This window comes from Malaya genurostris, chromosome 2, assembly GCF_030247185.1.
Source record: "Malaya genurostris strain Urasoe2022 chromosome 2, Malgen_1.1, whole genome shotgun sequence".
NCBI lineage: Eukaryota > Metazoa > Arthropoda > Insecta > Diptera > Culicidae > Malaya > Malaya genurostris.
In genome coordinates, this window is record NC_080571.1 from 166,868,725 (window position 1) to 167,012,903 (window position 144,179).

General features: G+C 37.7%; 1 protein-coding gene, 2 long non-coding RNA genes and 2 pseudogenes across 4 annotated transcripts; 3 read left to right on the forward strand and 2 right to left on the reverse strand.

Annotated features, from left to right (window-relative positions):
* Positions 1 to 22,301: 22,301 nt before the first annotated feature.
* LOC131432126 (cAMP-dependent protein kinase catalytic subunit 1) lies at positions 22,302 to 66,455 on the forward strand. Of its 2 annotated transcripts, none has more exons than XM_058598225.1 (3): positions 22,302 to 23,861; positions 65,142 to 65,222; positions 66,242 to 66,455. In XM_058598225.1, exon 1 carries the CDS (start codon positions 22,624 to 22,626, stop codon positions 23,683 to 23,685), a length of 1,062 nt encoding a protein of 353 aa, XP_058454208.1. In that variant the 5' UTR covers positions 22,302 to 22,623; the 3' UTR covers positions 23,686 to 23,861; positions 65,142 to 65,222; positions 66,242 to 66,455. The 2 variants fall into 2 exon arrangements, with proteins under 2 accessions (XP_058454208.1, XP_058454209.1); XM_058598226.1 differs by having other exon boundaries at positions 65,146 to 65,222.
* A 1,858-nt stretch (positions 66,456 to 68,313) lies between these two features.
* LOC131432498 (uncharacterized) lies at positions 68,314 to 68,780 on the forward strand. Its single transcript, XR_009229878.1, has 2 exons — positions 68,314 to 68,532; positions 68,586 to 68,780. It is a non-coding gene; the product is annotated as an uncharacterized LOC131432498 (long non-coding RNA).
* Positions 68,781 to 71,888: 3,108 nt separating this feature from the next.
* On the reverse strand, positions 71,889 to 73,539 carry LOC131432127 (uncharacterized). Its single transcript, XR_009229791.1, has 3 exons — positions 73,183 to 73,539; positions 72,449 to 73,120; positions 71,889 to 72,390 (listed from the first exon to the last, which is right to left on the reverse strand). It is a non-coding gene; the product is annotated as an uncharacterized LOC131432127 (long non-coding RNA).
* Positions 73,540 to 80,971: 7,432 nt separating this feature from the next.
* LOC131428972 (uncharacterized) lies at positions 80,972 to 108,973 on the reverse strand (annotated as a pseudogene).
* LOC131432291 (proteasome subunit beta type-7-like) lies at positions 82,468 to 83,606 on the forward strand (annotated as a pseudogene).
* Positions 108,974 to 144,179: the final 35,206 nt, after the last annotated feature.

A 144,179-nucleotide genomic window follows, 5' to 3' on the forward strand; every position in this document is an offset into this window, starting at 1 on the left:
TCAGAAACGGTGACGAATATCAGAAAACCCAACAAACAATCTCTTAGAAATTTAGTTTAGATTATTCTGTGAAAATTTTAGAATTATTGTTTGATTTTAGCGGTCGGGAAAGTCTTTTTTCTGAAGGAAGAGTTGCATAGCTGAAAACGGCTACTTTCAACTTGTTCATTGAAAATCTCGCCTTCAAAAGCATGGATCAAAAATCTATCCGGACCATGTCTAGATAATTTAGTTTAGATCTGATTAGTGCATAAAACATATATGTTGTCGCGATGAAAATTAAGTGAAAGTTATTTTTGTGGAGGTAAGTCGATTTCTATGTCGGCGCCATTTTAGTAACGTAACGAAACATGAGAGAGAAATAAAATCGGCTCATCAAGGCTGCCAAACAAGCGGTAGCTTTATTGGATTTTATGTGATGTAGTCAAACTTGTAACCGAAAATATCAAAACTTTCTTGGCCACCTGGCCACATCGAGAGTCATTTTACACATTTACGAGAGAGCATGAAGAGAAATGTAATACGCACAGCGAGCGACACGGTTTTACGCTAACAACTGGCATCAGCCCTTAAAGCTTCAAATCGTTTTATGGCACGTTTTTGTCTTGCTGTCTAGCAACAACCTATCTCTAGCATGCTAGGAATAGTACTGAAACGTTAGCTTTAATTTCGCTTCTATTTATAGATTATGTTTGCTTAAGTTTCTTTTATGAATAATTGGTTCACTTAAAATTGGAAAATCTATTACTGAATTGGGAAAAGTAGAGACATTTCAGAGTTAACAGATTATGTCAGTAAAATAAGAGCGAATATTTCGTAGTATTTTTACAAGATTTACTGAAGTTCGGTAGTTTATTGACAGATGACTATGAATTCGATCGATTTTACAGATCGCCCAGTGAAAATAATATTTTACACCCGTATGTTGATGCGTCTAGGAAAGGACGATCAGTTTTAGGCATTAATGGACAATTCTTGTTCAAAAATAAAATCGTCGTAGTGACACTTGCGATGGTGGAAAGGCTGGACAGAAATACTGGTGAAAATATATATTCAGAAATAATAAAAGTGCTGGAAAAGTTTGGAGTTGATATACGTAGTGTGTATTCCATAACGACAGATAATGGTAGTAACTTCCTAAAAGCTTCTACCATTTTGAGAGAAGCACAAGTAGTAGCATTGAACCAAGCTGAAATGGAAGATATACCCGAAGAAGAAAAACTCGTTTTGAAAACTGAAGACAATGACTCAAATGACTTTGACTACGAAAATAATGGCTTAGAAAATATTGAGTAAGTAACTAATTTCTGTACATGCTTTACTATGAGTTCAATATTTCTTAGTTCAGTAAGTTTTATTCGCTGAACTATTGGTACAGTTGCTCTACACATCCGCATGTCATAATTATCCTGTTTTATTTTAACAATGCCGAGGGTATTTCTTAACAGTATAATCTCTTCAATTATAACGTTATGTTTGGTTCCCGTTGTTCCCAAATTTGTCTCTAATTGAGGGCCAGCAGTAGCTAGTGGGTTGAATCTTACATGGGTATTGTCCAAATGATTTATCGATGGTGGCCGTATCTTTTTGTTTTTGTGGGTCCGCGGGAAACACTCGCAGGCTACGAAAAACCAAATGATGATGGTGATGTTACGAAAGAGAATCTAAGAAACGTGAAGATGTAAATGTTTTGGACAAACATATTATACTGAATTTTTTATCATTCACAGAGTTGCGAAAATATCAAATTATTAAATAAAACCGCTGAACAAAATCCGATTTTAGGCATCCATTATCACTTGTATGGACCAAATATAATCCCGTTCAGCATCACTATAGTGATGTGCCATAAACTCACACGTGATAATGAAACGATAATCGTTCAAAATCATTCTTACGATTATTAGCCATGCCGCGATTTTCACTGAAAATTGTGATATTCGCAATATAGTGGGTGTATTGTAAATCAATTTCAAACTAATTGAAATACACCATGCTGTTGTTAAAAACAATTGTAATGACATCACAAAGCATGTTTCATGCAGCAGTTTCAAAAATATTAACACTATTTACTTGAATTTCATACAGAGAAGTAGCAGGAGCGAACACAAAAAAGCCCGGTGAAAGGACGCTCTACCTAGCTTCACAGCAGAAGGCTGGTTCAAACGCTGCGCAAATCCTTCCCTCCTGTTACTTCTATAAATAAAATTAATGCTAAATAGCATTTAATTGGGTTGAATCTATTTGATCATGAGAGTAAACCAATTCGGGAATTGAAAATAAGTCCTTTTGTCTCTATAACCAATATACAGAATGTATTTTTTCACTGTATTTGCATTCCATATTGCTTTTGCATATTGAACTATCGACATCTGAATAGATGTCTGCTAGAGAAAACTGCTGCATGGCTGGTAATCGTGAGAATAATCATTAATAATAATATGTTAACTTAAAGCATACGACCGACGACACGACCTGCCACTCGTCTATCAAAACTGTATCGTAAATTTAACTACCCCTCAGTAACTGGAAATGTCAAATCGAAAACGCTAGTGAATTTTTTTAAACTGGCAGCACAAGTTGATATATTTATTGATTTTGAATAACAGTTACCATAACCTTGGTTACTGCATATCGAAGGCAAGATGAATGTAAACAAAATAAATTTCAGATCGGTTATTATATTACGGAACATTTTAATGGATTTACCTAACTCGAGCGGAATGTAAAAATTGAGGAGTATGAGTTATGTCTTTTATAAAGCCACGTTCAAAATTCAGGTCTTGACTTGAAACCGTTGTGTGAGAAGGAAGACATGGAAATGACCGACAACTAGCTGAGCGAGGCTAGTGCTCTGCGGTACCTGCATAACGTACGGTAAAATGATTTTGTGGAATTCCACTAGTAATTCTCGAATAGTGGCCAACAAGGTGAAATACTGTTTCCACTGCTGCGCAATCAACCAACAATTTTGACACCGGCATATTACACCGAATCCTATTGCCCAGAAAAGCTAGCAGTTGAAGTGTACGGATGAATCGCTGGAAGCAGATCATTGTCCTCGTTCGTTGGTTTAATCCATAGTTTCGATTAAATTCCGAAAATCGAGTTCATTTAAATGCATTTCTGCTTAATTTGGACAAAGTTTAACCGACGACTTTAACACTAATAGAACTATCCCACCGCTTTCAAAACATGTTTATTTGTTTTGGGGTTCCTTGGTAACTAGTCCATAGCAACTTAAACAGTGTTGCTCGAGAAGATTATTTTTATCATTTACAAGGGGTCGCTAGATTTGTGGTAACTGACGGTGAATCGTTAGCGAACAGTTTTATTGCTGATTTTTCTTCGGAGTGTCTGGTCGTGTCGTCGATACGACTGTAGTGATATTGATAAAATGAGATTATACTCAACGGCGATATTTTATTAGGTGATAATTGCGCAGCACTGATCACAAATGATAATGAGGCCCCAATACCAATCTCAGAGAACAACGATGATGATAAACAATAATCACGAATAATCGGGAATGATAGCTGATTTTTGATTTTTTGAAAATGATAATACCAATACTGATCCGTGAATAAATAAATGTCGTGAGCTATTACTGATCTTCGGAAAATTTATTCGAATCCCGTGTAATTAACAGAACACATTTTTATTCCGAAAATAAATCAATTTGACAGATATGATTCTCGTCAAAGAAGTCAGTTATGTTTGCTTAAGTTTCTTTTATGAATAATTGGTTCACTTAAAATTGGAAAATCTATTACTGAATTGGGAAAAGTAGAGACATTTCAGAGTTAACAGATTATGTCAGTAAAATAAGAGCGAATATTTCGTAGTATTTTTATAAGATTTACTGAAGTTCGGTAGTTTATTGACAGATGACTATGAATTCGATCGATTTTACAGATCGCCCAGTGAAAATAATATTTTACACCCGGCGAAAATTGTAATGTAATTCATTTTAAACATGCTTTCGCAAATGCCTTTCTCGGATGATGATGTAAAAATCATATAAATAATTATTTTAGAAGGAAAGAAGTTCGAATGGATATATTTCTTTTACACTTCTATTATAACTATTATTTCAGGATGAATGAGATATACCTGTAATTGCTTCAAATAATTTAAATATCTAATGTAAATTTAATTTATAGGTGGTTAGAATCCAATTTCGTTTGCGATGATGAAGAGCAAGAAATATTACATTTTGCAAATAAATCTGATCCTGATCCTGAAAATGACCTACCAATAATAAATCAGCCGAGTTTAACAGGTGTTCGCTGTGCTGCTCATGATGTTCAATTATCAGTACATGACATATTTAAACAAAAACACTTATCGAATTTCCTCTTAAAAGTTAGGAAATTAGTTAAAAAACTACGTGCTCAACCATATATAAACGCTTTCAGAAGAGATAAAACAAAAAGTTTACCAATGTTGGACGGTGAAACACGATGGGGATCATCGTACTTGATGGTGAATCGCATTAACGAACATAAAAGTTTTATACAAGAGCTCTTGACAGCAGATCTTCAGAAAGAATATAATGAATCTTTTTGGACTACAGTTGAACGGTTCATTAGATCGTCGTTTCCTTTGTACATTCTAACTAAAAGGATTCAAGAAGAATCTCTTACCTGCGGTACAATGTATCTCTATTGGAAGGAGTGTTGCCTAGAGTTGGTAGAAATCAACGACTCGATTGCTAAGCAATTACTGGATGCATTACAAAATCGGCAGGGAATGTGGTTTGATAATCCGGCATTTTTAACTGCTCTGTATGTTGATCCTCGTATGCACGAGTTCGAACCTCCAGTGTTATCTGAAGCTCAGAAAGACGTGGCAGTCGTAAGTATTTTTATAATTTCATTACTATACAGTCACATTCAGATATTAAACGCTTTAAAAGACGTGGTAAATATACCGAATATGAAAAACATGCAACATTCTGTTTATACGAAATGATAAACAACAGCATATTTCACACATAAAAAACAGTCCTAATTTCTAAAAGTCACGTTGTGTAGTGAGACAAATCAATTCTTACTAATTGTAATGGTTGATAAGACTGTAGATGCAAGAAAATTTTTTGCGTGTTAATTCCAGATCGAAATGAAGTAATTAGCAATCAGTATTACACGTATGGGTGAATATTTCGTACATTTCGTAGTTCTTTGCAGATTTGTAGGTAGGTAGGTATTGCAGGGTGGATTCATACAACCTGATCTTGAATCATCATTGAAAAAATAATTGTATATGAAATATGACATGTACACCCATATGTGGTATACTGATTGCGAGTTTTTTTTCTTTATATATAATTTTTTTTTTTAAATAACTATTTATTGGAATATGAGTTAAAATTAAATTATTAAGATTTAAATTGGGTGTTCAGCCACAAGTGGTGACTTTTCAGCCCTGTTATATATATATATATATATATATATATATATATATATATATATATATATATATATATATATATATATATATATATATATATATATATATATATATATATATATATATATATGATTTGGTTATTACCATGAAGACATCATTTGCTTCCGCAATTCTGAGATTTTTGTGTAGGGAAAATTCTAAACCTACTTGTATTGTGTAATGGGGAAAAGGAACTTATATACTAACTTACTAACTAATACAGAGAGCGAATCGATTCAATTGAAGATTGCATCGATTTTTGTCGGAATTTGCTTATAATATTATGTGACATTACATCTAATGGTTCTATATTTGTGAGTCTGTGTAACTCATTTGTACTAAACCAGGGAGGACGCTTCAGAATCATTTTCAGAATTTTATTCTGAATCCTTTGAAGCGTTTTCTTCCTGGTGGAACAACAGCTTGACCAAATTGGTACCGCATGGCTGGTTTGAAAATTTGTTTATAAATTAACAATTTGTTTTTTAGACAGAGCTTAGAATTTCTGTTTATAAGAGGATATAAACATTTAATATATTTATTACACTTTGCCTGGATTCCTTCAATGTGATCCTTGAAAGTGAGTTTTTTGTCATACGTTAAACCTAAGTATTTAGCTTGATCAGACCATGTCAATTCCAAACCATTCAATTTGAGAATGTGATTATTGTTTGGTTTTAGATAAGAAGCTCTTGGCTTGTGAGGAAAGATAATTAATTGCGTTTTTGCTGCATTTGGTTTAATTTTCCATTTTGACAGATAATCACTGAAAATATTTAAACTTCTTTGTAGGCGACTGCAGATCACTCTTAGATTTCTACCTGTGGCTAACAGACTTGTGTCGTCACAGAATAGCGATTTCTGACAACCACCGGGTAGATTTGGAAGATCAGAAGTGAAAATATTATACAAGATTGGAGCTACACTCGAACCCTGCGGAACACCGGCTCGTACGGGTAGCAATTCAGATTTACAATTCTGATAGCTAACCTGAAGAGTACGATCAGTTAAATAATTTTGAATCGTTTTGATCAAATAAATAGGAAACTGGAAATCAGACATTTTTGCTATTAAACCTTTGTGCCAAACACTGTCGAATGCTTTTTCTATGTCTAGAAGAGCAACTCCAGTGGATAACCCAGAAGATTTATTTGATTTTATCATGTTCGTTACTCTGACAAGTTGATGAGTAGTTGAATGTTCATGACGAAATCCAAACTGCTCTGGTAAAAAAATTGAATTCTCATTTATATGAGTCATCATTCTTAACAAGATAATTTTTTCAAAAAGTTTACTGATAGAAGAAAGTAAGCTAATTGGGCGATAACTTGATGTTTCTGCTGGGTTTTTATCAGGTTTTAGGATAGGAATTACTTTAGCGTTTTTCCATCTTTTTGGGAAGTAAGCTAATGAAAAACACTTGTTGAAAATTTTAACCAGGAGTCTCAAGGCAACATCGGGAAGATTTTTAATAAGAATATTAAAAATTCCATCATTACCAGGAGCCTTCATGTTTTTGAGTTTCCTAATAATTGATTTAATTTCATCAAAATTCGTCTCAATAATGTCATCGTGTGATAACACTTGGGTTGAAATATGATCATACTTCAGTGAGACTTCATTTTCAATAGGACTCACAACGTTTAAATTAAAATTGTGGACACTCTCGAACTGCTGAGCTAGCTTTTGAGCTTTTTCACCATTCGTAAGAAGTATTTGATTTCCTTCCTTGAGAGCAGGAATTGGTTTCTGAGGTTTCTTAAGAACCTTAGAAAGTTTTAAGAAAGGTTTAATTTGTTCAACTTCTTTAGTGAAATTTTCATTTCGCAAAAGAGTAAATCTATGTTTAATTTCTTTTTGTAAATCCTTAACTATGTTTTTCATAGCAGGATCACGAGAACGTTGATATTGTCGTCGACGAACATTCTTCAACCGAATGAGCAGTTGAAGATTGTCATCGATGATAGGAGAATTTATTTTGGTTTGAGCTTTGGGAACTGAAAGATTTCTAGCTTCGATAATATAATGATTCAAATTATCAATTGCTGTGTCGATGTCCGCAGAATTTTCTAAAATAGTTTCATGATCCACATGATTTTCAATGTGAGATCTGTAATCCAACCATGATAGTTGAAAATAGAACTAATTGGATTAATTATAGCTTCGTTGGAAAGTCTGAATGTTACAGGAAGATAATCTGAGTCAAAATCAGCATGAGTAATCGGTTCACTACAAATGTGACTTTGATCTGTTAGAACCAGATCAATTGTAGACGGGTTTTTCACGGAAGAGAAACAAGTAGGATTACTGGGATGAAGAACTGTAAAGTAACCAGCTGAGAGTTGATTATGAAGTATTTTACCATTACTGTTATTTTGCCTACAATTCCACTGGACATGCTTAGCATTTAAGTCCCCTATTACGAAAAATTTCGATCGATATCTTGTAAGTTTTTGCAAATCGCCTTTAAAGAAATTTAATTGTTCGCCGGTGCATTGGAATGGAAAATATGCTCCAGCGATGAAATAAATTCCATGAATGGTTTCAACTTCGATTCCCAAGCTTTCAATAACTTTAGTATTGAAAGAAGGTAAAATTCGATGTTTAATTTGCCGTTGGACAAAAATGGCAACTCCACCACCCATTCCAGTAAACCTGTCAAATCGATGAACCACATAATGTGGATTACTTTTCAATTTTACATTTGGTTTAAGAAAAGTTTCTGTCACAATGGCAATATGAATTTTGTGAACTTTGAGAAAATTATAAAATTCATCTTCACTCGATTTCAAAGATCGAGCATTCCAATTTAAAATATTCAAATAATTATTTAACATCACTGTTAAATTTTAAATTCATTATAATATTATTTGCAAATTTCCATCCGATTTGAAATGCTTCAAAAAGTGATGAAGTCGAATTCATTTGGATGACCATTTGAAAAAGTTGATCTTGTAGGTAGATCATTTTATTTTCAGTTATATCGCCTAAATCGACTTCATTTAAAGAAGCGAATGGCATTGAAGGAATATTTGTAGGTAGACTGCCATTAGAAGAAGATGATTTGGCCGGTCTACCTATTAATAAATTGTTTTCGTTAGAAGAAGAACTGCAAGGCGGTCCTGTGTTTTGATTATTTACATTAGAAGAAATAGGAGATAGATTTCTACCTAATATACCAGCATAACTGACATTAGAAGAAGATGATGACGAGGTCGATCTACCTGTCAATAAATTGTTTTCGTTAGAAGACGAATTGGCCTTAGAAGAATTTTCAGGTATATTCTGTAAATTTAAGGTCGTTGATTTGACTTGTTGTCTAAGCGAACGAGCGTTTAAATTTTTTTCCCTGACAGGACATTTCAAATAATTGGATTTATGATTTCCATTGCAATTTGAACATGAAAATTTATCAGTGGTTTCATTCATTGGACAAACGTCTTTCGAATGCGATTTACCACAATTCAAACACCGTATATCCATATGACAATTTTTGGTTCCATGACCGAAGCCTTGGCAACGACGACATTGCGTTAAGTTAGCAATACGATTATGCCGTTTATAATGTTCCCAATGAATTTTAATGTGGGAAATGAAACGTACTTTTTCTAAAGTTTTCAAATTGTTTACATCACTTCGATTGAAGTGTATTAGGTAAAGTTCATGGGAAATTCCAGAGCGTGGTTTAGAAGTACCATTCGCTCTTTTTTTCATAAGTATTACTTGGGAAGGGGCAAAACCAAGCAATTCTTTTAGTTCATTTTTAATTTCATCAATACTTTGATCATTTGATAATCCTTTCAAGACAGCCTTGAAGGGTCTGTCTGATTTTATATCATATGAATAAAATTTATGAAGTTTTTCGGACAAATATCGAATAAGACGTTCGTAATCTTCCAATCCATCCACCAAGACTCGACATTCTCCTCTTCGTCCGATTTGAAATGAGACTTTTACTTCCGGGAGAAAAGTAGAAAGCTCAGTACGGAATGCTTTGAAGTCGGAAATCATCACCGTCACTGGTGGCATAGATTGATGTTTCTTCCCAGAACGACAAGCGTCCATTTTGGGAATTATTGAAGAATTTTCTTCTATGTCGCTACAATCGGATTCAGGAAGAATCTCGTAAATATTGTTAGACGGCATAGGATCAACGGAAGGGAAATCCGTCCGTTGTCTTTTATTTTTACATTCAGATTCTATAAGATCGTGAATGTTATTAGAAAAATGTTGAATAACGGATTGTGATTTATTCCGTATTGAATTATTTTTAGCCTTAGGCTTGTTGCCTTTCCGGTTGGACGCAGGCATTTTTGAAATTAATGAAATTTTAAATTAAATTAACTAGGCTAAATTAGTCTTCGATTAGACTCCTAGCTAGCCTTAAAAAAGGCTGATTAATTTCTTAGTCACTCTAATATCACTCTTTGTATCACTTAGTCACTCTAATATCACTCTTTGTATCACTTAGTCACTTAGTTAGTGATTCAGGTAGCCTTGAAAAAGACTGAAGCCTTGAATCAATGAAACTCTAGGTAGCCAGAAAAAAATTCCAGGAGCCAAGAGCTATACGCGTGCGGTGCGAACGACTGTTCAACACCGACTGATTTTATATATAAATGATTATATGCTTTTCAGCTCCATTTGATGACGACATGGAAATCTTTTCGAGTACTCAATGGAATTTCTTCGAAATCAGAAAATGTTTCACAAACACCATCTACCAGTGCAAGTAGTTTTTCGAGGCTAGAAAAACTACTTAAAAATAATCGACATTATGAGTCAACTGATGCGGGAGACATGGAGAAACGCATACGAAAACTTCCATTAGAAATGTCCGCGTCCCTTGATACTGATGTCATCCAATATTGGGAGTTAAGAAAACGGAGCGAAAAGGAGTTAGCGGAAATTGCACTTACAGTTTCTCAATTGCCGTGTACCCAAGTTTCTGTAGAACGAGCATTCAATGGACTTGGTCAGATACTAACGAAGTCTCGTATGAAACTTGGACATCTTTCTCTTTCTACTATTTTATTTGTTAAAGCAAATAGTAACCTCTTCGATGAACTCTATTTTCAGTACGATTTATAACTAATTTTTAAAATAACACTGTGATATCCATTAATCATTGACTAAGAAGTATGTTTTTTATGTTTGTTCTCCGCGCACTTTCACCGCAAAATTAGATAAAAATGACTAATAAATTACTGTATTTACAGTATTGGAGTCCTACATACTTTTCTGTATTTTTTTTTTAATTTGAGTATGTTTTATCATTAATGGGCTGTCGAAAGTCATCATCGTAGCAGAATCTATCTCCGTTTGTATTTCATATGCGGTTTATGAATCTGCAATATATCTTATACTTTTTTAGGCATTATAAATGCCTTACTCTTTACTATACGGGGTTGAGTGTCATGTTTGCACGAACTAATCACACGGCCGACGGTATCGATCGTTGCTTCACACCTCGCATTTCATTCAGCAGCATTTCTGCTTCGATCGAACGGACTTACGTCATACATGATGCTATTTCCCATCTGCTGAACACAGTGTCTGTTTGAGTATATTAAGGTTATACAAACAATCTCAGGAAAACAGCAATTGTTGAAAAACGTAAAAGCAGTTTTCTCCACTATTGGTTGATGAATCGCCAAGAAAAAAGCATCACTTTATTAAGAAAAATGTACAGAACAAACTGATATTTCTCTTTTGAATTTCCACTCAAAGACAGCGAAAAGAACTGCTTTTGCGTTTTGCAACAATGACTGTTTTCCTGAGAAGGTTAATTGCCCCTTAAATACCAATTAGCTGTTGATTATGATTCTCCGGTGATTAACTGGCTAATTTAAAACTATCTGTGTTAGATTTTCCGGACCTTTTTTAGCGTTTAAATATCGGTGATCTGTTGATGGAATTGCTACATTTAACTGGATTCAAAAACACTACTTTAATAGTGCACACGGTTATTCCACGAACGAAACGAAACGATTGTGTAATAAAGATAGATACTTCTTCTTCATCAAATTTGGGAAAAACACAATTAACCATCTTGGAGTAGATGCCCATAGTTACTATTATTAAACTAAACCATAATCATGTAATCTAATTGACATGTTTTGATCAAGCAAAATATTCTGGTTTAATGTTTGATAAAAATCTTGCTTTCAAGGATCATATAAAAGAATTTCAAACTACTTGGAATAAACCGCCCAAAAGATTTAGAATAAAACTGTCGAAGTAATCCCAGAGCGGCCTCCCAGTATTATACGTAAAATTCAACTATAATATATGCAATCTTCTATTGCATCGATTCACTGTTTATGAAATTAATAATTTTTTTCGTTACCGTATTTTCGACCAAAAGAAATGTAAGTTTACAATTTCGCGAAAACAAGTGATTTCTTAAATCATGTAAATATTAGAATCGAAAAGTCGTCAGTTGCGAACGAATTCTATGACGATTCCTTCGTATGTTTAAGAATGTTATTTTAAAATATTTAGTAGCCCTTGGCGAAAGACTTAATGATAAAAACCGAGGTAAAGATAAACCTCAAATACAATTCAATACAAATCGTTTAGTAATGTGCGGAGTAACAAGTACTGGTTCGTAGTTTTTAAAAACAAACTGTATTATCCAATGTTTAATAGTCATCGTAAATAAACTTGAATATATCTAATACTTCTTCATTCGCCAACCTTTGTTGAGAAATAAGCATTTACAAGAACCAATGCGAAATGAAACGACATAATACATGTCCGTAACACCCATGGGTGAGTCGCTTAACACAAATGGTTTAGTGGAACCCAAAACCTAATGTCTTTTCAGAACGAAAACCAATGAGCCCCAGAGCGCTACGTATTGCGCTCCAGAACAGAAACGAAAATGCTCTATGATAAGCGGTCTTAGCCGACTGTCAACGACAACAAAAAAAAACGTTTTATCAGTGCCTCTGCAGTACTGACATGTCCACCACTCTGCCCTAAGCGACACAGCCCCGTATGTCTACGAATGAAGTGCACCACCGATCTCTGCCTCTTTCTACGCTTCAGTGAATCCGAAAGCTCTTTTCTTCCCACTCTAAATCGATCTAGTGCTGGAAAGAAACAGTAATTTGCTACACAATAGCTCATACGAACCGCAGACCAGTGAGCTCACCGGCGTGTACACTTTGGTGAAAATCTCGGCGTTCACCATAGAGAATTTTAGAGTTCTTATTCAGCATTCTCGTGCGCTCAAGTGCCAGAGGAAAAAGAAAGTAAACAGACGCTCCCATTATGCGATCTCACAGCAAAGAACAGCAGTGTATACGTGTAAAAGAGAAGCGCTCTCGTCGTGTTGGCCAGTGTGAGGGGAGTAAAAAATACTGCTCTTTGTCACACAGAGGAGATGGGCATCACTGCCCTCAGAGAGAGTGATAAGTTTTTGATCGTGAATATCTCCTGTTGTATCATTCAGTAATAGCCGTTCAACCAAGAAGGTTGTGTATAGAAGCGTACAGTTTAATAACGCTGGTTGGTTTACACGCGTTAAATACGACAACGGTTGAACTACAGGTAGAGACCTGTTGGCAGCAGCCGTTAAAACGTATAGTCGTGCTGCATAAGAGAGCCCTAGTGCTGGGCCAAGCTGGTGAAGGAAACAACAAAGGGCGTTTCCCAAACTCTACCCAGGCCGCAATATACAGCCACAAGTGCTAAGCAGGAGAGTGCAAAGTCACATCGAAGAAGAAGAGTGCAAAGGCACATAGAAGCAGGAGAGTGCAAAGGCACACCGGTGCGAAGGCACTTCGGTGCAGAAGCATATCGGTGCGGAGCACGAGGAAGAAGGAGACAAGACAACTCGGTCTTTCCGCTGCCATACAAGACGCAGGTATACACCGGCGACCTGCGCTGGTTACAGCTGGCGAAGACGAAAGTAAATCGTAATTCGAGTGGTGCTGGATGTCAGGTAGCAGTAGCATCACATCGTATTCTATTGCAACAGTGAGCTTCAGCATTGTATCAACGTCCAGATACATCCAACAAGAACATCTAGAGCAACGAGGATCTACACGGCAGTGCAACGGAGATAGACAACAATTTCAAGGTAGAAGTTTTTTCTTTTCCTTTTGATTGAGTACTGTGTAGTGTTGGTTTCAAATTTTATTTTAAAGTTTGGTTAAAAATTTTAATGTAATGGATGAATCCATGGACGTAAATCCTAGCATGAATCCTATACCCCCACGAACGAAAAAATATCAGGAGAGCTCTTCTAGGCCTTGGATAGTCTTTTTTAGACGTAAATCAAAGCCATTAAACATTTTACAAATTTCTAAAGGTTTGACATCACGATTCTCCTCAATCAAAGAGATCATAAAAGTAAATAATGATAAAATTCGTGTTGTAGTAAATAATTTGAAGCAAGCGAATGATATTGTCTCTTCGGAACATTTCAATAAAGAGTATAAAGTTTACATACCCTCCAAAGATGTCGAAATTGACGGTGTTGTTACCGAAGCGAGTCTTTCGGTAGATGATTTACTCAAGCATGGTGTTGGTCGTTTCAAGAACTCTATGCTTGAGGGTGTGAAAATACTGGAGTGCAAACAACTGTACTCAGTAGTTCATGAAGAGGAAAAAAAGGTTTATCGCCCATCAGACTCGTTTCGAGTGACATTTGCCGGGTTTGCGTTGCCGTCCCATGTCTATGTCGATAAAATTCGCCTCCCTGTTCGGCTTTTTGTTCCAAATGTGATGAATTGTACGAACTGCAAAAAATTCGGCCACACAGCTACTTACTGTAGTAATAAACCAAAATGTATTAAGTGTGAAGGGCCTCATAAAGATAATGATTGCAACAAGGAAATTGAAAAATGTATTTATTGTGGGAACAGTCCTCATGATGATATTTTAGTATGCACTGCATTTAAAGTGCACAAAGACAAAATTAAGCTTTCTTTAAAAGCACGGTCTAAGCGCACATATGCAGAAATGCTTAAAACGGTCATTGATGTCCCCCCTTTGGAAACCGAAAACGGATTTTCAAATCTAGAGGAACCAGAGGACTCTGACTCTGACGAAAATAGTGAAGGTAATTCGTTTATCACTACCCAGTTTATCACTAGTCAGTTATGAAAAAGAAGTCTTCCTCCAAATTACCAAAAAAGACACCTAAAATTTCTTCCTCAAAAAAAGATTCCCGTGTTAAACAAAAAAAGTCAAAACCAAAGACTGTGCCTCCTGGTTTGTCAAATTCACAAACCAATCCAGGATCTAGCACAGAAAAAGATAATAATCCAGTGGGCTCCATTTCACAGCCACCAACAGGATTACTGAAGTTTTCGGAAATTGTTGAATGGATTTTCTCAGCATTCAATACCTCTGAACCCTTAAAGACCCTCATAATGGCATTCCTTCCAATAGCTAGAACCTTTTTGAAGCAGTTATCAGCTCAATGGCCAATTGTCTCAGGTTTTGTATCTTTTGATGGATAATTTATCACCCGTCGCAAATGATACAATCACTGTCCTGCAGTGGAATTGTCGAAGCATCATGCCAAAACTTGATTCATTTAAAATCTTATTGCATAGTCAAAAATGTGATGTATTTGCTTTATGCGAAACATGGCTTACTTCAAACATAGCTTTAAATTTTAATGATTTTAACATTATACGTCTCGATAGAGACTCTCCGTATGGTGGAGTGCTTTTGGGAATTAAGAAATGCTATTCCTTTTATAGATTAAACATCCCTTCAACTTCTAGTATAGAAGTTGTTGCTTGCCAAATAAACATTAAAGGCAAAGATATTTGCATAGCTTCGGTTTATATTCCTCCAAACGCACAAGTTGGACAGCAACAGCTTAATGAAATGGTTGAAGCCCTTCCTGCTCCACGATTGATTCTGGGGGATTTTAATTCGCACGATATTATGAGGGGTTCCGTTTACAATGATAGCAGATCATCTTTAATACAAAACATTTGTGACAATTTTAGCATGACGGTATTAAATATGGGTAGCATGACACGGATCCCAAGACCTCCGGCACGCCCAAGTGCATTAGATCTATCTCTTTGCTCAACATCAATTCGATTGCACCTGGAAAATATTGCCTGATTTACACGGTAGCGATCATTTACCAATCATCATCTCAATTAGCAGTAGCAATTGCATTGCTACTTCAGCTAGTATTCCATATGATTTGACAAAAAATATCGACTGGATTAAATACCAAAGTAGTATCACTAGTATTTTGAATTCAATAGAAGAGCTCCCTCCACTTGAAGAATATGACTTCCTCATTTGTTCGATTCTGGAGGCAGCAGAACAATCCCAAACTAAACGCTTTCCTGGGCCAACGACTAACAGAAGGCCTCCCAACCCCTGGTGGGACAAAGAGTGCTCAGAGGCTAAACTCGCAAAACAAAATGCTTGCAAGACGTTTCTAAAACGGGGAGGAGGAACTCCTCAGAATTTTGAAAAACTTATGGTTTTCGAAACCAAGTACAAGAGCATACTTCGAGCCAAAAAATGTAGCTATTGGAGACATTTTGTCGAAGGTTTGTCAAGAGAAACCTCAATGAGCACTCTTTGGAACACGGCCAGACGAATGAGGAATCGTAACTTGGGCAATGAGAGTGATGAATACTCGAACCGATGGATATTTGACTTTGCTAGGAAAGTTTGCCCAGATTCTGTTCCTACGCAGAGCATTATACGGGAATCTCCTCCAAATAATGGTTTTATTAATAACCCATTTTCAATGATGGAATTTTCTATAGCACTCTTGTCTTGTAACAATAACGCTCCTGGGTTGGACAGAATTAAATTTAACTTGGTGAAGAATCTGCCCGACCTCGCAAAAAGAAGTTTGTTGGAATTGTTCAACAAGTTTCTTGAGCAAAATATTGTTCCACCTGAATGGAGACATGTGAAAGTTATCACCATTCAAAAGCCGGGGAAACCAGCTTCCAATCACAACTCATATAGACCCATTGCGATGTTGTCCTGCATCAGAAAATTGTTCGAAAAAATTATTCTACGACGTCTCGACACTTGGGTCAGAGAAAACAGAGTTAGTCGTCTTTTCAAGAAAGCAAGATCCCGCGCAGCTTCAGCTCCATATGATGGGAAGAATGATCCAACAGGTTTTAACTTTTAAATACCTCGGGGTGTGGTTCGATTCCAAATGCACGTGGGGAGGACACATCAGGTATCTGATAACGAAATGCCAACAAAGAGTAAATTTTCTTCGAACAATAACAGGATCTTGGTGGGGTGCTCATCCGCAAGATCTAATAAAATTGTATCAAACAACGATACTTTCAGTGATGGAATATGGATGCGTTTGTTTTCGTTCCGCTGCAAACTCTCATATTATCAAACTTGAGCGAATTCAGTACCGTTGTTTGCGAATTGCCTTAGGCTGCATGCATTCGACACATACAAAGAGTCTTGAAGCTCTGGCGGGAGTTCTTCCATTAAAAGATCGATTTTGTGAGCTTTCATCACGCCTGCTAATAAGATGTGAGGTGCTGAATCCCATGGTAATTAATAATTTCGAACGACTAGTCGAGCTTCGATCTCAAACAAAATTCATGACAGTATATTTTAACCATATGTCACAGGAAATCAACCCTTCAAGATATATTCCTATCCGTGTCAGCATCCTAAGTGCCCCTGACTCAACTTTATTTTTCGATACATCCATGCAGCGTGAAGTGCGTGGAATCCTGGATCATCTACTTTCGACGGAAATCCCAAAAATATTTTCAAGTAAGTTCAGGCATATTGACTCTGAGAAAACGTTTTACACGGACGGATCGCGAATTGAAGAAGCGGCAGGGTTTGGTATGTTCAACAATAATGTTTCGGCCTCATTTAGGCTTCAAGAACCTGCATCTGTTTATATAGCAGAGCTAGCAGCAGTTCATTACAGTTTGAGTGTAATCGTCACATTAATTCCAAATCATTATTTCCTCTTCACAGATAGTCTGAGTGCAATTGAAGCCATTCGCTCAAACATGACTGGCAAGACTGAACCGTTTTTCCTGGGCAAAATAAAACAGTGCCTGAACGACCTATTGAACAATAATTATCTAATCACTATAGTCTGGGTCCCGGCTCATTGCTCCATTCCTGGCAATGAAAGAGCCGATATTTTAGCCAAACGTGGTGCTATTGAGGGTGAAATTTATGAGAGACCAATTGCTTTCAACGAATTCTATAGCTCGTCTCGCCAAAGAACACTTGCCAGCTGGCAAGCTTCTTGGGATAAAGATGATCTGGGTCGGTGGATGCACTCAATTATTCCGAAAATATCGACAAAGGCATGGTTCAGGGGACTGGATGTGAGTAGGGATTTCATTCGTGTGATGTCCAGACTCATGTCCAATCACTACACGTTAGATGCACATCTTCTTCGAATTGGGCTCTCCGAGACTAATCATTGTGCTTGCGGAGAAGGGTATCGGGATATTGATCATGTCGTTTGGACATGCGTGGAGTATCGTGATGTCAGATCTCAACTAATAAATTCTTTGCGTACCCAAGGTAGACTATCCAATATCCCAGTACGAGACATTCTTGCTTGTCGTGACCTTTCATACATGAAACTTATTTATCATTTCATAAAGAAAATTGGAGTTTCAATTTAATAAAGGCCCCTTTCAAGACTTAGTTCTGATCCCAGCTGCGTCCATGAGTTCAACCAATAGCTAAATTAGAATAAAAATAATGTAATGATACAAACAAACTCGAAACAGTTTATGAAATAATCAACAAAATGTCTGAAAATAACAGCTTATTTTATAATTTATAGAAGTTAATCGTTTGGTTCAAATAATATTTCCGAGTAGATTCCATAATTAATGACGAGTTACCTAAGATGATAGTTAAGTAATAAGAGAATATGTTTTAATAAATTCAAAACGTTGTGACTATGTTAGAATTAAATTAGGATAAGAAACTAAAGCAATCCTAAACATTTCTTTATCACAATGATGTGGTCGTCCTGAAAAGGACGGGGTTTTCAACTCCTCGTCGTTACGGATGGCCAGCTGCAGATGGCGAGGGATGATTTACGTGTTCTTTTTGTCACGGGCAGCATTACCGGTCAATTCCAACACTTCGGCAGCCAAGTACTCCATCACTGCCGCCAAATAGACCGGTGCACCGGCACCGACACGCTCTGCGTAGTTTCCCTTCCGGAGCAGACGATAAATTTTGCCAACTGGGAACTGCAAACCAGCACGGTTCGAGCTTGCCCTTAACTGTTCCTCCTGTTTGCGTGTTTCTGCGTAAAAATTCCACAAGATGCTGTTAACAGCTAGACAGCCAATTCAGTATTACTGGCTGCCGCTCTACTAACTCCTCTTTTATATCGTCTCACTGTTTCCCGTTCTGCGATATTTTAACAAAGGGGGCGTCCGTACACCGCTGCTAGTAGCATGTATAAAATGAAATGTGATGTGAGAAATAGCGTCATTTAAGTTAAAGCAGCTACTCTGAACGTACGAGACACCGTCAGTGATGTTGAACACATCTTTATACTAGTATGGGGTCGTGTGAAAATATGCCATGCGAAACAGGGTTGCCATACATACAGGTTAATCTGTATTATTATTATTATTACTATCATTATTATTATTAGAATGACTCTTGCATACCGAAGATCGTCGATACATTTCAGACCAGGCCATTGCAATTGTCTCGTACTGAAATTTCGAGAAGAATCAGATATCTTCGAACTTCCTAGCTTCAATAAAAATAAACTACAAATTTGTCGTGCCTAGCCTCCTATATTAGCAAATTAAAAAAAAATGTTTCAAGTTTGGAATATATAGTTGTGGAATAGTAGCTGTTTACTGTAACTAATCTGTACTTTAATGTAGGTGCATCGCATCAAACTCTATTAGTGAAAAAGAGGAAAGCTTGCACAATTCATACAATAAATCAACTAACTGATATTCGCAAAAGTGATGGGAGCGTGTCAGTTTTTTCGTATTCACGACATCCAGTTATGTCTCTGACATTACCCACCCGCCCTTTTTTTATTGAAATATTACAAATAAAATCTGGTTAAATAGCAAATATCGCTGCTTTAAACTACAAAACATGATGGTTGGTTTTTTCCAGTGGATTGGTTTGTTTCTATATATATTTTAAGAAAAATAACTAATATTTTACTTGTTCCTGTCAATTCTTGACAAACAATTTCACAGTAAATTCGATTAGCAAATTTTGTTTTAAATGAACGAGTTAAAGGTAATAGATTTAGTTGAAATGAATGAACATAAATTTAGTTTTTACAACTAACACTTTTTGTTTGTTGTAATCGTACATTTTCAATTATCATTAGTAATTCAGCAGGACCAATGGAAAGTAAACAAAATAAGAGTAAGAAGCCAGCTGTTTCTTCTTGTCTTAGGTATGATGTAGCGTGATTTTATCAATCAATCGATGAATAAGTAATAACAGGGCTGACATTATGCATCTCGAATCGAGTTGCTCGAAACGATTATTTTTGAAGTCGATTCGACTGAACTGAGGTATTACGTATCGCTTTCGACCTCGTGATCGAGATCCTAACAATGTGGTACTAGATTTCGACTGACGCTGCTCGAACTGTCATAACCAGAGATGCCATTTATACAGATTTATCTGTATTATACGGATTTTTACATGAGCATACAGATTTAATACAGAGTACAAATTTCTTACAGATTTCTTAAATTTAATATAGATTTATACAGATTTCACCAAAAGTATTAAGGAAAAAAATAAACTATCTATTAGTATTTGAGCTATCTATTAGTATTTGATTGCAATGACGAGATAAACGTTTAGGAATCAACGTACAAATCACTTTTTAAAATATATATTTTTTGTGCAGATATTTAATGAAGAACACTGAAATCCATTTATATTAAAATTTGTAACTAAATTGAACTTAAAAGTTAGACAAGTCTTGGCATCATGAAACATTATTTCCAGACTGACAGTTGTATTACTTGACTCGACGTTGCATATTGGGTTTTGGAAATCCATCTCAACTTATGAAGTGAACATTTTCAAATTAGACAAGTATATGACACCATAATTCAATTGTTATTGATAGGAAAAAACTATAAAATTTCGTCGATGAATATAATATAAGATATGAAATTTAATCTACCACTCTATAACCATAATCTATTGGAATAACACCTTTTAACATAATTGTATTGTAGAAATTTCATTTTATTAGCGAATACAGATAAATACAGATATTTTATACGAATCAATACAGATTTTCTATGAAAATATCTGGCATCTCTGGTCATAACATACATAGGTAAACAAACCCATATACATTGCAATCATGAAAAAAATTAAACTGAATTATTGTTCGAGTATTTTCGATTACATTTATTCAGTTCAAGTACTGAAAAGAAGCAAACTGTTTTTAATACTGCGGTTTTAAGTTGCCGCACGAAATTAACATGAACACATTTCTGAAATTTAAATCAAGAAGCAGATTCGTTTCCACTCCATTTGAAAACGTAAAGAATTTTTTCAAGCGTGTTCTTGTACACAATTTATCGATGAACTTTTGAAATCACAATAAAAAAAAATCTGTATTTTTCATGTATTGTTTCAAGTCTAATACAATTTACGTCATCCATATGTGTAGTTTTAATCAAAGGCTTTTAGGTTTTGCAGCTTTCTTTGTAGTATTTTATCATATTTATTAGGAGATATTGCTTTAGCTAATATACCAGGAGCAACCCATTCTTTGTAGTCTTCATAATCTATTTAGGTACTATTGAAGAGTCAAATACACACTAATAGCACGAGATTGTGATGCTTTTGGCATATTCTAAATACTTTCAAGGTGTTTGGACAAATTTTTCAATTTACTTGAGTTAGGTATATGGGTAAAAACATTATTTGCTCATTGTTATCGAGCGAATGAGCTTTTTCCTACAATCCGTTTGAGCGACGTTTTCATTCCGCAGGATTCAGATATTTTATTACAAACTACAGTTACTGGGCATAGGTTATTTTCGACTTATTTTTGTTATTTTAAGTAAACACCAGGCAGATTTCAATTAATATGCTTTCTAAACAGTTCGACTTGTACATAATATGCCAAACACACAAAATATATATAACGATATACAAAACAATGCATTAAAATAAAGATTATCTATACTAATATGTTTATGAAAATCTAAGATGTTATCGATAACTACCTAAATAAAAAAGAAACGTATTCGAAAACTCATAGTCGATAGTAATAAGGCTTTCGACCATTTCTTATCGAGTTCAGTCGTTTACGAGCTCGATTGTTTTGGTTCCATAATGCCAAAACTTCTCGATAATCTAATACTTCTTCGAGTGAAGTCGAACGAAGCTCGATGATCGACTTCGAATCGAGAACCATAATACGAAACGTGGTCGATTCGATAAAATTTCAGTCGAATCGAGATACATAATGCCACCCCAGTTCAGCTGACGTCATTCGAAAGCTTCACTGAGCTGTACTGTCCAGTGAATTGCAAGTTAGTGCTGCAGCGACGACATTATAATTATGTACTATAGTATTTAAAATTTAGACATTTTAATTGCGCATTAAGAATTTGTATTGTGTTTGAGAATTGAATGACATGATTTAAGGTTACACGTTAGGTGCTGAAACTCCACGTCAACTTACAAAATCATTTAATTATAAAAATTTCCATTTAATTTCGAGTACAGATAAAGTTTTTTATTTAGGGTAATAAAAATAGTTTATGAAAATATCTGGCATCTCTGGTATCTACACTCTGTTACAATCGTGTTTAAGTTATACGATGGTTTGAGTGCCAATATTCAATTGGACTTAGACTATTTAAATCATTAAAACCCAATAAGTTGAAGCAGATAATTGTGTTTGTGTGTTGAAATAAGATGCATAATCGATGAAACTTAATTTTGCAAAAAGAATAGTTGTTTAACTGAAACTGCAATAATGAACTAGATCGATATGAGTAGGGAAGAAACATTAATCTGAATGGTTAGCCAAAATAGTGAAGCAGAGATTGAATTTTATATGTTTCGGTGTAGTTTTAAAAAAGTTGTGTCTGGTAGTGCATGAAACACTGAATGGAATTGAGTATCAGTTGAAATATCGGGAATCGTGTCTTTCAAAAATATTTACAAACCAACATGGGAAATAATGCGAGTTCAACCAACAAAAAAGTTGACTCAGCTGAGAGTGTGAAGGAATTTTTGGATCAGGCTAAAGAAGAATTCGAAGAAAAATGGAAACGAAATCCGACAAATACGGCTGCTTTGGATGACTTCGAGAGAATAAAAACTCTAGGAACTGGATCTTTCGGAAGAGTAATGATAGTACAGCACAAATCAACCAAAGATTATTATGCCATGAAGATTTTAGATAAACAGAAAGTGGTCAAGCTCAAGCAAGTCGAACATACACTGAATGAGAAAAGGATATTGCAAGCAATTTCATTTCCGTTTTTGGTTAGTTTGAAGTTCCACTTCAAAGATAATTCAAATCTCTACATGGTATTAGAATATGTACCCGGCGGAGAAATGTTTTCCCACTTGCGTAAGGTTGGAAGATTTTCGGAACCACATTCTAGGTTCTATGCAGCCCAAATCGTTCTTGCATTTGAATATTTACATTACCTAGATTTGATATATCGCGACTTAAAGCCGGAAAACCTGTTAATTGATTCCCAAGGCTATTTGAAAGTGACGGACTTTGGATTTGCAAAGCGTGTGAAAGGAAGAACATGGACCCTTTGTGGAACACCCGAGTATTTGGCGCCAGAAATTATCCTTAGTAAAGGCTACAATAAAGCTGTCGATTGGTGGGCACTAGGCGTACTTGTATACGAAATGGCAGCAGGATATCCGCCTTTTTTTGCAGATCAACCAATTCAAATTTATGAAAAAATCGTTTCTGGAAAAGTTCGCTTTCCGTCTCATTTCGGGTCTGAATTGAAAGATCTTTTGAGAAATCTTCTCCAAGTAGATCTTACTAAACGTTACGGAAATCTTAAAGCAGGAGTAAATGATATCAAAGGACACCGATGGTTTGCGTCTACCGATTGGATAGCAGTTTTTCAAAAAAAAATCGAAGCTCCTTTTATACCACGTTGTAAGGGACCTGGTGATACAAGTAACTTCGACGACTACGAGGAAGAAGCTTTGAGAATTTCCAGTACAGAAAAATGCGCGAAAGAGTTTGCGGAATTTTGAGTGAATCGGAAATCATAAAAACGATAATTAAAATCATTTATTATAAAATCTGATTCGGATGGGCAATCGATTCAAATATCAATACGATTGCATTTGGATGGTGTTGTTCCAGTATAACATTTAAAGTTCTCTTTAGAAACGGCGAGGATGAATTAAACTGCTGTTGCCATGTTAATGTGAGTTGATTTGAATTTAAATAATACCTAAATTAGTTTTGCATGGAACTTTTCAATGCGCGCCTTGCATCACACGGCGCGTATGAAAAAAACATGCCGCGAGTCACACGTTTCGTCATAGGTTTTGAAATAATTCAAATTTTTTTCAACGGATTTAAATTCTACAATATTTTAGTGTATTAAAATATTCTTTCCCGATTTTTTCGCTGCTTTCATATGTAAGTTTATTGTATTTTGTTCAATCAGTGAAAATTTCATTCGAATATATTTATATATTATTTGTTAAAAAATGACATGATCTAGTTGCAAAAGTGACGAAAAATTTCGTTACTTCAAAACTTTTATAAAGAAAATTCTTTAATTGTTTCTTTTGAAAAGTTATTTTAAAGGTCAAATAGAATCGAATTATACTCACTTGCAATCTTGGCATTATTATTCTCAAAAAATCAGCATATTTAGAAATTATCGTATATTCTCAGATCAATTAGTCGATGAACTGTTTGTTTACCTTTCAAAGGCATGCAAATTTTATCACTTTCAATCTATATCTACTTAATAAATAAACATAAAAAGAGTTGCGACCTTTTTTGATTTTTCTACTTTTATGCTTCTTATGTAAATTCTCGGTTAATTTTTCAAAAGGGAGTATAAGCAAGTGAAAGTTTATCTTTGTTTACTTTCTCTTCTATTAATTACCAAGCGGTTCCCACGTTTATCACTCAACTCTTTGCATGAAATAATACCCAAAACTTTCGACTTTCAAACAGAATAGTGATATCAAAGAAAATCTTTTCAATCACGTCATAATCATCGAAAGAGAGAGTGATTAAAGAGAAAGTGTCACTTGCTTTTACGCACTAATGAAAAATCAACCGAGATTTATGAAGTTACCCACTAAGAAAAAAACGTTCAACGGTGGTCCTTCATTGGTCCAATACGTTGGATCATTGGTCCAATGAAAATCCAATCAATCGTTCAACGGGAGGCCAACACGGGACCTTCGTTTACCGATTTTGAAACAGACCGTTGAACTGAATGCCATTTTTGTTCGTTCAACAAACCCGGCAGACATAAGTCCATTGTTGAGCCATTTTTAACATGAGGAGTTTTGAGCCTCGTTGGACTAGTTTTACTGCAGAATTTCTGAAGTTTTTTCCACTTATTTGTTTAAACTAACAATACATACCTGCACAATACTTCTACTTCACGTAGAATAACAAAAAATTTTCTTTCTATGTAAAGGTAACACTTAATTTTCACACTATTTTTGCAAGAGAAAAAACAACAACAAAACGTTCCAGCAAATTAAACGAATATTTCGTGCAGTATGTCGTTCAACAAGCGCTCAAAAACCAACAAAATTGAACGGCCTGCTGAGAGGGTACGCCCTTGCGCATTTTTCGTGAAACTGGTTGGTTTTCGCGACTAATAGTATGTTCACATTAGCGCTGATATCAAGTGATATGATATACGGATATACTTGATATCCGATGATATCATGTGCGATATCACTTGATATCCCATACAATTTGATGTCAACGCGTATTATCATTTTGGCATGATATCCGGGATATCATGTCGAGTTGTCAAAAATCGCAACTAGCAACACGGATAATGGCATTGAACGCACTCATTTATGAACGTCACTTTGAAAGTGACAATAAACACTCATTATAATTTCGAATTTTTCAACGAATACTGGCGTTCGGAGACCATAAAATGCAAGACTTCAATTATTGATTCAATTTTAATAGAGAAAGGTGATCTTATTTCAAATGAGAACATTCAATATAATACATTGATTGTCAAACGATATCATTTCGATCATATGTGAACACTTCGACATGATATGCATATCATCTCGATATATCAAGTGATATCCAGAGATGCCAGGTCATTTTTTCAAAAATCTGTGATCGAACCCAAAACCTGTCTGTGAAAATCTGTGATCGTTTTCCTTACTCCAATAGCAGTTCAAAATCAAATTTAGTGAGCAAAAAAAAAAAAGGTCTCATTACCAACACGCTCTGTAATATCTGTAATATCTGTGAAAATCTGTGATTTATTCAAGAATCTGTGAAAATCTGTGATCATTTTCAGAAATCTGTGAAAATCTGTGTCAGTTTTAAAATCTGTGCACAAAACTCAAAATCTGTGATACACAGATTAATCTGTGAACCTGACAACCTGGTGATATCAGCCCTAATGTGAACATGGTATAAGATCAGAGATGCCAGGTAAAAATTTCAAATATCTGCAGATAGGCTCTGTAAATCTGAAAAAAAAATCTGCAGTCAGCAAGATGTCTTGCTGGCAGCAATTTCTCTATAAAGTATGACACGCAAAACTGACTTGACGAGCAAAAAAAAAAATTTCGCGGAAATTTCAAAAGTCTGTTAATATAGACGAAAGTCTGCGAGAATTTCAAAAGTCTGCAAAAGTCTGCGAGAATTTCAAAAGTCTGCAAAAGTCTGCACAACAAAAAATGTCTGCAGCACTATACCCAAATCTGCAGATTTACAGACAAATCTGCAGATTTACAGACAAATCTGCAGACCTGGCATCTCTGTATAAGATAAATCTGTGGGTAATTGTATCGTCTCATTCAGAGTTGCCAGGTTATTTTTCAAAAATCTGTCGAAACTCGAAAATTTATCTGCATTTGCCTGAGTCTACACGCTCGTTCAATGTTACTCTAAAGTGAGTACAATTTCACTCACTTTCGTTTAAAGTGGAACTACTCTATAGTGAGTAAAGCTTGTTTGCTCACTTTTGAGTAAATATGGCATTTGTCAAATTCTGAGTAACATTTACTCAGTGCTACAAATGGTAAAATTAGCTCGAGTGAGTAAATATTACTTAATATCATGCGAATTGAATAAGGGATTCGTATTAGGAATTCTTTGCTTTAAACGAATACTGACTTACTTCTATCCAACGAATGAAGGAAGCCGCTACCTGTTCATCGGTCATTGGAAAGGATCCGTCTGCCTTCCTCCGTTCCACCTCCGACAAAGGGAGAAGTTCCGCCCCGACAAAGGGAAAAGTTTAGTGCACGTAATTTTTCACACAACGTTTTCAAAGCTCTGTGAGTAAAACTTGTTGTCAATTTAGAAACTGAGTCGAAGTTACTCATTCTTCTAAATCAATATTACTCACTTTTTGACATTTGAACTAAATAAGCAAAAGTGAGTACAAACTACTCACTTGAGAGTAACATTGAATGAGCGTGTACCATAAACAAGGAAATTTTTGCAGGGAATCATCTAGGACAGGACCAGACAACTGGCTTCTTTTTCCAGTAAAATATTTCTCTTCTTATTCCGGTTGCTCCCTGCTGTAAATAAAAAAAAGCCTCGGGATCACTGTTGCCAGTAGAGATAATTATTCATTCTGAAAACTTTCTCCCCTTATACCATGCAATTATTTATCATTTGAAAACTCTTAGACAAATGTTATATCGGTCAAAAATATAGCTCTGAATTCATTTTGATCAGATGTTTGTTTTGAAGACAACGTTTAGTTGAAACAGCTTAATAGAATTTTTCTAAAACACTCAATTTTGGGTAATTAATTTTTACAGCTTTATTAACTAAATTATTCAACATATTCTATTTGAGAAAAATAATAACACACAGAAGTATCCAAAGATTCGGTGCTTTTCTCAACCAACATAATCAATATTCTCGTCCATATCACACTTCGTGATTTCAGGCTTTCTCTTTGTATCATCCAGTGATTGTTAAATGTATACTTTACGCATTGACAGGACTTCAAATTGAACTTAAATCCTATTGAAATTAATAATTTTGAAAAGATGACCCGAAAAATAAATTATCCAATATCAAGCTACATTGTTACCGACGATACTGACAACACTTTTTCTACCACCCTGCAGTAATATTGATTTCAACAACTTGTACTTGCTTATGCCAATTTCAACCAATCACGAGCTGGTCCGAAATTGGTCCTAAAAGTGGATTAACAATTGTCAGGTCCTGTCCTAGGGAATCATCATCAGTGAGCAAAAAAAAGGTCTCCCCACCTATCGTATAGAGGCCATAACCGTAAAGATCTAGCGAGATATGAGAAAATCTAGGAAAAGTTGGTAAATCTGGCAAAATTTGGAAAATCTGGCAAAAGATCTGGCTAGTTTGAGTGTCTGGCGAAGCGACTAAAATCTGACATTTGCCAGACAAATCTGGCAACCTGGCAACGCTGGTCTCATTGTCTATTTCCAGTAGTGAAAGGTTCGAAAACCATCTATCATAAAGAAAAATAGTTTCGCCTTTCCTTACTAGTAATTGAAGTATCGTTCTGTTTGTTGGCATGGAACACGGAGGGCGAAATTTACGTAAACAAATGGAATGACAATTTCTCCATTTATAGTTCTTTGTATTACTAAGATCGAGATTTTTATACACTCCGAATTTTTAGGCAAAATTGTAGCATTTATTGGTAGGTTCATTATTGTCACTGCAGCACTAACCTTCAATTAGTGATGTATTATTTTACTCGATTAATCAGAATAATCGATTAAAAGGCTAAAGTAATCGAGTATTTGTAATCGATTAACGACAGTGCCACTAATCGAGCTAATCGATTAATAGCAATCAATCGAGATTTATAAAGTTAGCCGCGAGAAGCGAATCCGAGTTGGTGATTAACATGGGCAAATCAAAAGCGGGAATGATACTAGTAGCAAATCAAAAGGGCACTTTTAGAGTACAAATGAAAAATCGGCTCAGCTTTCACTCTGACAGGGTCCCTCTGTTTTGATGTAAGTACGTTTCCAACTTTGGTCAGAAAAAAGCTCAGATCAGCTTCTCGCGCTCACTCTGTCTGCAGCCTAAAGCTAAATGTTGTTAGGATGAGAGTTCCAGTTTCATCTGTCAAAATTCAAGGAAACACGATCTTCAATTTAAATAATGTTTTTTGTTTAATTCTGCCCACCGTTACAAATGTTCAAAAATATTTCCATACGTTTGATCATAGATTTTATTGAATTTTCTAAACATTTCAACCCAAGTTTCAACCTCATTTTCTCATATTTTTGCTTGCTGTATGATACACTAATGGTAAAGATTTGATCACACAGAGAAAAATATTGTAAAAATAGAAAAATTCAGTTTTTTATACAACGATTTTTTTTATTGAAATAGTGACAAAAGAAAATCTTGGTTGATCTTTCATATATTGCTACTTGAAACAACAAAACAAGAAGATCTTTTTTCTCAGTTGATTAGTTATTTTCAATTAATATTTTGAAAGAAATAACAAATATTTTACTTATACGTTCCTGTCAATTCCTTGTTAAACAATTTCACAGTCAATTCGATTTGAAAAATTAGTTTGTAATGAACGAACTCTAGTTTAAGTTAATTATTTTTAGCGGTTAAAATTTACAAACTTTTTAGTTGAAATAAATGAGTGTAGATTTAGCTATTTGTAATAACGCCTTTGTTTGTTATAATCACATGTTTTGGTTTGGGTTTAAGAATGAAATGATTTCTTTTGATGCTATTTCATTTCAATTTATGCTCGTATTCTAATTCTTAAAAAAATTTCACATTGAAGCCTGATTTGATTAGTTTCCAATGTTTTGGTTCTTCATCAGTCCGGTCAAAACATCTGCATCAAATAATTATTTTGTAGAAAAATTTGTTATTTAATGTCATGCAATTTTCAAGAATATTTTATATTCTCAATACTTACACTTGGATTGTTTAAAACCCATTATGGAATGAAAGAAGTATATCAAATTTATTTTCAAAACGTGCACAATCTGTTTTCGCGAGAGAAACAATGCAATTTATTCACACGAAAAAAATTGCTCTAAAGAAACAATTTTAATATTGTCTATTTAAATAGTAAACTTTGTTGTATCATAACACAAATAAGATCACAGATAAATTGAACCAATTTTTGTCATGATGTAAAGGTATAACAGGATTGAATTAATAAAGACATTGACGATAACACCAACTAAACCAACATGTAATAAATAGTTAGTTTATTTCAACAATAGAATCCGCCAAAAAACTTTTTTTTTCATTTGACTAGACACAAATTTTGATTCAAATCAAACAGAGAACATTGTTGATGAGAAAGAAAAATCGCTCAAAACAACCTTATTCTAGTTAGAAATCATCATAAATCAAATTTAAAAATCTGCAAACAGTTTCGTTAGTTTAAACATGCTACATTTCTCTGCGTGATATTCAACACAGATTTTCATTTGGCAGCTCTGATCAGAGTTGCCAGATATTTTCATAGGAAATCTGTGTTACTCTCTATAAAAAATCTGTATTTATCTGTATTCACTAACAAAATTAAATTTCAACAATAAAATGATGTTGAAAGATGTTATTCCAACACATTATGGCTGTAGAATGGTAGATTCAATGAGACCAAGACTTTGCTTCTCGTTACTGCAATCAAATACTAATAGATTGCTTATACGAAAAAGTTTTTATTTTGCTTCTTGGGAGATTCGTATTAAATTTAGGAAATCTGTATCAAATCTGTATTCTGTATGTGTATGTAAAAATCTGTATAATACAGATAAATCTGTATAAATGGCATGTCTGGCTCTGATTCTGTTTAGAATAAATTGATCGATTAATTGCATTAATCGATTAATGCTTAATTGTAGTCGATTACACTAATCGACTCCACTTCTAGTAATCGAATACCTAATAATCGATTAATACGAAAAATCAGACATCACTACCTGCCAGAGATGCCAGATATTTTCATAGGAAATCTGTATTCATCAGTATAAATATCTGTACTTATCTGTATTCACTAATCATATGAAATTTCTACAATAAAATGATAGTGATTCCAATAGGTTATGGTTATATAATGATAGATTCAATGAGCATTTATTCTTTATATCTTCGTAAGTCATTGTCGCGCTCACAGGAATATTCAACGACGAAATGTAATAGTTTTTCTATTAACAATTGAATTGTAATTCCATACAATTATCTAGTTTGAAAATGTTGACTTCATACGTTGACATGGAATTCCAACGTCCAATAAGCAACGTCAAGTCACATCATTCAACTTTCAGTCTAACAATAATGTTTCATGATATCTTGACTTCCTTGAATATCAGATCAGATTATAATATAAATGTATTTCAGTGTTCATTACTTGGTTCATCATCAAATGTTTTCACAAAATATGTCCATTTTAATTTGTGTCTCCTGTCACGACGCCATCTTATTGAGATATAAATCGGAACTTCAAAATCAGCTGATTGCAATGTAAATAAACAATCAGTGATACAATCGTTTTATGATTTACTTCGTTTATTGCATGAAAATTAGAGATTTTTGGATCGATTCTCTCACAATACCTTGTCGGTTTACCTAAAATGCATCAGATAGTGTTTTGGGACATCAAGTGGAGGTAATTTTCACAATTTGAGAGTCCTGATGAATATCAAAACATCGCAGTGTTTGGGGCCCGAAACGCGAGGGGCTCAACGTAATCGGTGTACTTTCAAATGGCTGGTGGTAATACGGCTGATTTTTCATTAATAAACTTTTACTTCATCACTATTGCAGTGGATACTAATAGATAGCTTAGGCGGAAAAATTTGATTTTTCTCTTTCTTAATTTTTGTGAAATCTGTATAAATCTATATTAAGTTTAGGAAATCTGTATAAAATCTGTACTCTGTATTAAGTCTGTATGCGCCTGTGAAAATCTGTATAATACAGATAAATCTGTATAAATGGCATCTCTGCTACCTGCAATTCGCTGAACAGTCCAATGCAACCAGAGATGCCATTTATACAGATTTATCTGTATTATACAGATTTTTACATGCGCATACAGATTTAATACAGAGTACAGATTTCTTAAAGATTTCTAAAATTGAATACAGATTTCACCAAAAGTATTAAGGAAAAAATTGAACTATCTATTAGTATTTGAGCTATCTATTAGTATTTGATTGCAATGACGAGATAAACGTTTAGGAATCAACGTACCAATCACTTTTTAAAATATATATTTTTTGTGCAGATATTTAAAGAAGAACACTGAAATCCATTTATATTAAAATTTGTAACTAAATTGAACTTAAAAGTTAGACAAGTCTTGGCATCATGAAACATTATTGCCAGACTGACAGTTGTATTACCTGACTTGACGTTGCATATTGGGGTTTGGAAATCCATCTCAACTTATAAAGTGAACATTTTCAAATTAGACAAGTATATGGCACCATAATTCAATTGTTGTTGATAGGAAAAAACTATAAAATTTCGTCGATGAATATAATATAAGATATGAAATTCAATCTACCACTCTATAACCATAATCTATTGGAAAAACACCTTTTAACATAATTGTATTGTAGAAATTTCATTTTATTAGCGAATACAGATAAATACAGATATTTTATACGAATCAATACAGATTTTCTATGAAAATATCTGGCATCTCTGAATGCAACTAGGATTCCGAGCAACGTTAGTTGAACTGTCATTTCCTATTCATCAACATGCTTAAAAATCCTTTAATTTCGCCTAAAAATTCGGATTCTACAAAAATCTCAATCTTAGTAATACATAGAATTATGAAGGGCAAAACTGACATTTGTTTACGTAAGTTCAATTAATGTTATACCATGTTCACATTAGCGCTTATATCACTTGATATACCGAGATGATACGCATATCACGTGGAAGTGTTCACATATGATCGAAATGATATCGTTTGACAATCAAGTTGACATATTGAATGTTCCCATTAGGAGTAAGAAAAATAATATTGCTTTTCTCTCCTACAATTCAATCAATAATTGAAGTCTTGCATTTAATGTTTTTCGAACGCCAGTATTCGTTGAAAAATTCGAAATTATAATGATTGTTCAATGTCACCCTCAAAGTGACGTTCATAAATGAGTGCGTTCAATGCCATTATCCGTGTTGCTAGTTGCGATTTTTGACAACTCGACATGATATCGTACATGATATCCCGGATATCATGCCAAAATGGTGATACGCGTTGACATAAAATTGTATGGGATATCAAGTGATATCACACATGATATCATCGGATATCAAGTATATCCGTATATCACTTGATATCAGCGCTAATGTGAACATACTATTACACGCTCGTTCAATGTTACTCTAAAGTGAATACAATTTCACTCAGTTTTGTTAAAAGTAGAACTACTCTATAGTGAGTAAAACTTGTTTACTCACTTTTGAGTAAATATGGTATTTGTCAAATTCTGAGTAACATTTACTCAGTGCTACAAATGGTAAAATTAGCTCGAGTGAGTAAATATGACTAAATATCATTCGAATTGAATAAGGGATTCGAATTAGGAATTGTTTGCTTTAAACAAATACTGACTTACTTCTATCCAACGAATAAAGGAAGCCGCTACCTGTTCATCGGTTACTGGAAAGGATCCGTCTACCTTCCTACGTTGCCCACGTACTGGCATTTTGTACAGCATTCGTAGAAATGCTATGATGTATTCTTATATAGAAAAATTAAATAAAATACTTGCTAAATGACTGAACACTTACTTATCGTCTTCAACCTGCGCGAATTGAACCATTTTGTTAATGTGCCCTTATAATCTGGTATCGCTTCCGACAAAGTTCCGCCTTCGACAAAGGGAAAAGTTCAGTGAACGTAAAGTTTTACACAACGTTTTCAAACCTCTGTGAGTAAAACATGTTGTCGATTTAGAAACTGAGTTAAAGTTACTCATTCTTCTAAATCAATATCACTCACTTTTGACATTTGAACTAAATAAGCAAAAGTGAGTACACATTACTCACTTGAGTAACATTGAATGAGCCTGTAAGGAAAGGCGAAACTATTTATGTTCTTAGTGATAGATGGTTTTCAAAACCTTTACTACTGGAAATAGTCAATGAGACGATACAACAGAGATGCCTGGTAATGCCAGGGTTGAAAAAGTCTGTATATCCGAAAAAAAATCTGCAGTCAGCAAGTACACGCTCTTTGAACATAACTCAAGGTTTGAGTTGCGATTACTCAAATTCATAAACTGGAACAATATGTCAAAATTTGAGTATGGATTTGAGTAAAATAAACTCATTGCCATGAGTTCTCTCGCATTTATTCATATATTAGAGTAAGCGTTGAGTTTTTAAACATTTGAGTGAAAAACAGTTCAGTGCGTTTTCATTCTCGGAATATTCTTACCGAAATAAAGTATGCAAGAATACGTCGTTTTCCATTGCCGTTTCTAGATCCGGTTTTGAAAACATGAATCAACGTCAATCATCGATGTTTTGTGGTTTCAATTATGCTTAGTAAAAAGCCCAACATAGGGATATCAAAATAATTCAATTTTGACTCCAAACCGTTCAAAAGGAAACGGTTTTGAATCACTATTTTGCGCATTGAAAAGAAAGACGAATAACTTTGTACATGAAAATAACGACGAAAAGTTTCTTTATTTTGAGAGCAAGGAACTCAAATTTTGAGTTGAACTTACTCAATTTTCGAACAAAATATTTTTTTCTTATTTTTAATAAAAATTACTCAAGTTTTGACAATTTCGTCTCTTAACTGAAAAATGAGTAGATAGGTGGTAACTCAAGTTTAGAGTACGTGCACTTTCTATAAATTTGAGTGATGTATTGTGTCACTCTATTTTGAGTTATGTTCAATGAGGGCGTATGTCTTGCTGGCAGCGATTTCTCTATACACGCAGAGAAATGAAGCATGTTTGAAATAATGAAACTGTTAGTAGAAATTTAAAAAAATTGTTTTATGATGAATTCTAACTATAATATGATTGTTCTGAACAATTTTCCCTTCAACATAAACCATGTTCTTTGTTTGACTTGAAACAAAATTTTGGTGTAGTCAAATGAAAATATATATATTTTATTGGCTGATTCTATTGTTGAAACAAACTAACTATTTAATACATGTCAACCAAAGTTGAGTTGATGTTATCGGCAATGTCTATGTTGATTCAATTCTGCTATACCTTTATATCAAGAAAAAAATTGGTTCAATTCACTTATGATCTTTTTTGTGTTTAGATACAACAAAGACTGATATTTAAATATACCATATTAAGTTTATGTCTAATAAACCAGAGCAATTTTTTTCCGCGTGAATAAACAGCGTTTTTTCTCTCTCTCGGATAGAATTTGTGCGCGTTTTGAAAGTAAAATTTGATATGTTTTTGGGTTTTGAACAATCATACGCTTGGATTGATTTATTTATTATTTGATTGCAAAATTTTGACCGGACTGATGAAGCACCAAAATATTGGATACTAATAAAAAATACTTGGGCTTCATTGTAGTTTGTGAATAATTTTTAGGAATTTGAAAAAGCATAAATCGAAATAAAGTAATATAAAAAATTACCTTGCTAATTATTTAAAACAAATCATTTGTCTTAAAAACAAACAAAAATATGTGATTATAACAAACATAAGCGTTAATTGAAATAGCTAAATTCAAATTCATTTATTTCAACTAAATAGTTTGTAAATTAAAAGCGCTAAAAATAATTAACTGAAACTAGAGTTCGTTCATTTTAAACAAATTTTTCCAGTAAATTCAACTGTGAAATTGTTTGACCAGAAATTGACAGGAACGCACAAGTAAAATCTATGTAATTTTATCAAAATAATGATTGGAACAAACTAATCCACTGAGATAAATTAATCATCATGTTTTGTAGTTTCGAATAGCAATATTTGCAATATCAACCCAGTTTTTGTTTTGTCACCATTTCAATACAATTATTCGTTGTGTAAAACCCAAATTTGGTTATTTGTACAATAGTTTTCTCTGCGTGTAAAGTATGATACAGTCAACTTATTTGGCGAGCAAAAAAAAGTTCGCGACAATTTCAAAAATCTGTAAATTTTGACGAAAGTCTGCGAAAAACTCGATTTTCAAAAGTCTGCAAAAGTCTGCACAACAAAAAATGTCTGCAGCACTATGCTATTCACGAAATCTGCAAATTTACAGACAAATCTGCAGATCTGGCTTCTTTGCGATACCATTACCCGCAGATTTATTTAAGTCGCAGAGTCGATTAATCAAAATAATAAATAATCAACAATCAAAATAATCGAGTATTTGTAATCGATTAACGGCAGTGCCACTAATCGAGCTAATCGATTAATGATCAATAGCAATCAATTAATCGAGATCTATATCAGTTTGTAGATAACGTTTAGCCAGGGGTTTACTAAAATCAACTTAGGCCTCAGATCCCCATCAAAAAATTTCTTTGAAAATTTGATTTCTTTTAATTTCATATTTAATATTGATGTAAAATACTTACCAATTTCTGCGAATGGTCAAATAAACAACTTTTTTAGCGTAAATATTTCAAATAACAACTTATATCAAACAATAGGGGGTCGATTTCTAGACCTCGTTGACCCCCATAGTAAGTTTTCGTTTACGTCGACCCTCGCAAAAGGGATATCGACCCCAAGGGGTCGAACACTTTCCTGGTTTAGCCTAAGGCCTAAACCTCACTGTCACATGACTGTAGTCACCCTATTCTACAAGTCGACTCGGGTGACGTTCATTCCATGGTGAATTGAGATTCCAACGTTCATTCCATGGTGAATGAGATGATGAACCTCAAGTGACGAACGATTCATTTTCCCTAACGTCAAAACGAATGAGAAATGATGCCGGTTGTGAGGTTAATTTTGGAAATGTTGCCGGTTGTGAGGTATAAATTTTCTCGATTAAATCTTTATCGTTGAATTTGTTTTCGGATTCCGGTTTGTTTTTTTTTTCGAATCGCGAGTTCCGTTGCCGTTAGTTAGTATGAATTGCCGTTAGTTGGTATGAATAATTTATGTCGATAATCCTGGAAGTCACTAAAAGTTACTGGCCTTTATAAATTTCTGAATCGTTCGCCACGATCAGTCTTATTTGCCAAGTACGCTTCTGAGGAGCGAAATATCAGCTGTAAGATTTATTTGATCTTAATTAGATATCAAGTTTACCTACATTGCAGTCCAGACCACTGCCACAAATTCGAATAAAATGTTTACCGGAGGACAAAGGCCCGTTGTAACATTCTTGTTCAGGTTAAAGGATCGTACAGGATTCCTAATTGTATTCTTTTCAGTTCATCTCTCAACAATATCGAATAGTTTATAGTGGCTGCGGTTTCGGCAAGGACGAGTCTAATTATAGTGTTGGTTCGATTCCTTTCCTTAATGAAAATTACCCTTAGCTAAGAAGTAATAAATCGAATAGAACACAACAAATGCGTCATAAATGTGCTTTACAACCATCGAATTTCATTTAAATGAAACTGTCATTCAATGAATACGCACACACACAAAACTAGATATATGAAAGAATTGAACTGGCAATAATGTTTTAAGAAAATGTTTGAAAGAAATATTAAGAGTGTATGCATGATTTTATTCTAGTACAAGTTGTTTTATTTTTAGTCCGGTTGTTAGTCTGAGTAAAAAGTTTTATAGAAGCTTTAAACACTATGATATTAACACATGGATCAATAAGTCCCGAGACTAAGGCAGAGATGGCGCTCGTAGTAAACCAGTAACCACGTCTTTCTAGAGTACTAACCTTTGCTTTAAACGGGTCAAAATTTAAAGTCGATCCGACCAGAAACAGCTGAGTTATCGAGGTTGGAGTAAAGTCGTTTTGTAGTTTGTTTAAAAAATGGAAAAACCGAGTTTCGTGTTTTGATAACACATTGTTTTATAATGGGTAAAAACACCGTGCAAGCGAAACAATGGATTGAAAAATGTTATCCGGACTCTTGTCCATCAAAAGCAACGATTTGTCGGTGGTTCGCCGAGTTTAAACGTGGTCGTACCTATCGTGATTTTTTCATGGAATTCTGTTATCTTTGTTCATCCTTTCAATTTTCAGGACGAAAATGCACCCGTTCTTCATGGAATTCGTCGAGTCAATCCTGTCATTTTTATTGCTTTCAGACTACTTAGATTGAGATTTGTCTGTATCGCAATAATTACCGTTGTTTTATAGAATTTAGACTACAATCTATAAATATGCTAAAACTACATTGCGTCATTTAGTAAAACAATATAATTATTGTTTACAATATTATTTGAGTTGTATCTGGTTTACTAAGTAATTCAATTATTATAATATTTGTTTCACGATGTATATATTTTTTTATTATTCTCCCTTGTGGCTGGATTATTCTACCACATTCGCCACCACCTCCACTCTATTACTTATCATAAACAATCTAAATGAATTTGTCATTAAAGGTTTTTGGTTTCAGCAGACCTGTTTTGGCGCTAGAACACTCTTCGCTGATTAAGCAAAATGGAAATTTATGTTTTTAAATCACTTTAATATCAGTGATCTAATATTTCAGTAAAACTGACAAATCATCAACTGAATATATTTTTCTTTTCTGAAATTATAATTTAAAACAGAGAGTTTACCGCCCAAAAAGATACAATTCTCAGTGGTTTGTGATATATTTCTTTAGAAATCATCAGAAGAACATCATAAAACTAGGAATTGTAGCCCATACCAATATACTCGTAACAATTCAGATGACAGTCCCAATAACTCACAAACTGAGCTTCAGTTGAACTGCTCTTAGTGTTAACTATAATCAAAGACATCATATTACCGCAATTTTCAGCACTCACATTTTACGAACAAATCTTAATCGATATACTTTTTTGTAAGCCATCTCCTGCCTAACGCGCGTCTGTGAAAATAGCAACACTTGACACCCATACATTTGACATGACATGTTGAACGTGATACCGACGACACGACCTGCCACTCGTCTATCAAAACTGTATCGTAAATTTAACTACCCCTCAGTAACTGGAAATGTCAAATCGGAAACGCTAGTGAATTTTTTTAAACTGGCAGCACAAGTTGATATATTTATTGATTTTGAATAACAGTCACCATATCCTTGGTTACTGCATACCGAAGGCAAGATGAATGTAAACAAAATAAATTTCAGATCGGTTATTTTATTACGGAACATTTTAATGGATTTACCTGACTCGAGCGGAATGTAAAAATTGAGGAGTATGAGTTATGTCTTTTATAAAGTCAAGTTCAAAATTCAGGTCTTGACATGAAACCGTTGTGTGAGAAGGAAGACATGGAAATGACCGACAACGAGCTAGTGCTCTGCGACCGGCATAACGTACGGTAAAATGATTTCATTGTGGAATTTCACTAGTAATCCTCGAATAGTGGCCAACAAGGTGAAATACTGTTTCTACTGCTGCGCAATGAACCGACACAAAACAATTTTGACACCGGTATATTACACCGAATCCTACTGCCCAGAAAAGCTAGCAGTTGAAGTGTACGGATGAATCGCTGGAACCAGATCATTGTCCTCGTTCGTTGGTTTCATCCATAGTTTCGATTAAATTCCGAAAATCGAGTTCATTTAAATGCATTTCTGCTTAATTTGGACAAAGTTGACTAATAGAACTATTCCACCGCTTTCAAAACATGTTTATTTGTTTTGGGGTTCCTTGGTAACTAGTCCATAGCAACTTAAACAGTGTTGCTCGAGAAGATTATTTTTATCATTTACAAGGGGTCGCTAGATTTGTGGTAACTGGCGGTGAATCGTTAGCGAACAGTTTTAATGCTGATTTTTCTTCGGAGTGCCTGGTCGTGTCGTCGGTGATACTGTGCGATGGCGTTGCTGAACTGAAGAAATTTGGCTCTATGCTGGTGGCAGGGTCTACAATAATGCAGACACTGTAATCAATAATGAAAATCAAACAATTTCTAATATTGATAAACGGAGACTAGTTCAAAACTAAAAAATCAAAGCATGGGATGTTCAATCAATTTGGTGGTACTAGAATAATCCCCAGCCGACAAATGTGTTTTACATTTCTTCAATTTCGCTAATCGAAACTCTTTTACTATACGGTTTAACTATAACAACGATTAATCACACGGTTTTACTATAACAACGATTAATCACAAAACTGCATGAAAGTTGTTTTTTAGAATTAACCGCAGAAGCCGTTTTCGATTTGGATTCAAACCAAAGTAAAAACCAATTAGATTAAAACAGCTAATTAACCGGCCTAATATTGATCGGATTTCAAGTCACTCCAAATAGATTTCAAAAGTGGAGTGACCAAGTTTGCTAACCATACCTTGGGAAAATTCATCAATTTTACTCGACTCTTAGAATGTAATTCATTTGTTGTCAGTAAGCGAAGGTCCCTTGAATATGTAATTAAACTGATTGACGCAAAGTAATTTAATCATTTCCAATATAATATCCTTACGAAATTGAGCTGATTTTTAAACGCGTCTATAATTAATTGTTTCCAAAAACTCCTCTTGAGTTTATAATAATTTGAGCAGAAATAACTTATTTTAACAAAACGGGACAGGTTATTAAACGATGTTTAGATTGAACACATGAAATAAAATCAGTTTTCACATCAAGTTGATTTTGTTAAAGCTTTACCTGTCGAAAGCTAAAAAAATTAAGTAGACTATGTTTTAAGCAGTTTATCAGTGATCTAGTTTTTTTCATTTTTCACAATTTCAAATCAGAGCTGAATTTTGTTTTTTTTTTGTATTTAGCTTAACCTGTCGAAAGCTCAAATGAAAATGTAACCAGCCAAAATAATATTTTCCAAACCGGTTTGCAGTGACCTAGCTTGACCTAACGCAAGTCAACCATTTATTTTCGTGACCTGTCGCACGAAGGACTGCATCTCTGGTTATCGGTTTGGCTGATACTTGAAATAGTTTGACCTGTCGCAAACTTTTCTCTTTTACCGGTCCCAATCCTTTCCTTGATTTCTTGAAATTTGACTTTGGACTTTCATCGTTATACTTACATTTAGGGAGTTTATTGTGCTGCGCCATTGTCGTGATTTTTTCATGGAATTCTGCTATCTTTGTTCATCCTTTCAATTTTCAGGACGAAAATGCACCCGTTCTTCATGGAATTCATCGAGTCAATCCTGTCATTTTTTTCTGCTTTCAGACTACTTAGATTGAGATTTGTCTGTATCGCAATAATTACCGTTGTTTTATAGAATTTAGAACAATCTATAAATATGATAAAACTACATTGCGTCATTTAGTAAAACAATATAATTATTGTTTACAATATTATTTGAGTTGTATCTGGTTTACTAAGTAATTCAATTATTATAATATTTGTTTCACGATGTATATATATTTTTATTATTCTCTCTTGTGGCTGGATTATTCTACCACAGTACCGACACAAATGACTCGGAACGCTCGGCTAGACCTGTGGAAGCCGTTACACCGGAAAATGTGAGTGAAGTGACAAAAATTATAATGAAAGATCGTAAAGTGAAGCTCCGTGAGATTGCTGAGATGACACAGATATCATATGGAAGTGTATTTACTATCCTTCATGAAAAATTGAGCATGAAAAAGGTTTTTTCCAAGTGGGTGCCGCGATTGCTTTCGATGGAACAAAAACAGCAACGAGTCGATGATTCAGAAAGCAGTTTTACTAAAAAAAAACGTTGGAACCATTGTATCACCCCAAGGGGCAAGTCACTCTAAACTCTAGACAATCTCATACTAATAAACTCATGTAATTCTAAAATAATCTTCTCTAATCTCATTTAATCCCAACTAGTCTAGATAAGCTTGTGTAATTTAAAACTAATCCAACCTAGTTTTGCTTAATCTTGTTTGAATTGTATCTGTCATTCGAGCTCCCACGCAGAGATGCCATTTATACAGATTTATCTGTATTATACAGAGTTTTACATGCGCATACAGATTTTATACAGATTTTTCAAATTAAATACAGATTTATACAAATACCACAAAAAGTAAGAAAGAAATAATGAAACTTTTCCGTCTAAGCGTGTTTGATTGCCCATATTAAATTGAACATTTTTTCGTGCAGCTGTTTAATGATGAACGCTGAAATACATTTATATCATAATTTGAAACCAATTTGAACTCATGTTCAAGGAAGTCATGGCGTCATGAAACTTTATTGTCAGACTGAAAAATTGTATGACCTGACTTGACGTTGCGTATTGGGCGTTTGAATTCCATGTTTGAATTTCAAGTCATCATTTTCAAACGGAAAAAGTATATGGATTTTCAATTCAATTGTGGTTGATAACAAAAACAATTAAATTTCGTCGTTGTGTAGCCCCTCGACTTGCTCAGTGGGTGGTTAGAGGGGAAATTATGTTTACAATCACTACTACTTGTTTGAGCATTGCATTTACTCACCACGGTACTCACTCTTGAACGGGAACTGTAGGAAAACGAAACACCTATTGAGCAATTTGACGTCTCTGTTACTCACACCGATGAAGAGTGCGCAGATCTATTCATATACGAAATTGGAATGTGTGCGAGCCGAAGTCAAAGTTTGTTGTGGGTTCAATTTTACACTGAGGAAAAACATTTTTGACTCATAATCATACACTGCGAAAAATGCATATAGAATTTCGTAAGCTATGGACTAATGAACCAAGTAGAAGACAGTACCATTACGTGGTATAGAGTTTCATGAACGATTTTATGTCTTTCTCAACTGTTCTCTTGGCATTGCAGTGTTTTTTATTGCATATATGTCTTCAATAATTGGCACGATGCGGCTCGACAAAATTCACTGGGTTATTTCGACACACTCACACTAGCATTAACCTTTCAACTGCTGAGAATAGCCACACCAACACATTCGCACGTGGATTGGACTCACGACGTAAAATACACTGGTGGCGTAGTAAGACAGTTTTGGTTGTGTTGGTAATTTTCTCACGAAATTAAGTATGGCGCGCCGGGATTCAAGCATGTAAACATAAACAAACGACCAGTTCAGATCGGGATTTCACTTCTAAGTTACTCCAGTTGTCGCGCAGCCTGGCGAATCTTTCGCACTAATTGAAAATCTAGACATTTATTCTTCAAGGGCTTGCAAGGTAACGTCGAAATATAGAAAATTTTACACACATCCGATTCTGTTCATTTCGTTGGAGGAAGGATTTGGCGGATCGCACTGTGGTATCTATTACAGTTATTATGGATAATGGAGTGATTGTGCTGTGGGTGGCATTTCAAATGCAGGTGATGAAAACGATTGAAACATCCCGGAACAAAACACCGCAATTCACTGTCAATATTTTCGCAAACAGAATCAACTCTAAATATTTTCATAAAAGCAACTCCCGAAACGTCAGTTGTTTATGTTTTTCTTCTTCGCGTCTCTCTGTTATTCCAAAATAAAATGACAACCGCACTAACACATAGAAAAACGTGATCACCAGGTATTTTACATCGTGGATTGGACTATAGCTGTTGAAAACCAAGACGGACAACCAAAAGGTTAATAAAATATTAGAATATGGAATTTCTGGAAAGCGGAACCAGAAAGTCTCCTTCTGGAGAACACTCGAAGACGAGCGCTTTAGAGTCCGGAAAACGATAAAAAGAAGAGTGTCTTTGTACTAAATCTGTTCATTTTATCGAAACTCAGCTAATTTTTCACATTCGACATTTTTATAAATTATTCGGTACCCTTCCCTGTACATTTAACTTATGGCTAGTGACGTCACTTAATACTCTAACTACTTGCGCTTTTGATGGGTTTTTGTTGGTGTAGGTCCGGTTCTTCCGATCTAGCCGGTCATGATTCCAGCGTGGTAGTAGGTTTTTATCGGCGTCACTCGCAACCTGGATACGTTAACGCCATAGAGCGTAATAGCATCAACGGTGACAATGGCGCCAGATATAGCAATGGCGTCTGAGATGGTGATGACGTCCGGAATGCTATGGCGGTGAGAGATGGTAATGGCGTCGTAGATGACAATGACGTCCATGCACTAGTGGTCTCGTGCTACTTTTCGCAGTGATCCCCTTCGTTCATTACTTTTCCGCTTCAGTGGTTTTCTGGATAACTCGTCACTACTGGATCAGGTGCTTTTTGGCCTGTGAAAACACACTCCGAATGAAGTCCGAAGCCCAAGAATAAAAGGCCCGCTGGGGACCTACCCAACAGTCATTAGCATAAAGCGCATGGGGAACTTAACCTAACACCAATTCATTACCCATATTTTAATTTATAAATTTACCTTTTATAACGTTTTTTAATCTGTGTGAATATGTTTTCCGTATTTTAATCAACTATTTTTAACACTGTACAAAATATATAACAATTTTTTAATAATCACTGACAAATGTTTTCAATTATTAACTAACCGTACTAACACTTTGTGTTCTTTTACTATTAACTATTTAACTTTTAATTCTCTACTGTTATCTATAGAAATAAAACATTAGTACTGAACACCACTCCACCATTAAGAAAATGTAATACTAGCAAAATCCGAAAACCGCGCGCACTTCTTAATTCTTCAAGTGTTCACATGCGAAAGAACGTTTCAGGCACTTTACCGAGTCAACTAAGTTCAGGTAGCATTTAGACAAATGTCACCATTATCTCGATACCAACCGAACTGACAGTTACGTTTTCAAATATTGGTAGCCTTTTTCCTAGCTCCAACAGCCATAGGGAGCATATCACGCAACACAATGTTCAAACCGTTGTGATGAAACATCCTGGTCGAGCACATGCAACACTTTCCGTAGTGAGTGACCCATCCGTCTCAGACATAAGAATGGACGTGGAAGGCTATCACTCACACGGTAACGGTAGTGATCTGAGTTGGGTTAAGGAATTTGGGAACTCGAGCGTGTGAGTCTTCGCTACATTTGTATTGTGGTGGAGCCAACAATTAATCAGTGTAACATAGGGTTACAGTTGAATGCTCTTGTCAGCAGAGATGGCATTTCACCAGAGTGATACACGCTAGAGTCAGATTTTTGCCACACCGAGGATGCAAAAAACGAAGCACCGCACAAAGAGGAAAGCGCACTTCTTCTCAGTGTCGAATACACAATGCTGTGGTTAAAGCAGCTAGCGCGAGTGAAACACGTACTCTTCGCATGAATCGCTCACACGCGCTCTCGTCTAAATACACCCAAGTGACCACTGGCGCGTGATGGTGAGCGAACACTTCTGTGAACTTCAATTAATAGAGAGTAGATCTGGCCTTGCTATGAAAAATTTGCAAGGAAAACCGAAAATTTTACGATAAATTGTTTTATTTTGCAGATTTTGCGTGTCCACGTTTCATCTACGAAAAGCATACAGCAGAGTGCTCACCGGCGTGTACACCTCTGTGAAAGTATCTGCATCCACCTCAGAGAATTTATTAGCTAATGCTCTATCACTTTGGTGCGATTCAGTGGAAGAGGTAAAAGGAAATAAACAAACGCACGCATGATGCGTGCACACTTTACAAAACAGTGGTGTATAAATGTGAAAGAGAAGAGCTCTCGTTGAAGTTGTCAGTGCGAGGGGAGAAATTTTGCTTGCTCTTCGTCACACAGAGGAGATAGACATCTCTGCTTGTCAGTGCGGCAAGGACTTACGATATAAAGGAATGCTCCTTGCATTTGCCATTCATTAACAATAATCTAATGGAATAACATATTTAAACATCATTTTTTCCCGAAATTTCCTTTCATTAGTGAATACAGATAAATACAGATTTTTTATACAAAGCAGTACAGTTTTCTATGAAAATATCTGGCAACTCTGCTTCCACGTTTACGGCTTCTTATGTCAAAATAATGCTTTTCCAGATCTCGGCTAAACTTCTCTAATCCCATTCTAATCCAGCGAGATCCCTGCTAAACTTTTTTACTACCGGTAAAACTTGTTTGAGTTCAGACAAAGTTTAGAGTGATTTGCCCCTTGTATTACCCTAAAAGGTGATTATGTTGATGAATAAAACAAAAAATTTGCAAAAAATGTTGTTTCCATTGTTAGTCTCGGGACTTATTGATCCATGTGTTACTTGTCAAAAGAGACACTTATTATAGTCGTCATGAAGCTGGATAGTGCTGTAGATTGAATATTCAGTTTACGCCAACAGACTGATGATTGGTTTTTAACGGTCAAATTGAAGTTGTGTGTTTCGAATGCTAACTGTTGTTAATGATGACTTTAGGCCACATAAACTATTGCATATCACTTATTTAATTCGTGTCAAGTTAATACAGGGTAAGAATGTTTAGTTTTACTTGAATATTATAAACAGCGTAGTATCAGCGATAGTGATCTGGTGATCTAAGAAAATACTGAGAACAAACTAGCGCTTTATCTGTTAGTTGCTCGAAAGAAACTAACTCCTGCAGTCCAGTTACTTCTATAAAATCAAATTCCTGCTAAATAGCTTTTAATTGGGTATATTCGAAATGGTGCATGAGAATAAATCTACTAGTCTATAATGAATAATATTCAGCAATGAATATTTTTTCATTGAATATATAGTTACAGCAAAACCTTCATTCAAATAACATTCGACAGTTTAGGGACCGTGCATAAACAACGTAGACCAAAATTTAGAACTTTTAACACCCCCCCCCCCCCCTTCCTTTCACTCTCTTAAACTTTCCCAAATACCCCCTCCCCCTCTAATAGTCTACGTAGACTGTTCCTTTTCACAAAACATGGACATTTTGTTAACTTTATTTTCGGTGACATCATTATCTGAATGTTATTATTTGCTTGAGAAAATTCATGAACACGACTGACAAAAAATATCCAGTAACATTTTAACCAAGTGTTCCGAGAAAGCTTCGAAATAGTGTTACCAAAAAACATAATCGGTCAGTAGTGTTAACCTTTCGTGAATATCGTCGAAAATATCGTGACACTACTGAGCCTAGCAATAAGGTTATTTAGTCTTTGTTGAGCAATAGTCAACTTACATTGGGTGTGTTATATGGTATGTTTATTATACTAGGTTGTATTGTATACAAAGGTAAAGAACAAAATAATGTAATAGATAGGTCAATCAATACATGTTATGACAATACGTTACATCTTCCTGGTTTAGTAATATTGTAATTCATTTACTCTCAAAGGTTTCACTGTACTTCCCGAACGAGTTACTGTTGGCGTCACTGTTTCATCTCACCTGGAACAACCGTTGAACTAGAGCGATGAACTTGGATCCTTATTGATACTGGTTTCGGCTGCTACTATACTTCGATTTGCGTCGTAGTCTTTGCCCGATGGTTGTACAATGTCTTGTAGAGTATCTTCAAACTGATCATTCTCACGTAATTTGCGCAAGTGATGAACATTCCTCTTTAAGGTTCTCTCTCCGTCAGTTATTAAGTACGAACGATTTGCATCAAGTTACTTCACTATAGTTCCAGGTGTCCATCTTCGCGACGATTGGTCCTGTATAAGAACATTTTCGTGTTCAGCAAACTGTTGTGGTTGTATGCTTCCTCTGTCCGTGAAATCTTTCTGAATCACTCGTTCGCGCTCTAAGAGTTGTTGCACGTTTACCGCAACCCTGGGTCTCAGTGCTTCCAATGTCATCGGCATATTCGATCGTACAAAACGTCCCATAAGTCTTTCGCTATGTGATGGTATCGAGTTGCTACGCGGTGTATTCTCTGTCTCTAATACTTGGGGAATACCGTGTACTGAGAACCATTCTTTTAGTTGCTTAATGATGGTTTTAGATGCTTAATAGGTTTCATACACCATGGATATTTCTTTTAATAACAGAGAAACACTTCTGTTTGACTTATCATTTAAGAATGCATCCTTTTATTTAAATCAATCACTTATTTATATCCTATCCTCTACTAACTTAGCTAAGTGAGTTTTTTAGTATGGATTACTAAAAATCCAGGAGGAGGAGTTAGAACGCACAGCGTAAATCTGATTTAACCAATGGCATTCGTAGTAACGTCTCGGCCATTGTATGATTTGAGTACGAGAGAGTGAGTAATGTTTCTAGACAAGTGTGCGAGTGTGATACAGAGAGAAGAGGCCAAGCTGCTCTTCCGTTGGTAGCACTAGCTCCAGTTGTTGCGCGTATTCCTCTGCAGTACGAATGCTACGTAGCTGCTCGAGATTGAATCCCGGCGTTCCTGTGCGACGAGTATTGTGCACCGTCGATAGTTTTGAGCGCATACAAACAGCGACAAGGTAGTAGTCAGAATCAATATTGCCACTGCGGTAGTTGCGGACATTGATGACGTCGGAGAAGAATCGCCTGTCGATGAGAACGTGGTCGATTTGATTTTCGGTATGTTGATCAGGTGATCTCCAGGTGGCTTTGTGGATATCTTTGCGGGGGAAGAAGGTGCTTCGAACTACCATTCCTCGGGAGGCTGCAAAGTTTACGCATCGTTGACCGTTGTCATTTGTTACCGCGAGCAGGCTCTCCAGCCCAATCACGGGTCTGTACATTGCCTCCCGGCCTACCTGAGCATTCATGTCGCCGATGACGAGTTTTACATCCCGCCGTGGGCAGCTGTCGTAGGTTTGTTCCAGCTGCGCGTAGAATGCTTCCTTCTCGTCATCGGGTCTCGTCTCATGTGGGCAGTGCACGTTGATGATGCTGTAATTGAAGAAACGGCCCTTGATCTTCAATACGCACATTCTATCACTGATTGGCAGCCACCCGATCACGCGCTGGCGCATCTTGCCCAACACTAAAAATCCCGTTCCTAGAACGTTGGTTGTGCCGTAGCTCTTGTAAAAGGTAGCCGCTCGATGCCCACTTTTCCACACCTTCTGTCCGTCCAACAAAGTTCCTGCAGTGCTACGACATCGAAGCCGCGGATTGGAAGCTCATCATGCAGCATTCGGTCGTATCCTGAGAAGCCAAGCGATTTGCAGTTCCATGTGCTAAGCTTCCAATCGTAGTCATTATTTCGTCGCTCAGGTGTTTGCTGATTATACCGAGTCGTATTTATATCCTGATTATTCGTAACATATGTTTTCCGGGCGGCTTGTTAGGCCTGCACCAACCTCCTGTCTCGCCGGAGGGCCATCGTGTCAGCACTGTTTAGAGTCCCACACTGACACAAGGACGGTAATCAGCCGCTCCTGACATGGAGAACAGACGCTGTTTCGAGCCGCCCCAACATGGGAACAGACGCTCGGGTAGGCTCGCTCTCTGTTTTTTTTTTTTTTTTTTTACAAGGTGAAATGCATTTACGCACGGAGTGTGGGACTCTCCACAGGACTACCCAACTGTTGATTGGAACTACCCACTACAACACCTTGGATCTCCAACCCTACCTCCCCGGCACCACCGCTAGGTATTACTTCGGGGTGGAAGGCTATTGGTGCTCACAGCACCCTTCCCAGATTTATGCAGAATGGGGATCAGCATCCTGCTCTCAAGGGATCGACCAGTTGGATGACGAGGTCGGTCCAGTGATGCCGGCTGGAGGGTAACTTCCGGTTCACTGGCGCCTCGACGACCCAAAACTGATGCTACGTCGCGGAACTACTCGACTAGTCTCCGCCAAAAGATCTAGTCTACACCGACGGAGGGTTCCCCGACGAGGGAAGTCCTCCCGAACCGACGCTTACGGTACGCGTCTACGACTCGACCGAAAGGATGCCTAAGTCGATCCAATGATTCCGGTTGGAGCGTGACTTCCGGTTCACTGGCTCGCTCTCTGTAAAGAGAAGGCAAGCCCCCCCTTCCCTGTCAGCATACGACCAAGGTCCCACCGGGGTTGGTTACCCGATCTTTCCTATGGTTACTCGTATCCCAGCCGGCACCGCGGGAGGTAGGGATAGGAGTTACTGGACAAGTTCCTAAGAACCACATTGTGGCCTGAATTGCGCATTGTCCAGTCGTTTACCAACCACATGTTGGATATCCTCCCTTTAAATAGAACCATTTGCTGACGATTAGTCAGATACGACTCAAGCCATTTGAGTGGTTCAGGACCAGTTCCTATTTTTTGTAGTTTGAATTATAACATAGGTATATCAATGCGACCAAATGCTTTGCTGAAGCCAGTATAGAGAGCTTCCATGTATTCATAGCAGCCAGTGAGTAATTAACAAATTCCAGTAAATTTGTATTAGTCGAGTGACCCCTAAAATCCATGTTGCTATAAGTGATTCTATTTTTAACTTGATAAAACATTTTTTCATTGATTATCGCTTCAAAAAGTTTAGGAATGGAGGAGATAATTGCAATTCCTCGATAATTATACACATCTGATTTTTTCCACTTTTGTAAATCGGTCCCAAATAGGACTCCTTCCATAATTCAGGGAAAATACCGGTCATGAGTGATTTATTGAAAAGCCAAAACAAGGGATATATAATTTATTTATTTATTATTTAAGATCGGTCTTTGATTTGAAATAAACGAGAAAAATGTTTTGATGAATGAATTATTTTTAAAATTTATAAACGTTTCAAAACAATCAATTGAGCATATTTCTGCTGCTGAATTTTGTTGTTGTTGTTTTCATCCTCTCCTATCTTCAAACGAAGCTTCAAATCACTTTATTGAAAAAATGTTTAAATTGCGTCCACAGTGTATAACACAACACTTCCCCGCATAGCGTTTTGGCTACCTGGGCAGCCATGGCCACCAGACGGCTACCAAAATTGATTCAGTGACGGTTGTCGAATCCAATTTGACAAAACAAAGTCGCCTGTATCTAAGTTAGCCGAGCGTTTTCATCTTCTCACCTTCGCTGAAAATGTCAGATTTCAATGTGGAAAAATCCTGGTGGATACGGTTGTATCGTTTGAGTTGTACATCTGGCAGCGGTGAGGCAGTCGGTCACCAGAATGTCTGCCAGCCATATTTTTCCAGCTGGCAGCGTTTAGTCAGCCATCTGGCAGCCATGCGTATGCGGGTCATTCTCCTCATCCCACTTGTACCCGGCGGGCAGATTCCCCTCAGACGACTGGCTATGTCTGCCAGCCAAAATTCCGGCAAAAGTCTGGCAGCAATGCAACAACCATATCCGGCACAGAATTTCGCCTAGCGGTTAATACGGGTATCTTTCTGTCGGATTCTTGCCGTACAAGATTGGCAGAACCGTTTTGAATCGGTTCTACATTTTTAGCGGCTTGGTTTTATTTTTTCAATAAAAATTACATATGAAAGGCAATTAGTTATTGCCCTTCATATTTACTAATTATGGAAACTGTTATTGTCAAACATACCCATATTTCAATTTTATTTACCTCGTCTCAAGATTCGTTTTTTGTATGTACATGCCGGATTGACGAATATCAAATGAAGTCGAATAAAAAAAAGAAAAAAAAGTGGAGGGAAATAAACAAGACACGTACGGCAAGATAATGACGCAATTTCGCCTGGACAATTTTTACAGCAGCCGGAATGCAGCAAGCCTTCTGACGGTTGCCAGAATTCATCACTAGCGGGATAAAGTAAATACAATTTCGAATTAACACTAATTCAACAAATATATTTTGGTAACACTTTGATTCACTTACAGGTTTGTTGCTGATTTCAATTACACAGTGCTGTCTCTCCTGTGTAAATTTCAAATTTGCTATACGTTGGAAACACTACTGCCACCTAGTCGACCGTTCGGCGCGATCTTTCTAAACGTTCCACTACGTTCTACTCCTGCTTGCTATATAAATATTCCAACTACAATAATTTAACTTATCACACGATTTCCCGAAGTATTATCACACGATTTCCCTAAGTATTATCACACGATTTCCCTAAGTGTTTAGGACAACTTTGTTCCCATGTTGCATAAACCACACGACAATTCGATCGGAATAAAACAAAAATAAACCTGTCATTTTAACCAATAGCAAAACAAAAATCTAGCGTAAAGTGAATGTTGCACCCAAAATTGTGGCTCAAGTGAAAGCGCCATCCAAATCGTGGTTGCACCTCATGTCGATCGTGGTGACATCTGCAAGTGTTCGCCACGCTGATTGAGCAAATTTTACACACAGTTCATATGTGAGCCTGTATATCTGTTATCTGTGACTGAGTATTTTGAAAAAAGCTATATTTGCCAAAATTTCGTGCCTTGCCATCAATTTGTTTTTAGCATCATTTTCCCGATATATAAGAGGGAAGGATAGAAAGGAAATGGTAAGGGTTGGACTAGGAGGATGAGAAAAATTGACGGAACAAAAACACATAAAAGCAGAAGTAAATTCTGCACCCCTAAGGGATGCTGAACAATCTGCTGGGGATCACATTTAGTGAAAGCAGAAGTAAATTCTGAACCTCTACGAGGTCCCGAACAGTCTGCTGTAAAACCTATTTAGGTTTGTTACTATGTGCGTTCTTTCTGATGAACGATGCACAGTTAATAAATCCTCCAACCCCCGAGAGGATTTAGAGATTTTACAACAGCGACACCATTCTGCACTCCCGGAAGAATGCAGAACGATTCACAGTATGTAAGAGCAGAAGTAAATTCGGTACCCCATAAAGGATGCTAAACAATCTGCTAAACCCTATTTAAGATGAATACAGAAAGGATTCATTCACTCCAGGAAGAACGATGAACCCTTCAGACTATAACTCCTTACCACATTGGGTGAGAAACGAGAGAATTGTAGCTCTGCATACACAGACTCAACCATGTATGGAGAACCAAAAACCCTGATACGTAGTTGCGTCAATGCAGGACAGTTACATATCAGATGATATGAAGTACAATAATCGCATTCACACTAATCACACGAATAATACTCAGCACGCTGAATAGTAGCCATGTGGTAATTGAGTTTGCAATGTCCAGTCAGAGCTCTGACCAGAATACTGCAATGATGCTTGGAAAAATGCAGTAGATAATTTGACATTTTCAGATTTAAATCTGGTATAAATGCTTTGTCTGAGCGCAAATTTGCAAGCTGCGCCTGTAGCTGGCATGTTTGGATGCACTCCAAGAATGAATCTTGTGCTTTATCCAACTGGTTGAAAATGATAAAGCTGGTTCAGGACCAACGAAATCATTCGTTTCATCAGCTCAAGCCAACTCATCAGCCCATTCATTTCCAGCAATACCAAAATGGCTGGGTACCCATAAAAAGTGAACAGCACTTGAAATGCTGAGGTCTTCAATTTGAGTTCGACATGCGATCAATAGATTCGACCGTGAATCATTCGAACTCAGTGATTTTATGACTGCCTGACTGTCGGAACAAAAATAAATTCGTTTACCACAGATTCTCTGCTGAAGTGCCGATTGTATTCCATACAGAATCGCGTAGATTTCTGCTTGGAACACAGTACAATATCTACCAAGTGAATGAGACTGCTCTAGCCCTATTTCACGACAGTAGACACCAGCATCAGCACGACCATTGAACAGAGAACCGTCCGTATAACAAACTATGTGTTCATCAAGTTGTCGTTACAAACAACCAGACAACCATTCCTCACGAAGAGGATAGCTCATAAGTCGGATGTTAAGTATCCTTAACAAACCATCAGTTGGTAAACGACTGGTCAATGCGCAATTCAGGCCCCAGTGTGGTTCTTAGCCTCTTGTCCAGTAACTCCTATCCCTACCTCCCCGCGGTGCCGGCTGGGGTACGAGCAACCATAGGAAAGATCGGGTAACCAACCCCGGTGGGACTTTGGTCGTATACTGACAGGGAAGGGGTCCTCTTTAGAGGATATCGGAGCGTCTGTACTCCATGTTAGGATCGGCTTCAAACAGCGTCTGTTTTGGTATCCAGCGGCTGAGCATGAAATGCTGCATCCCGTCCAGCTAAATCGAAAATGGCAACCCCACCAACGGGACCTAGTGCTAGTTGGGACGTTAAACAGAGCAAGCAGGATGATCCTCCGGCGAGACAGGGGTTGGCGTAGGCCTAATAAGCCGCCCATAAAACACTAATTACAAACAATACAGGAGAGAATACGACCCGGAACTATCGGCATACACCCACGCGACGAAATAAGGACTACGATTGGAAACTTGGAACATGGAACTGCAAGTCGCTAGGTTTCGCAGGCTGGGACAGGATAATATAAGACGAACTAAATCCTCGCAGCTTCGACGTCGTAGCGCTGCAGGAGCTTTGTTGGATGGGAATGTGTTGCGAACCATCTTCGGCGGAGTGCGGATGGAAGACGGTACGTGGAGAAGGCGAATGAACCATGAACTGCACCAGTTGCTGGAAGGACCAACCCTCGTCCAAACGGCCAAGGTCGGGCAGTTACGGTGGGCCGGGCATGTTGTTAGAATGTCGGAGAACAACCCGGTTAAAATGATTCTCGATAATGATCCGACCGATATAAGTAGAAGAGGCGCGCAGCGGGCAAGATGGATCGATCAAATTGAGGACGACCTGCGGACCCTTCGCAGCTACCGAGGCTGGCGGCGAACAGCCATGAACCGAGTTGAATGGAGACGCCTCCTGTATACAGCAGAGACCCGCGTGGTCTACGACTGAAAGAGTAAGAGTAAGAGTAACAAACTATCAGCGACTAGGTTCCATAAAAGTGTGGATAGTACTCCAACTTGAAGACACCCACAGACACTCAGCTTTTTAAACTCTGCTTGCCGAAGGGATGAACAAAGAAGTCGATTGCTAAGCATTGCGTGTATCCAATTTGTGATACTGGAAGGTTTACCATGACCACGGACTGCTTCCAGAATTTAATTGAAAGACACGTTATCAAAGGCACCTTTAATATCGAGGAAAACTCCCAAGCAAGATTGCTTTTGTGAGAAAGCTTTTTCAATGTTGTACACAACATCATGTAACAGGGTTGTAGTGGACTTTCCACCCTGGTAAGCATGTTGCATTCCATGTAGCGGATGCACGTCCAAACTAACATTCCTGATATAGTGAACGACTATCCGTTCCACTGTTTTAAGGAGAAATGAGCTAAGACTGATAGGGTTGAAACTTGTCGCTTCCTCATAAGTTTTGCGACAGCCTTTGGGAATAAATTTGACAATTATTTCCTGCCAAGCTCTTGAAATATATCCAGTCGTAAGACTAAAAGTAAGTATTTTCTTCAAAACATGTTTGAAATGTTCATACCCTTTCTTCAATAACACTGGGAAAACTCCATCCTTTCCAGGAGACTTGTACGGAGCAAAACTCTCAACTGCCTATTTGACCGATTCAATCGTCACAACGCTTCGAGCAAGGGCCCAAGAATCGTAACTACCTGAAAAGTCTCGGGAAGAGCTGTCGGTGATGGCTCCATACATCCTGGAAAGTGAGTGTGAGACAAGTGCTCAGCATCTGAAGTTCTTAAGAAACTGACAATAAAGTCCTTAGACTTCGAAACTAACTTATTTAACCTGTTAGCATCTTTGAGACTAGAATCATTTGTGCAAAGGCTTTTCCAACCACTTAGCTCACACGATCGAAGAGCATTTTTGTAAGCCGTTCGAGCCGACACGAATGCCCCCGACCCATCTCTGCTTCGGTGGTTCCAAGCTCTTCTGCAATTTCCTTAGTCTAGCAAGTTCAGCATTCCACCAAGGAGTTCCTCTAGTAGCTCGCACAATCCGAAGTGGATAAGGCTCTTCATATGCTGCAATTATGAGTGAGATTGTCTCGTCTACAACATTTTTCAAATCAATTGGGGTTTCAATTGTTGGTTGGTACCCGTAAAATCTAGTCGCCAAGCCCTTTGCATAGAGGTCCCAGTTTGTAGACAATTCACCAACTTTGATAGAATTCAGAGTAGAGAGGTACGTCGAAAACCTCCTCTCTACCGGATCTCGCAAAAGTTTGACGGTTTCCTGCATTGACTATGTGCAGGTTTGTACTGCTCACAAATTCCATCATATCAGAGTCTCTCGAGTTTATATCTGTGCTGCCCCAAATGATATAGTGAGCATTGATGTCACTGCTGATTATAATCGGTAAATCACTTTTGCAGCAGCATGATACAATTTTTTTGAAGTCATCGCTTGGCGAAGGTTGGTTATGCGGTAAATATGCCGAACAATAGACATATTTCCTGTCTCTGCCATCAATAGTCATACCAACTGTGACAGCACAAATATCCTGAGTTGTGAGCTCCGATATTAGAAAAACATCGATAGCACTATTTGCAAGTATGCATGGTGGAGACATTTCACGTGGACTAGTCATACCGTTCTTGTTGAAGGCAACAAAGACTGGGTTTAACAATTTTACAACGTAGAAGTTCTCCTTTTGGAAATATGGTTCTTGAATCAAAGCTATAGAAGCTTTACCTTCTTGAAGAAGTCTGGATAGATTCATTGGATGTTTTTAAAATTTTTAATCATTTAAATCTCACGAGTTGGGAAGAATGAAATCGTCCAGAGCTTCGCTTAATACAAAAAGGGAAAACCCCAAAATATTCTGTTCACGACTGCATTGCTTAACCTCCTGCAGCCATTCAGCCATCGGCACGGAAATACACCTTGACTTAGGAGATCCTATTTTAGTGGCCTTTTACGACATGGAACAGGAAACCATTGGATTAATTCTTGGTAGAAAATAATTCCGCCGGATGCCACACGGCTTATCTGTTTGATGGACTTATACCAACGGTACAGGTGGACCGTAGTGTTATTCTTAGCAAGTTGGAAAACCGCTACCGACACTACACGGCTGTCTAGGTTGCTCAGAGAGGAAAGTTGACATTGATGATCAACTTCCATGGTTGGCCGAGCAGCCGACGAACTGGGTTAAACTCACTCAAATTTTGAAAAAAATATTTTGATAGCTTCGTCCCATAACTCAAAAATGAGTAGATATTTGGTAACTCAAGTTTAGAGTACGTTCACTCTTTATGAATTTGAGTGTTGTGTCACTCAATTGTGAGTTTTGTTCAATGAGGTTGCTAACTCATGGTTTGAGCTGCGATCACTCAAATTCATAAACTGGAAAAATATATCAAAATTTGGATTTGATGGATTTGAGTAAAATTTTCTCAGGCCATGAGTTCTCTTGTATTGATTCATACATTAGAATATGCGTTCAGTTTTACAACATTTTAGTGAAAAAATACTTCTTGTAGTTCAGTGCGTTCAGCACGGAATATTCTTATCGAATTTAAGAATGCAAGAATACGTCGTTTTTCATTGCCGTTTCTAGATCCGGTTTGAATCTATGAATCTGAATTAGTAATTATTGGTTTCAATTATGCTAAGCGAGTAATCAAACTTAGAATATCAAAATCGGTGTTGAATCACTTTTTTGCACTTCCCATTCAAAAGAAAGAATGACTTTGTGTATGAAGAATTAACAAAGAATTTCTTTATTTTGATTGCAAAGAGCTCAAATTTTTAGTTGAACTCACTCAGATTAAAAATATATATGTATTTTCTTATTTTGAGTAAAACATACTCACATTTTGACAGCTCGTCACATAACTCAAAAATGAGTAGACAGCTTGTAACTCAAGTTTAGAGTACGTACGTTTTATGAATTTTAGTTGTGTGTCACTCAATTTTGAGTGAGTTCAATGATGGTGTAAATTACACTTTGTATCACGATACAATACGTAATATAATTACTGTTTTATCTTTTTGCCTTTCTTATATAGAAAGGTTATGCAATAACGTAAAAAACCAACTAGCGAAAATTGGCCCGGAGGGCCAAGTGTCATACACCATTCGACTCAATTCATCGAGCTGAGCAATGTCTGTGTGTGTTGTTTTGTTACCAGGTGAAATACCTTATGTACTTTCCCAGCTCACGCGCTCGGTAGTTGTCAAGTTACCGCTATTGTGAACTAGAGAGTGGGACTGGCTGAACCTTACCCACTAAAACACCTTGGACATCTTGCCTCGATCTCCCCAGAACTAAGCTAAGCTCAATACTTCGGGGGAGGCTGTGCTCATGCACTTCTTCGTTTGGGAGAAAATGAGCTCCTGCGTTTCTCTCTTTATCAATCTCGATCCACCTTGGGCGCCTCGACGACCCAATGCCGCTACGTCGCGCCACACTACTCGACTGATCCCCGACGATGGATCTAGCCTACATCGACGGAGAGTTTCCCCTTTTACGTTACGCTTGACACCCGAAGGAGTGCCGAGGTCGGCTCCGCGATTCCGGTTGGAGCATGGCTTCCGGTTCGCTGATGCCTCGACGACTCGAATCGGTGTTGTGGCGTCTACTCGACTAGTCCCCGGTGATGGATCTAGACTACACCGACGGAGAGTTCCCCGGCGAAAGAGGCTCTCCCGACACCGAGTCCCCTGTTACACCACACGGGACACACGAGAGAGTACCGAGGTCGGTCCGGCGATTCCAGTTGGAGCATAGCTTCTGGTTCGCTGGCACCCCGACGACACAAGTCGGTGTTGTGGTGTCTATTCGACTAGTCCCCGCCGAAGGACCTAGCCTACCGCGACTTCCCCGACTCTGGAAGTTCTCTCGAAACTGACGTTTTCGATACCCGTATACGACCCGACCGAAAGGATGCCAAGGTCGGTCCAGTGGCTCCGGTTGGGAGATGGCGCCCGGTTCCACGACGATCCTTACGATGCTATGACGTGGTCTACTCATCTTGTCCCCGACGACGGATCAAGACTACACCGACGAAGGAAGTTCTCTCGATCCGACGCTTACTCGCTGATCCCTTCTCCATATTCGCTGCAACTCCGAGAGTATCTGTGCTACCACTTTGTTTACTGCATTCCACGTGCCTTCTTCACGACACATTTCCTCAGATATATTATCCACCCTTAGGGCAGGCATTTCCCTACGTACTTTCGCAAACCGGGGACAATCGAAAATGACATGTTGAGGTGTTTCTTCAACATACTCACACTCCGGACAAAATGGAGACGCGGCGTGACCACAACGATGCAGATACTTCCGGAAACAACCATGGCCAGATAGAAACTGCGTTAGGTAGAAGTTTACCTCTCCGTGTTGACTATTCATCCACGGCGACAAATGTGGAATGAGCCGGTGAGTGCATCTACCTTTCTCCGTACTGTCCCACTCCTGCTGCCACTTCGCCATCGAATCGATTCGAACCATCGTTCGCACGTTTCTGGTGGTTCTACGCTGACCTCTGAAGTGCAAAGCATACACTTCTGTTTTTGCATGCAGTCTCTCGCAACATGACCCAACCCTCCACATTTCCAGCACATTTTATATCTGTCGGGGCCTTTACAAGCTCCTGCTCGATGTCCAAAGTCCAAAGACCATCCAATCGTTATTTTACCTACCTCCAATGCTTTGTTAGCAGCAATTGTTGGTAGATGAATCAACGCGGTCTGTGTGCCACTATATGCTTTCCTTAGACGGATCATAATTTGCACGTCTCCCAGGTTGCACTGTGTCTTAAGTGCACCGCTTAGCTCCTCTGCTGAGGTGACCTCATCTAGGTCCTTGCATACAATCATCGTTTCCGGGCATAAAGCTTTCACTTCCACTCCTTCACCCAACGATTTAGCCAAGAGCTCCTTCATGGTCGAGCTGTCGACCGTAGGGTCCTTTTTCAACTCGAAAAGCATTTCTCCTTTTTGCGTGCGCCTTGCTCTCGTCACGTTCTCACCGAGATTCTTCAGCTCCGGGTCCTCTCTGACCTTCCTGAGGATTGCTGCGTACGTCATAGTCTCGTTAGCCTTGACGAGAACTGCGTCCCCTTTTGGTGTCCTTTGACGAGGCACAGACTTTTCTTTCTCCTTCTGCTCCAATTTTCTCCGCTCCTTTCGCTTTTGCTGACTCTTTTTTTTCTTTGTTTTCCGGCCAGCAACAGAATTCCATCCTTCCTTTTGCTCAGCCGCCTCCTCAGCGGAGTTCTCGTCCAAGCGTATGGGTCTCTTGGATCCACCTGGTCTCTCGTCTCCTGGAGATGTTCTTGGCCTCTTTGAAGTAATAGAAACAGAGACATTATCTACCCCAGCAACCCCCTCTTTCCCTTGTTTCGTTGAGCTCACCGGAGCTGCACTGGTGCCTCCCTGCTTCAGAGAACGCGTGCTAGCGGCAACTTTAGCGGATGTTAATGTAAGTTCCGCTGTGTTTCCTTGTTCTACTATCGTTTCGTACTCTTTGACGACCGATACTACCGCCTTCCACATTCTGTGAACCATCTCTTTAATTTCTTTGTGGATGTTGTTCCTTGCGTCCTCGAAACTATGGAGCTCATCCACTAAACTTTTCGCTTCTAGTACTCTCGGCTTCTGCATTGTTTTGTTCAACACATTCTGCTTTGGCTGGTGCATCTGTTGCTGCTACACATGGACCAATAAGTTCCGAGACTAAAGCAGAGATGGCGCTCGTAGTAAACCAGTAACCACGTCTTTCTAGAGTACTAACCTTTGCTTGAAACGGGTCAAAATTTTAAGTCGATCCGACCAGAAACAGCTGAGTTATCGAGGTTGGAGTAAGATCGTTTTGTAGTTTGTTTAAAAAATGGAAGAAGCTGAAATTCGTGTTTTGATTAAACATTGTTTTTTAATGGGTAAAAACACCTTGCAAGCGAAACAATGGATTGAAAAATGTTATCCGGACTCTTGTCCATCAAAAGCAACGATTTGTCGGTGATTCGCCGAGTTTAAACGTGGTCGTACCGACACAAATGACGCAGAACGCTCGGGTAGACCTGTGGAAGCCGTTACACCGGAAAATGTGAGTGAAGTGACAAAAATTATAATGAAAGATCGTAAAGTGAAGCTCCGTGAGATTGTTGAGATGACACAGATATCATATGGCAGTGTATTTACTATCCTTCATGAAAAATTGAGCATGAAAAAGGTATTTTCCAAGTGGGTGCCTCGATTGCTTTCGATGGAACAAAAACAGCAACGACTCGATGATTCAGAAAGCAGTTTATCGAGAAAAAAAAAAACGATGGAACCATTTTATCACCCTAAAAGGTAATTATGTTGATGAATAAAAAAAAATTTTGCATTGATCCATGTGTTAGCTGCCTTCTGTGATCCCATGGTTATCTATGCAAGTAGTGAGGCCATGCTAGGGTTGACACGGCCCCTCATGAGAACCGTGTTCAAAGCCGGATCGATGTAAGTCGGGAATGTTACATCCGAGCCTAGTACTCATCACGTTTGATATACAGGTATCGAACGTATCAGAAGGCCTGCCACGGTTTTACCGGGACGGAGGCAGCCGTACTGTTATCCTACTCGCCATTTCAAGTCGATATCACCCTTCCTTACTGAGGGAGCAGAACAGCACGACTGTCAGCCCAAAGTCGTCATATCCTATCCATGAACTGAAAAAATCCTGTCCGTTGATGTTCGCCGTAACCAGTATACCATAATCAGGATTTCACTGATATTAATCCTGATGTGCCGATGGGCACTCCCGCAGGGCTTCTGTGCTTTGAGCGGCACACGGTCGCTTAGGAAGGGCTTGCCTGCGGATACATGCAGCTTTTTATAGAAGTTCAAAGCCCCACAACTCGCAGTTGCCGAGGGAGGGGTCGTCAAGCCCTTGGACAAAGTTCTGCTGCCCCAGTGCGTGTGTGTGTGTGTTTTTTATTTACAAGGTGAAATATTTTATGTACTTTCCCAGCTCACGCGCTCGGTAGTTGTCAAGCTACCGCTATTGTGAACCAGCGAGTGGGACTGGCTGAACCTTACCCACTAAAACACCTTGGACATCTTGCCTCGATCCCCCCGGAACTAAGCTAAGCTCAGTACTTCGGGGGAGGCTGTGCTCATGCACTTCTTCGTTTTGGAGAAAATGCGCTCCTGCGTTTCTCTCTTTATCAATCTCGATCCACCTTCGGCGCCCGACGATGACCTCGACGACGCGCCACACTACTTGCCTGATCCCCGACGATGGATCTATCCTACACTGACGGAAAGTTTCACCTTTTACGCCACGATTCCGGTTGGAGCATGGCTTCCGGTTCGCTGATGCCCCGACGACTCGAATCGGTGTTGTGGCGTCTACTCGACTAGTCCCCGGTGATGGATCTATCATACACCGACAGAGAGTTCCCCGACGATGGAAGTTCTCCCGAAACCGACGCTTTCGATATCCGTCCACGGCCCGACCGTAAGGATGCCTGGGTCGATCCAATGATGCCGGTTGGAGGATGGCTTCCGGTTCACTGGTGCCCTGACTATCTTAACGGTGCTACGCCACGATCTACTCGTCTAATCCCCGATGAAAGATCTAGACTACACCGACGGAGAGTTCCTCGGCGAAAGAGGCTCTCCCGACACCGAGTCCCCTGTTACACCACACGCGACACACGAGAGAGTGTCGAGGTCGGTCTGGCGATTCCAGTTGGAGCATAGCTTCTGGTTCGCTGGCGCCCCGACGACACAAGTCGGTGTTGTGGTGGCTACTCGACTAGTCCCCGCCGAAGGATCTAGCCTACCGCGACAGAGAGTTCCCCGACGCTGGGAGTTCTCTCGAAACCGACGTTTTCGATACCCGTATACGACCCGACGCTTACTCGCTGATCCCTTCTCCATATTCGCTCCCTTCTACATATTGCATAAATCATCGTTTCCGGGCATAAAGCTTTCACTTCCGCTCCTTCATCCAACGATTTAGCCAAGAGCTCCTTCATGGTCGAGCTGTCGACCGTAGGGTCCTTTTTCAACTCGAAAAGCATTTCTCCTTTTTGCTTGCGCCTTGCTCTCGCCACGTTCTCACCAAGATTCTTCAGCTCCGGGTCCTCTGACCTTCCTGAGGATTGCTGCGTACGTCATAGTCTCGTTAGCCTTGACGAGAACTGCGCCCCTTTTTGGTGTCCTTTGACGAGGCACAGACTTTTCTTTCTCCTTCTGCTCCGATTTTCTCCGCTCCTTTCGCTTTTGCTGACTCATTTTTTTTCTTTGTTTTCCGGCCAGCAACAGAATTCCATCCTTCCTTTTGCTCAGCCGCCTCCTCAGCGGAGTTCTCGTCCAAGTGTATGGGGCTCTTGGATCCACCTGGTCTCTCGTCTCCTGGAGATGTTCTTGGCCTCTTTGAAGTAATAGAAACAGAGACATTATCCACCCCAGCAACCCCCTCTTTCCCTTGTTTCGTTGAGCTCACCGGAGCTGCACTGGTGCCTCCCTGCTTCAGAGAACGCGTGATAGCGGCAACTTTAGCGGATGTTAATGTAAGTTCCGCTGTGTTTCCTTGTTCTACTATCGTTTCGTACTCTTTGACGGCCGATACTACCGCCTTTCACATTCTGTGAACCATCTCTTTAATTTCTTTGTTGATGTTGTTCTTTGCGTCCACGAAACTATGGAGCTCATCCACTAAACTTTTCGCTTCTAGTACTCTCAGCTTCTGCATTGTTTTGTTCAACACATTCTGCTTTGGATGGTGCATCTGTTGCTGCTGCTGTGACTGCTGCTGCAACTTCTGTTGCTCCTTCTCACGAGACTGGTGCCCATGTTGGTTTTGCAGGAGCGGAGATCTTGATAAATCGCCTTTGGCGAACGGATTCATGGTTCCAACTTCCTTTTGATTAGTGCTCTCTTCCATTTTCCAGGGTCCCCCCTTCGGACCGCTATCTCCACCCGAAGTAACTAGTTGCCTTCTGTGATCCCATGGTTATCTATGCAAGCAGTGAGGCCATGCTAGGGTTGACACGGCCCCTCATGAGAACCGTGTTCAGAGCCGGATCGGCGTAAGTCGGGAATATTACATCCGAGCCTAGTACTCATCTTTGTTTGATGTACGGGTATCGAACGTATCCGAAGGCCTGCCACGGTTTTACCAGGACGAAGGCAGCCGTACTGTTATCCTACTCGCCATTTCAGGTTGATATCACCCTTCCTTGCTGAGGGAGCAGAACAGCACGACTGTCAGCTCAAAGTCGTCATATCCTATCCATAAACCGAAAAAATCCTGTCCGTTGATGTTCGCCGTAACCAGTATACCATAATCAGGATTTCACTGATATTAATCCTGATGTGCCGATGGGCCCTCCCGCAGGGCTTGTGTGTTTGAGCGGCACACGGTCGCTTGCCTGCGGATACATGCAGCTTTTTATAGAAGTTCAACAGAGCCCACTGCCAAACCCCACCACATCCTAGACAAGCCCCACAACTCGCAGTTGCCGAGGGAGGGGTCGTCAAGCCCTTGGACAAAGTCCCTGCTGCCCCATGTGTGTGTGTGTGTGTGAGTGTTTGTGTATGTGTGTATGTAAATAATCTCATTTGGTTTTTTCGGAGATGGGTAAACCGATTTTGACAAACTTAGATTCAAATGAAAGGTCTTTCGGTCTCATATGGAATTCCTGAATTTCATCTGGATCCGACTTCCGGTTCCGGAGTTTTATAGTAAAGTGTGTTCAATATTGTACACCGTTACTTAAACCGGCGAAACAAAAAACGCAAACAAATTTCTAAACTGGTCTAAAAACAACACAAATCAATAGTCACTATCAGTAGGCAACTAAACAAACCGATTTCGGCTATTCTGGCTCCCGGTATCCGGTTCCGGAAGTACAGGAAATAGTGGTCATATATACCAAAATGGATTTCACTCACTTTTCTCAGCAATGGTTTGACCGGTTCCAACAAACTTGATTCAAATGAAAGGTCTTCCGGTTTCATATGGAATTCCTGAATTTCATGTGGATCCGACTTTCGGTTCCGGAGTTATAGGGTAAGTGTGTTCAATATAGTTCACTGTCACTTAAACCGGCGAAACAAAACACGTAAATAATTTTCTAAACTGGTCTCAAAACTACACAAATCGATTGTCATCATCAGTAGGCAACTAAACAAACCGATTGCGGCTATCCTGGTTCCCGGTATACGGTTCCGGAAGTACCGGAAATAGTGGTCATATATACCAAAATGGATTTCACTCACTTTTCTCGGCAATGGTTTGACCGGTTTTCACAAACTTAAATGCAAATGAAAGGTGTTCCGGTCCCATACGGAATTACTGAATTTCATCCGGATCCGACTTCCGGTTAAGGAGTTATAGGGTAAAGTGTATTCAATATCGTACACCGTCACTTAAACTGGCGAAACAAAAACCGTAAAAAATGTTATAAACTGGACTCTAAATCGTTATTCTCAATCTTTGGGTCGATTGAAAGGTCTTATGGTCCTACCAAAAATTACTGCATATTTTCGGATGCAACAAACATTTAAATCGTAATTTAGAGTGCGTACTAGTAGAGTTTGTATGTCATGTTAGTTGGTGGCCGTATGAACCGACTTTCATTATACCGGTTCTCGGGTTCCGGTGCCGGAAGTGCATATAATAGTGAATTCACTTCGTTTTATTAAGGATGACCCACGCAATCAAAGCAATGTTTGATTCTGTATGTTATACTAGTTAATGCGCAAACAATCTCTTGTTTTTTTTAAAATCGAAGAGAAAAATTTTGAATAGAATACCACCATATTATATGTACATGAGAAAGGCATCATTACACCACTATGTGGATTAAAACAGGTTTTTGATTTGTATTTTTGTGTATAATATATTCGCGTAAACACATCATGATGAACATAAAACACTAACTTGGCATATCTTTATTTTCAGATAGATCGCTTATTGCTCTAAGGCTTATACTTCGATGTATGGAAAAAATTTACCATGAATTAAAGAGGTGTTATGTGCTAGGTAAATTAAGTTAATTTATCTAATTATATGAATTTATAGTAAAACTTATATAACACATGGGCTGGAAAGTCCCGGGTCTAAAAAAGAGAACACGATTTTTTGGTTCAAAATTAACTTTATTCATCAACGTAATCTCCATCACGAGCAACGCAATAATTCCAGCTCCACTCTAACCTTGCAATACCAATTTTGTACAACGATTTATCTTTTGCCACAAAATAGGCCGCGAAAGATAAATCGTTCTACAAAATTTCTTACCGTTCGTGCGAAACATGAGCATATATGGCTTACTTAAATAGTAAAATGCATTCGAAGTTCAATTATTTTGTTTTTGGTTTTCTGAAATTTCAAACATTAAACTGAATTAAATTCAAATTGTTATTTTTATATGAATTCAAAACTTCGTTGGAAACATTATTCAGTTGTAGTTAGCGTTCCGATTCCAAATATTGTAGACGCGATTCCAAATATTGTAGATTCTTCTTGCATTTGATTGGAACCAAAGTGCTTGAAGAGCATCGCCTGTCGCTGATACGTTCTTTTGATATCTTTACGATGTCAGCTAACTCACGCAACTTCACTTAACTTCTATTATTCAACAATTTTGTGGATTTTCTGGTGTTACCGCCTCATTTGGACGCCCACTGCGTTCTGCATCACCGGTGTTTCTACGAAGTCAGTTTGACGTTTGAAGTCAGTAAACAAACGTTTTATTGTTGTTTCTGATGGAGCGGAATCTCCATAACACTTTCAAGCCATTGCTTCGCTTGAACGGTATTTTTTCCATAAAGAAGCAGTGTAGAATTAAAACACGAAATTGTTTTTGATCCATTGTCCTGAAAATAACAAAAGTAGCGCCACTCTTAGCATTATAATTCACAAAGTAATGAATAGAATATCATAAAATTTTAACAGCTGTTTTTTTGAAGGTTAGTATTATTAGGTCCGGGACTTTTCATCCCATGTGTTATGATGTGCATAATACAGTCTAATTAGAATCGTTGATATTTCTTTTTCAGATTAGTACATTGAACAGACATCAATACATGGTTTGAATCTAAAACAAACATTCAAATGAATAAAACATCGCGCACCTTATTATAAACGGCAATGTAGGAAACTTTATTTATTATGTCACTCACGTAGCCTTTAAAATATGTGCTGTTTTGTTCATAATTACCGATTGCTGTCTATGTATATATTATACTTATAATAAATTTCTGCTGAAGATAATCCATTTCCAAATCAACTTAAAAAGAACCATACACACTAAATTTCCTTTACCGAACTCAGCAATATTTTTACCGACTTTTACACGGCTGAACGCCCCGTAATCAGTTCAGTAGTTAAATTATTTTGTTTTTGGTTTTCTGAAATTTCAAACATTAAACTGAATTAAATTCAAATTGTTATTTTTATATGAATTCGAAACTTCGTCGAAAACATTATTCAGTTGTAGTTGGCGTTCCGATTCCAAATATTGTAGCCGCGATTCCAAATATTGTAGATTCTTCTTGCATTTGAATAGAACCAAAGGGCTTGAGGAGCATCGCCTGTCACTGATACAAAAGCCGAATATTTGGAAACTTTATTTCCGCCTGCGGAACATTTATAATTACTTTAATCATCATTGTGCTCAACTTATACTTACAATAATTAACTCGAAGATAATCGCATAACACGAGTAACAAATAACGAAGCATCTAGACATTGAATTTTGTTTAAAATTGACTCCAATTTACTCAATTTGATCAAATTCAAATAAAAATCAATATGATCGATCAGCACTATTTCTTTCAAATCTACTGAATTAATTCAAAGTGAAAACTGTTCGTTAAAAAATTACCAAGTTTTCGGAATATGTATTTTAGACAGCCGAATTTCGGTGAAAAGTTAAGCGGAATACGTCAATTTGAGTATACATAGCGGATAAATCGGTAATACCGATTAAAATGGAACGTGTGAAAATAGTGCAGTTATGCTTTGAAAATCATGGTAACTGGGCTTGCGATCAACTTGAAGAAGACGCCGATTTTTGCCAAAAAATCATCTTCTCGGATGAGGCACATTTTCATCTCGGCGGGTATGTTAATAAGCAAAATTGTCGCATCTGGGAGACGGAAAACCCGCACATTATCATGGAGAAGCCGATGCATCCTCAGAGAGTGACGGTTTAGCACAGACTAACAGACAGGACACTCAAATTAGATTCTTCAATCATTTTAACTGTCATTTCGAATATTCCTTTATTTGGGACAGTACTCACATGTGTCATGATGGCGCCACGCTACCCTATCAAAAACATCCTGTCTGTCATCTAGACTGTGTTTATTTTTTTCATTTACCAACAGAGTTGCCATTCATACAGAATTACCTGTAATGTATTGATATGTATTTGCATTTGTATGCGAATTTCATGAAGGATACAGAGTGCCTACCTCTCATCCTTCAACGCAATACAAAATCGAACCCGTTTAGTGGCAATATTTACTTGCTTCTGATCTGCCGCCACTTAATTTCGGGTGAAAATTACCAACACAATAAAAAATAGTCTAGATGAACAATGTTGAGAAAAATAAATGGTTACCTTCCAACATCGCTAAAAAGTTTCATATATTATTAACGTAATATAATAATTTACTGTGACGATTAATTTCCAAATATTATGATGAAATCAGGCATCCCTGCAAGCAGCTGATCGGTGTTGACAAACGAGGGGGAACCAACTAGTAAAAAACTTTTACATAACACAAGGGGTGTACCGATAGTAAATAGTTCGCGCCGTACAATATAGGTGGAACTAGTGCATCACGAAAAATTATTTTTATAAGAATTTACTCATACTGTCATGTCTGTTAGTCTGTGGGTTTAGTGCGGATTTTGGTCTGGCGGCATCATTGGGCCATGCTTTAAATTGCATTGTATCAACGAGTTTTTGTGTTCTACACTGAAATGAAAATCTTATTTATATTCATTAGATTTGTCATATGAATCATATGCCGAATATAATTCATAGAAATTATATAGAAACTTATAATTTTTATTTAATGTGTACGTCAAATCTAAATGGACGTTATCATAATGAAAGTTATAAAAATATTCCATATAATTTATATGGAAATCCGATGAAAGTCGTGAATCGTACTGCTTGAAGCTGAAGGAATAGTTGTGTCCTCGATATTCGTCAACTTCTCCAGACCATTTTTTTTCAGGAAGTTCCGCATCTCAATGTAATTTTAAATCGCTGAAAAAACAGCTCATCCAACTTCGTTCAAGGATATGCGTTAACGGACCATGGAATATATATCCGGTACGTTTCATTACTCTATCTGTATAGTAAGATTCATTTTTTTTTATTTTCAGTCTCGGGATCTCACCAAATACAAATAATAATACCCCTAGGTCACATACAAACGCATCTCCAATGTTTGGTTCATAGATTGAGCAAGTTAGCGTAGCCTAATTTACTGTTTGGAGTTGACAGAATAATCGTTAAGAAATATAAAGTATCTGGCAACGAAATCACGGAAGACCGTAGTTGCTACGACACGAATTTAATTTGTTTGTTTTTATTTAGGAGAATAAACTGTTTTTCGCCATGGTCGATTTGGACGAAGGATCTGAGATATTCCAAATGCTTCGATTGAATACAGCGCCAGTGTTAATTCAAAAGGAAAACCGAAACCGGCGGGTACTATGGATATATAGCTATTTCGGCGGAAGTGATCGACAAATAGATACAGGAGCGAACAGATATTCAAATACAAATATTCTACCCTCCGAATTATTCAACGACGGTGGCTGTTCTGATGCTAACCGCATTTGTTGGAGGATACTTGTACTTGCGACACAACAACTTGTAATGGTTTCGGGTCAAATGTGGAATCATATCAGAAATCCAACGTTTGTTCGCAAAGGCCAAAACGGCGGTATTAAACAGTATTTGTATTTGGTTTTATACCTCTTCGACCAGTAGAATAATTGCAAGCAAACCTCGTCAAAAATTGCTGTCTTGAAACGCTTTAGAAACCCCGAAAATATAATTCAATTTGTTTTTCTTTACATAGCTTCGATTCTAGTGTATTCAAATTTGTACAAAACCGTTTCGTTTCGGTACTGACCCGGATAATTGTGTTCACAAGTTTGGTATTTGAAAAAATGCGAAAAAATATTTGCGTTCATTCACTGAACTGTGTCGACTCGATATTGATCCAGATCGAGAAGGAGAAAATAGAGCGTCAAACACTTGGTCAAACACCTCCTGTGCTTGTTACATTGATTAGAAAACTGTACCCAACAACAATAGAAAGACAATTACACTTGAGAACAATTTCAAATAAAGTTCTGTAACACTAGACATGTAAGCAATTCATAAAACTTTATAACTTTTCCAAATTTAGCTTTCGGAAATTTTATCGAAAAAATCATCCACGATCTTGAAAAATTAAAAACCGTTGTTTATGAGCATAATAAACAGTCTCTATGGTGAATCATTTTTCAGTCATCAGAGTTGCCAGTTTTATATAAAATTCAATAAGGTACACCGTCACTCTGACAGTGTACACTGACAGTGTACCTCATGGCGAAAAATGTGTCCACGGAAATTCATCGGAGTACTCCGTATTATAATTTGTATTTGATCTCACTTCTCTTTCGCAATTATCATGCACTCAAAACAATAATCATATTATAGTTACGTGAAAAGTTATGTGAATATTTTCCACCCTACTTTTCACGTAGATTTTAATGGACTGACATTTAAAAGCTATTTAATGCATAATCCAGTATAAGTTACGTGTTTCATAGGTAAAATGTAATGTACTGTTCATATCACATTTATCTATCAGTTCATATTCAATTTAGATAGCAGAAAATTACTATTTTATATATTGGTTGAAGTCGAAAGGGTTTTTGATATAAATCTATGAAATGAAAAATGCCATGAAATATAAAACATTTATTTCAGAAAATTGTCATATAATTCCAATGGCTTAAAAAGCAACTAATAACGTCGTGGTATCACAAATCGACAAACCTTCAGAAATCGTTTATGTTGTCACTGTCATCCAACCGAAGCCGAAGTCAAGATCCAAGAACTCCCACAACACTACCGATGCAGACTGAAGTCGCATTACATGGTTCCAGTGTCGCTAGCTTCATACCGACGGCCTGTTTGAAGCATTCGGCAGGAGCGGGTAAACTTCCGGACTCACGCAGACACTCGGTCCAGTTGAACACATGGAAACTTTCATACTGGAATGGTCCGGTCGATGGAGTAATAAATTGTAATTAAATAACTTTTCTCGCAAATATTTACACTACTAACACTTCGAGGGGCACTGCTCGCCATTTTCAAAATCGAGTTTTTCACACTGGAAATTCACGTAGATTGTTTGACGTTTGGTCAATTCACGTAAACCTTATGTGATGACTATATTCATTTTAGGGGATGTTCATATAACATTCATTTTCGTCACGTAAAATATTCAATTTGACATTTGAAACCATTCTACGTGATTTTTCAAGTGAATCGAACGTGAATTTTTATTTGAGTGTGAGGTGCTCCCTTACCGAACGGAATACTACACTGAGCTAAATTTTCTTTTTCACATTATATGATATTCTAATGATTTTGCACTATTAGCATTTCCAATAAAAGTTACAAGATGTGTTCAACATCATGTCAAATATATGAGATAATCTCATGAAATATAAAACTCTTCTTAACGTTATTTTTATAGGATTTTCATATAACGAATGTAATTTCCAGTCTGAGTCAAATTTATTGGCGCGTCTTATAACCATTACTAGATATCCGCACAACATACATTGGAACAATTTATGAAGCGCATATTATATTCACTTCGAATTTATTTAGATAGGTTCATATATACTATATGACTAGTTTTATAAATTTTATATATATATATATATATATATATATATATATATATATATATATATATATATATATATATAACTTTCAATGGAGGTCATACGAATAGCAGATAATTGCCAACTACTACTTTTCTTTGAGGATTCAAGCTTTACTAGTATTCCATTCGGTAAGGGAGCACCTCATGATATTTGCGAAAGAGAAGTGAGATCCTGAGACTGAAAATAAAAAAATGAATCTTACTAGACAGATAGAGTAATGAAATGTACCGGATATATATTTCATGGTCCGTTAACGCATATCCTTGAACGAAGTTGGATGAGCTGTCTTGTCAGCGATTTAAAATTACATTGAGATGAGGAACTTCCTGAAAAAATGGTCTGGAGCAGTTGATAAATATCGAGGACACAACTATTCACGACTTTCATCGGATTTCCATATAAATAATATGGGATATTTTTATAACTTTTATTATGATAACGTCCATTTAGATTTGACGTACACATTAAATAAATATTATAGGTTTCCATATAATTTCTATGAATTATATTCTGCATATGATTCATTTGACAAATCTAATGAATATAAATAAGATTTTAATTTCAGAGTAGTATAGCTTGAATCCTCAAAGAAAAGTAGTAGTTTGCAATTATCTACTATGCGTATGACCTCCATTGAAAGTTATATATATTTATATATATATATATATATATATATATATATATATATATATATATATATTATACTTAACTAGTCATATGGTATATATGAACCTATCTAAATAAATTCGAAGTGAATATAATATGCGCTTTATAATTGTGTAAGTTGTGTATGTATGTTGTGCGGATATCTAGTAAAGGTTATAAGACGCGCCAATAAATTTGACTCAGACTGGAAATTTCATTCGTTATATGGAAATCCTGTAACAATAATGTTAAGAAGAGTTTTATGTTTCATAAGAATATCTCATATATTTGACATGATGTTGAACACATCTTGTAACTATTATTGGAAATGCTAATAGTGCAAAATCATTAGAATATCATATAATGTGAAAAAGAAAATTTGGCTCAGTGTAAGTTTTAAATGCTGCCAATAAACGCTTTGCGAGTACATTTGATTTCATTTTATCCAGTTGTGCTTGGCACTGAAGCCAGTATATGTAAAAATCTGATAGCGGACAATGAATTTTCTGCAGCTACAGCGTAAGAACGAATGCTGGTTCGAATGCGTCGCGGAATTTCTCAATAAATGGCCAATGTGATGTAAGATCTGTAAAAAAATAAATATGAAAAAAATCTAAGTAAATGAAAAATTGTATCAAATTCACCTGTCTCCGGAAAAACAGTTTTCAGCAAATTGAAAAACTGACGATGATTGAGAAGAGATGACAACATCAGATATTTGCTATTCCATCTAGTATCGTTAGCAATAGGAGGCAGATGAGCATTGTAGATTTTAAATATTTTTTGGTACTCGCGATGCCGCAATTTGACTACAATCTTTTGTATTTTTGTGATTCGTTCTTGATAGGGTTTTACAACATCCCACACAGCTAATTGTGCTGTATGAGCGGCGCATCGTGTACTGTCGAGAATTTCTTCCATTCGCCAGCATTCACCATCGTCAATGTTTGATAAAATGAATTTTGTTTCCTCCTGCTTATCTTCACTGAAATCGTCACATTGTACAGTATCATCTGATGTTGTGCTACAATTGTCTATCTCAATGCTCTCGAAACGTTCAGCATTTTGCATCTAATCAGGTAGCTCGAAAATGTAACGCACTTCTTCATTAGCTACTAGCAAGTTGATTGAGGGGTTTTCCAAGCTAGATTTTTCCAGCATTTCCTTCAATACCTTAACAGTCGCCACCATATTACTGCCATTATCGTGAGCAATGGAGTAAACCTGTTTCATATTTACACTATATTCGGCCAGAGTATTCATTATAACGTCTTTTAAATTTTCTTTTGTCTGGCGGCTATGTATCTCTTGAACTGCTGAAATATTTATGATAAATAAATGTTATTGTTTTGTTTTTATACAGAATATTTCATCTTACCAAGATTTCGAACAACAACTTTATTATTATGATAATATTGAGCATTTATGCCTAACACCTGACGATTACCTCGCGTAGCGTACTGGCTAGAAATTTTATTAAGACATTTCGTTTTTAATAAAATTTCTAGCCAGTATCGAGCTTTTGTCAATGAGATCTGAAATAGCCTTTCTGTTCAGGGTCATACTGGCAGCCTCGTAAAGCGGTCCCAATAAAATTTTACATGCAGAACTTTCATAAAAGCTATACGGTAAGTTACTTTCAGTTAAAAGTAAAAGAGTTCCACAAACTAGGTTCTTTTTGTTTGAGTCCACAATGAGTTTCTTATATTTCTTTTTTACTTGTGCTGAGTCGGTGCCATCAACTCGACGAGAAGACAATCCTAGTCTATCAAAGACGATCGGATGAAGAGCCTCAACATGTCTTTTAAAATTACCAGGATTCAAAATCGATTGCCCGTATGACACGCAGAAAAAAACAATGTAAATTTAAAGAAATAACATGTTGTTAACAACAATCTTTTTGTTTGTTCAAGGGCTTATGCAGATTCATAGTTGAAATAAAAATTTTAATGTGTTAGTTCAATGATAAAATATTATTGAAATCAATTTTGACAGATTCATAAATCAATAACAAAAGTTGTTCATTCTACCGACCATTCCAGTCGAAATAACTATTGATCTTTTTGTTTCAACAAGGAATTACAATAAAAAGGTATGTTTGATATAACTTTTTCATTACTTGAAATATAGAATAATACCTTTAAATATAAAATATATTTAAATAGCTTTGTTATAATAAATATGACTTTTCAGTTTAATAATTTTTTTATTTTTGATTCCTTACGAACTTATTTATACTATTACAATTCATAAAAGAAAAGTTACAATATTTCAGGTATATTATATCGTTAACCTTATGTAGATTAATTACATTTGTTTCAAATTTATCTATGTTTTCCAAAATCTCTGCTTGATGAGATTTGCACATTATGAATGATTGTAGATGTTCGTCAAAATCAATCGAAGTGTATCGAGAACATATTAAAAACAAATCATTGGTCTCATAATCAAAAGATTATATGCTCAGTTTCATAAATATTCAATATATCTCCACAAATAAGTTTAAAAACAACACCTTGCTTGAATATTGAGCCTTGTTTGGTAAAACAGTCAATTGTCATCATTGATTTCCTATCTAACACTAGTTCATCAAAGTTTAACTTTTCAAAAATTGACGGAACTGAAAAGCTCTTAGCTACAGACTTGCTCAAATCTATATAAGGTGTGATAAATGAGTTATTAAATACATTAAAAGCGAACTTATAGCTTTGTTTGATACTTAACGATTTGCAAAGATTTACTTTGTGGTTATTAACCCTGGTGTATTGTTTAGCGTCCTTATGTTTAGCTTCTCCTCTCATTGTCCATCCCACATTATCGAAATGACGGAATGAGCAATGAATTCTTACTCGACTGCATGATTTTTTAGTGCTCGATCGGTTCAGTGCTAGAATTTTCGCCTGAGTTGGCTGCTCGATCAACCTGATTGACAGTGACATTATAAATGTCATTGAATATTCGCTCATTTTATGAATGTGTTAGTGTGAAATTTAAGCGACTTAAGCCATTTTACTACTCCAGCTAGAGGAATGGATGATGCTGACTAAGGTAGGTCGTTTTGTTAATTTCCAGCGAATTTCAATAGTTTATGTTGGGATTCTAAGAAGAACTGGTTATTTACTAGTTCTGTATATCCAAAAAACATTAAGATTTAATTTTTTATATTCAGTTATATAATGTTTACGTTTGAAAATAAACTGAAAACCAGCACGAAAACGTGCAAAATTAGGAAAGAAGAAGAAGAAGACGAATTGACAATTCAGTCCGCATCTTCTCACTCAATTCCGAATGATTTCCGAATCAACCGGTTGTAGGCGAACCGGTTCATTCGGAATCGGTTGTTGCACTGGAGTTGGAATTGATTCGGAATCCATTATGATTTCCACATGAAATTCCGAATGAAAATTTCTCGCCGATTCGGAATTGATTCGGAATCCATTCGGATCTGATAATGTGGGATAGATGACGAGGACTTCCTGAGTGTAATATAAACACAGACTAACAGACAGGACACTCAAATTAGATTCTTCAATAATTTTAACGGTCATTTCGAATATTCCTTTATTTGGGACAGTACTCACATGTGTCATGATGGCGCCACGCTACCCTATCAAAAACATCCTGTCTGTCATCCAGACTGTGTTTATTTTTTCATTTATCAACAGAGTTGCCATTCATACAGAATTATTTGTAATGTATTGATTTGTATACGTCCATGCGAATTTCATGCAGGATACAGATTTAATACATATTGCCAAAACTATATACATAATTGTGCTACTTCTCATCCTCCAACGCAATACAAAATTGAACCCGTTTTGTTACAATATTTACTTGCTTCTGGTCTGCCGCCTCTTAATTTCGGGTGAAAACTACCAACACAATAAAAAATAGTCTAGATGAACAACGTTGAGTCAAATAAATGGTTACCTTCCAACATCGTGAAAAAGTTAAATATATTATCAACGTAATCCAATAATTTATTGTGACGATTCATTTTCAAATATTTTGATGAAATCAGGCATCCCTGCAAGCAGCTGATCGGTGTTGACGAACGAGGGGAAATCAACTAGTAAAAAAACTTTTACATAACACAAGGGGTGTACAGATAGTAAATAGTTCGCGCAGTACAATATAAATGGCACTAGTGCATCACGAAAAATTATTTTTATAAGAATTTACTCATACTGTCATGTCTGTTAGTCTGTGATATAAATGTTGCGTAATGGGTAATATTATGGTGTTTTGGCTTTAGCGTGTCATTGAATAAAGCTTGATAATATTATTGTTTATGATGTTCATTTATCAAATCTTTGAATGTTTAAATAATATCACAGACTAACAGACATGACAGTATGAGTAAATTCTTATAAAAATATTTTTTCGTGATGCACTAGTTCCATCTATATTGTACTGCGCGAACTATTTACTATCTGTACACCCCTTGTGTTATGTAAAAGTTTTTTTACTAGTTGATTTCCCCTCGTTCGTCAACACCGATCAGCTGCTTGCAGGGATGCCTGATTTCATCAAAATATTTGAAAATGAATCGTCACAATAAATTATTGGATTACGTTGATAATATATTTAACTTTTTCACGATGTTGGAAGGTAACCATTTATTTGACTCAACGTTGTTCATCTAGACTATTTTTTATTGTGTTGGTAGTTTTCACCCGAAATTAAGAGGCGGCAGACCAGAAGCAAGTAAATATTGTAACAAAACGGGTTCAATTTTGTATTGCGTTGGAGGATGAGAAGTAGCACAATTATGTATATAGTTTTGGCAATATGTATTAAATCTGTATCCTGCATGAAATTCGCATGGACGTATACAAATCAATACATTACAAATAATTCTGTATGAATGGCAACTCTGTTGATAAATGAAAAAGTAAACACAGTCTGGATGACAGACAGGATGTTTTTGATAGGGTAGCGTGGCGCCATCATGACACATGTGAGTACTGTCCCAAATAAAGGAATATTCGAAATGACCGTTAAAATGATTGAAGAATCTAATTTGAGTGTCCTGTCTGTTAGTCTGTGATAATATCTCGTGGTATTTCGCGTACCATGAGCAAATCACATAACTGTAGTAGTATGCAAAAATATCTCCAAACTTCATCGTTTTTTGGTATCGACTCACCGATTATTAAAGGAAAGAAAATTACAAAAGTTTTAATCTCACTGGCTGTCATTTTGATTGTACTTTTTGAAATATTTATATCTTTTATATCATTTGGTACGTTTGCAGAATTTATGTTTCCAAATACAAACACGTTTTTGTTGTAATTTAAATCTTCAAGTGAAAAGAATCGTTTTTGCTTTATGAAGTAATTCAGACAATGTGTTAGTGCATATACGCATACCCCTTCCCACCAATCATGCATTAAATCAAAATAAACATTTTTAGTGATATGAAAGGACGGAATACGATTGAAAACGCTGTTTTTCTTTATACCAGTTAACGATACGTCGTTAGTTTTTAAGTCATTTTCGTAATTTTCAATTGTTCGAAAACTACTCTCGTGTTCGATGCAATCCGTTTCTCGTTGTTGACGATTACGTTTACACATTCTGCAATAGAAGTTAGCTCGTGTTGATTCTACGAAATCTACGAAAACTTTGATCTTGTTTCCTCTAACATCAATTTCAAGGCCTGCGGTTTCTAATTCTATCAATGTATTTACAAGATTATGAAATAATTCATCGTTTTCGTACTCTTTGCTATCATTTGTTAAAATATAACCTGCAACTAGTATGTTTGCTAATTTAGCTAGCAGATAATCTGGTAAATTAGCAATGTAGTAATAAATTCCACATACTGAAGTTCGAGCAGCATGAGGTGGAACCGAGTCTCCGGTATTAAAATCATCGAAAAAAAATTAAGAGATACAACTAATTTTCCATCCATTGTTGCCATTTTATGTACGATTCAGACGATCCGGCTTCTTCCGTCACCGTCACCGGAACGTCAGCCTCCGTCAAAATAAGTCAAATGAGTTTTCCCTTTGCGCAGTCACACGATCCAGCACAGATCCGGAACGTCAACGTCCGTCAACGGCAAGCTCCGTCAACATTTCTCCGAAAGAATATTTGACGGACTGTGATTATCGCACACATGCACGATTCATATGATTAGGTTTTGCACGAACATGACATAACCTCACAAAAATGAACAAAATGAATTAATTTTGACAGCTATCAGTGGTTTGTTTACAGTGGATAAGTTCATCGGAAGTTCATCGTTTTATTTCGAATTTTGCACGCTGCCTTACATGAAACGAAGGATCATCAAATTTAGCGATATGGATGCAGTTGAAAGCAAGTAAAATCACAAACTATCCGCATACGCACACGGATTGTCCCCCGCTGACAGAGCGAACGGAAACCTGCACTCAGTCTGAGGGCTTCAATCCACTTCTCTCTCCTTTTTCATTTAACCTATTCATAAAGAAATTTCAGCTTGGTAGTGGAAACGCAAACAGAGCAATTTGTTTAGTCCCTTTTGCCGAGGAACAAGATTTCAACAAACACTTTTTGATCATTTCCGAACTTTGAATCCTCATCTGAAAATCAAAACAAACCACTGATAGCTGTCAAAAGGTGAACTTGATTCATCGGCAGTTCATTGGTAGTTCATTCAAGTGGTCATCGTGCAAAACCTAATTACGGTATTGAGCTGACGTTTATTATGTACACGCTTAAAAATAGTTACTCAAAAATGAGTAAGATCTCATTCATCTACAGAAAAAGTGGAACAACTCTAATTTAGAGTAACTCCGAAGTTACTCAAATTTGAGTTCTTCCACTGGAAACGATATTTGGGTAAAATCTACTCATTTACTGAGTAATACTTTATTCGTACATGTACAAAAATAGAGTAACTATCACTCAAATTTTGTGTGAAATTTTATTTCACATATACCAAATTTGCAAAAAAATGCTCCTTTTCTGAGTGTATTGTATTAAAATGTTAAATAATTGAACTCAATACTATATCAAGTGGTGGTCGCTTGGAGTAGTGTGTTATGCTCAGGCACCAATCATACACTTATTACTCATAAATGACATGTGAGCATATTCGTTTCCATTCTAAAGCACAACACGAAGCTGATCATTCCGGTTTTTGCAGACACAACACCGTTTGTGTTGATCGACTCATACCATGTTCACATTAGCGCTTATATCACTTGATATACCGAGATGATACGCATATCACGTGGAAGTGTTCACATATGATCGAAATGATATCGTTTGACAATCAAGTTGTCATATTGAATGTTCCCATTAGGAGTAAGATCAATAATATTGCTTTTCTCTCCTACACTTCCATCAATAATTTAAGTCTTGCATTAAATGGTCTCCGAACGCAAGTATTCGTTAAAAAATTCGAAATTATAATGATTGTTTATTGTCACTCTCAAAGTGACGTTCATAAATAAGTGCGTTCAATGCCATTATCCGTGTTGCTAGTTGCGATTTTTGACAACTCGAGATGATATCGTACATGATATCCCGTATATCATGCCAAAATGGTGATACGCGTTGACATCAAATTGTATGGGATATCAAGTGATATCGCACATGATATCATCGGATATCAAGTATATCTGTATATCACTTGATATCACCGCTAATGTGAACATACTATCACCCTCGAAATACGCGTCTCACTAACAAAAAATACAACCTGTTGCTACAAATGGTTATTACAACTTTTAGACTTATCGCGAATGCGAATAGTAACTATAAAACGAGATTTTGCGTTAAACTCAAATTTAGAGTAGGAGTTACTCAATATCATTGATGATAACTACTCAATTTTTGACGTTTCCATGTATCATTTGAAAATGAGTAACTAGTACTCAAACTTTGAGTAACTTTTTCCAAGCGTGTATGTATCCGGTGTCAAGATCCCACTCTTAAACAAAATATACCACATATAGGTAATTAAATTTATCGGTAGACTTGCAAAGTACGTTACGTTGGTGAGTGGAACTGATTGTTTTGTTTTTTCCTCTTTCTTGCTAATTTTGAAAGTTATTTATTCGATTAAAAGGTAGGAAAACAACTGATCGATTGGCTTCAAAAGCTCCCAAATTTTGTATTAGTGGAATAAAATTGTGCGAAACTAAGCTCTTCAAATTCTGCGTGTAAGAAAATGACATGACGGACACGGATAGGAAACCGGATAGTGTGAATTAGAATGACGGTGACGGACGTTGACGTTCCGGTGACGGTGACGGAAGAAGCCGGACGGTCTGAATCGTACTTTATTCTGCCAAATGGAACCATCAACGAGGGTGCGAATGTAGCCATCACATGAAGGGGTAAGATGTTTTAGTACTGTTTCCATGACTCCTTTTGATTCAAGATACTTCTTTAGTTGAAATTTTATCGGCAGTAATACACCTATGGAATAATTAATCGATTTCAATTGTTATTTCAATAATAAAATTAAGGCTTACCTGTTACTGGATCGTTATGTAGCTCTTGTTTATTTTGTACAACCCCAGGGCGCAGCTCATTGCTTATGATAAATTCTCTAGGTTCCATATACAAACCTATTGATTTAAGCGTTTGAATAAATTTGTTTTCTGTTTCCATATTACTGGGTAAATTGAAGATTTGTTCAAATATCTGCTTTCCTTCCTGAGTAACAAAGCCAATTGTTGACATAACATTAACAATATCTCCAAATTGTTGGATTATTTTCACTTTAAGATCATTTTGAAATTCAAACACAGTTTTTCTTGGAATCGTATTCATGTTTAACCACTTAAGATTCAAATCAATTGCCGTATTGACCATCCGTCCTGCTAGAGCAGAAATATCAATATTAATGCTCCGACCTGAAGTTTCTTCTATTAACTGGTTCTCATTTTTATTATCTTCGTAGATCGCTTCACTCGGTAATGATTGTTCGAAACTTGAATTTGAAATGAAGCTCATGGTTGCACAGTTCACTGTCGGTCTCCTTTCATCAGCTGTGAAATGTTTTTTGATGTGTCGATAAAATGATGCTCTCACATTATAGCTCCTCGTGCAATGTTCAATGTTACAACGGTAATGATGTATGGTACTATGCATGTTGTTAATATGATTAAAAAAACTGTTGAGTGAAGATGAACGCCACCTACACTCTTCAATAATGCACGAAATCATATCTCTTGAATTTTTTCCGAGATCACTTTACACAAAGAGTTCACATTTGCATGCTCATATGTGCACTGAAAATCAAACAGACATACGCTTAACAATGTCCAAACTGAAACCGACTGGCGAGGAAAGTCAATGTCGTATACCTTGAACAATTTGATGCATATATCTAAAGCTTTTAGAAAGTTTGGAAACTTATATGATACAACGTTGTTCCAAACTGTGAAACTAGTTAGATTGATTTTTCTTTCGATGTGAACAACAATAAATGGTGCTGATTCCACTCCTTTGATGTGCTATGCATTGAATAGCCTTGTTATCGATGTTTCAAATTCTGAAAGATTGCGTACGTGGACAATGATGCTGTCTTGGGATTCCAAAATTGATGGTTTCCAACGACCCACACTTTTTATCGTGAGGATCGAGCTAGGTAAAATATGTGCCAAAAGTGAAATTATAATCGAATCTCGGGCATCTACAAAACATGAATAATTATTAGATCTACTTGCTCCTGAATATGTAGTAAAGTCTTACCATTATTAATATTATCATTATCAAGGAGGTTCAACAGAATTTTACCTTCAGAATCTGACACTTCAGCATTCAATATTGGACGAACCGCATCTATGAATCTAGCCCATCGGTCGAATAAAAGTGTATCTTTTCCGGGATAACGATTTTGGAAATCTAACTGTACTAACTGATATCCTTGATAATTACGAAGCGTCGGTAGTTCATTCAAAATAGAGGCACACGTTCTGTTTCCCAATTTTGAAAGCTCCAGATATCTTATGTTGCTGAATTTCTTCCACTTTTGTCGTATCTCTTCCCATTCATCTTGATTATGAACAAACCACGACTTCACTTGTTGATACTCAGCCACTGTAATTAAAAACGAATAAGTTTTATTATTATTATAAAAATCAAACATATCTATAACATACATTGCTCTTTCGAAGCTTCCAATAGCGCAGGTTCTATTGACGATTCTTCCGTTTTCGCCGAGTTAGATTCACTGATAGTTAGGCTAGGTTTATAATTCAAGTTTCGATCGTACAGCCTGCATTTTGCCCGTTTGCGCAACTTACTTTTATTTCCATTAGCGTCTTTACCATGAGTAGGTTCGTACCAAAAATCCTAGAATAGTGAATCACTTTTTTTTTATTTACAATAAATAGTAAAGCGTATTGTTTTATATCGGTACTGCATCGCCTAAGTAGGTAACCTGTCTTTTGTTTGCATCACACCGACATGGAAAATGAAAAAGCGATAAAATTGTGTTTACCTGTGGTTCACCGGGAAAAATTTTATTCAATTCTGCCGCTCTCATTTGAAGCTCTGTAGAAGTGAGCCGTCCGAAACGATCTTTGAACTCGTCTATCACAATATGTGTGATAGTTTTTTTATCACTCCGTGTGAGATATGGATTCTTAGCGAAACGCTTGATTATGTTTTGCCCTTTAGAAGACACATTCAGTAAATGTGTTGCTGTACATTCAAATACAAATTATAATACGGAGTACTCCGACAAATTTTCAAGGACACATTTTGCATCGTGCGGTACACTGTCATGATACACTGTCAGAGTGACGGTGTACCTTATTGAATTTTATATAAAACTGGCAACTCTGATGACTGGAAAATGATTCACCATAGTGACTGTTTATTATGCTCATAAACAAAGATGTTTAATTTTTCGAGATCGTGGAAAATCCGAAAGAATTTGAATGTAATTGAAGCTGCTTTTTGTGATTACCATTGTTTGACTAAGAACCGATATGACTATCGACATCTGGAAGCACCCGGATTCAGTTTTGAAAACTGTCGCAGGTTAGTGTCGTCAGAGGAAACGCAAGACTTGAATTTCTAACCTTGATGTTTTATAGAAATGCTCAACAATGCACCAACGATTTGTTCCGCCGAAAGCTATTAAAACTCGTGCTACTGAGAGACCAATCGTGGAGGATAAAAACTGCGAAAATATTCACTACTTGACTAAAAACATGAACTACTGTGGTGCCGGAACAGCTGCTGACACGGAAATAACCACTCATATGATATCGTCAAATTTAGAATTACACCGGTTAAATACTGGATGAACAGTCCCGATAGTTATTGCTAATACGATGTTGAAACAGTTTTTGTTTCGCTATCAAGGTCATATTAGCGCTGCTTTGGTTTTAGGGGGTGTATATCATACGGGATCGTATATTTATTGTATTTATCCTCACGGATCGACAGATAAGCTGCCTTATGCTACAATGAGATCGGGCAGACTTGCAGCTATGTCCGTGTTCGAGTCTCGCTGGAAACCAGATATGGATGAAGAGGAGAGCAAAAAGTTGGTTCGTGAGGCAATTACTGCCGGAGTTTTCAACGATTTAGGATCCGGTTCTAACATTGATCTATGTGTGATTCGAAAGAATGATGCACAATATTTGAGGACGTTCGAGGAAGCTACTAAAAAAGGTAGCCGTTCCCTCGCATATGACTACAACAACGGCAGTTCAACAGAGCAAGTGTTTCAACATTGATATTACCGAGGAATGCGAGCGCACTCTGATCTCTGATTCAATCGTTTATTATTTAACATATTAAAACGTCAATAAATACACAATTCCAGATATGCTACAACAACTTGTTGGATATTTGTCGATCACTTGTGGTCCAGAAGAATATCACACTGGCGTCAGTTATGAATATGGTTCTTCCATAAAAAAAAAACAATATGAAACTTGGTAATGGAATAAATAAAATACCTCAAATCATCGAAGTTTTCGTTTTGAAATATAAGTCATTTCATTCATAAATGTTTTCATCCGCTATTTGATAGCGACGCATTGTTTTCATGATAATTACTAGCATGCTTCGATGTCGTAGTGTTGCCAGAGATTTTCTTTTTCAACTTTTCTAAGCTGTCATGACGAAAAAGTAAAACATGCTAGGCTAAATTGATCATTCTGTGAACCAAACATTAGCGCTCCGAATGTATGGGACTTAGGGGTATTATTATTTGTATTTGGTACATTGCTCGCGCGAAACTGTACGTTCAATGATTTGCACATCACGTTGTGTTGCTGGAATAATTTCTAGAGCTGGAACCCCCTGAAAGGTTAGGGATTCATAATGTTGGTCACTATTTAATTTGAATTTAGATTACTTGTTTCATTCTCCAATTATTTAAATGAAAAATAAATTTTGTTCGTTCAGCGAGATATGGTACAGGAATTAGTTCCTCAATTTCCCGTCGCTCAATAATTTTTAGCGTTTCAGTAGAGTATTGGTTGGCTAATAAAAATGAAAAAATTTTTAATATTTTGTTGACTATTGTTAACATACTTACCCAAAAATAACTCAATAACAAGCGGCGACAAATGAAAAGTGCTTAGAAGCTCAATAAATGCAATTTCATCAGCAGAAACTTGTTCAATTTGTATCGCTTCAAACCCGATTTCTTATGCTGAAGCCATTTTGAATTTGATTTGTGTTTCTGTTAATTACACGTTCAAATCTAAGTACACATTTTAATGATTTTTTAATATGTTGATTGAATTTGATTCAACTTTTAATATCGTTTATTTTAAACATCAGTTATGCAAAACCAAAAAATAAAACTTTTGAATTAACTAAACAAGTCCGTTTGCATTAACTCTCGACGGGAAGGTTTTAGATTCGAACACTCAATAGATTTGATTCTATTTTGCTGCACAGTTTTGGAAAAAGTATTCGAATTAAAAAAAAGTTTTGTTTGAATTAGCAAAATATTTCGCTTTGAATCAAAGGTTTAACGTATTTCTATCAAATATTTTTCATTTAGGTTATATAAAAATACTGTCTTTGAATCAAAGTGTTATCTGATTTTGTTTCTAATTAGACTTACTACTCTGAATGAGATGTTTGATTTGAACATATATTAGGTAGATTCAACAAAATGTTTGAAATTTCAATTTAGGGTATGGTATATTTAATTCTAATATGCACCTTTTTTCTGCGTGGAGCACTTGATCTCGGCGATGCATTTGAACATCCCGTCCTGCTCTCGAATAACCTGCATTAACAAGGCTTTTTGCGTTGGTTTTGAGCGTTTCATTCTATAAAAAAAATTCATCCACCTAAAGCTCATAAATATGATATTAGTATTCTACCTAAATTTCTTTGTTACGATAGATGTTAAACATTAGTCGGATTTTACAGAAACCTGATTTAAAAACGCTGAATTAACTAACGATTGAAACAAGCACGCCCTTACTGAATGTCTCACTAAAAAACAACATTCGAATCTGATTGATTCACATCTGAAAGTCACTTCAAGGAATGAATAAAAGAATGAAACCTGCATTCGATAGGAACGAATGGCATCGGTACAACACTACACAGCTAATTTAGTGAGTGAACGTTTGGGCTGGCTGTCAGGGCTTGCATATTGAAGCAACGAATATGAACGAAAGGGTTTCACCATCTGTGCTATTCACACACATTCGTATGTCAGGTAGAATTCACAGCGTAACCCAAGCCAGGAGAGCTACTTCGTTCGTTCATTAGTTCATGAATATGCCCGCTTGCTGAGACCTATGCTTCATTAGGTTAGCATTTGATGAATGGTTCTCATATTGTAGATGCCTATGAGGAAACTAGTTTCATAACTTTTAATTCCGATGAATATTAATTTAAAGAACATTGCTTTTAGTGTTTTTAGGATATATACACAGTGTAAACTGCCAAGAAACAAATTGATCGTTTTGAAAATGGGCTCAAATGCAAAATTTCTGCTATAAAATGTTTAAAGTCTGTTTGAAATGTGATCAAATTTGGTTTTGGAATGCGAACATTATGTTAAAAATGATTTCTGTAAACCTACTTTTTTTAAATAAACCGTAAACATTGCCTATATGACGTTGCTTCGCGTCTTGTAGCACACCGTGAGGCAAGGTCTTCTTTCTCGTACAATACTAACGAGAGTGAACCCTTCATTTCATTACATTGTCATGGATTGCTTAGTTCATGTGTTAACTGAGAATGAGAGCACAGACAATTTACTTGGCAAGGGGAATTGGTCTGCTCAGTAGCATATACTCTCACGCATCCAGTTTCTCTCTAATATAGGTCTCTCATTCAGCTATGTCAAGCAAAGTGTTCACAGCAGATATTTTTTGTTGCTTCGTTCGTTTGAGGATTCACAATACAAGCCCTGCTGGCTGTGATGAATATTTTTTAACTCATACGTTCTGATGCATACATAAGGGCATATTCAGGAGTGTTCTAGTTCTAGATGCATAATTTATGTCAGTTTTAAAATTTAAATCTAGAAATTATAACAAAATAAACTGGCAGCCCCAGTAGCGTTTTATCTGTGTTTCAAATATAGAAAAAATAGAACGGCAATGTATACCAGTTTTAAATTTGACAGTAGAACTGGTCGAATAAATAAAACTAAAACGGATTGCTGGGGATACGTTTGTTTCAGTTTCATTTACATTATAGACCACCCATATGAAATTTGCAGCTGCTGAATTTGCTCTAACAAATTAGGTTTTTTACCGTCACTGCTAACCTCAATCAGATGAACACTTTTTGACAGTCCAGCAGTACTGTTTGTAAACAGAAATTTCTTTTGTTTGTTTATTGACAAATTGGACCAAACCATTTACGGTCCGTATCGCCTAAATAAAGTTTTAAAACATTTGTTCACGATTGAATACGGTTCGTTTTTAATATTTATTAAATAAAAGTGACTAGTTGCAAAGTGTGAAGATGATTGTTTTAGATGTGCTCTTCGATTTTTGTTTAAGCTTGTTTGTAAACAGTACCGCTGAACTGTCAAGGATGAATGCTTGTTCATTTGTGTCGTCACGATAAAAAACCTAATGACAGATTGAGATATATAGACAAATGAATGGTTAAGAAAGAATTGTAACTGATTTTTCCCATGCCTGGTTGTGAGTCCTATCGAAAACGAGGGGGATGACAGTATTGAATTAATTCTGATTTCGAAGTAGAAGTTAGTCTGGCAACGAGAAATTCACTTCAAAGGACTACTATAACGTCGAAATTCTTTGAAATGCTTTTTATTCTTTGTTATTGCAAACAAGAGACGACATATCCACATGCATCTACTTGTTAGTAGCACACATCAGTAGCAGCTAAAAGAAATGATTGACAGTTCAGTAACAGAGTATAATTTGTCTAATTTAATATTTTTTATGTACAAACATATCTTTCTGCCAATTAAATGTGAAATTAACAACAACAATTTATGATAAAAACAAGCTATTCTGACTAGTATGGTTGTTTATAAATAATTGGTCATATTCAACCGATAATTGATGATGGTAATTCAAAGCGCGAATAATTTTCCCAGATGGTTACCAGCTTTAACCGATTAGGTTTTCGATCATGAGTATCTTGAGACCTCACAAGATTCAGATATATATATATATATATATATATATATATATATATATATATATATATATATATATATATATATATATATATATATATATATATATATATATATATATATATATATATATATATATATATATATATATATATATATATATACATATATAAGAGAAACTATTTATTGTATGTCTATTCTATGTCTATCTGAATTTTGCTACTTTGATCCGAAATCTCCAATAAAAATTCGTTATCAAAATAAAAAATGTCAAAATATGAACCAATAATAATGATACCACGTCTTATTGCACCCGTTGGTACATTAATTGGCGCACTATCCAGAGAGTAGTTCTTATTCTTCCCTGTCATGTATTTGAAACCATATACTTTACAAACTTTTAAACTATCTTCTCTCACTAAAATCCATTCTCCTATAACTATATTATTCAGAACATCATTTCCAAATCTTTGTATCGACAAACTTGCTTTCTCTTGTGATTGAAAACGATAAATTCTGTCTGTCGAGCAACGTTCGGTTTGATTCGAAATCATCCATACAAATGTAGATTTTTTTAAATGTACAACCTTCCCGTTGCGGTTTCGAATTTTAAAAATATTGTTCGGCTTCACATTACACGTGTCTTTCACAATAAATTCCGTTCCAGCCTCCGGGCATATTTCGTATCCGTTGTAGACGGTCTCTTCATGTTCCTCATTTTCCAGCAGCTTGAAGCTGGAAATATATTTCCTTATTTAATATGCATTCAATTCACTCATTACATTTATTACTTACAAATTCAGTCTTCTTGCGCGTATTCAATTCTTTCGAACATGAATTTATTTCACCGCTTGTCATCAACGATATTGTTGTATGTGTTGTCATAGCAGTAACTATGCAACACAAGCAAATTATTCATGAATATTCTTGTAAAACCTAGATAAATTGATGATATACCCACGGTGATCTAAAAAGCGAAGCTTACTTTTCATATTCTCATTAAGTGAGGGAAAATGACACATATGAGCCTCAAGCAATGCGAAGCGGAGTAAATTTTTAATTGGTAATTAGGAATTGAATTACTGTCATTCCCCTCGGATTTTTCAATTTTTCTACCAGAGCAGTTTGGATTTTGTCATGAACATTCAACTACTCATCAACTTGTCAGAGTAACGAACATTATAAAAGCAAATAAATCTTCTGGGTTATCCACTGGATTTGCTCTTCTAGACATAGAAAAAGCATTCGACAGTGTATGGCACAGAGGCTTAATAGCAAAAATGTCTGATTTCCAGTTTGCTATTTATTTGATCAAAATGATTAAAAATTATTTAACTGATCGTACTCTTCAGGTTAGTTATTAGAATTGTAAATCAGAATTGCTACCGTACGAGCAGGTGTTCCGCAGGGTTCGAGCGTAGCTCCAATCTTGAATAATACTTTCCCTTCTGATCTTCCAAATCTACCCGTTGGTTGTCAGAAATCGCTATTCTGTGTTGACACAAATCTGTTAGCCACAGGTAGAAATCTAAGAGTGTTCTGCAGCCGCTTACAAAGAAGTTTAAATATTTTCAGTGATTATCTATCAAAATGGAAAATTAAACTAAATGCACCAAAACTTGTTGTTCCAGCAGGAAGAAAACGCTTCAAAGGATTCAGAATAAAATTCTGAAAATGATTTTGAAGCGTCCTCCCTGGTTTAGTACAAATAAGTTACACAGACTCACAAATATAGAACCATTAGATGTAATGTCACATAATATTATAAGCAAATTCCAACAAAAATCGATGCAATCTTCAATTGAATCGATTCGCTCTCTGTATTAGTTGATAAGTTAGTATATAAGTTCCTTTTCCCCATTACACAACACAAGTAGGTTTACACACTTAGAAAATTTCGCAGAATTCGGTAATATTTTACCGAATTTTCAACAGCTGAACGTTCGGTAATCAGTTCGGTAATACAATTGATTACCGATCGTTCGGTAATTGCTTAACTGTCAAACAACTACCGTAAACTGTAAACCAAATGGATCTAACTGATTGTTCGGTAATTTGTTGTTTGTTTGTTTTTCTTTGGTTAAAATTCTTTTGTTTTCGGATTTTAAAAAAACAACACATGTTCACAAAAATGAATGAAGAAAATTGAATTTTTAATTTAATTCCAACCTGTTGTGGTTATGGTTTTATTCCACCTTCCAAAACACTGCACAATCCGTCGAGTCCACCAGAAATTACTCTCGATCGTTTTGTGTAGGCAGCAAGTGGACAAGTGACACAAAATTATTTTCTGCCTATAAGTAAACAAAAAGCTTTTAGTGATTCTAATGTTTCAAAAATTTTAGCACCTGTACCTCAATCCATTCGATGAACTCTCCAAGATTTTTTTTGGTTAATAAAGAGACCCTAACTGAACATTTTATCAAATGTTTGACAGTTAGTTTTCACGACAATCAGTATTTACAGAAGTTCGGTTATTGGAAGATTATTTTACCATACGGACGGTATGGTACGGTATTCAGATTTACCGTATGAATTGTATATATATATATATATATATATATATATATATATATATATATATATATATATATATATATATATATATATATATATATATATATATATATATATGTATATATATATATATATATATATATATATATATATATATATATATATATATATATATATATATATATATATATATATATATATATATATATATATATATATATATATATATATATATATATATATATATATATATATATATATATATATATATATATATTTACAGAATTCGTTAATGAAAACTTGCGTAACACTGATCGTCCGGTAAAAATTTGCATAATTTTTGTAAAATGACGTTCATGTACCGGAATATCGGTAATTTCTATTGATTACCGAAAGTTTTCATCAAAAAAATTACCGAACAACGGAATGGAATCTTAGTGTGTAGAATCTTCCCTACACAAAAATCCCAGAATTGCGGAAGCAAATGATGTCTTCATGGTAATTACCAAATCATGTATATAATAGGGCTGAAAAGTCGCCACTTGTGGCTGAACACCCAATTTAAATCTTAATAATTTAATTTTTACTCATATTCCAATAAATAGTTTATATAAAAAAATGTAGTAATCACTTTGAAGTCGATTTTCTTCTACTCCGAGCAAAGACATCATATTAACAAGATGTCCAGCTCTCACATTTCCCGAACAAATCATTGGCAACAACATTTTGTGCGAGCATGGCGTCCTCAGGCGAGTCCGCATCGAATCTCGTACACAGAAGTAGGGGAGAGATATGTCAAATTCGTGCGCGCCAAAAAAGCAGCACTGCGCACCCATACAATTGACATGATATGTTGAATGTGACACCGTGCAATGGCGTTGCTGAACTGAATATTGATTTCGCTCCAAGCTGACAGGGTCTGCTCCGAGTGTACATTGTTGGCACATTGTCGCAAAGCTGATTTACCGGTAACGACACATGGCAATGAAAAATGGAACCAAGAAGAGGAGGATTCTTTCGGAAATTTTTTAATCGGCAGTATTGATTTGCAACATTTTTATCGTTAATTCAATAGTACAAATAGATATCAGCAATAAAAGTACACTCGGAGTAGATGAAAATCGATTTCAAAGTGATTACTACTACTTTTTTTAGTGTAAACTACAAATAAACATGGAAAATCTTATGAAATGTGTGAAATTGGGTAAGGTTAGGTTTATTCGGATCAACATTTTTTTAAACTGAAGCCAGTGTAATGTTGATTTTTCGAGTACTAGAATGTATAACGATCGAGTGCCATTTATTTTGGATACTTTATTTGTTATTTCCAGGCATTTGAAAAATGGTATTAAACCAAGTTTAATGCTCCATTCTAAATAAACGTTAGTTTTCGCACAATGCATTAAGATCAACATTACCACCTCAGAGAAAAAACTTTTTCTTCAACTTCTACTATGATTTTTAAATGAATTTGCCCGTTTTCATAAGAAATCGTTGAAAAGGTGGAGTAATTTCTGAAATTTTCCTACCGATTTGACAGCTCCTGCTGAAAGTATCATCTCTAAACAAGCAGCGCCTCTACATTTCAGTTTTGCGACAATATGCCAATAGATTTTTGGGCCGAATCAGAGATGCCATTTATACAGATTTATCTGTATTGTACAGATTTTTACATGCGCATACAGATTTAATACAGAGTACAGATTTCTTACAGATTTCTTAAATTTAATACAGATTTATACAGATTTCACCAAAAGTATTGAGGAAAAAATTAAACTATCTATTAGTATTTGAGCTATCTATTAGTATTTAATTGCAATGACGAGATAACCGTTTAGGAATAAATGTACAAATCACTTTTTATAATATATATATTTTTGTGCAGATATTTAATGAAGAACACTGAAATCCATTTATATTAAAATTTGTAACTAAATTGACTTAAAAGTTAGACAAGTCTTGGCATCATGAAACACTATTGCCAGACTGACAGTTGTATTACCTGACTTGACGTTGCATATTGGGTTTCGGAAATCCATCTCAACTTATGAAGTGAACATTTTCAAATTAGATATGGCACCATAATTCAATTGTTGTTGATTGGCACATTGTCGCAAAACTTAAAATGTAGAGGCGCTGCTTGCTAAGAGATGATACTTTCAGCAAGAGCTGTCAAATCGGTAGGAAAATTTCTAATCACTCCACCTTTTTAACGATTTCTTATGAAAACGGACGAGTTCATTTGAAAAATCATAGTAGAAGTTGAAAAAAAAGTTTTTACTTTGAGGTGGTAATGTTGATCTTAGTTTATTGTGCGAAATCTACCATTTATTTAGAATAGAGTATTAAACTTGGTTTGATACAAGGGGCAAATCACTCTAAACTCTAGACAATCTCATACTAATAAACTCATGTCATTCCAAAATAATTTTCTCTAATCTCATTTAATCCCAACTAGTCTAGATAAGTTTGGGTAATTTAAAACTAATCCAACCTAGTTTTGCCTAATCTTGTTCGAAGTGTATCTGTCATTCGAGCTCCCACGCAGAGATCAGAGATGCCAGGTCTGCAGATTTGTCTGTAAATCTGCAGATTTGGGGTATAGTGCTGCAGACATTTTTTGTTGTGCAGACTTTTGCAGACTTTTACAGACTTTTGAAATTCTCGCAGACTTTCGTCTTTTTTTTTTGCTCGCCAAGTCAGTTTTGCGTGTCATACTTTATAGAGAAATTGCTGCCAGCAAGACATACTTGCTGACTGCAGATTTTTTTCAGATTTACAGACCCTGTCTGCAGATATTTGAAATTTTTACCTGGCATCTCTGGTAGTAAATGATGGCGATCTAATCACTGTATAGATTTGATGCATCCCGATCGTGTTGACTTTCTTGCAAACTGGAGCAGTTGTAATCAACAATTCATATTAATTATGAGTTCCAACGCATTTAAACAAATAACTCCATATAAATGAAAAAAAAACTTGTTTAATTATGTTTCATGAATATTTTCATAAAAGTTTAAGTAGACACTGCTCTTTTGGTGTACACTGTATATAATTTTGGGATCCAAAACAAAATGTGGAACATGATGTGTGACGTTATGCCTACGATCTCGGAGGATAACATATCACAGAGATCCTCCCAACTCAGCGGAGAAGATGCTAACTTTGAACAACTCATGGTATCCATGCTAGATGAAAGGGATAAATTGATGGATAGCTTGAGAGAAGCTCAGGAAAGACTCACTGAAACGGAAAACAAACTGCAAGATGTCGAAAAGGAACGCAATACTCTCCTTAGGCAGATCGCTGCCAATTTACCTCAGGTTTGATATGTTTGAATATGTACGCTATACCTAAAGATTCTTTCTGGCTTTTCCCAGTCAATTTCATAGTAGTTGTGGCAATATTTCAAATGACCAGCGTACAAAAGATATTGTGATCAGTCGGCTGCTTGAAAATGTATATTGAGTAAAGTTTAAGAATCTCCGATTTTTGTCGGAAATCAAACTATTTAAGACCAACGAATTTATTCAATCCGGTTTTTCTCGTAGAATAAATATAAATTAATGTTACGAAAAACAGCTTGATTTATTTGGTTTAGGTAGAGCATAATTGATGCTGTGCTGTACTAAAAGTAAACTGTACTGTTTGTTTTTTCTTGCTAGGCAAAAATCTACACTTTCGGTGAAACTTTTGCTGAGTGACACGTCGTTATCCTTTAGTGCGATCACAGATAGCAAATATACAGCCCAACTAGCACATTAAGTTGCCGTTCTGTATTTTTATACTGACCGTGAAATAAGTTAATCTATATTACTTTTCTGGTAACTATGTTCGACAATCAGCAGGGTTTGGAATATCAATTGAATGAAAAGGTGAATGAACACATAGTTTCCATTGCATTGTGAACGAACAATTCCATCGCTCACAAAGAGGATTCCTTGCCAGCCAAAAAGATCCACACAAACAAAACGCTAGTGGAAGCAATTACCTAAATACAACATATACACAGATGGTACAGTGTGCTAGTATTAGAGTCTTCATGAGCACAGAAGTCGTGAATATAATTTTCTCTCGTGGTCTTCTCACAAAATAATTCATAGCAAGCAAACTATCCTCACGGGGCTAGAAAGTGATGAAGATTATATATTCAGTTTTCGCCAACAGACTAATGACTAGCTCTCCGAACGCGAACAGCTGTTAAGGGTTGAGGACATTACCATAAAGTGGTAGGTTTTTTGCTGTTTTCCAGTTTCAAATTAAATTTTCTTGGAAACGGTGCAGAATATAGAAAAACCCACCTGACAATGTCTTCGAAATTTAGTTGAGAATATTCTGTGAAATTTTCAGAATGATTCATTGAGTATTTTTTTCTGACTGAAGAACTGCTGAAAATTGGAACGCTCGAAAATGCATACCTCTACTTGTTCATCGAATATCTCGGCTTTGAAAGCTTGTATTATGAATCTACCGTGACAAAGTCTAGATTATTTAGTTTAGATGCGATTAATACATAAAAACATATATGTTATCGCTATGAAAATAAATATTTTTTTGTAAAACAAAGTCAGTTTCAATGCATCCGCCATTTTTTTCGCTTTGGTTTCCTGATAGAATTCTGAAAAAGGAGAGAAATAAAATTGGCTCGACAAGGCTGCCAAACACACAGACATTCAATCTTTGTGAAAGTTGAAAATTTTCCATTGTTCATTGGAATCGATGTAATGTCCAACCCATACGATAGATTAATGTGATAAAACTCCTCATCAAAATAATAAAATGTATGCTGGCAGCCCGGTACAGTTTGTTCATATACGAGAGAGTACAAGAGAAATACGATGCGCAAAGGGAATTGAGCGAGCCACGTGGTCGATTTAAAACTCAACACGTGACCCTCTGTCCTCAGACCTTAATGGTAACTTCATAGCAGAAAACTGTTGCATATAACTTTTTTAATTTGTGTCAATTTAAGAAAGTAAGAATTATTAGAAGAAGTAAGAATTATTAGTTATACTTGAATATTATAAAAAGAAGTAGCAATCTGATAAATTCAACAAATACTGCAAACAAATAAATGCTTTGTTTGCTGACTGCTAGAGAGAATCTTGGTCCTGCAGAATGTTACTTCTGTAAATTAAATTCCTGCTAAATAGCGTTTGATTGGATTTAATCAAAATAGTGCATGATAGTTAATCAACCAGTAGGATAAAAAATAAGTCTTTTAGTCCGTATTCCGCATTAAAAATTTTTCATTGAATTTTCATTGTGTATTGCTATGAGCTGTGAGAGCTGTGAAAAATACAAGTCCCCATAACAGCAAAACCTTTATTCTAATAAACGCTCTAGCAGTGGCAGTGTACACAAAATTAATTCTGTATAATCAAATGTGAAGCGCGTTTGGACCTCAAAGAAATGTTCAACAGTTAAGAGCCACTCATCGTCAAGATAGTTTGCTTGCTATGAATTATGGGGCTAGACATTCTCTCTTACCGAGAGATGGAGAAACATTAGTAGTGGTGAATAATGTTCTCTCTCTTTCATTCTCGTACATGGACAGCCATTCCAATAAAACAACAAGGCTCGCGCATCCTCAAAAGTGGCATGGTTCATAAAGCAGGTATATTCATGAATATCATACGCCGTGAAGCATGTATACTCTTCTTCACTGCTTCTATCGCCCACCGGTTGGGTGATCTTACGACGTTCGACCAAGGTTCTAGTTAGAGATGTCCTGCAGTACAAGCCACCTCTAAGTCTAGATTGAATTCTATAGTTTGTAGCACCTGCGTAACAAATACTACACGCTATAGACTTTGGAATGGGGCTCTTCGTCCAAGGGATGCAAGGTGGAAACCAACGAAGAGCTCCGGTGTTTCGGAAACGAATGTTTGCTGAATGAGGTTTGGATTTTGACTGTGTCTTTATTGATAATTTTTGGGTTTTTATATCTATATTTCTTAAAGCCAATTATTTACAAATATATATAAGTACATTGAATATTTGAATGATTCCTTATGTTCCTACGTTGCGCCGCTTATGTTATTGAATATATATCAATACATCGCGGTGCGACAATGGCATCGGCATCGAGAATGTTGACTTAGCATAATTTGTCTGTTCTACGATGTGACCGACCGGACTCAACGCCGAGTGCAGTTGATGTAATTTGATTCTTCCTCGCGGTGTGCAGTAAGTACTAGTTGTATGAATTATTGCGGTCAAAGTTTCTTTAATCATGAGTGAACGAGTGTTACGGCAATAACAGCTGATTTTTGTTTTGGATTTAAGGTTTGCGTCGGCGACATACCGGGCCCCGTAAGTCTATCCAGTAGATCTTACAAGAACAAGCTGCCGACGCTTCATAGTTCATTGCTAGTCAATGTTCTCTTTGCGTACGAGTACCTTATAACTTAATTTTGCATTATTTGTTTACGCTTGTTTTATGTTAAGTCTTCTATAGTGTGTTTCTGATTATCTACTTTGATTTTGCAACAACAGAATCTAAATTTTGTTATACAAGCTTAAACTGTTTCATCGCTTATGGCTGTTATCTTTCTTGGTGGTCTTCTACGCGGAAAAGGGGTGGGTTTATTCGTCATTTTGAACGTTGGTCGTTTTGTAATTGGTCGTCGTCTGCTGCTTTTCTTATAGTAGATCGTACTGATAACTATAGCTGCGATGAGCACTGTTGATATAATTGCCAGGATAGCCGTGAGGTTGTATATTGAGCTATATGGTCGTTCTTAGATGTTTTCTGCTGTTGATTGGGTGATTCGTGTGTAGTCAAAGGTTCTTCTGAAGTTTCCATTGGTTCAAGCAGGTTGATTGTTGAAGACGGGATTTCCTTTTGACTTTTGAAAAATATTTTTCTCTCTAATGATGTTCCACCAATACTAGCGTGTGTCATGCTGTATTTAGTTCAAAGCTCGCAGTCAGGATCTAGTACAACAATCGCCATTGAGTGTGTGACGCCTTTTAATTCGGTTCCGCAGCGTATGGTGATAGCGCTCGGGTCTTCGGCTATATATAGTATTGTATTTGATCTAGATCAGGGGTTCCCAAAGTGGTCGATATAGATCCCTTGGGGTCGATATCCTTTTTGCGGGGGTCGACGTAAACGAAAACTGACTATGGGGGTCGACGAGGTCTAGAAATTGACCCCCTATTGTTTGATATAAGTTGTTATTTGAAATATTGACACTAAAAAGTACCATCATGTTTTTACCATTCGCAGAAATTGGTAAGTATTTTACATCAATATTAAAAAAGCAAGAAAATGAATTTTCAATGTAATTTGTTGATGGGGGTCTGAGGTCTGAATTAATTTCAGTAAAGGGGTCCATGACCCAAAATAGTTTGGGAACCCCTGATCTAGATAGTGAAACTACCTCTGTGTAATAGGTCGGTAGATTAGTTGTAGGGCATTTCCCAATGGGATGTTGGTGAAATATAGCGGCAGGAATACACGTCATTGCCGTTTGAATAGTTGTGCGATCGTGCAAAAAATGTGATTTGTTCAATTGCTTTATATTTGCTGATGGATAGAAGTACTTATAGTGTTGATGAATCGCTATTTTTGGCGGATCGATGAAAATTCTTGTCCTATTTTTGAGGTCTGGTATACTTATTACCTTGAATATTTCATATGATTCCTTCGAAATAATCATGGATTTTATTGTTATTTGATATGTACTGTTTTTCAGGTTGATTTCGTATTGGGTTGCAAATTTATCCAATGGAACAAAACTATCATTAGGAAGATGTTTATTTATTTGTTGGATAAATTCATATTTTTTTTTCTAAAGTGATAGGATGATTTTTCAGTTTTCTATGTCGGAAGATGATGCTTTCTATCAGTTGTTTAGCTAACATCATGGTGTCCAATAAATGATCGGATAAAATTCTGGCATAGGCTATCGTAAATCTTTGATTAAATTTTTCTATACCGTTGAAGGCATGACGAATCCTTTTTTCAAAGAGGTTCGTTTGTTGATTTTTTTTTCACTTAGTTGATTTAAGCTATATGTGACGTCATGAATCTTTTGTTCTTCGTTCATGTGCATTGCCGTAATTTGGTCTTCTAGCTCATTACCTCCGAATAACAAATCCTTGAGAAATCCGAAGATTCCTTTTCCTCTTTTTGTTCTGGCTGGCTCTAAAATCTCCTGTTTAGCTGCAATACATTGTTGTTCTATGGAGGCGGTCAAATCGATGAGTGTCGGGTGGTTCATCTTCTTCTTTACTGCTTCAACAGCGGTTTTAATGTTCATACAAATACTATTAATAAAATTTGCGTCTTCGGTCGGTGATACATTAGTGGCAATTTCAGTAGTCCAGACACCTGACTTCAGAAGACAAGATCCTTCGTGATCGAAAATGAATCCTGTATCTGATATAGGCTTTAGTTTCAATCCGGAAGATTGATTTAACGATATTAGTGCTGCTGTCGTCACGAGCATTTTGGCCCACATATTTGGTTTAGCTTTTATTACTCGCTTTCTCGGTCTTGATGGATGAGCAGTTTTATGTTTTTCTGCTAGCTGCTTTACAAGATCTATGTCGATCTTTTGACGCTTGCCCCAGTCTGTCATGTTTGCTCTTGAAGCTGAGCTCTGTTCGCATTCTTTACGCTTCGTCGAGAGTTCCTTTATGCACCCAACGAAATTGGTCGTTTCTCCCTTAACGTCTAATTTTGCCAATTTCACTGTAGGTCGTATAAGTTTTGTGTTCTCTGTTTGTACTATAGCAGACCTTGTCTGTCCGTCTTTTGATCTTCGTACTTCCGTTATAATCCCTTTATGGAATTTTCCCTTCTTGCCCTCTTCTGGGAAAACTACGACATCGCCGGGTTGTAAAGGGTCAGCGGTTTGTCTCCATTTTTCTCATTTATTTAATTTGGGAAGGTATTCAGTACTCCATCTATCCCAGAATTTACTAGTAGCAAGTTGAGCTTTCTTCCAGTTTTCTCTTGATGCTTCGGTTTTGGTTGTATCGTTAAGAGATGGATATGTTCCTCCTGAGCATCCAATCAAAAAATGATTTGGAGTTAAGGGTTCATCATCGTTGGCATCCATGGGTATGTGTGTGAGCGGTCGACTGTTGCTGTTGCTGTTGTTGCTCTATTTCAATTAAAGCATTTCTTAGCACACTTTCTTTTGGTTTTGATACCGGCCATAATTTTTCATTAAGAAGTTTCTTGACTTCTTGTATCATGCGTTCCCAAGCTCCTCCAAAATGTGGAGCAGAGGGTGGTATAAAATTTCATATTATTCCTTCAATGGCTGTTCGGTACTCTAATTCCTTCATAAGTTTACTAGCTCCAACCATATTAGTTCCATTATCGCTATACATTTCCGATACCTTGCCGCGTCTGCTTTGGAGATTTTTGATGCAGATTATAAGTGAATCTGTACTTAAGTCATCTGCTAACTCCAGGTGTACCGCTCGGGTTGCCATGCAGGTGAAGAGTGCGCCCCAGCGCGTCTCGCATCTTCTTCCAATCACGACCTCCATAGGTCCAACAAAGTCTACTCCTGTGTGTGTAAATGGTTTAAGTCCGGGAGTCGTTCGACAGCTTGGCAGATTGCCCATTTTAGGTGGGTGGGGGCTTGCCTTTTTATTTTTACAAAACTGACATTTAGCTGCAACTCTTTTCACAGCGGTCCTAATGTTGAGAATCCAGAAATGTTTGCGTATTTGAGCTATGACAGTTTCCGTTTCTCGATGTAGGTATTGTTCGTGGAAATGCTTTATAATGAGGTTTGTTACATGACCTTTGTTTGGTAGTAGTATAGGGTTCATGTTTTCTACTCGTCCGGAGATTCTAATGAGTTTGTCTCAATAGTAGGATTTCTGCTAATTTAAAGTTAGCAGGCGTTATGTGCCTGTTGAAATCGGTTTTCGTTACTTTTGCTCTCAGTTTCTCGACGTACTTTATCCAGTAACTAACTGCTTTCTTCAGTCGTCTCCAGTCCGAGCACCACTCTGTTTGTATAGTTATTGGGGGTTGTACCTCTTGTATGTTACAGATCCTTCTTTCTTCATCGGTTTCTGCAGTTTGATTTTCGTCTTTTGGCCAGACATCCTTCTCTTTCTTCAGAAAGGCCGGCTCCGTGTACCATATAGACTCTCTTGCGATATAGTTATCTCGTGTTGCTTCATCTGCTGGATTTTGTCCCGACAGTACCCATCTCCACTAAGAAATAGTTGTTTCATCAAGTATTTCGCTTACACGATTAGCTACGAAGATTTTATATTTCCGATGGTCGCTACGTATCCAGGAAAGTACGGTTTTGCTATCTGACCACATTGTTACGTTTGAGATTTTTATTCGTAATTCTCGTTTTACCGTGGTGACTAATCGTGTTCCCAGTACTGCAGCTTGAAGCTCGAGTTTGGGAATTGTCATTACCTTATTTGGCGCAACCCTTGTTTTTGCTGCTATCAAGCTAACTTGGTGTCCATGCGTAGTTTCTGCGTACAAATATACTGTTGCCGAAAAAGCCTTTTCTGAAGCATCGACACAAGCATGTAGCTCGTATAGCTTTGCGTTCAGTTTGTTTGTAAAGTAACACCTTGGGATATTTAACGTGGTTATGGTAGACAGTTTTTCTATCCAAACTCTCCAAGTCTCCATCAGTTTGGTTGATATTTTATCATCCCAATCAGAGCCTTCTTTCCAAATTTGTTGCATAATTATCTTTCCTCCGATCGTAATATGTGCGATAAGGCCTAGAGGGTCGAAGATTTTAGCTATTCTTGAGAGGACTTCTCTTTTCGTTGGAATAACTTCAGGGTCGGATTGTTCCAATCGTACCCAATTATATCCCAAGTTGTATCCCAGTATACACCTAGGACTTTTTCAGATGCTACGTTCTTTTCGGTGAATTCCTTTGTTGTTGTTTTGTTTGCAATGTTTTTTGCTGGTAGAAAATTAAGTACTGTTGTGTTGTTTGATATGATGTTTCTCATCATGAAATGTGCGACTTCGTGAATTTTAATCACTCCGAATGTGACTGCAGTAGCTTCTATTGTCGAAAAGCTATCCAAGTAGTCATCAACGTAATGCTGCGTTATTATAGCGTTTGCTGCCTTTGGTTCACATTCCTTGAAATTTTCTGCATTTTTTTTTTTACTGCCGGTGAGCAAGTTGCACCAAATGTCATTACTTGCATTACGTAATGTGCCATAGGTTTTCGGTTATCTCCATCTCGCCATAGAAATCGTTGAGCGTCTTGGTCTTCTTTCCGTATCTTAACTTGTGAAAACATTTCTTGTATATCTCCAGCTACTGCATATTTCCCATCTCGGAATCTTAGTAGGATTCCGAACAGTGATGTCAAGTTGTCTGGACCAGACAGCAATTCCGTGTTTAGTGATACTCCCTGTACCTTTGCAGCGGCATCAAAGACGAGACGTGGTTTGAGTGGAGTTTTATTTGGATTCACGACCGCGAAGTGGGGTAAATAATACGTCTTCTCGCTACTTCGAGTAATTTCCTCTGGTGTAAGCATTCGAGCGTAGTGTTACTCCTGGCTTGCTCAAACAAATCAAAATGAAGTCGGTGTGTCATTTCATGCGTTTATATTCAATCACAAGCCATCATCATAACCTCACTCAACTGTACTTTCCTCCTCCTTTCCCTACATTCCTACCTTCTCGCTCAAAACTGGCCTGCTCTTCGCACTCTTTCTCTATTTTTCCATCCTCTACAAATCATAACCTCACAATACCTTCCTTCCTCCACCGTCTCTAAATTCTTCACTTTCCTCAGCGTTATCTCATAATATTTACAATAGTGATTTTCTACTCACGGTACCGGAGACTTGTGAACTTAGCCTATGAATCATCTCAATTACGTCGCCATTTTGCCAACGGCGAACACACAATGGCTGCTCTCTTCCGGCGATCTATCAGCTGCAGCTCAAAGACGTCGCTCGTTCCGTCAGCATTCACTCGCCGGTATCCAACGCCGCGAGTTTCGCACTGAGTCCGGCCACGGTACTTTTCTCGATCCGTATGCGCTTTGTCCACCGTCACAGTGCTCGAATCAAACGAGAGGGTCAGTCCACCAAACTGGAAGTACGAGAATCGTTGTCTGTCCGCGCGCCGCTTGGGTCGATGATAGCACGCCTGCCGACGCAATGAATTGAGCCGTCGCCGAAGAAATACGAGGCGAACCAAAAACAACAAAACCCTGAAATAATGGCTACATTGAATCTTTGCGTGACCACCCTCTTTGGTGAGTTATTACCCTTTCGGGGTGTCCGTTAATATGCTTGGTGCCCGCCGATTCGCGAACAAGTTTCCTATCACACCGCTTTTGGGGTTTTGCTTTTTCCTGGCGCTAGATTTGCTTTAACAGCTTCGCAGTCGTTCTGCTACCCAGTTCGTTAGCTGGTTTTCCTCTTGCTAGTCGTTGTGGACGGATCTTCGAGCTGTAATCGACGATTGCAATAGTTTTGGATGGTTTGAGTGAACCAGCACATACCTGTTTACGGCCACGTTTTCAGACGATGTAGAATGGCCGATAGCGGCGAATTGTTTCGTATCACTGCGGAGTGAATTTGACGTCCGCCTCCGATGACTGATTGAGCCGACTGTGTATGTTCTTTGCTTTTCCCTTTCTGTGCTGTTTGACGTTTGTGCGGAAGCTAGTGTTCGCATGTTTCACATGGTGCGTTTGCCGTTTATATGTTTTATAGTGCTAACTATTGAATATGCTAAATGAACTGAGCACAAACGCAACACAACCTTACCACAGATACAGAGTTTTTTGTGAGCGTCGATAGGCAGCTCACAAAAAACTCTTAGACTCATTTCTTCAAGAAATTTCATAGAGATAGAACAGATCCAAATGTTACCGACTTGGGTAGACCCCAAAATAGTGATAACTATATCATAGCTAATATACGCAAGCCTTGTAGCTCGCCAGATCTAAGAGCTCAACTTTAAGCTAACTAACTAACAAACAAACATAACGGCAGCAAGTTCTGCCAAAGGTGATCTGAACGCCCACTAATTAGCAGAGGTCTCTATGCTAGTTCTTGTCCCATCTTCTGTGCTTCGTCGCTCCTGTGGTTCGACACTCATTAGATCTATACTAGTTCTAGAATGCAAATAGAACTAGAAATCTTACATGTAACAAAATTTACTACTAAATGTTGGCTAATCTTTGAACGATTAGTGGGCTAATCTTAAATGCGCGTTGAGTAAAGGAAGCATTTCCGCGACCCAAATCACTATGAGCCCTAATAAGAGGATTTACCGCGCCTCCCGATCGCGTTGATTTTGTGAGATTTCATAGTGATCCCCATGCAAAAGAATACCATCTCGTTCAAGACCCAAGCCTGAGATAAAGACCTATCGTAATGATTGTTGATAGATCAAATAATGTGTGGTGTTACCTTCTTGGGACGCGGCTGCTCTTAGCCCCCGAGGATGAAATTAACCTGTTCTTGAGGAGAACGAGTTCTAAGCCCCAACGTCTGGTATACACGTTCCGGGGTGGGCACACATGGCCTCTTTTTTTGCTCCTCGAGTCCCAGGGTCGTATTAGCGTTGTTTGGGAGAGCTTTCGGATCTGGGTGCAGGCAAAGATGATAATGTGCAGTTAACAATAATATAATTACCCACGTGATTTGCCTAACTCTAGACTGCTCCTATCGTATAGTTAAACGGTGTGGTTAGGGCGGTACCGGTAGCGATATTCCTTGCACACATGTAACGTGGTGGCTCGATAGATGATCGACGAATTCTGATGGCTCCGGGCGATGACGAAACCTTGTGGCTAGGTAGTCCTCTGCCGCACACTGGCAGATGTCAGATTCAACACGGGTGGGTGTACGATGGTCGTCCTTGAGAATTAGCGGGCGGAGTGAAGTTTGCTGCTTGACGGACGGTCCCGCGACGACAGCCTGCCGGGCTCTTTTACGGTTAGCCGTGCTGGAGAAAACCAGACAGGGCGAGAACAGGCGCTTTTCCGATCCTTAACGGTTAACTGGTGTCGGATAGAGACCCAGTGATCGGGGCTTTCTTAGCCGGTTCGACCGTCCGAAATCATACAATTTACTCAAGAACTTTATATGCTACTATCGAACTGTACTCGTAGCCACCTTTTTACTTCCACGGTCAGAACCCAAGAGAGCTGTAATTCGAGATCTCTCCTATCACCAACCATTCATTCCACTTTTCGACTGTCCCAGTTCTTGTACCATTTCCGCCTTCGTATTTGCACCGCGACAACTCAGTTCCCTAAGCCCTACTCCTACCAATCAGGAGAACTGACCCAACAGGGTTGTATTTGTATATACATATTTATTTTTATAGCAACGATGTACTTAAAAATTTACTCCTATCCATCTATCGTTATCTATCATTATTTTACCCAAAACCAGATATTTTGCAATTTTATTGGTAACAACGGTTACAATCCGCCCATGGTCGGTGAAAAAAAAAGGGTTCTTGTACATAAGAGACCTTTTTTTTAACATTAAATATCTTTACAATACAGCTGCAGAACCCACTCACCTTAACAGTAATTATATAATATGACGGCTCATCAAAAAAGAGAAGAAAACAGAAGACTTCTTCCAGACACGCACCTCGAACATCACCACTGACCTTCTATAGGTTTAATATAATCAATTCACAGATTGGCAGAAAAATAAGCTTTCTAAACCCTGCTCACAAGAAATACTGAAAATTCAGGATGGAAACTCCTTCCATTTTTTTCTCTTCTTCATTTTCTACACTTCCCAAAACCTCAACGCACGGAACGCATACGACCGCGATTTTACTTTCACTAATGTACTCCCGCAGTATGCCGAATCATAACTAAAAAGTCTACGCTACAATCTTCTCTATAATCGGCTAGTCTCGATTCTCGACCATCTTACCAAGGCTACGCGATCAGTTCTACACTGACTCAAAAATGCCTTAGTGTGTTACGATCACTAGTGAGACTGCTCGAATTTTGAAAGCTAGTTGTCGACCGTATAATTTCCCTACACTTCGGGTTTCGGAGATCGTTTTATTCGAGGGATTTTATTCAAGGACAATGTCACGGATACTGGTTGAAACGTCTTTCAATCTCAGTATTCGTAGAACGCTCACTTATTTTGCCACGGCAGGTCTATACTCGCTATTAATAAGCTCGAAAAGTCTAACGTAAAATGCAATCGTGAGTGCATAGGTATTTGTTGTTAGTCTGGAACACCTCTAAGCAAACCCAAGCTTAAACACTCCGCGGTAAGTGTATAAAATGGGCTAGGACGAGAGGATCATAGTCGACGGTAAGTACTAAACACCTATTGTTTTTGCCTTGAGGTCATGAGTTCTTTGTTTCACAAGCGCTTTCGCTACAGAGACTGGGAACGACAATCCCGATGACTACCCTTGAATAAACTTCTTTTGTAAATTATTTTCAGATTATTTATGCCGGTTTCAATAAATTGGCTGGCCAAACTCCAATATTTCGACCGGTGGAATCTGCCAATTCATACGATGACGTACCGTGCCTAGCTAATACGATACAAGGTAAATATTGTGCACCCAATTTGGCATTGTAGTATTCATTCGAACTTGATTGTTTAGTGTTCCGTTTATAAACATGCGAACCCACTTCAAATGGTTTTGCTGCCTTACGATGGCGCAAGTTATAGTTGTGGGAAGATAAGTTGTGTGCTTTAGTGAGATTCTTGGTGACAATTTCGAAAATTTTTGAGGTTTTTTCTCTAATTCGGGCAATGCGGGATTCTAACGTTGGTTCATCGTCATCGTTGAACAACTCGTGATCGGTTCCTTTTAAAACCACTTCTTCGCCTCGAGTTACGAAGAATGGACTAAATCCTGTCGATGTATGTACTGTAGAGTTGATAACCAACTCGATCTCGGACAGACGGGTGTCCCATGATCGCTGGTCATGCCTAGCGTATGAGCGTATTGCGGTGTTAATTGACCGATTTAGACGCTCCACTGGGTTTGCTTGGGAGTGATATCTGGACGTTAGCCAGTGTTTCACACCAAATTGATCCAATAATGAATTGAACTCCTTCGATATGAAGGTGCTTGCATTATCAGTGAGGAGGATTGAAGGTATAGAATTTCGATAAAACCACTGATCCCGCAAAACGGTTATAAGGGTCGTGACTGATATGCTTGGAAAAGCATGCAATTGCGTCCACTTGCTAAAAAGATCCATGATCACGAGAATGTACTGTTTTCCTGACCGTGTCCGGGGCAAAGGGCCGATATAATCGATTGCTATAATCTGCCATGGACGGTTGGACACTCGCATGTCTCCCATCAATGGAACGGTGGGTGTATGAGCAGGCTTTATTTCCTTACATACAGAGCATTTTTGCACATATGCTCGAACGTCACGGATCATTTTTGGCCAATAGTAATGTTGGCGAATTTTAGCAAGTGTTTTGTCAATACCTATATGCAGGCAATCATCATGTGAGGCAGTTAGAATTGACCTTCTAACCTCTGGAGCGGGTATTATTTTCCAATCATATCTGGCATCGGAAATATCATTCGAAAAAACTAACTTCATTAGCTGATCGTTCTGAATACGAAAATCAGGATAGTTTTCAGGACATTCCACAACTTTTCGCTTAAGATTATTAAACCAGTCTGATTCCGGTTTCACTGTTATTACGGCCACGCTCCGGGAAAGAGCGTCTGGCACAACGTTTTCTTTTCCCCGTCGGTGCTGAATGGTTAGGTCGTACTGTTGGAGCGTCAGACTCCAGCGACTCAATCTAGATGACGTTTTCCACTTCGTCCGCATTATAAAGGTTAGTGCCGACGAATCGGTCACTAACGTGAAATGGCTTCCTTCGATAAATCCACGAAAGTGTTCAATCGACAAGAGGGCCGCCAACCCCTCTTTTTCGGTGGCATGATAATTACGTTCAGTGGTAGTCAATTTTTTTGAGAAGTACTCAAATGGGAGCCGTTATGAGCCTTTCTTTGATATTTTGGAAAGCCTCTTCAGCAGCCGTGGTCCATTTCAGAAGTTTTGTTGTGGTTTTCAAAAGTTCTGAAAGGGGGGCAATAATGCGGCTAAAATCGGATATGAATCGTCGGTAGTAGTTGGCCATGCCAATGAATCGGCGTAACTTTGTTATGTTTGTTGGGCGTTCATATTCTACGATTGGTCTGATCTTTTCAGGGTTCGTTTGCAAACCTCGATAAGACAGAATGTATCCTAAAAAGGGAATTTCTGAGCGGCAAAAATGAGATTTTTCTAATTTGATTGAAAGGTTTGCTTCCCGCAAACGCCTCGCCACTTCCTTGAGTAATTGGATGTGTTCTTCAAACGTCTCTGTGACTATGACGATATCGTCTAAGTACACAAAGACGTTTGGTTCCAGAGCGCTCTGTCCTAATACCCGGTTCATTAGTCTGGCCAAGGTGGCCGGGCTATTGACAAGGCCAAAAGGCAGGCGAGTGAACTGGTACATTCCCTTGCCTTGTACACTGAATGCACAGTATTTGCGTGAGGTGCGAGACAGTGGAATCTGAAGAAAAGCTTCTGTGAGGTCGATAGTACTGAGATACCGAGCTCGTGGTAATCGACCCAATATGCGTCCAGGATGAGGAAGAGGGTAACCATCGCGACTCGTGCGCTCATTAAGCTTACGAGCATCGAGACATAAACGTATTGCGCCGGTGGGTTTTCGAATCGGTACGATATTAAGAGACCAATCTGAATTGGATTCTTCAATTATGCCTCTTGTTAATAACCAATCAACCTCCGCAAACAGTCCTTCCTGGATCTTTGGTGCAATGGGATATGGATATTGTCGAACAGGTTTCTCCGATAGGTGTTGGTGTTTGAGAATGATTTCATGTTCAATCAACGGTGTGGTCTCTAACTTATCCGGACTCGCTACTTTGAAATCTGATTTTACCTCTTCTAATTTTCTTTTCTCAATTTCAGACAAAATCATCGGGCTATCTGGCCGCTCGATTATGGAAGGTTCAGAAGTGGATAATAGGTATGTGGAAATCGAAGGACGGATTCCAAACGCATGCCAAAAATCTATTCCGCATATGCAATTATGGGTTAGCTCGGGGACGACCAAGGTGGGTATGACTCTCACACGTCCCTCGAATGAAAATGGAACTAAAACTTCTCCCGCAATGGCCAGGGGGCTCCCACTGGCCGTCACCAGTTGAATGGACTGAGTCAGCTTCGTCAGATTTACATTTCGAAGGCGATTAAAGGTTGTCGCATTAAACATAGTGCGGTGACTTCCACTGTCCAGTAGACCGAAGATTGTTAAATCAAATAAACCTAATTGGATATGAGGACGGTCGTCCATGCCATCAGGTGAGGTTAAAGTGATTTTATTAACTTGTGTTGGAAGGCCTTCATCCACTTCATTACTCCTTAACCAGTAATGGTTACCTAAATCTAGCAGCAGGTTTTGGAAAGAGTTTAAAATATGCGTTTGTGGAGAACCCGACGACTTTAGGGCTCTCGTCGGATGTTTTTTTTACAGTAAGGGCAATATTTCGATTCGACCCCTGGGAACGCGCATGCGGTGCAATACAGTCTTTTCGGGAAAGGACACTCTATGCCCTTATGATCCTCTAAACAATTGAAACACTGATTATTGCTGGGAGGGCGGTAATTGCTTACTAGTTTGGAGAAGGCCTCGGGTTTGTTAGTATTATTTTTGAAAGGTTCATTAGGTCTGCTCTTGGAAGTTCCCGGGGTCGGCTCCATTTGTATCAAATTTCGTGGTCGGTCTTCGATTTTCGATTTAGAGTTTCCAACATTATCCTTCTGTTTCGGGTTGAGGTTCAATTGACTCTTGTTATGAAAAATGCGAGAGTATTGTTCATTGTTATTTTTGTTACTGTAGTTCGCAGCAATCGTACATGACTCTTTTTTTGGAATGCCAAATACTTTGGAAAATGCCGACGAATCAGCGGCATCTAGATCGTGACCTAAAGACACCAACTTCGACAGTGAGGTGACTTCTTTACCCACCAGTAATTTCCTATAATCATACCTCAGGTTCATTTTCAGAACCTCGAGCTTGTCCGTGTCAGCCATGGGCTGGGACATGCTTCTAAATAATTTCTCCATCTGGAGGTAATATTGTTGGAATGTCTCATTTCGTTGTTGTCGGTTTTGGTATATTTTAACTCGCAAAACAGCATCTAAGTCGGGATGACGAAATGCCGATCGGAATTGGTCCACAAGGTCTTTCCAGTTAACTAAGCGATGTTGGCTTCTCATAGCAGTATACCAATTCAAGGCTGGACCATCGAAAAGATGAATGGCTGAATCAAACAGGTCAGCTTCGGAAACATGTTCCGAGATGGCTAACTGAATCACATTATCCAAAAACTCATTCATTCCTAGTCCTTGGTCGTCTGCTTTATATTTTTGAATTTTCCATTGTGAAACGGGTGTTACTTTGCGACCGGGAAACTCTAAACGGAGTGGGTCAGCGGGTGGTAAGTTTATCGGTCGAAAATTGTATGGATCGAATGGAGGAGACCTGGTGTTTGGAACGTTAGTACATGAAACGGGTGGGTTTAGTGACGGATGAGATAAAAACTGATTTCTTTCTGCCCACGAGCAATATTGCTCTGATGGCTTATGGAACGTATCATACCACGACCAACGTGGTTTGGGGGTTTGAGAAGTTATTGGAGGAAATTCATTCTCATTGAAAACATTCTTCGACGGAAAATAGAAAGGTTTTGTAGTAAATATTTCACTATTTGACCTGGGTATCTGTGGAGGAAAGGGTATGCTTTTACTCACTGCGGTAGTAACTACATCGGTTGACATGGGGTAAGACCACGATATGCTTTCGCTTACGTCTGCGTTGGGGGTTTTCGTGGGGTTCGTATATTGAATACCCGATACGGAAACTGGCAGTTCAGGAATAATATCGGAAATCTCCATGTCCTTCAAAAGCGATGATGAAGGGCGGGGCTGAGATCGCAAATCTTCCCTCACGCTTTTTAATTGATTTGTTAAGTCTTGGAATAACCCTCCGATTTCCTTCATGGCGGAAGTGAAATCCTCTTTAGTGATAAAATTTTGTTTTGACCGTTTACGTATTGCCCCCATGCAAAGAGGAAATGATCTACTTCTCACATCATCAGCGGACATCAGTGACTCGTCGCTGCTAGAAAGTAAATCATCCTCAGAACATAAATTAGGTTTAACCCAGAAATATTCTGAGAACAGTTGTAAGACTTTTTTGTATTCTTCGTTACATTGTCCTTGCACATGTTCGCTGCTGTGGTTTTTAATTAAAACGATTCGGTTACCTAAATGGAGCAATCGTGCTTTGCAATAATTGCGATTTTTTACTTTAGAGGATAGGATACGAAGTATTTCGTTAGATATTTTTTTGCAAATATCAAGATCGGCTTCAGGATCTTGCTCATAGTGAACAATGAACTCACGACCTGCTCTCTCTTCTTTTAGGATTTGGCTTAATCGACGACGACGTTTGCACCGAGAGTCATCATCGACGATAACGATATCGCGCAGAAGCAGCTCATAGTCCAGCTCATCCGGCGTTAGATGATCAACGCGCATGGTTCTGTATAACGATAACAAATCGGGATCGGAGAATCGCGGCATTGTGAAATCAAATTTTTAATTGCGTTAGTAGACTCGAATAAACACTTAATGCGACTGGTGTAAACGCTGAATGACTCACAATCCGAAATTCCAGTATTTCAGTGATTTTCAAATATACTTCTAATTTAATTAGAGACAGAAGGCCTAAAATCGTAACGATATGCGTGTCTTCGATAATTCCTCTGTTCCTCGCGTGTTTTTAATTGTCACGACCGCGGAATCGGTAATTAGGGGTTCCGCAGCTATATTTTAGTTTAATGCTCTTGTTTTTTTTTTTTCACCAACCAATCGGAAACGAACAGCAATCTATCGTCTTTTGTGAAAAATGAAATTTTGCAGCGAAAACTCCCCCACAACTGAAAAGTGAAAATATTCAGAGAATATTTTTACTTCTCCTAGGAAACGTTAAGTAATTTTAGTTGGGCGCCAAATGTTACCTTCTTGGGACGCGGCTGCTCTTAGCCCCCGAGGATGAAATTAACCTGTTCTTGAGGAGAACGAGTTCTAAGCCCCAACGTCTAGTATACACGTTCCGGGGTGGGCACACATGGCCTCTTTTTTTGCTCCTCGAGTCCCAGGGTCGTATTAGCGTTGTTTGGGAGAGCTTTCGGATCTGGGTTCAGGCAAAGATGATAATGTGCAGTTAACAATAATATAATTACCCACGTGATTTGCCTAACTCTAGACTGCTCCTATCGTATAGTTAAACGGTGTGGTTAGGGCGGTACCGGTAGCGATATTCCTTGCACACATGTAACGTGGTGGCTCGATAGATGATCGACGAATTCTGATGGCTCCGGGCGATGACGAAACCTTGTGGCTAGGTAGTCCTCTGCCGCACACTGGCAGATGTCAGATTCAACACGGGTGGGTGTACGATGGTCGTCCTTGAGAATTAGCGGGCGGAGTGAAGTTTGCTGCTTGACGGACGGACCCGCGACGACAGCCTGCCGGGCTCTTTTACGGTTAGCCGTGCTGGAGAAAACCAGACAGGGCGAGAACAGGCGCTTTTCCGATCCTTAACGGTTAACTGGTGTCGGATAGAGACCCAGTGATCGGGGCTTTCTTAGCCGGTTCGACCGTCCGAAATCACACAATTTACTCAAGAACTTTATATGCTACTATCGAACTGTACTCGTAGCCACCTTTTTACTTCCACGGTCAGAACCCAAGAGAGCTGTAATTCGAGATCTCTCCTATCACCAACCATTCAGTTCCCTAAGCCCTACTCCTACCAATCAGGAGAACTGACCCAACAGGGTTGTATTTGTATATACATATTTATTTTTATAGCAACGATGTACTTAAAAATTTACTCCTATCCATCTATCGTTATCTATCATTATTTTACCCAAAACCAGATATTTTGCAATTTTATTGGTAACAACGGTTACAGTGGTTAGACCGTGTTCGGCAGAGATTCTGAAGTGCTGGTCCTTTTAAATGCAAGGATTAGCGAAGTTTCGATTTTTGATTTAGGTCCTCGAGCCATTGCCGAAGTACGTGTGTGAATAGCATATTGCTCCTCGTCGTCAGCTCCTTGCTCGCCGACTGCATAGCTGAATTGTGTAATTCCTTGTCCAAATGATTACCGCCGAACGAGGACTTCCGATGCAAAATAACACCGTGGTGTGTCAGCCACAGTTTGGCGTATTTTTTATTTTCGTGGTTGGCAACTTTTGTTGCTTACATATCTGATGTAATCTGCAGCGTTCATTACATGAGCGGAGCTATTATAAATGGTTCCTTTAATTTCATCCTCTTGCATGAGCGCCCGTAAGCGAACGGATCTTGCTCTGCGAGGAAGTACGCCGAGATTATTCACGTGGCGCAACGCCAATTCATACCAAATCTCTTCTTCTGTCAGGCTTGATGGATCCATGATCCTTAAGGTCTATGATTAGCCAACTAAATAAAAGCAATTGAGTTGCAAAATCAGCAACCTAATGCAATACTCTTGGATCGTGCCAAAAATCTATTTTCTTTAAAATCCAAAAACAAACACTAAACGAACTATTAAATATGCATAAACCACAGATTAAAATGGTTCGTTTTGTTGGGCGCCATTATTACTCCAGGCTTGCTCAAACAAATCAAAATGAAGTCGGTGTGTCATTTCATGCGTTTATATTCAATCACAAGCCATCATCATAACCTCACTCAACTGTACTTTCCTCCTCCTTTCCCTACATTCCTACCTTCTCGCTCAAAACTGGCCTGCTCTTCGCACTCTTTCTCTATTTTTCCATCCTCTACAAATCATAACCTCACAATACCTTCCTTCCTCCACCGTCTCTAAATTCTTCACTTTCCTCAGCGTTATCTCATAATATTTACAATAGTGATTTTCTACTCACGGTACCGGAGACTTGTGAACTTAGCCTATGAATCATCTCAATTACGTCGCCATTTTGCCAACGGCGAACACACAATGGCTGCTCTCTTCCGGCGATCTATCAGCTGCAGCTCAAAGACGTCGCTCGTTCCGTCAGCATTCACTCGCCGGTATCCAACGCCGCGAGTTTCGCACTGAGTCCGGCCACGGTACTTTTCTCGATCCGTATGCGCTTTGTCCACCGTCACAGTGCTCGAATCAAACGAGAGGGTCAGTCCACCAAACTGGAAGTACGAGAATCGTTGTCTGTCTGCGCGCCGCTTGGGTCGATGATAGCACGCCTGCCGACGCAATGAATTGAGCCGTCGCCGGAGAAATACGAGGCGAACCAAAAACAACAAAACCCTGAAATAATGGCTACGTTGAATCTTTGCGTGACCACCCTCTTTGGTGAGTTATTACCCTTTCGGGGTGTCCGTTAATATGCTTGGTGCCCGCCGATTCGCGAACAAGTTTCCTATCACACCGCTTTTGGGGTTTTGCTTTTTCCTGGCGCTAGATTTGCTTTAACAGCTTCGCAGTCGTTCTGCTACCCAGTTCGTTAGCTGGTTTTCCTCTTGCTAGTCGTTGTGGACGGATCTTCGAGCTGTAATCGACGATTGCAATAGTTTTGGATGGTTTGAGTGAACCAGCACATACCTGTTTACGGCCACGTTTTCAGACGATGTAGAATGGCCGATAGCGGCGAATTGTTTCGTATCACTGCGGAGTGAATTTGACGTCCGCCTCCGATGACTGATTGAGCCGACTGTGTATGTTCTTTGCTTTTCCCTTTCTGTGCTGTTTGACGTTTGTGCGGAAGCTAGTGTTCGCATGTTTCACATGGTGCGTTTGCCGAGGAAGCAGTTCGTAAACAAGCAGTGATGCCAGAGTTGCTGGCCTGTGTGTTATTGTCTTGTTCAATTTGTGTTGTTGGCTGACGAATAAGATTTGACTTTCGATGGAGGGAATCGGTGGTGCTATTACCCGCTAAATACTATTACTATTTGTTGTTTATTTTGTTTTTTATAGTGCTAACTATTGAATATGCTAAATGAACTGAGCACAAACGCAACAGTAGCCTTTCTTAACGTACTCCTGAATCTTTTCCTTATTCCATTCAGAAAATTCTGGATCTTTTCGCATCTTTGCTTCGGTGTATTCTAGTCTTTTTAATGCTGCTTTAAAGCTTTCTGTTTTTGGCATAATAGTCCTTGTTTGCTTCCGAAGCAGTCCGATCTCATATTGATAACCATTATATTTCATTGTTTGCTGGATAATTTGGTTGGCCAACTTGTCTTCGGTACTTATGTGATTGTGATGAGTGACTTTGGCACCGAATTCTTCGGTTGAAAAATATTTCTGTATTTCCTCACGGAGAGCATCTTGTTCCTCAATAACGCATGAATATGTGTCCTGTTGATGTCTAGAGTTTGTCCTGCCGTATATTACCCAGCCGATGGGTGTCTTGGCCGCGACTGGTCCGATTTCATTTATACGTGGTTTCGTTGCCGTTAGCAGTCGTGGATGATCAAGTCCAATTAATAACGTTGGTTCGGCATTGACATACCCTTGTATCGGAATATTTTTGAGGTGTGTGTATTTTTCTTTAATTTCATTATACTCGAGTGTTTGGCGTGGTAGTGATAATTTACTTACTGTACGTACACTCTCCATTTGATACCGATTTTTGTTTGTACCGGATATTTTGAAACAAACACTTCGACTTTGGTTGTCCTCATGTATTGAGTCATTGGTCCATTTAATACTCAAGGGATATTGGTCCTTCTAGACCTAACTCATTAGCAACCTTATCCAGAATGAGACTGTTCGAAGATCCATGATCCAGGAAAGCGAATGTATCTAACTGTTTGCCTTGTGCGTGAATAGTTACAGGAAGGATTTGGTAATACACCTTGTTTTTCCTGACGGTATGTATATTCGTGCGTGTGGTTTCTTTATCTTGTTTATTGGAAGTATCTGGTGAGGTAGATGCTGCACTTGTTTCCTCAACGTCCTTCTTTTCAATGGTTTTCTTGGGATCTTTGGAGTTATTAAACGATTCATTTTTAGTTTTAATGTTGGTGTCATTTTTCTGGGAGGTTGTGCTCTCGTCGCTATTTCTTGTACGTAAATGGAGGAATGTATGATGGCGTGCCATACATCCTTGTGTTCTACAGTTTGGCTTAGTCTCACAATTTTTGGATGAGTGTCCTAGTCGTAGACAATTGAAACATATGCGTTTCTCAAGAGCTAATGCGCGTCTCTTTTCTGTATTCATGTTTCTGAATTCCTGACATGATGTTAGCCAATGTTGTTGATTACAACAGAGGCATTTTACTGGAGGTTTGCTTTTACCTTCAGTATGTAGATTTATACTTGATTTTTCATTTTTTGGATATTCCTTTTCTGATTGACAAACCCTTTGTGCGACAAGGAGTGTCGCTCTCTTTTGTTGTGGTTTAAGGAATTCGTGTACATCCTTCAGCGTTAGTTTTTGTCTTGGCTGCCCGTTCGCAGGAGTCATGGCTTCGATTTCCTTGTCCGCCCATTGCTCTCTTAGGTTGAGCGGCAGACGACATATGATTTCTGCTATTTGTAATGGATTAGCAAGATAATCTTCACACTGTATTATCGACATATTTGAAACTAAATTGCCGAGTGTGACTACAAAGTCTACCATTGTTTGAGGGTTTTCCATACGTGGTTCCGTAATTTTGTCAGATCCTTCCACAGTTCGTTGAATATCGCTAGTGGCTGTCCATATGTACTGTCCAATGTTTCGATAACTTGTTTCTCGTTTCCCAGGTCCATTAACAATGCATTAATGTGTACTTTAACAGATTTATCGAGACTCGCCATAAATCTATTGATGTTATCCATATTACTGAATTGTCCTTCTCGTTTACTTTGTTCATAGAGTCGTTTAAAATTTGGCCAATCCTTATAATTACCGTTAAATTGTGGAAGCTGCGTTGCTGTTTGTCTTCTTAGTAGATTTGTAATTTTATCTGGTAGTTTTATTGTGGAAGCCGTGGAAGTGCTAACAATTTCGGGATCATTCTTAATTTGATGAATTTTGTTTGCCATTTCAAGCATGGCTTTTTGGAAAGCCTCGTCACGTATCTTTTGGCTTTCCAGCTGCGCCTCAAATTGACGCCGTAGCAGTTCAATCGTATCAACTGGGCTGCGTTCTTTGGACTTACTTCTCGTGGTTGTCCGTTTATATTCTTCCAGCTCCTTTTTCAGAAGCTGGATTTCCTTTATTTCTTCCTTACACCTTGGACAGTGCCAAGCTTCCTTTGCCGTTGGCTTTTTTCTAGTTTGGCGCATGCCATGTGGAACCAATTCCAACATTTCGTGCATTCCACCATCCATTCGTCCGCACTGTCTTTGTCCTGGCACAGGCGGCAGTTCCCGTTGGGATTGTTCACGTATGATGTGGAGGCCATATTTACGATGCTTCCTTCTGGTACGAATTGCGTGATATATCACCTGGTTTGTGATATTGTACTGACAGACGTCAAACACTCACTCACTTGTGTATTAGCTATGAATACACACTTTTCGTTACAACACGTTTATTTGTCCGCTATGAGCTACGGACACGCTTGAACTTTTATTTCGTTCCTTTTAACGTCGCGAAACTTTGAGGATAAATTCTCTCTGGAGCCACCATATATCGCCCACCTGTTGGGTGATCTTACGACGTTCGACCAAGGTTCTAGTTAGAGATGTCCTGCAGTACAAGCCACCTCTAAGTCTAGATTGAATTCTATAGTTTGTAGCACCTGCGTAACAAATACTACACGCTATAGACTTTGGAATGGGGCCCTTCGTCCAAGGGATGCAAGGTGGAAACCAACGAAGAGCTCCGGTGTTTCGGAAACGAATGTTTGCTGAATGAGGTTTGGATTTTGACTGTGTCTTTATTGATAATTTTTGGGTTTTTATACCAAATTTCTTAAAGCCAATTATTTACAAATATATATAAGCACATTGAATATTTGAATGATTCCTTATGTTCCTACGTTGCGCCGCTTATGTTATTGAATATATATCAATATATCGCGGTGCGACAATGGCATCGGCATCGAGAATGTTGACTTAGCATAATTTGTCTGTTTTTCGATGTGACCGACCGGACTCAACGCCGAGTGCAGTTGATGTAATTTGATTCTTCCTCGTGGTGTGCAGTAAGTACTAGTTGTATGAATTATTGCGGTCAAAGTTTCTTTAATCATGAATGAACGAGTGTTACGGCAATAACAGCTGATTTTTGTTTTGGATTTAAGGTTTGCGTCGGCGACAGCTTCGTTCATCCAAACCCTGACAATCAGTGATGTTTGCTGGATAGAAATTTGAAATGCAACTCTACGAGAGGTGCAAATATAGGAATCAAAGGAAATAAAATAGCAGATCTTTTCGTCAAAGTACTTTCAATCGATTCAATTATTTGAAAAGACAGCAGGCTGACATTTCACCAGAGTGATACACGCATGAGTGGTACCAAAAACACTTAACTAAAAAAGTTAAAAAAAAATTTGAAGTACAACCTGTAATTAACGACAAGCCGTGGTTTATAAACCAGAATCTATCTGGATCTGATGTCAGAACTAAAAACAAACTAATGACAGGACATGATTTCTCCAGGTTCTGGTTGGCAAAGATGAAAGTTCGATCGCTGAGGGCATCGGCTGTCCGTTCCCGGCTAGCTCTGACAGGTGTCTGGGTGATCTTGTTGGACTAAAGTTTTCTGGTAGTGTTAGGCAAATTTATCCGAGAGATGCCGTCGAGTTTGGTTAAAGTTACTCTGGGGCTCGCAGATAAATTTGTTTGCCAGTTGCTACTTGGGTTGTAATTTTGAAATCTGGTGATGATCTTGTTGGGTGGAAGGTTTTGTGTTGATTGTTCTTCTATCCGATGTCTGGTAGGGGGCATCATCGTGGTATTGTATAGGAATCTCCAATAGGTGCTTTTGTGATTCTGTTTGCAACCAAGTGGCGTGCCTGGCATCAATGATGACATTTCACCAGAGTGATACACGCTGGTGTAAGATTCTTGTCTACACTGGGGAAGCGAACATCACACAAAACAGGAAAGCGCACTTCTTCTCAGTGTCGAATAGACAGAATTTGAATGTGTGCTTGTAGTTAAAGCACCTGGCGCGAGTGAAACACATTTCGCATGAATCGTTCTCGCCTAAATACACCCAAGTGACCACTGATGCGTACTAGTGAGCGAACACTTCTGTGATTTAATTTTTAAATTTATAAAAGGTGGCCTTGATATAACAATCTTTTTCACAGCAAGGAAAAAACTAAGCGATAAATTGCGCTTTTGCTGAATATGCGTGCCCTACGCTTCTCTTATGCGAACCGTACACCAGAGGCCTCACCGGCGTGCACACTTCGGAGAAAATATCTTCGTCCACCTCAGAGAAATTCAGAGCTCTGCTCTAGCAATTTGATGTGATCCAGCGCTAGAGTTGAAAGAAAATAAACACTCGCTCTCATGATGCGTGCACACTTTATATAACAGTGGTGTATATGTGTGAAATAGAAGAGCTCTCGTTGATGTTGTCAGTGCGAGGGGAGAAATTGTACTAGCTCTTCGTCACACAGAGAACATGGACATCTCTGCCTGGTACACTGCTGATGCTTGACTATTTCGGTTACAGGATTTATTTTCCGTTTTCGATCGGGTGTTCAGGGTTTGCTGACTTGTTGTGAATGTGTGAAGATGTTTGGATTCGTGGTTTACGCACCCCTGGGTATTACGGGCGTCAAGAGAGCGAGTGAGAAGTGAACACAAGCGAAGAGAGAAAAACCTCAGAATAATATGGCAAACAAGTATAGTCAAGCTCGAACAGAATAATATTGTTGTAAACGCCGCGTCTTTTTAATTGACAAAACTGTTCCTGCTATCACTTCCTGGAAACGTTAAAGCGGTACTGACAATCCACGACGGCACGTTGTTTAAATCAGCTGAAATGGTAGATAAGATGGTAGAGACCACTTCCACGCATGTAGCAGCTGTTGCTCTGCAGCCGGCCTCACAGACAGGCGACATCAACGGTCAGATCGTGTAACAATCGGGAATCAGAACTGATTGGCTCGAATGGCACGTTCCCCTTGTTGTAAGGAGATTTGTGCCTTGCCGCAAGATCTGTATTATCATTTTCCTGAAGGGAGAGGAAAGACTGAAAGGAAGGAGCAGGGTAATTTAGGAGAAAATGACGACACAATACATGTAAACAGAAGTTAATTCTGCACCCCTAGGGGAGCTGAACATTCTATTAGACTGCACAAAGAAAAACATATAACCAGAAGTAAATTCTGCACCCATAGGATGCTGAACAATCTGTTTTAGCCTTTACAGGTGTAGACTCAATGGTCTTGATTATTCCTGCCGAATAGTTCGAACATAAATCTTCTGAAAACCGTAGTTCAGTTTTAATTTCTGTTTGTTAAGAAGACTTAGAGAGCCATCGTCAATACTGCAACTGCCGGAGTCACTCTCAAAACCTTCCATCTCACCGTCTGAACTACTGGGTTTTGCAGATATATTCGCTTCAGAACATCATTCTCCGTCAATTTTTCCTCGGGATCCCATGGAATAAATAAAGAAATCCTGTTCTGATGCAGACAGTAAGGTTCTATCACGAACCTATTTTCGTCCGCCTGTTCGTTTATCATTTCGAGCCTCTGTCTGAGCCAGGTCGAGCTGTCCTCGTTATCCGGATGGAACCAGACAACCCCGAACCTGAGTCCACACCCATTGAAGCTCGGAATGAAAGACGTAGGAGGCGTAGTAAAGAGGAAATTATTTAAAATTCTCATCAGATTGTCCTTCAGATCCGTTGTAAACAATCCATTTAACATACGAACCTGAAAACGCTCTGTTGAACTGGGTTCATTTTCCTCGGAATGAGGTTTTGTACGCCTAGATGGCTTCTTATGGACTCTTTTGTTTTGATTCCGTTCGAAACTTTTGCCTTTTGTCTTCTTCGCATTCGGATTTCCATCCGGAATGGCTGGAGACTTAGGCATACGTTTTCCTGAAGGATTTCCAGAACTAGCATCGCCAGGTGCCGTTATCCGATCACTCCGAGAGTCAGACTCGCTGTTTTCGGGTTTCCGACTGGCAGGGGATGTAGCGCCGGAATTTCCAAAGGCCAGGACTGATTTCGTTCCATCTTGAATTAAAAAGAATATACGGAATGGGAATTTTTAGAAAAATAGCTTGGATTACCAACTACTCGCTATGGCGGTTCAAAGTAAAAGATTGGGATAAGTCGCTGATATAATCTTTAATAGTATTAAATTTCACTACTAATATTCATTTGGAAGCAACTAGTTTTGCTAGTAAAATCGTGTAATGAGAGAAATGGGAAGATTTCTCATCAATAGGCTACGGCTTTATTTCAAACCTGTATGTTAGCAGTCAACACTAGATGATACTAGTATTGATAGTATTGTGTGAGGAAGAATGGTACTACACAATAACAACCAGCAGACAAATGATACCGAACTTGCGCACATAACACATGGATCAATAAGTCCCGAGACTAAAGCAGAGATGGCGCTCGTAGTAAACCAGTAACCACGTCTTTCTAGGGTACTAACCTTTGATTGAAACGGGTCAAAATTTTAAGTCGATCCGACCGGAAACAGCTGAGTTATCGAGGTTGGAGTAAAGTCGTTTTGTAGTTTGTTTAAAAAATGGAAAAACCCGAGTTTCGTGTTTTGATAAAACATTGTTTTTAATGGGTAAAAACGCCGTGCAAGCCAAACAATGGATTGAAAAATGTTATCCGGACTCTTGTCCATCAAAAGCAACGATTTGTCGGTGGTTCGCCGAGTTTAAACGTGTTCGTACCGACACAAATGACGCGGAACGCTCGGGTAGACCTGTGGAAGCCGTTACACCGAAAAATGTGAGTGAAGTGACAAAAATTATAATGAAAGATCGTAAAGTGAAGCTCCGTGAGATTGCTGAGATGACACAGATATCATATGGAAGTGCATTTACTATCCTTCATGAAAAATTGAGCATGAAAAAGGTTTTTTCCAAGTGGGTGTAGCGATTGCTTTCGATGGAACAAAATGCACCCTGCCACAAGTCGATGAAAACAATGGCGAAATTGAACGAATTGGGCTTTGATCTGCTTCCCCACCTCCATACTCGCCAGATTTAGCCACCAGTGACTACTGGCCCTTTGCTGATCTTAAAAAATGCTCCAGGGAAAAAGATTTGGCTCAAATGAGGAGGTCATCGCTGAAACTGAAGCTTATTTTGAAGCGAAAGATAAATTTTTTTATAAACATGGTATTGAAAAATTGGAAAAACGTTGGAACCATTGTATCACCCTAAAAGGTGATTATGTTGATGAATAAAAAAAACTTTGCAAAAAAATGTTGTTTCCATTGTTAGTCTCGGGACTTATTAATCCATGTGTTATGTCTCAAAACTTTTGCTTTGTGATGTACCATCAACGCAGAAGATATAATTATATATAAGAAACAGCAAATCCTGGTGACGAGATAAGCCACACAGATGCTCTATGCATATCAACTGATATTGTAATCACACCACAATAGTCGAACGGACTTATCCAGTGTGAAATAAAGGAAATAAGAAAAAAAAATTGCCGTGTGTTCACATGTAATACACGGATAAGGTAACTTACCATCGTGTTGGAGATTTATATCAAACCTGTATACTGGCAGTGTGCGATAGATGCTGCCGGTGAGTGACTGATAACACATGTGTCCCGCACAGACACCAGCTGGTAGAGCAATGTGCACTTGTAGTGAATATTTTTAATCACACTATCAACTAAAACATAGAGACGGCGGCCATTAGATGGCCGGTTTTCGGTATTCTTATCACAACGATATCACAACGCACTGTTTTCATCTGATAAACCGACTTTTCGGAGGGTGTTAGCGGTTTCGCGTCCACTACCCAAACACAAACACTAACACCCTAACACGTTTCCTGGAAACGTTAAAGCGATACTGACAATCCACGACGGCACGTTGTCTAAATCAGCTGAAATGGTAGATAAGATGGTATAGACCACTTTCACGCATGTAGAGCTGGGTAGAATTCATTATCAGATAAGTAAGCAAAATTTGTACAAAAACTCAAGAAAATTGAATAAAATCAAGCATTCCTTAGAAGAGTGTCCTCGTATTCACTAGTCCGAATCCCTTCCTGGCAATCTGATGATAGTTCTACAGTTTTGAGGGTTTCTAACGATCGTTGTAATAATCAATTGATTTGCGCACGGAGTTCAGAAATTATTCATCCTCGTTGATCCTCTCGCTCAGATAGTTCTAGAACGAGTTGTACCAAGCTTCTGTTCCATACTCACTCCTTAGTGGAGTCTGTACGAAGGCAGCGGGTTTGATCGTTCGAAGAAGTATTTTTCCATTTGCTTCAAAGTTTAAATAGTTCCGACTAAACTCAACAGCGTCGTTTGCTTCGCACGACCGAGTTCAAGATTGGGATATTTTTTTTCGTTTGGTGTCCTCCAAAGAGGAACAACTCTACGGTTTATTTCTTAGAGAGAAGGAGTAAAAGTAATGTTCGTTCTCATCGTCATAAGAGTGAGCAAAACAAAATAAAATTTAAGGAAAGGTTAGGGTCTAAGTTATGAAAAAATCATCATTTTTGCGAACTTTTTTCAAAATTATCGTTCAACAAAATAAATTCAAATATTTTGCATGATAGAAAGCATCATTCGAGCAAATTTTGTAATAATTGGTAATATAAAAAAATAAATGATTTTTCAAAAGTGTCAGACACTGCCCGCCCCTTAAGGGGGGTAGGGTCTGAACGATGAAAAAAATCATCAAATTTGAAAAAAAATGGTTCAGTAGTTTTTGAATGACGATGGACACGGGTGTAACATTTTCAAAAAATCATTTTTTTTTCTTTTATAATTTACTATAATGAAACATTTCCAGAATGTTTTGTTAAATTTTTAAGTCAATCGAAGCAGAAATCTTGGGCCTGTGCGCCGAGCTCTTACTTCTTCGCAGAATGAGATAGCCATAGATTAAGTTCCATAACTTCCAGAGTCTCGTTCCAATAGGCTTGAAAATTTCAACGAAAATACTTGAATATTTTACTATAAGAAAATATAAAGAAAATAAATTATTTTTCAAAAGTGTTACACCCTACCCGCCCCTTAAGATTCAAGTGTTTTAACCAACCAGAGAGTTAAATCTCATTGGTTTACTTCTTAGATAAATGAGTAAATGTAAATGGCGTGCTCATCGCTATAAGAGTCATAATTACGTTACCCTTTCAAAAACATCTAGTCTGTCATCTAGACCAGTGGCGTCTCGTGACAAAATTGACTAGTTGTGAACTGCTCATGTGGTATGATAGCAGATGTAACAGTTCGTTGTAAGTGAAAAGTGAAGATTGAGAAATGGAGATTCGCTTGTGTTTTTCAATACAACAAGATAACGATATACTTTCGGATGTGATTTTTCTAAAAACAAACTAATCTCAAAACTGAGCTGAGTAATTCTTTTTCCTCTTGAATCTGTGCAGTAACTCATGTGCACGGAAAAGACACTAACACAGCGACAACAGATACTTGAAATTTTATGTGTGATGTAAATGAGATGCGTGTAAATACATACAATTTCGGTGCGATCCAACCTGCTTTCATCGAATAAATAAATATTCCAAAAAAATTGAATTTGGATGGATTTGGGGACGCAGTTCATTCCTTCAATTCGACCGGTTGTGCAGTGGACGAGGTGCACATGAGGACGAGACGCCACTGATCTAGACTGTTTATTTTTTCATTTATCAACAGAGTTGCCATCCATACAGAATTTTATGTAATGTACTGATTTGTACACGTACATACCGATTTTATATAGGATGCAGATTCAATACATATTGCCAAAACTAAATACAGAATTGTACTTCTCACGATACTTACTTGCTTCTGGCCCGCCGCCACTTAATTTCGGTTGAAAATTATCAACACAATCAAAAATAGCCTAGATGATTACAAGTTCATTACATATATGGCCCGATAATGAGTTTTTAAACATTTCGTTCGAAAATCTTACCAAAAGAATAAATATTAGATCACTTAGGGTTTTTTTCTCGAATCTCGGCAAAACTTTGCCGAAATTTGAACCACTCGGCTCGGTAATCATCTCGGCGAACATTAAAACAACTGAAATTCTCGGTATTTAGCTTTCGCTCAGATCTTTGGTTTCGAGAAGCCTATAAATTACCGAGATCTTCGTCGCTGTTGGAAACAAATTACCGAAATTATCGGTGTTCAAGCATGTGAGCTAATGCCGAAATTTTAGGCAATTAATTGAAATAAAATTTAAAATATAAAATAAACATTCTAGTTAAAACTCGTTATTATTGATTTATTTATTTCAAAATTATGCTGGCTGTTGAACTAATAGGCTAGGAAATGTAAAATAAGAAACAAATATGTCCCGTGAAGAAAATATGGCTAAACATGTACGCCGTAGAACGGATGCACTATCATGTTTTGCCTGTCCATATAACATAGAAAAGTTATGCAATCACTTGAAAAACCGACTAGTAAAAAGGCCAAGTGTCGCATACCATTCGACTCGGTTTGTCGAGCTGAGCAATGTCTGTGTGTGTGTGTGTCAAATAGTCTCACTAGGTTTTCTCGGAGATTGCTGAACCGATTTTGAAAAACTTAGATTCAAATGAAAGGCCTTATGTTCCCATACGGAATTCCGAAATTTCATCCAGATCCGACTTCCGGTCACGGAGTTATAGGGTAAAGTGTGTTAAATATTGTACACCGTCACTTAAACCGGCGAAACAGAAACTATAAAAAATTTCTAATCTGGTCTCAATACTACACAAATCGATAGCTATTATCAGTAGGCAAGTAAACAAACCGATTCTGGCTATCCTGGTTCCCAGTCTCCGGTTCCGGAAGCACCGGAAATAGTGTTCATATATTCCAAAATGGATCTCACTCACTTCTCAGCGATGATTTGACCGATTTCCACAAACTCAGATTCAAGTGAAAGGTCTCACGGTACCATACGGAATTCGGAATTAAACCTGCGAAACTGGCCTCAATACGGTCCCATACGGAATTCCTGAATTTCATCCGGATCCGACTTCCGGTTTCGGAGTTATAGGGTAAGTGTGTTGAATATTTTACACCGTCACTTAAACTGGAGAAACAAAAACCGTGAAAAAATTCTAAACTGGTCTCCGGTTCCGGAAGCTCCGGAAATAGTTCCAAAATGGATCTCACTCACTTCTCAGCGATGATTTAACCGATTTCAACAAATTTAGATTCAAATGGAAAGTCTCACGGTCCCATACGAAATTCCAGAATTTTATCCGGATCCGGAGTTATAGGGTAAAGTGAGTTAAATAGTATACACTGTCATTTAAACCACCAAAACTGGTCTCAAAACTACACAAATCGATAGTTATTATCAGTAGGCAACTAAAGAAACCAATTTCGGCTATCCTGGCTCCCAGTCTCCGGTTCCGGAAGCATAGGAAATAATGGTCATATATTCCAAAATGGATCTCACTCACTTTTCTCAGCGATGGTTTGACCCATTTTCACAAACTTAGATTCAAATGAAAGGTCTCACGATCCCATATGGAAATCCTGAATTTCATTCGGATCCAACTTCCGGTTCCGCAGTTATAGAGTAAATGTGTTGAATATTTTACACCGTCGCTCAAACTAATGAAACAAAAACCGTAAAAAAGTTTCTACACTGGTTTCAAAACTACGCAAATAAAAGGTCATATGGTCCTAACAGAAATTACTGCATATTTTCGGATACAACGGTTCTCGGGTTCCGATGCCGGAAGTGCATATAATAGTGAACCCACATGGTTTTTGTTAAGGATGATCTACACGAGCAAACCACTGTTTCATGCTGTATGTAAGACTGCTTAATACAAAAACCCCTTAGTTTCTTTCAAAAACCGAAGAGAAAATTTTTGAATAGAATACCACAATATTTTATACGAGAAAGGCATCATTACACCACTAGGTGGATTAAACAGGCTTTTGCCTTTCTCATATAGAAAGGCTATGCAATTGCTGTGAAAACCGACTTTACAATCGAGGCCCGGAGGGCCGAGTGTCATATACCATTCGACTCAGTTCGTTGAGATCTCAAAATGTCTGTCTGTGTGTGTGATGATTCAAATGAAAGGTCTTAAGGTCCCATACAAACGCCGGATCCAGATGAAATGGGACCAGTTTAGAGAATTTTTTACGTTTTTTGTTTCGCCGGTTTAAGTGACGGTGTACAATATTGAACACACTTTACCCTATAATTCCGGAACCGGAAGTCGGATCCGGATGAAATTCAGGAATTCCGTATGGGACCGGAAGACCTTTCATTTGAATCTAAGTTTGTGCAAATCGGTCAAACCATCGCTGAGAAAAGTGAGTGAGATCCATTTTGGTATATATGACCACTATTTCCGGTACTTCCGGAACCGGATACCGGGAACCAGGATAGCCAGACTCGGTTTGTTAAGTTGCCTACTGATAATGACTATCGATTTGTGTAGTTTTGAGACCAGTTTAGAAATTTTTTTACGTTTTTTATTTTGCCGGTTTAAGTGACGGTGTACAATATTGAAAATACTTTACCCTATAATTCCGGAACCGTAAGTCGGATCCGGATGAAATTCAGGAATTCCTTATGGGACCGGAAGACCTTTCATTTGAATCTAAGTTTGTGCAAATCGGTCAAACCATCGCTGAGAAAAGTGAGTGAGATCCATTTTGGTATATATGACCACTATTTCCGGTACTTCCGGAACCGGATACCGGGAACCAGGATAGCCGGAATCGGTTTGTTTAGTTGCCTACTGATAATGACTATCGATTTGTGTTGTTTTGAGACCAGTTTAGAAAATTGTTTACGTGTTTTGTTTCGCCGGTTTAAGTGACGGTGTACAATATTGAAAATACTTTACCCTATAATTCCGGAACCGGAAGTCGGATCCGGATGAAATTCAGGAATTCCATATGGGACCGGAAGACCTTTCATTTGAATCTAAGTTTGTGCAAATCGGTCAAACCATCGCTGAGAAAAGTGAGTGAGATCCATTTTGGTATATATGACCACTATTTCCGGTACTTCCGGAACCGGATACTGGGAACCAGGATAGCCGGAATCGGTTTGTTTAGTTGCCTACTGTTAATGACTATCGATTTGTGTAGTTTTGAGACCAGTTTAGAAAATTTTTTACGTGTTTTGTTTCGCCGGTTTAAGTGACGGTGTACAATATTGAACACACTTTACCCTATAATTCCGGAACCGGAGATCGGATCCAGATAAAATTCAGGAATTCCGTATGGGACCACGAGATCTTTCATTTGAATCCTAGTTTGTCAAAATCGGTTCAGCCATCTCTGAGAAAACTTAGTGAGATTATTTGACACATACACACACACAGACATTGCTCAGCTCGATGAACTGAGTCGAATGGTATATGACACTTGGCCCTCCGGGCCAATTTTCACTGGTCGGTTTTTCAAGTGATTGCATAACCTTTCTATATGAGAAAGGCAAAAAAGGAAAAAAAAGGTAACGCACGGTTCTCAGAGATGGCTGAACCGATGTTCACAAACTTAGATTCAAATGAAAGGTCTTGTCGCAAACTTGGTTGCGGTGAACCTCCTTGAGCTACGGATATATACAGTGTTGCATCCAGTATCCGTAAACAGAGAATATTCACTGACGGACACAAGCGTTCCAACAGGCATCGTTTCTCTTGCTAGCTCTCTCACTGAGAAGCTGCATGTACTGTCATTACTAATGTATGAGTTTCACTGAGGGAGATATTCCGTCAGTTCAGTCTAATGCTCACTTGGAGACGAATCAACATGACTGTAATCTTAGAATGACGGTCAATTTTTGAAATTTCCATCGTGATCATCAATTGCAAGGACAACGTTTTCTCGATTTGACTTAGTTCTTAGAAGGAAAATAAAAGTGCATTCGCAATGATGTGATGTCAGAAAATGATAATGAAGATCAAAGTATTATCATTTTCATTTTACTATAAAACTATAAACAGACCGTTTTAAAAACAAACAGAGAATGACCGATCTGCTCTCTCATTCGAAATATTTTACTCTCTGCGTGTTGCCACTCTCGCGTCACTGTTGTTCGTGTTCGCCGTACGCTACCCATTACATGAATTCGATCAACGTTGAATGACGATCATTTTGGTTCGTGACGGAACTACTTCGTATGATTTGACGTGTGGATGATGATCACGACTCAGTGCAACTCTGGATATATATACATTTGAATCATACATCTTGGTCTGAAATGTCAGCTGCATGAGTAGGCATATTTGATTGCTTATAAGATAAAAGAACGACAGTAAGATTAGTGGAAGACATAGTAGTTCAGTTGCTAAATCTTAACCTAAAGTGGAAGTGATCTTAAGAGCTTGGTAGAAGCTAGGTGAGGATTAAAATCTGATTATGAATAGTTTAAAATTCTTAATAACTAATTACATTAATTAGGCAAACAGCGTATTTCTTATTTAATAGTAGTTACGGATTGAATTTATAAAAGCTGCTAAAGGTAAAATCGAAACCTATATCTAAAAAACATGTGTGAATTTAACCTAAAACTATATTGTAGCCCTTCAGTGTACGATACTGCAACGATTTAGAAGTAAGAGCAAATAGAAAAACACTAAACGTAAGTAAATGTTCCTGAAACTTATGTTCAAATTGTAAACAACTACATTTTCTTGCTAGGATTTTTTTAACCCTTCGCACGGGCGTTGGTAAATATATTGGGTTAAAGAGTTGGAAACCGGTCTGTCCTTTGCTCGGAAAACATTTCGTGACAGTTTAAAAAAATCGTTTACTTTTGCGTTCGCGCGGTCGGGTGGTTGAACTATACGGTACTATGTCGAATAAAGGTGTTGGTCAGAAAAATAATTGTCCTCTGGAAATTCCCGAGGATGCCGCAGATGAAACGAGTTGCGTTATCTGTGAATCACCGGATAACAGTCGGATGGTGGCATGCGATGCATGCATGAAGTGGTTTCATTTCAAGTGCGTTGGGGTAGAGTATGAGAGTATCCAAAACCGGGATTGGAGTTGCGAAAAGTGCGTATTATCTCAGGTCGCCGGTGGATTTTCTACACCAGTTACGGCAGAAAGTAACTCTTCGCTAAACAACCGGCCCAGTTATGACGGTCAGCTTCGCGACCAGTTGGAAAAGCTGAACCGGAGATTTGATGAGCAGCAAAAGGCCTTTAAACGAGTGCTACGGGAAAAGGACAGAGAATTACAAGAGGCACTTAGACATCAGTATAACTATTACGGTTCGGCAGCAGCAGCTAAGGCAACGGAAGGCCAACAATCGCAATCAATGAGTAATTCTGGGCGCGAATCAACAGGTGCCCTTCCGAAGGAAAATTCTACATCTGTCAGTACAGGGTTGAGGAAGAGCTCAAACTTTTGGAGCAGAAACAAGCCTTGGAAAATAAACATTTTGAGGAGCGTCGTTCACTACTACAGCGATTCGGATGCGCTGATGCAGCAACAAGGAATTATTCCTCAAGACTAAATGCAAACGCAGTTGAGTTTGAAATGTCTTATGCCGACAACGAGACGGCATATCGAAACTCAGTGTCTGATGGTTTTGAACCATAGCTTATCAGAAGTCAGTTGGCGGCGCGCCAAGCGGTTCCCAAGGATTTACCTACATTTTCTGGCAATCCTGAGGAATGGCCATTCTTTGCGAGCTTTGAAATCACTTCAAGAATGTGTGGTTAGAGCGACGAGGAAAATTTGATACGTCTTCAACGTAGTTTGAAGGGCAAGGCGCTCGAGTCTGTACGGAGTAGACTTCTCCATCCGTCGAACTTGACTGGATTTATTGCCACTACGGACTCTGTTTGGTCGCCCGGAGATAATAGTACATTCACTGGTTAGTAAAATACGTGATATGCCGTCCCCTCGAGCAGAAAAATGACCTACGCTGATAGATTTTGGTGTTGCGGTGAAAAACATGTGTGTCACCATCAAGACATGTGTGACATGTCTAGCTGAGCATCTTTGCAACGTTGCATTACTTCAAGAGCTGGTGGATCGATTGCCGGCCGTAATTAAACTAAACTGGGCCTTGCATCGACAAACACTTCATTCAGTTACCTTTTCGGCTCTTGATGTTTGCTACATACATTCGCAAGGCGGATTCTAAATTCGTAACTGGTTATCGAATTCTAGAAAGGTAATCGTGTCGGTGTGACGGATGAGAAGAATATGGATATCCATATTCTATATTCTGTGATCGCGACAGAGAAGGTTCTTGGATTATGGTGGTGTACTGCTACTGACAAATTTACATTCAGGCTATCACCAAAGCACAATAAAGAAATACTTTTCTCTAACAAAACTCCAACCAAGCGCGAGGTTCTAAGGACCTTAATGACAATATATGATCCACTGGCTCTAATTGGGAACTTTTTGATGTACTTGAAGGTTCTCCTACAAGAAATATGGAGATCAGCTGTGTGCTGGGACGATTAAATTCCGACAAAATTGGATGAAAAATGGAATGCGTACTATGCGTACTTCCTTCGGTTGAGCAAGTCCAGATTCCCAGGTGTTACCGTCAAGTCACAGCCATAGACAAAAACTACGTAACTCAGCTTCATATTTTTGTCGATGCCAGTGAAAGTGGCATGGTAGCAGTGGTATACGTGAGGTTTGAACAGAACAGTCAAATTGAATGTGCGTTAGTTGGTACGAAGACACGCGTAGCTCCATTGAGGTATCTATCAATACCGCGTATGGAATTGCAAGCAGCTGTAATTGGAGTTCGCCTAGCTGATACCATCGCCAAGTCTCATCGACTAACCATATCAGAACGATTCTTTTGGACGGATTCACGCGATGTGATATGTTGGTTACAGTCTGAACATCGATGTTATCGTCCGTTTGTGGCCTGCAGAGTCAGCAAAATTCTTGAGAGTTCGACCATGAGTGAGTGGAGGTGGATTTCAACAAAACTGAACGTGGCCGACGAGGGAACTACGTGGCAGAAGGTGCCAGATCTGAAACCGACGGAACCATCCGTGGAGTAGAATTTCTATGGATGCCCATGAGCGATTGGCCACCTAGCGTGCATTCAGGAAGCACAACAAAAGAGCTTCGTTTCAATATATTACATCAAACTATTCAAGAGCCTGTAGTTTGTGTAGAGAGGTTCTTTAAATGAAAAAGGTTACTTAGAACTATAGCCTACGTCAAACGTTTTGTGTCTATTTTACGCTGTAAGGGTTGATGGAATGGCTAAAAAACAGGACCATTAACGCATGAAGAACTGATTGCAGCAGAATGGTTTATCTATAGCTTAGTTCAACGGCAGGTATATCCGGAAGAAGTAAGAATACTGGCAGATATCAAATCGGATACGCAAAATTGTAAGCGTTTACTTCCGAAGTTTAGTTTCCTGTACACACTTTGTCAGTTGCAGATGATCGCGGAGTTCTGCGTGTGAATGGACGAATCAATGCTATTAAGTACGTGGGTGATTTAACTAAGCGTCCGATATTGCTGCCGGAGATTAACCGTATTACCGATCTCATCATTGGGGATTACCATTCGAAGTACTGTCATTTAAATCATGCAACAGTTCTGAATGAAATTCATCAGAAGTACCACATTCTGAAACTTCGTGCTATGTATAATCGTGTACGCAAAATGTGTCAACTGTGCAAAATTCGTCGAGCGTGTCCTGTGCCTCCTCTAATGGGAGAACTCCCAGAAGCCCGTTTAGCAGCATTTACTCGGCCATTTTCATACACTGGCATAGATTATTTCGGGCCCATACAGGTCTCAGTCGGCAGAAGAGTAGAAAAACGGTGGGGAGTTTTGCTGACGTGCTTGCCAGTTCGTGGTGTACACATAGAGCTAGCACACTCTATGAATAGCGATTCGTGCATACTTGCACTTCGAAACTTTATTGCGCGTCGAGGATCTCCAGTTGAAATTATAAGCGATCGTGGAACTAATTTCATTGGTGCAAATCGTGAACTACGCGAGGCTTTGCAAAATGTGAACCAAAACAAATTGATGGAGCATTTTGTTAGTACGGATATGATGTGGAAATTGAACCATCCAGCCTCACCACACTTCGGGGGTTGCTGGGAACCTTTGGTACAATACGTTAAGTAAATCCTGAACCAGATTAACCCTAGTCGAATATCGTCCGAGGAGATCCAGAGCAATATGATAATCGAGATTGAAATGATCATTAATTCTAAACCACTCACCTACGTACCACTAGATACTGAAGATGCACCCCCGATTACACCAAATCATATTTTATTAGGTTCATCTAACGATACTAAACCCCCGATCGCGTTTGATGACAGAGCGGTAGTTCTTAAGCATTCATGGAAGATGTCACAACTTTATGCAGACGAATTCTGGAAGAAATGGATAACTGAATACCTTCCAACGTTAACGCGTCGATCAAAATGGTACCAGTCAGTCAAACCGATAGAAGAAGGAGATACTGTGATTATCGTTGACAACAATCTTCCGCGGTGTAGTTGGCCGAAAGGGCGAGTGGTGTCAGTCGTTCGATCAACCGACGGCCAGGTTCATCGAGCTACCGTTCAAACTGTACATGGCCTGTACGAGAGACCGGCGGTTAAGATAGCGGTTTTAGATGTCGGTTCAAATGCAAGTAAGTCGAATGAATAATCGCGACGTACTGAAGGGGACTGTCGTAAACTTGGTTGCGATGAACCTCCATTTGAAAACCTTGAGCTACGAATATATATATATATATATATATATATATATATATATATATATATATATATATATATATATATATATATATATATATATATATATATATATATATATATATATATCTATATATATATATATATATATATATACCTTTAAATCATACATCTTGGTATGAAATGTCAGCTGCATGAGTAGGCATATTTGATTGCTTATAAGTTAAAAGAATGACAGTAAGATTAGTAGAAGACATAGTAGTTCAATTGCTAAATCTTAACATAAAGTGGAAGTCATCTTAACAGCTAGGTAGAAGCTAGGTGAGGATTAAAATCTGATTATGAATAGTTTAAAATTCTTAATAACTAATTACATTAATTAGGCAAACAGCGTATTTCTTATTTAATAGTAGTTACGGATTGAATTTATAAAAGCTGCTAAAGGTAAAATCGAAACCTATATCTAAAAAACATGTGTGAATTTAACCTAAAACTATGTCGTAGCCCTTCAGAGTACGATACTGCAACGATTTAGAAGTAAGAGCTAATACAAAACACTAAACGTAAGTAAATGTTCCTGAAATTTATGTTTAAATTGTAAACAACTACATTTTCTTGCTAGGATTTGGTTGGTAAATATATTGGGTTAAAGGATTGGAAACCGGTCTGTCTTTTGCTCCGAAAACATTCAGGTCTTATAGCCTCATATAATTTTCCTGAATTTGATTTAGATTCGACTTCCGGTTCCGGAATTAGAAGGAAATATGTTCAAATTTATGAAAAAATGCGCAATCAATTTTCTCGTAAATTTCCTGAATGAATTTCACAAACTAAGAAGCAAATAAAAGGTCTTAAAATTATTTAAAAACTTCCAGTGAAGTTGATTCAGATCCGACTTCCGGTTCCGGTATTACAGTGCGATTAGTGAAAATTTTCATGAATATTTTTTCACAAGCGATGGCGAAACGAGATGTACATTTTTATTAAACTTACGACTAAATTCAACTAATTGGCAGATTTTTTTAGTTAGTAAATATATAAAACTACTTTGGGACTACCCCGGTTTCCGCTTCCGAAAGCACCGATAATAGAGAAGAAAATCTCATAAAACGGAACTCACTTCGATTTCTCAGAAACGGTTAAGCCGATTTTCACCAATCATGATTCAAATTAAAGCTCTCATTGTCTTTAAATATACTGTGCAACTTCATTCAGATCCGACTTTCGGTTCCGAAATTATAGGGCGATGAGTGTCAAAACATTCAAATCGTCGTTCAAAATGACGATGCCAAACTAGTACGCGACAGTACGTGCGGCTTTGATTCGTTCGCAGCGTGCTTTGTTCAATTTCGTATAGCGTGCAGGGTTTCCACATTAAAATTTATATTTTTCAGGTGAAAAATATATAAATGTATAATTCTTTATCAATTTGTACCTACTTGTTAGTGTTATTACAAGATCAGGAAAACGATGCTTTTTTTTTATAAAAGTACACTTATTGCCTTCCTCATATAGAAAGTTTTTTACAATAACTTGAAAAATTGACTAGAGGAAATTTTGTTCTATATCCTTCAACACAGTTCATCGAGCTGAGCAATGTATGTGATGTATGTGTGTCAAATAATGTCACTCATGAAATAAAAAATCTCGTAGTCCCAAAAAAAACTTGCTTAAAACTGCTTCAATTTCTAGGCTATATTAGTTACTTACTAAACGAACCGACTTCGGCTAAACTGATTTCAAGTTCCCGGTTCCAGAAGTACCGGAAATAGTGGTCAAAAAGTTTAAAACGAGACTCACTCAATTTTTTTTTTTAAAAACAGGCTCGAATAGAAGTTCCTATAGTCTCATAGGTTCTGTTTAATTTCATCCGGGTCCGATTTCCGGTTCCCGAACTATTATGGCAAAGATAGTTTAATCATTTAGTGCGACGATGCAAAATAAAGAAAAAAAAATATTAATTTGACATAACTGTTTATAATTTAAAAAGGCTATGTTAGTTTATACCCAAAAAAAGTTTCTTATTTTATTCATGATTGAAAAAAAATTCTTCACAAAATCTTCTGGTGATATATTTGAAAATATAAGTAATATGAGAAAGGCATCATTACACCACTAGGTGGATTAAAAAAAGGTTTTACAGTATAGAACACAATTTGATTTTCCGCAGAAGAGATATAATATACCGGAGTCCGATCAATTTCTTTCTGTAGAAATTTCAGTAAAATATCGCTTTGGCCGTTTGTTTCGTAGGCTCGAGTAACTATTGTGATTACGAATTTTTTCAACACTGATTAAGATTATTAAGATTAGATTAAGATTAGTTTCAAATTAATTCTCAATTCACCCACCATATTGAATATCACCATTTCTAGTGAAGCTATTGATAATTCCTAAAATAGGGCATGATTTTTTTTAGCGGGATATTTAATAATTTAATATCTCAATTTCGTAGTAAACAGCATTAGAATATTTTGAAGGCAGAGCAAAACGTTCGCAATTCAATTTGTTGATTGTAATTCGGAAATATCCAAAAATTGGATTCTTTGAAATATGAAGTGAATAAAGGCACGTTCATACCCGATCTGAATATCTTGATTGAATTAAAAAACATTATATTAACAAGTTTATACTTTTTTAAATTTAAGTCAGGTGTATTGAAATCATTACCGATCATGATGTTGATATAATTTAAATACTACGACTTAATTCGCCAATGACAAATAAAAAATATGTCATAGATAATTTCCTCTTCCGCTTCAATTGAGAACTTCCCCACAAAGTTAGATAATTGATCTTTTTTGGCATTTTTGTCGGCATTCTGCCAGAACTCCGGCAAGGGTCTGGAAACAATACAACAACCGTTTCTGGTAGAAAATTTCGCCTAGCTGTAATTAACGGTTCTGTTTCTGTCGGATTTTTGCCAAACAAGACTAACAGAAACGTTTTGAATCGGTTCTAAATTTTTTGCGCCTTGGTTTTATTTTTTCAATAAAAAATACATATGAAAGGCAATAAGTTATTTCCCTTCATATACACTTACTATGGAAAATGTTATTGCCAATAACATTGCTTTCTAACACCAAACATACACATACATGCGGTATTGACATTGATTTGAAGTCGAAAAAAGAAGAATGAGCGAAATAAGCATGACACGTAGGCGAGAGAATGATACAATTTCGACTGAACAATTTTGACAGCAGCCGGAATCCAACTAGACTTCTGCCGGCTGTCAGAATTCATCACAAGCGAGTTAGGCCAACGAAACCGGAAACAATTACAGCACCTATAACTTATTGGTATCTTGTAGTATGTTGACTGTTGAGGCTGATTCGCAAGCTGTATTGAATATTTCAGAATACTTTATTGCATTTTTGAATTTAGTTCTTTTTTTTAGTTTAAATTTTCCTTAGGCATTTTCACTAATCTTGCGGTAACGAAAACAGTATGTGGTGGCAATTCTAGTTGAGCGCACCCCTCGTTATTTTCCGATCACACACACACACACAACGAAGTTACGTGCTCTCCAGTCAGTAAGAAATGGACATTCGTAGAGAAATACAAGACGTTATTAATTAAGTAATATGTCGTCGCTTTAATTATATCAAAATCCCACATTGGTGACCCCGACGTTGTCATTAGTTGAAAACACGGTTCAGTTTTGTGAATACGAGTGGAAACAACCGAATTCAGTGGAATTTCGAGTTTAAGCCGCCATCTTTGAAAAAATGTCGCTTCAACAAGAAAATAACGCCGCGCCTCTTGCAGATTTTTGGAAAAATGATCCAACTATGTTGTTTGCACAAGCTGAAGCTCAATTTATCGTTCGTGACGATACAAAATATTATCACATTATCAGTAAAGTGGATCAATCCGTAATCTGCCACATTGCTGATTTGATTCAAAATCCTCCGGAGGAAGAAAAGTATGAAAGAGTGAAAGCACGATTAATTGCCCGCTTCGAGATTTCTGCTCAAGGTAAATTGGAGAGACCTATAAACGCTTGCGACCTCGGTGATATGAGACCAACTCATATGCTGGCAAGAATGCAAGAACTTGCAGCAGGATTAAATATTAACGACAACGTCATGAAGGCACTATTTTTTCAAAGAATGCCAGATAGAATCAAACCAATATTAACTATCAGCGACGGCACACTTATTAAGTTGGCGGAGATGGCAGATAAAATGCAAGAGGCATCTGGTTCTATCGTTGCTTCAACGTCCGTTCCTCAAACCTCAGATTACAACAGTCTGCAAGAACAAATCGCTAGTCTTACCGCTGAAATACGTCGCCTGAAAGCACCAAGCATGCGCGGACGATCCTCATCGCGTTCTCGTCGTACTACGGAAGCAAATGTTGGATTTTGTTGGTATCACCTGAAGTTTGGAAAGAATGCTAAACAGTGGCGTGATACATGCTCGTTTTCAAAAAACTAAATATCCGTCCATCTGAAACGGCGAGGGTGGACGCTCCCTTAGTAACACGCCGTTTCCACATTCACGACGCATCCAGTAATATCCGTTTTCTGATTGATACCGGTTCCGATGTTTCAATAATTCCTGCTTCGAAGAACAATCTATAAAAGGACCTTCACCGTTTCGACTCCATGCTGCAAATGGCACGGTCATTAAAACATACGAGACACGCTTTGTCTCTACTGATTTAGGACTTCGCCGAAGATTTTGTTGGAGTTTCATGGTTGCGGATGTAAGTACTGCTATCATAGGAGCAGATTTTCTGGCCTCGTTCGGATTGCTCGTCGATCTTAAGAACCGCTGCCTAATTGATAACAAAATCAAATTAAAAACAACTGGCGGATTAGCTTCAGCGACCATTTTTGGAGTTACAGCTGTTCATTCCGATCATCCATTTCGAGACCTCCTGCTCGAGTATCGACAAATAACTCGACGACAGGAAAGGGAAGTAAAACACCATATTATGACTAAAGGTCCCCCAGTCGCTTCGAAACCCTGGCGTCTACCTCCTGACAAACTAGAGGCTGCAAAAAAAGAATTCCAAATTATGTCCGAGCTCGGAATCTGTCGTCCCTCTAGCAGTTGTTGGGCCAGTCCATTACACTGCGTTCCGAAGAAAAACGGACAAAGGCGGTTCGTCGGTGATTACCGTGCTTTAAATAAAGTTACTGTACCGGACCGATACCCAGTTCCTCATATACACGATTTGCTAAATAGCAAATCCGTATTTACAACAATCGACCTTGAAAGGGCGTATCATCAAATTCCTGTGCACGAAGATGATATCAAAAAAACAGCGGTGATAACTCCATTTGGACTATTTGAATTTTCGACAATGCAGAATGGATTGTGTAATGCAAGTGCAAGATTTTCGGCGATTTAGATTTTGTTGTGTGTTTCATCGACGATATATGCATTGCATCATCAAACGCTGATGAGCACAAGGAACATGTACGGATCGTCTTCGAACGTTTACGCGAAAATGGTTTAGTAATCAATTTGGAAAAATGCAGATTTGCCCAGCAGCAAGTTACATTCCTTGGTTACCTAGTTAGTGGTGAAAAAATTCTTCCGCTTCCGGATCGCGTAAAAGCAATACGTGAGTACGCTTTTCCAGTAAAAGTAAAAGAATTACGCCGATTTCTTGCACTGTTGAACGGATATAAACGTTTTATACCATTCGCCGCGGATCAACAAGCCGAATTACACAGTTTGATACCAGGAAACAAAAAAAAAATGATAACCGTTTGTTGAATTGGACTGTAAAAGCGAAAGAGGCGTTTGATCGATGCCGAAATTCGCTCTCAGATATAACGTCGCTCCAATTTCCGATTCCCGGTAAGTCGCTAGGATTAATGGTGGACGCATCAAGTACGGCCGCTGGAGCTGTGTTGTAGCAATTTGTCGGCAAGGAATGGAGACCGTTAGGTTTTTATTCTGAGAAATTTTCACCCGCTCAACGGAAGTATTCAACATTTGGTAGAGAACTAACAGCTATGAAAATGGCAGTGAAATATTTCTGTCATCTCTTGGAAGGCCGACAATTCACAATATACACCGACCATTCATCATCGCGTTTACCTCACGAAGAACGGCATTTACAGTATATATCACAATTTACGAATGACATACAGCACGTCAGTGGTGAAAATAATCTTGTAGCTGACGCGCTTTCCCGCACGGAAATTATATCGACGATTGAATCTATTGATTTTAGTACGATTGCGGCCGATCAGGAGTGTGACAGTGAATTTCAAAGTTTTCTTAACTCCTCGTCCTTAAAATTTTAAAAAGTATGTTTGCCTCAAAATGGCACTCAACTCTATTGCGATATATCAGTTGCGGGAAAAGTTCGCCCATATATACCCGAAAAGCACCGGTTGCTAATTTTGAAACTAATACATGGGTTGTCACATCTTGGTATTCGAGCCACGAGAAAATTAATAGCTGATCGATTTGTTTGGAATTCGATGAATAAAGACGTCAAAGAATTCGTTAAGAGCTGTATTGAGTGTCAAAGCTCAAAAATTCAACGTCATATTAGAGCTCCGTTAGCTAAGTTTGAGCTACCTACAAATCGTTTCAGTGAAATTCACATGGAGATTGTAGGTCCACTTCCACCATCCAAGGGGTTTAGATATTTGCTAACGATTATTGATCGCTATACACGGTGGCCTGAAGCTGTCCCTATGAACGATATAACAGCGGAAACGGTTGCTCGAGCTTTCATTTCAAATTGAATTTCTCGATTTGGTATCCCTAAGCAAGTTACGACGGACCAATGACGCCAATTTGAGTGAATTATTTAGAGAACTAAATATAGCACTTGGTGTAGAACATCTTCGAACGACTTCATATCACCCTCAGTCAAACGGCTTGGTGGAACGGTTTCATCGAACATTAAAAGCTGCTTTAATGTGTACTGATAGTAAACATTGGTCTGATCGGTTACCAATAGTACTCCTGGGTTTACGCACAGCATTAAAGATTTAAAATGCTCGGTAGCGGAATTAGTCTATGGACAACAATTGCGTATTCCAGGCGAGTTTTTCGACGCTTCTTCTCATCAATCTGACCGAAGTTACCTTGCTCAAGAACTTCATCAAATGTTCGACAACTTAAAATCAACCGATACATCGTACCACACCAAACCAAAAGTATTCATCCATCGGTCATTAAAGGACTGCGACTACGTATTCCTGCGTATTGATTTAGTCAAAAAATCTCTCCAAAAACCGTATGAAGGGCCATTCAAAGTGGTAAAACGTGACACAAAATTCTTCGATCTGATTATAAACGGGAAGAAACAACGTGTTTCAATCGACCGTATAAAACCAGCGTTTTTATTAAAGGAGGAGGACCAACCGTCAAATAGTAAGACAAAAGTCACACCATCTGGACATCGCATCAGATTCTTGGTGTAACTGGAGGGGGTACTGTGGTGGCAGCGCACCCCTCGTTATTTTCCGATCACACACACACAACGAAGTTACGTGCTCTCCAGTCAGTAAGAAATGGACATTCGTAGAGAAATACAAGACATTATTAATTAAGTAATATTTCGTCGCTTTAATTATATCAAAATCCCACAAGTACAACACCAAAAACGCCAAAGTGGCTCCCAGGCTCGGAGCCAAGCTCGTAACGTCTTGTCTTGTGTTAGGGAGTGCTCGGTGTTTCATCGTCACCCACAGAAGAGCACTGCCATAGTAAAATAAAGGATGAAAATAACCACGGGGAGAAACTCACACGGGAGTTTTGATATATTGATGCCACATGAGTCAGAATTATCTGCACAATATGAACGAGTCTAGCAACACTGCTTAAAACATACTAAGAAATTACTGGCCAGGAAATAGAACAGGTAACAATAAGTAAATTCGGAATGCATCTGCGCACCGAGATAATCCGCCTTTTACGGGTTAGATACAGCACGACAATCACACACTGTTTAGATGGACTCGACTAGATTCGTGTAGATAATTGTATATTCCGTTTTCACTATCCTTCAAGATTAGATGAGTCGCAATTCGGTGTTAATTAATTAATGGCACAATTTGGTATCAATTAATGTATGGCTTAAGTGTTGACAAAAAATCTGAAACCAAAGTAACAAAACTATGTAAACAAAGAACGGACGAAGAATAGGGCCGACCGGTCTATCCGCGTTGGACGTATTTGTCAAAGATAGAACTGGGGTGGCATTATGTATCTCGATTCGACTAAAATTTCATCGAATCGACCATGTTTCGTATTATGGTTCTCGATTCGAACTCGATCATTGTTCGACTTCACTCGAAGAAGTATTAGATTATCGAGAAGTTTTGGCATTATGAAACCAAAACAATCGAACTCGTAAACGACTAAATTCGATAAGAAATGGTCGAAAGCTTTATTGCTATCGACTGTGATTTTTTTCATACGTTCCGTTGTATTTAAAGGTAGTTATTGATAGCTTCACAGATTTTCATAAACATATTAATATTTTAAAACTTCAGTCTTATGTATTGTTTTATGTTTTTATGCGTTTGGCATATTATGTTTGATTCGGACCGTTTAAAAATCATATCAATTGAAAGCAGCACGGTGCTTAATTAATATAACAAAAGTATGTCGAAACTAAACTGTGTCCAGTAACCGTAGTTTGTTATCAAATTTCTGAAACCGGTGGACGGAAAACGTAACTAAAACGAATTGTGAAAAGAGGCGTAGGAAAGTGGGCGATGTTGAAAAAGATTTCCTAATGCAAAAAGTTGAAAATAGTAGAAAATTTTATTGACTCAACAATTTTGACTCATTTGTGTTACATTTAATGTTTGGCATGATAATTGAAAATTTTATTTAGATTTATTTCAATCTAATCCGAAGTACCTTTAATGTTTTGTGATTTTCTGCGGTATGTTTGATTAATATTATTCAAAAATTTATAAATGGATAATGAATTTCGAAGAATTGAGATTGAGTGTTGTTTACACAATTGCAAAATTCATAATTTTTAGTCAGTCTGCACGAGTTAGTTTTTAGTCAGCCTGCACGAGTCGTGATATACAAATAAAATATGTATGTGTACAAATAATATAAATTTTTTTCCGAAATTTTCAAATATACTGGGCAGTTTTCAATTATACGCTGTTATGTTTTTTTAATATTTATAAGGTTCTATAATCAGTAATCGTTATCGCTATCTCGTGATAAACACTCTGATGTGACTCTTCAATAGTACATAGATAGATTATAAACACTACAATGAATGCTGCAGAACCTAAAAACCTTTCATTAAAACTACAAATACGGTACGTCGTATCAAATTTGCCACAATACATGAAAAACACACAGTATATTTTATAATAATTTCAAAGGTTTATCTATAACTTGTTTATAAGCTCGCACTTCAAAAATTATTTACTCTTTCAAATAGATTGAAAACGTATCGGTATCTCAATTGAAAGAAATTGCAGAAATGTAGTCATATTATTCCAAACAAAACTTCATATTACAAACATTTTCCTTCTTTTCAGTACTAAAACCGCATTGATGTGATCGGAAATATACAAACAATATTTCATAGTTTCATTTTTTTTCGTGATTGCAATATGTATTGGTTTGTTTATTTTATTTTTATTTGACAATTCGAACCGCGCCAGTCGAAATCTAGTACCACATTGTTATGATCTCGATCAAGAAGTCGAACGCGATCCGTAATGCCACAAATTAGTCGAATCGACTTCAAAAATAATCGTTTCGAGAAACTCGATTCGAGATGCATAATGTCAGCCCTGCATTCTAATGTTGTGACGATAGAAGGTAGGGTATAGGAGAAAATTGCTATCTACCAGATGAATAATTTGTATACGTAGTATGTAAGGAAATTTATATAAATAGGAATAGTTTAGATATATAAATGGTCTTAAGTTAAGCAGTGACGTGCAGTGTTCTGAGCTAAAACTATGCGGAACATTTTGTTGGATATCCGAAAAAGCCAAGCACTATCGTGCAACTTGACAAATATGAGAATAACCATGATCTTGGAGGCACTAGCTTGATTTCGGAAGTCCACGAAGCTACCAGCCTCCCTAAAGCGATCCTCTGTCTCTAGTTCAAAAAGAGCTGAAAACAATTGGTATTAAATATAGTGAAAATAACAAACTTTATCAAAAAGTTCAAACAAACAGTGCACAGAATAAATTTCAGCAAGCATGTTTGTGTTTGATTCTTACTTGGAAAATCCGTTCCATCATTTACAAACTGGTTTTAAGTTATACAGGGTCCGGCACTCGAAGTGTAACCAATTTAAAAGGCCATAAATTCAGTTTGGAAAATTACTTTTACTTAATTCAAAGTACAAAATGTGTAAAAATAATACAAAGTTCAGAATCAATTCACTTTTGCTCGATATGACCACCTGTTGCCTTGACTTGATGACTTGAGAGAGCAAAGGAGTTGCTTCGTTTGGCCGAATGTGACTTGCAGGTATTTTGGCCCACTCGCGGACAATAACTTTTTTCAGCGCCTCGAGACTGGTGTATCTTTTAGTTCGGACTTTGCTCTCCAAAATGGCCCAAAGAGAATAATCCATTGGATTCGCATCTGGTGAATTCGAGAGCCATTGTGTGGACGTGATGAAGTTCGGAACGTTGTTTTTCAGCCATTCTTGGTTCACTCGAGCTTTGTGAGACGGTGCCGAGTCCTGCTGAAACGTCCATGGTCTGCCACCGAGATGTTTGTCTGCCCACGGCTTCAAAGCAACCTCCAGAATACTTTCCCGATAATATGTCGCATTTACCTTGACGCCAGGCTCGATGAAAACGATTGGAGAGCTCCCATCTGCGGCTACAGCGGCCCAAACCATTATCTGTTGCGGGTGCTGCATCCTGGTGGCCAATCGATGACTTAAATTCTCGTATGAACGGTCGATCAAGTAAACCCTATCGTTTTGAGAGTTTACGAATTGCTCAAATGGAAAAATTTTCCCGTCAGAAAATACAATGTTCGGAAATTGACCGCTTTCGGCCAAACGAAGCAACTCCTTCGCACTCTCAAGTCATCAAGTCAAGGCAAAAGGTGGTCATATCGAGCAAAAGTGAATTGATTCTGAATTTTGTATTATTTTTACACATTTTGTACTTTGAATTAAGTAAAAGTAATTTTCCAAACTGAATCTATGGCCTTTTTAATTGGTTACACTTCGAGTGCCGGACCCTGTATGCTTTCACACTGATCGTTTTGAGGTTGAACTTGTTTGTAGTATGTCATGGCACGCATTCGATATAGCCATATGGCGGACCCCGTCATCGAGTGATTTGTAGGGATGTCCGATACCGAGTCGATACTTTGAGATATCGATACTTTCTTTCAAGGATCGGGTATTTTTGGTATCGATATCGGATCAAGGCAATACTGTTAGTATCGATACTTTTGATCTCGATACTTACAGTATCGCAACGGATATAGTCAATTCTAATTACGACGGATTTTTTTTGTTTCA

What these genes read in the sequence shown, in the direction of transcription:
- LOC131432126 (XM_058598225.1), top strand. Translation starts at nt 22,624, where the DNA reads ATGGGAAATAATGCGAGTTCAACCAACAAAAAAGTTGACTCAGCTGAG.